The sequence below is a fragment of the Ursus arctos genome, unplaced genomic scaffold (genome assembly GCF_023065955.2).
Source record: "Ursus arctos isolate Adak ecotype North America unplaced genomic scaffold, UrsArc2.0 scaffold_24, whole genome shotgun sequence".
Classification (NCBI taxonomy): domain Eukaryota; kingdom Metazoa; phylum Chordata; class Mammalia; order Carnivora; family Ursidae; genus Ursus; species Ursus arctos.
The window spans coordinates 24,736,715-24,848,857 of NW_026622919.1; the positions used below are offsets into that span (position 1 = coordinate 24,736,715).

General features: G+C 54.2%; 7 protein-coding genes, 1 long non-coding RNA gene and 1 other non-coding gene across 21 annotated transcripts; 6 read left to right on the top strand and 3 right to left on the bottom strand.

Moving 5' to 3' along the window:
- The first annotated feature begins 3,590 nt into the window (after nt 1-3,590).
- On the top strand, nt 3,591-17,519 carry XYLT2 (xylosyltransferase 2). The gene is made up of 11 exons (XM_026513130.4): nt 3,591-3,772; nt 10,099-10,591; nt 10,897-11,072; nt 11,338-11,540; nt 11,949-12,029; nt 12,431-12,647; nt 12,755-12,931; nt 13,198-13,460; nt 13,748-13,943; nt 14,552-14,885; nt 16,311-17,519. The coding sequence occupies exons 1-11, from the start codon at nt 3,638-3,640 to the stop codon at nt 16,631-16,633; spliced, it is 2,598 nt and encodes an 865-aa protein (XP_026368915.1). The 5' UTR covers nt 3,591-3,637; the 3' UTR covers nt 16,634-17,519.
- Nucleotides 17,520-23,517: 5,998 nt separating this feature from the next.
- On the bottom strand, nt 23,518-28,756 carry MRPL27 (mitochondrial ribosomal protein L27). The gene is made up of 4 exons (XM_026513131.3): nt 28,688-28,756; nt 26,468-26,599; nt 25,950-26,017; nt 23,518-23,907 (listed from the first exon to the last, which is right to left on the bottom strand). Exons 1-4 carry the CDS (start codon nt 28,725-28,727, stop codon nt 23,701-23,703), a joined length of 447 nt encoding a protein of 148 aa, XP_026368916.1. The 5' UTR covers nt 28,728-28,756; the 3' UTR covers nt 23,518-23,700.
- A 19-nt stretch (nt 28,757-28,775) lies between these two features.
- Nucleotides 28,776-35,722, top strand: EME1 (essential meiotic structure-specific endonuclease 1). 2 transcript variants are annotated; one of them, XM_057318258.1, is made up of 10 exons: nt 28,782-28,832; nt 29,870-29,970; nt 30,060-30,868; nt 30,957-31,084; nt 32,880-32,969; nt 33,058-33,179; nt 33,358-33,481; nt 33,716-33,831; nt 34,595-34,784; nt 35,017-35,722. In XM_057318258.1, the coding sequence occupies exons 3-10, from the start codon at nt 30,085-30,087 to the stop codon at nt 35,191-35,193; spliced, it is 1,731 nt and encodes a 576-aa protein (XP_057174241.1). In that variant the 5' UTR covers nt 28,782-28,832; nt 29,870-29,970; nt 30,060-30,084; the 3' UTR covers nt 35,194-35,722. The 2 variants fall into 2 exon arrangements, with proteins under 2 accessions (XP_057174240.1, XP_057174241.1); XM_057318257.1 differs by having other exon boundaries at nt 28,776-28,832; nt 34,595-35,722.
- TRNAK-CUU (transfer RNA lysine (anticodon CUU)) lies at nt 31,898-31,970 on the top strand. Its single transcript has one exon. It is a non-coding gene; the product is annotated as a tRNA-Lys (tRNA).
- LRRC59 (leucine rich repeat containing 59) lies at nt 35,477-58,592 on the bottom strand. 3 transcript variants are annotated; one of them, XM_057318262.1, is made up of 10 exons: nt 58,433-58,592; nt 50,803-54,316; nt 49,924-49,976; nt 47,830-48,353; nt 46,634-46,693; nt 44,872-45,030; nt 44,538-44,642; nt 41,251-41,323; nt 39,022-39,195; nt 35,477-37,419 (listed from the first exon to the last, which is right to left on the bottom strand). In XM_057318262.1, the coding sequence occupies exons 4-10, from the start codon at nt 47,932-47,934 to the stop codon at nt 37,175-37,177; spliced, it is 921 nt and encodes a 306-aa protein (XP_057174245.1). In that variant the 5' UTR covers nt 47,935-48,353; nt 49,924-49,976; nt 50,803-54,316; nt 58,433-58,592; the 3' UTR covers nt 35,477-37,174. The 3 variants fall into 3 exon arrangements, with proteins under 3 accessions (XP_057174245.1, XP_057174246.1, XP_026368923.1); XM_057318263.1 differs by lacking the exon at nt 50,803-54,316 and having other exon boundaries at nt 58,433-58,587; XM_026513138.4 differs by lacking the exons at nt 49,924-49,976; nt 50,803-54,316 and having other exon boundaries at nt 47,830-49,874; nt 58,433-58,581.
- Nucleotides 56,938-93,894, top strand: ACSF2 (acyl-CoA synthetase family member 2). Of its 3 annotated transcripts, none has more exons than XM_026513133.4 (16): nt 56,938-58,850; nt 79,632-79,827; nt 80,206-80,334; nt 80,584-80,637; nt 80,864-80,982; nt 81,100-81,265; nt 81,839-81,934; nt 82,054-82,211; nt 82,503-82,594; nt 83,111-83,187; nt 89,669-89,776; nt 91,014-91,165; nt 91,890-92,031; nt 92,119-92,229; nt 92,396-92,464; nt 92,732-93,364. In XM_026513133.4, exons 1-16 carry the CDS (start codon nt 58,723-58,725, stop codon nt 92,780-92,782), a joined length of 1,848 nt encoding a protein of 615 aa, XP_026368918.2. In that variant the 5' UTR covers nt 56,938-58,722; the 3' UTR covers nt 92,783-93,364. The 3 variants fall into 3 exon arrangements, with proteins under 3 accessions (XP_026368918.2, XP_057174243.1, XP_057174242.1); XM_057318260.1 differs by lacking the exon at nt 92,732-93,364 and adding an exon at nt 93,640-93,894 and having other exon boundaries at nt 58,603-58,850; XM_057318259.1 differs by having other exon boundaries at nt 58,603-58,850; nt 92,119-93,364.
- LOC130544762 (uncharacterized) lies at nt 61,032-78,704 on the top strand. The gene is made up of 3 exons (XR_008961313.1): nt 61,032-61,771; nt 62,138-76,279; nt 76,630-78,704. It is a non-coding gene; the product is annotated as an uncharacterized LOC130544762 (long non-coding RNA).
- On the bottom strand, nt 83,604-87,743 carry CHAD (chondroadherin). 2 transcript variants are annotated; one of them, XM_026513136.4, is made up of 4 exons: nt 86,768-87,743; nt 84,772-84,935; nt 84,361-84,506; nt 83,604-84,133 (listed from the first exon to the last, which is right to left on the bottom strand). In XM_026513136.4, exons 1-3 carry the CDS (start codon nt 87,539-87,541, stop codon nt 84,365-84,367), a joined length of 1,080 nt encoding a protein of 359 aa, XP_026368921.1. In that variant the 5' UTR covers nt 87,542-87,743; the 3' UTR covers nt 83,604-84,133; nt 84,361-84,364. The 2 variants fall into 2 exon arrangements, with proteins under 2 accessions (XP_026368921.1, XP_026368922.1); XM_026513137.4 differs by having other exon boundaries at nt 83,604-84,040; nt 86,768-87,740.
- A 799-nt stretch (nt 93,895-94,693) lies between the features above and the next one.
- Nucleotides 94,694-106,142, top strand: RSAD1 (radical S-adenosyl methionine domain containing 1). 7 transcript variants are annotated; one of them, XR_003320089.4, is made up of 10 exons: nt 94,694-94,922; nt 95,326-95,459; nt 95,576-95,780; nt 98,109-98,474; nt 98,634-98,697; nt 99,136-99,283; nt 99,454-99,508; nt 99,846-99,949; nt 100,131-100,319; nt 105,330-106,142. XR_003320089.4 is itself a non-coding variant. In XM_044389296.3 (10 exons), the coding sequence occupies exons 1-10, from the start codon at nt 94,788-94,790 to the stop codon at nt 100,246-100,248; spliced, it is 1,224 nt and encodes a 407-aa protein (XP_044245231.1). In that variant the 5' UTR covers nt 94,694-94,787; the 3' UTR covers nt 100,249-104,516. The 7 variants fall into 7 exon arrangements, 5 of the variants coding, with proteins under 5 accessions (XP_044245231.1, XP_026368924.1, XP_057174244.1 ...); XR_003320088.4 differs by lacking the exon at nt 105,330-106,142 and adding an exon at nt 104,065-104,171; XM_044389296.3 differs by lacking the exon at nt 105,330-106,142 and having other exon boundaries at nt 98,109-98,246; nt 98,352-98,474; nt 100,131-104,516.
- The last annotated feature ends 6,001 nt before the right edge of the window (nt 106,143-112,143 follow it).

The following is a 112,143-nucleotide window of genomic DNA, read 5'->3' on the forward strand; positions in this document are numbered from 1 at the left end:
TTTTTAAGATTTTATTTATTTATTTGACAGAGACAGCCAGCGAGAGAGGTAACACAAGCAGGGGGAGTGGGAGAGGAAGAAGCAGGCTCCCAGCAGACAGACTGACGCGGGGCTCGATTCCAGGGCCCTGGGATCACACCCTGAGCCAAAGGCAGACGCTTAACGACTGAGCCACCCAGGCGCCCCAAACCTCACATTTTCTATGCTCCAACTGAAATCAATCTATGCATGTTATACCTCGGTAACAAGTGTGTTACAAAAAATAGTAAAATCTTGATGGGCACTGAGACAGTGCTCAGGCCTGAGTGCTAAATAAAGACTCGCACACCCCAGCCCCATACCATACACAAAACAAATTCCAGGCGGATTAAGACCTAAATGTAGGGGCGTCTGGGTTGCCATCAGTTAAGTGTCTGATCGGTGATTTCAGCTGAGGTCACGATCTCATGGGTCGGGAGATCGAGCCCCACATGGGGCTCCTCACTCAGCATGGAGTCGGCTTGAGATTCTCTCTCTCCCTCTGCCCCTTCCCCTGCTCTCGCACACTCTCTGTCTCTCAAAATAAATAAATAAAAATCTTAAAATAAAAAAAAAAACCCAACAACAAAGAGGTCACGTCTCACTTATCAGTTTAGCAAAAATTAAAAACGGTGATAATACCTGATGCTGGAAGGGATGCAGGAAGAAAGACTCTCGTTCATCGCTGTTGGAAATGTAAATCGTCACAGCATTTGGGAAAACAATGTGGCAATGCTATTAAAATTTTAAATTCCCTTTTCCCCAGTAAGCCCATGCCTGGAAAACCCTAGCACAGAAATAGAAAACCCTACCATAGAAATAGAAAACCCTACCATAGAAATAGAAAACCCTACCATAGGGGTGCCTGGGTGGCACAGCGGTTAAGCGTCTGCCTTCGACTCAGGGCGTGATCCCGGCGTTCTGGGATCGAGCCCCACATCAGGCTCCTCCGCTGTGAGCCTGCTTCTTCCTCTCCCACTCCCCCTGCTTGTGTTCCCTCTCTCGCTGGCTGTCTCTATCTCTGTCAAATAAATAAATAAAATCTTTAAAAAAAAAAAAGAAAGAAAGAAAACCCTACCATAGAAATAAAAGCATCAATGCACAGGGATTTGCATAGAACCAGGTTTACTACAGCCTGTGGTAGTGGCAAAAGCTGGAAACCAAGAAATGCCCATTCAAGAAGGGGTGGGATATTATACAGCCATTAAAAAGAGAATGGGTTAGACCTGTCTCATCCGACTTGGGGGACTTTCTACTATGTATTTATGGTTAAAGGAGAAAAGCAAGATGCAGAGAAGTGAATGTAATGATTCAACTTTTTAAATATAATGACCCCAAATTGAAAAATGTGTGTGTGCACGTGTGTGCGTGCGTGTGAATTAGTAGGAGAAAGATGGAAGGAAGGAAGTGAGAAGTGAGAAAAAGAACCAAGCAAGTAAACCAAGCTGGGAACATGGGGGGGGAGGGGGGAGAAATACTTAAAAATATTTAAAAAGTGGGGCGCCTGGGTGGCTCAGTCGTTAAGCGTCTGCCTTTGGCTCAGGGCGTGATCCTGGAGTTCTGGGATCGAGCCCCACATCAGGCTTCTCCACTAGGAGCCTGCTTCTTCCTCTCCCACTCCCCCTGCTTGTGTTCCTTCTCTCGCTGGCTGTCTCTCTCTCTAATAAATAAATCTTAAAAAATATATATTTAAAAAGCCATATGTGTAATATGACCCCATCCGTACAAAATTATATACACATAGAGAGAAGGGAGAAAGGATGTACCAAAATATTAATGATGATTATTTCGAGGGATGGGATTACAGGTAACTTTTAGTTTATTCCTTATATTTTTCTATGTTTTTAATGTTATACAATGAGTATATACTATTTAAATAATCAGTGGAAAATAAAGCTATTTTCATTGTGTGTGTGTAGGGGGGGGAGTATTGGCAGGTAGAAGTCCCTAGGGGACCTGATTTAATGAGCACAGAAGATCAATATTTAATTAACATATCAATTGCTGGCATGTCAACTGACGTTTTCCAAAATCCTTGAGGTACAGGCTCTCTTAAGTAGCCAAACTGTCATCTGAAACATTGTTTACAGTTCTCCCATTTAACGAATGCTTAAGAATGGAATGATTACAAATACCAAAGGGGCCAGAGATGATTAAAAGAGGTTTTATTTAAGTGCCATCAAATAACTGGATCCCCGTACTCATCACAATTTAGAATTCCCTCACCAAGTTTATGGCCTGGCAACTTCCAAAGCCCTTTATCATTGCTTTCAGGGAAAAAACAAAAAACAAAAAAACTAACCATTTCTTTTTCCAGACCACTCTGTGGTGGATCCTAAAGTTGTTAGTTTAAATCTTCGCTCTTGGTTTTGCTCTTTTTACTGCTTCTTTCTCATAGTGCTTGGTTTCATCAGTTGCACACGCACGTTGCTTTGTTGGGCACTGCTTTCCCGCTTCTCTTCCCTCTCTCCGAGGACTGCCAGGTTCAGGGAAGGGCTGCAGGCGTTCAGACCTTGTCTACGCAGTGCTGGGACATACCAGACCCTCAGAAATTGTTAGGGTCATCTGCTAAAACAGCAAGTTGGGCTTCACCTCCTTTTTCGTTTGTGACGTTTACTGAGCGCCGCTGGGTGTCCAATGTCACCCATCCAAGGATTCAAAAGTGAGTAAGGCAGGATCCCAGAGAAATCACAACCAGCTATGTAGTTAGTACTCAACTGCACAGTGCTGGGGAAGCACTTGGTGGGAGGGATGCCATTGATGTGGAGGACTGAGGCGGGGAACAGCTGCTAGCACTTGGCAAAGAAAACAGATATGCAAAGGTCTAACGGTTCTCCAAGTGTGCTCCCAGACTACAGCATCGGCGTCACCTGGGAACTTGTTGAAAATTCTAATTCTCAGGGCCCCACTCCCGATCTACCAAAGCTGAAACTCTGGGGGTGGGGAGCAGCAATCTGTCTTATCAAGTCCTCCTGGTGCTTCCGATGCACCCTAGAATTTGGGAACCACGGCTCTAGGAGAGGCCTTAAGAACCTTACGATGAAAAGAGGCGAGAGGAAACGAGGCTTTGTGCGGGGCCTTGGATGCAACTCAAGGAATTAGACTTTGCCCTGTTGGTGCGGCCTCCAGGGTTTTTAAGCAGCGGCCTGTCGCACTTACACAATCTCTCCCATCTCGGCGTTTCTGGGCGCTCTAGCATTCTCTGCGCGCCCTGGGCGGAGAGCTAATCAGCCTGGGGCTGAGTTGCCCCACCCCCCGCGACGCCAGGCGACGAGCGCGTGGTTGGGCCGCCGACCTCTCGCCCGCGGGTACGGTGGGTTTGCCGTCCAGCACCAGGTGAGCGCACCCAGGAGCCGGCCGCGGACGCACACAGGGAAGGCACCGCCAAAGAGGCGGACCCGGCGCGGCCGGGGCGGGAGGCTCTGCGGACCCAGGCTCCGCCCCCGGCCCGCGGGGCGCGGCATTTCGGACCGGTGGGCCCCGCCCTCCGCCCCGCCCCGCCCAGGCGCGCGCCCGGCCCGCCTCCTTGGGAGGGGGGAGCCGGCTCGGTCCGCGCCCAGGCGCGCGCCCGCGGCCGGGTTGCAGGGCCGGGCGCGCGCCCCGCGTCCCGGGCAGGAAGATGGTGGCGAGCGCGCGGGTGCAGAAGCTGGTGCGGCGCTACAAGCTGGCGATCGCCACGGCGCTGGCCATCCTGCTGCTGCAGGGCCTGGTGGTGTGGAGCTTCAGCGGCCTGGAGGAGGACGAGCCGGGCGAGGTGCTCCGACGGCCGGGCGGGCAGGCGGGCAGGCCGGGCGCGGGGGCGCGCGGGGTCCTGGCGGGGCTGCGGGCAGCCCCGGCCGGGGAAGTGGGGCACGGGCCGCGTGCGTGCCGGCGCGGGCGGCTGCCGGGAGCTGGGCGTCGGAGCCCTGGCGCCCCTTTCCCAGGAGGGCCCCAGGGACTGTGAGCGGGGGCGGTGCGTGACCCGGAGGCCCGGGCCGCGGGCGGGCAGGGGGCCCGGGCGGGAGGAGCGGGGCTTGGTGGGGTGGTCTCGGGCCCGGGGAGCTATGAAGGTCAGGCGCGGGGAGCAGGACCGGGAGGTGGGGCCGGGCCCGAGCCTGCTCGGAGGTGGGGAGCCCCAGGCCAAACTTTCTGAAGTTGGGAGGGGGCGGGGGTGTGCGCGTCGTGGGCGGAGGAGCGGGGCCGAGGGACCCCGGGCATCCGCGCCCAGCTGCGCCTTAAGCGCAGCCGCCAGTGGAAAAGTGGAGCCCGGGGCTGGAACTCAGTACGGCAACGGAGGGAACAGGGAGTGACCCCGAGGGAGAGAGCTAGAGTGTCCCCCAGGCGTGGCTTTTTTAGCCTGGGGTCTGAAGAAAGCCTTGTCTTCTGGAGGAGAGGGCTGGGGGGAGTGAGCTGGTGAGTGGCCTTAGGACATTAGGGAATGGGCGGGGAGGGGGGGCCTCTAGCTCTTAGGGAATGGGGACAGCATCGGCTGGTTTAGCAGAGCCTCAGGCCCCAGAGCAGAGGGACAGACCTGTCCAGCTCAGTACCCACATCCCTGCCCTGAGAGTGTCACTCACTCTTGGCGGGTTTCAGCTGAAGGCCCTGACGCGTCCCCTCCCAGGGTGGTCAGGAAGGGTCCAGTGGGGTCTGGGGCGGTCCTGGAAGGTCCAGGAGGTGAGCCAAACCCTGGCCCTAAGCTGTGGGCCAGAGGGCAGGGCTTTTCTGCCAATACCAATACCTTTTCTGCCACCCCCTTGGTTCTGGTGCCTCTAAGCCGAGTCAGACGCTCTGCTTGCCATGTCCTCTTGGGCCTCTCCACCTGGCAGTGTGAAGGCCAAGGGAGCCTCCATATCCACTTACCCCTCCTACATCTGGGCAGTCCGGAAAGCCTGTTGTGGAGACTGGGAGAAGGGCTGCCCTTGCCTTTTTGGGGGGAACCGAGAGGCTGGGATGGTGAGGGAGCTGTAACAGAGTGATGCGAGATCGATAACGGCAAAAGGAGCTGAGTGGGGCGGGAGGAGGCTGGCTCCGTGACATCGGAAGGGCGTGAGCTTGTTCTGTGCGGACCAGTGAGGAGGAGGAGGAGGAGGAAGAGTGTTTCGGGGTCAGTGTGAGAAGACTGGGCAGTTGAGACGTTCTCTGAGGTAGTTAGGGAGAAGTGCGAGCAGAGGCCGGTGACCGCTCCGGGGAGGGCCATGGCACAGCATCTCAGACTTCACAGAAACCAGTGGCCCTCGGCTACCTGGCTCTGTGAGTCTCTGAATGGGCCGAGAGATTGTCCAGGCCTCGAATCCCTGCTGCCCTGCCCACAGCCTGGGGCGGAGAACTGGGGCAGTAGAATAGTTGGGATCCCACCTCCCCACCTCCTCGTCCAGGTTCCTGGCAGAAGCTGATAGGGCTGGACTGGGCTGGAACGGAAGAGATCCTCGATGACCAGAAGGTCGTGCGGTCCAAGCAGCCATGGGTGCTTGGCCCTCTTCAGCAGCCCCCTCGCTGGAGCCGGGGGTTGCCAGGCAGCGTGGCATAATGCCTGGGAAGGTGGGCCCCCAAGTCCGACCAACCCACCTCCCCGTCCCGGGTCTACTTCCAGCACTACTGCCAAGTGGCAGTGAGACCACAAGCACATCACCCAACCTCCTTCCTGAGTCCTCAGCAGTGTCCCCCCTCAAGAGGGGGTACTGACAGCACGTCTCGCACTGGGCCGTTGTGAAGATGAAGCGACAATGATGCCCGTGAAGTATTTGCAGGAGTTCCTGGCACATTGCAGCGCTGCCAGTAAATAACGTGATCTCAGCTCTGCACACTGGGCATAGGGATTCATTCATTCGGTCAGTCAGTCAACAAACGATGGTTAAGACTGGGGATACGGAGGTAAACAAAGTAGACAAGGCCCAGGCTCCGGAGGGCAGACAGTGCAGGGAGAGACTGACAGTGGAAACTCGGTGGGGGTGTGTGTGTGCTGGTGGAACTGGGTGGTCGGGGAAGGCTTGGGCGGGAAGTGGCGTGCGCGCTGAAGAAGCCAGTCATCCTGGGGAAGAGGTGGGCAGAGTTTGGGCAGCCTGCGGAGAGTGGGCGTGGCTGGGTGTCCTCGAGGAATGGGAGGGAGGGTGTGGCGCGTTCCCCCGGAAGAAAGTTCTAGAGTTAGCCCAGGGTACCTCCTAGAGACCCTAGGGAGGGGTTCGGGTGCCGCTGTAGGTGAAGCGGAAGGGTGGTGGGGTCAGGTGCGCCTTTCAGACGCACACTCCGCCCATCTGTGGAGGGGCCCGAGTGGAGACCAGGGCTGACCATTAACATCCGAAGAGCCACTTTATGGTTTTAAAAGCTTTCACAAGCATGGTCTCACCACTTACTTGAAGCACAGTCTGAGACGGCTGGAGGTGGTGGGGTGTGGGGGAAGCGACTCTGTCTTCTCTGGCTCCGAGAAGGATACCAAGGAGGGCTGCAGAGCGAGGAAGTGGCAGAAGACTTTGAATGCCTCCTCAGTGGGGAGGGGAACCTCAAAGGCCAGAATGCATCCAGGCCAGAGGTCAGAGGGCCAGTCCCCACCCTCAGGAATCAAAGGGGACCCTGACCTCAGGGCTACTAGGGAAAGTCCCCTTGGGGGCACAAGTATGGAGCCCTGCTGTTGCCCATATGAGCACTGGTGGGAGGGGGCTGAGGGGGTGCTGGCCCTCCACCAGGGACCACCCCCCAATTCCTCACTGCTGCCTCCAGGTCCCCCAGCTTCCTGCGGGACTGACCTTCTCAGGGTCGGCCAGCTCCCCGCCGCAGTGCAGGGCACCAGCCTGCCCATCTCCTCCCGCATCCTGTCCCCCGCCGCAGCCAGCCTGGCCATGTGCCCCGTGCCCTGGCCTCCTGACCGACTTCCTGACTTGCTGCTACCGGCTTCCACCCGAGCGCCCCCAGCGGCTCTGCCCCCTCTGTCCACCCAGGCTCGAGAATGTCTTTCTCTGCCCACTGTGCAGCCGGCTCAGACGCCACCACCTTGACCTACGCTCAGCTCATCCAGGCTGCGGTCACCTTTCCTGGGGGCTGCCCGGTCCAGGGCGCCCTCCCCAACGCGGGTGTAGAGGGAGGTCTTCTGCCTCCTCCCACCCTGCCCTGCCTCTTGTAGTAGCTCCTCAGATGGGGATAGACACCCCCAGCTCTCATCGGCACCTCTCAGGAGATCAGAGGGCTGGCTGGGTGCCGTGCACACAGAGTGTGGGTGCGTGGTGGAGGAGCGGGGCTCTGGCCCTACGGCAGCTGTCAGCCTGACGGTTGGGGTGCCTGCTGTGCTCTGATGGGGAGGGGAGGAAAGGGGTCAGGGAGGGGAGAGCCAGCGGAAACTCAACCCGGTAGAGTCCATGGTGTCCGAGGGCCTTGGCACCTCTCCTGACTTCACATTTGACTATTTCCTAATCCTTTTCCAGGGATAGTAATAGTAATAATAATAATGAGGAGGATATTAGCATCTATCAAATGCTGAGTCTGTACCAGGAGTCTTACACTCATGCATTCATTCATGTATTCATTCGACATTTGTTGCCATTTCTCCCATTGCCAGACGCATTCTTCTGGGCTCTCGGAATGCACTAGTGAACAATACGACAGAAGCTAGGTCCTCATGGACATGCCATTCTTGTGAGTGCAGAAACACAGAATAACATAGAAGAAATAAATACATTCTAGCATGAGAGAAGGAAGTAAGTGCTGTGGGAAAAACGAAGCCGAGGATGAAGGAGAGCTGGAGTTTGCATCCAGTGGGTGAGGGTGGGCCTTGCTAAGATGTCATCTGAGCAAAGAATTGAAGGGGGCAAGGCATAGCAGTGGGGACATCTGGGGGAGGGCACTCCAGGCACAGGGGACAGTGCGTGCAGTGCGTGGCAGGTGGCGTGGAGGGACACCGAGAAGGCTACTTTGGCTGGAGGAGAGTGAGCTCGAGGTTAGTAGGAGATGAGGTCAGAAAGGGAGGGGTGGCAGGAGGGGCGGCCGGCCACAGCTCACATAGCTTCTGTGGTCTCTTGGAGGGGCTTTGGGTTTTGCCCTCGGAGGGGAGACCATGGGTGGTTTGGAGCAGAGGGGTGGTGTGGCGGGGCTTGTTTTAATGGGAACACGCTGCTGGGATGGGAACAGACCCGTCAGGAGACCAGAGAAGGAGCAGGGGGTCCAGGGGCGCTGGGCAGGGGTGGCCAGAGTGGAGGCCGTGAGCGGTGGTCAGACTCTGGACGTATCGTGAGGGTGGCCCCACCAGGGCTTACTGGTGAGGGATCCATGCGGGGTGTGAGGGAAACTAGAGTCCAAGATGACCCCCCAAAGGTTTTGACCTGAATGACTTGAAGGAGGGGGTTGCCGTTCACAGGATAGGGAGACTGACATAGGGGCAGGTCGGGGAGGAAGAGGTGGAGCTCGCTTGTGGACTCGTGGGTTGCAGAGCCCTGTCAAGCTCCCCAGGGAGATAGCGAGGGGGCAAGCAGGCAGTTCAACACCTGAAGGTTCAGGGAGCAGTCCGGGCCAGAGAGACAGCTGAGAGTGGCTGGAGTTCAGCGGCTGCTCCACGTCGCCCAGGAAGCGAGGGTAGGGAAGGGTCCCAGCGTGGTATGGGGAGGTAAGGGAGGGTGGGCCAAGAAGGCTAAGAAGGAGCGGACAGGGGGCAGCGGGCAGTCTAGTGAGGACGGCGCTGTAGACCAGCAGGTCATGCTATCTGTCAAGAGGCCAGGCCAGAAAAGGCCCGTGGCCTGTGGTATGTGGCCAGGGAGGCCCAAGGAGGAGGGGTCCCAGGGGACGGCGAGGGCCTGGTGAATGGCTGGTGGAGACAGCTCCTTCCAGCACACTAGCTCCCGCTCTCTCTCACTGATGCTCACACCTCTGTCCTGTTTCATAGCTGAGGGACCTGCTCAGAGACGATAGGTAGGCAGGCGAGCAGTCATACAGCGCCTCGCGCTCCTTCCATGCCTCAGCCACCAGACACAAGCCACACGTCCTCCGGGTGCCAGCTACTGCGCTGGAAACTGGGGGATGGGGCTGGGGTGACAGTCCGTCCCCTGAGAGCCCAGCCTGCTGGGGGGAACATTCCCCTCTGGGGCAAATGGGATGGTTCGCACGAGGGGACTCGGAGCTGGCTCTCAAAGGGTGGGTGGGATTTGGTCCAGCAGGGCAGGGCTCCGAGGAGGGGGACAGGGAGAGCTGGAGAAGAGGGTGGGTTACACCTGCCTTTCAGGTGTGACCGGGCCATCCAGGGAAGAGCCTGGTTTGAGAAGAGGCAGGGGAGCCAGGAAGCAGGTGTGGCGGCCGTGATTTCCCTTCTAGAGAGAACCCGCCGTGAGGAGCCGTCAGGTGCCAGCCTCCAGCTGCAGGCGCCTTGACGCTCTGCCTCAGCCCTCCAGCCGGTGACCGCGTGTGGCAGTGGTTTGTGCCATCTGTGCCATTCCCAGCAGCTGGCCAAGGCTCTCCCCGAGCTGCACTGTTGTCCGAAGCTCTTCCTTCTGTCCCTTCTCACACCGGGGCCGGCCTGCTTGGCAGTCTGACGGCTTGGCCTGCCGACTCCCCCGTCTGTGGGTGTTAACGCAGTGAAAGTCATGCACTCCGACTCCGTCTTGGTCTCTGCCTCCCAGAGGACCCCACCAGTACTGGGGTCTCGGGCTTCCCCTTTGTGCTCCCCACCAGGCCAGGCCCCTTTACTCTCGCGGCCTCCGCACTCCCCCATGGAAATGCTGTAGTTGGCAGAACGCTGTCCTTCTGTCTGTCCCCAGCCACAGCCGGCTGGGGACTCTTGTGTCTTCTGCAGGGTCTCCATGCCCTTCTTTTGTGACATTCATGTTCCTATTTGCTGAAAAAGAGAGCGGTGCCTGATTCCAAAGCACAAGGGAGACGCAGTGGCCTGTGGCGTGAGCACATGGGGACGGGGGTGCAGTGGTGCCACGGAGGCAGGGCGGCACTCCCTCGGCCGGCTGGTCAGGGAGGCCTCCCCGCGGAAGTGCTCCTTGTGCAGCGTCCTCCGGCGAATGGCACTCCTCGGGGCAGAGGGGAAGGCTGGGCCTTCTAGGCCTGAGGCCAGCAGGGAGCTGACCAGCGAGAGGAGAGCGACTGTCCCGGTGACCTGGGTCTGCCTGTCTTTTACAGAAAGGAAGGCAGAGGAAGCCACGGCCGCTGGACCCCGGCGAGGGCTCCAAGGACACAGACAGTTCAGCCGGGCGGCGGGGCAGCGCGGGCAGAAGGCATGGGCGCTGGCGGGGTCGCGCCGAGAGCCCCGGCGTGCCCGTGGCCAAGGTGGTACGGGGCGTCACCAGCCGGCACAGAGCCAGCCGCCGGGTCCCGCCGGCCCCACCCCCGGAGGCCCCAGGCCGCCAGAACCTGAGCGGGGCGGCAGCTGGGGAGGCGCTGGTTGGGGCGGCTGGCTTCCCACCACATGGAGACACGGGGAGCGTGGAGGGCGCCCCGCAGCCCACGGACAACGGCTTCACCCCCAAGTGCGAGATTGTGGGCAAGGATGCGCTGTCCGCCCTGGCCCGGGCCAGCTCCAAGCAGTGCCAGCAGGAGATAGCCAACGTGGTATGCCTGCACCAGGCCGGGAAGCTCATGCCCAAGGCTGTGCCCCGGCACTGCCACCTGGCTGGTAAGAGGAAGAGACAGCCATTGGGCGGAGGGGTGGCCGCCCCAGGCCGGGGGGAGGCGGGGAGGGGTGGCATGGCAGGGCTCTCCACCCTCATTTCCCAGAGGGGGAAAGCTCAGAGGGGCCCACCTCCCCGGCTAGGCTGGTGGTCAAGTGTACTGAGCGGCAGAGGCCGAGCTAGGAGCCAGGAGCATCAGGTCCAAGTCCCAGGTCCTTCCTTTGCAAGGCAGGTGGTCCCTCTTCCCACCTCACTCCGACCCTGCAGCCCAGGGAAGGGCCTCATCGATGCCCCTGTTCTCTCCTCTCAGGGAAGATGAGCCCCGGCATCCAGTGGGACGAGGTCCGGGCCCAGCAGCCCGTGGATGGCCCCCCGGTGCGCATCGCCTACATGCTAGTGGTTCACGGCCGCGCCCTCCGCCAGCTCAAGCGTCTCTTCAAGGCGGTCTACCACGAGCAGCATTTCTTTTACATCCATGTAGACAAGGTACTGCTGGGGGGCAACACAGGGATCTGAGCGAGTCGCACCAAGACCCAGCAGCTCACCCATAGCCAGGCTCCCTCATCTGCCCGGGGGGCCCCTAGATAGGGGAGCGGGCCTAGAGTGTGGGGAGCAGCCCGTTAGGAGCTGGAGCCCTGCCCTGTGGTCTGTCCATTCCATGTCACTTGTCCTAGGGGTGGGGTGGGGAGGTCGTAATGCCGGGGGGGGGGCCTCCCTGCGGCTGCTGAGTACCCCCCGCGTGCCCCCGCAGCGCTCCAACTACCTGCACCGCGAGGTGGTGGAGCTGGCCCGCCAGTACGACAACGTGCGGGTGACGCCCTGGCGCATGGTCACCATCTGGGGCGGGGCCAGCCTGCTGCGGATGTACTTGCGGAGCATGCAGGACCTGCTGGAGGCGCCCGGCTGGGCCTGGGACTTCTTCATCAACCTCAGTGCCACCGACTACCCGACCAGGTGCGGGGCGGTGTTCCGACTCCTCCAGAGTGGAGGGAGGGCGTCCTTGCGGAGGGAGGGGCCTGCTCCACTCCTGCCTTCCCCAGGCCTCCTTCTGGTCCCTGGACCCCAGCCGCGGTTTGGGGGAGGCACCAGTGAAAGGTGATGTCAGGATCGCAAGTAACAAGAGGCTAGGGAGCACGCAGAGCCCTGGACCTGGGGCGCACAGTCAGAGGGCAAGGGGTGGAGGAGGCTGCGGGTGCCCACCACCCCCGAGCACTATCCGGGGCCCGGGCACGTGGCTGGGATAGCTCTCCGGGAGGCAGGGAGCGGCAGAGGGTGAAGGCAGTGGGTGCCGGGGTGGGGAGTGCAGCCTGAGCCCGAGCCAGTCCCCTTACACACACTACCTGTGCCCCATCCGCTCCCTAGAACCAACGAGGAGCTGGTGGCTTTCCTGTCCAAGAACCGGGACAAGAACTTCCTCAAGTCACACGGCCGGGACAACTCCAGGTGAGGGGTCTCATCACAGCCCCTCCCCCACACGGCCTCATGGCAGAGCCTCCCAACCAAGCCCAGACTGAAGCATGCTGGTCCCTGGGCGCACGAGAAAGCCTGTCCCCTGGTCCCCACGACTCTCGCCGTGGCCCGTCTGCCCACCGCCCCCCACGACTCTCGCCGTGGCCCGTCTGCCCCCTGCCCCCCACGACCCTCGCCTGCCCCCTGCTCCCCACGACCCTCATCATGGCCCGTCTGCCCCCTGCCCCCCATGACCCTCGTCATGGCCCATCTGTCCCCCCGGCCCCCACGACCCTCGTCGTGGCCTGTCTGCCCCCTGTCCCCCACGACCCTCGCCGTGGCCTGTCTGCCCCTGCCCCCCATGACCCTCCTCGTGGCTGTCTGCACCCCTGCAGGTTCATCAAGAAACAGGGCCTGGACCGGCTCTTCCACGAGTGCGACTCGCACATGTGGCGCCTGGGCGAGCGGCAGATCCCGGCGGGCATCGTGGTGGACGGTGGCTCGGACTGGTTCGTGCTGACGCGCAGCTTCGTGGAGTACGTGGTGTACACGGACGACCCGCTGGTGGCCCAGCTGCGCCAGTTCTACACGTACACGCTGCTCCCCGCCGAGGTGGGTGACCCGGGTCCCTCCCCAACCCCGCGAGGCCGGGGAGGCTGTGGGACGGGGAGGCTGTGGGACAGGGCGCCCACGGCTCACCCCCTGCCCCGCGCCCGCAGTCCTTCTTCCACACGGTGCTGGAGAACAGCCCGGCGTGCGAGAGCCTGGTGGACAACAACCTGCGGGTCACCAACTGGAACCGCAGGCTGGGCTGCAAGTGCCAGTACAAGCACATCGTGGACTGGTGCGGCTGCTCGCCCAACGACTTCAAGCCGCAGGACTTCCTCCGGCTGCAGGTGCCTCCCCGGGACCCCGGGCCCAGCCTCCCCGTGGCCTTTCTCTGGGAAAGAAAGGATTCAGGCTGAGCCCCCATCAGAGAATCTGGGGCGGGGGGCGGGGGGCTTCCCCTGCAGCAGCTCTCGGGTTCCGAGGCTCTGCTGGCAGCAGGAAGGGCCCCGGGGGGTGGCTGATCTCTAGGCAGTGCTGCCAGGGCCCCCCCAACCCTAGCCACGCCTCCGGGGACCTCCAGACCCCTTCACCCTCGTTGCCTCTCCCACTCCAGCAAGTCTCCAGACCCACCTTCTTCGCCCGGAAGTTTGAGTCGACTGTGAACCAGGAGGTCCTGGAGATCCTGGATTTCCACCTGTACGGCAGCTACCCGCCGGGCACACCAGCCCTCAAGGCCTACTGGGAAAACACCTACGACGTGGCCGACGGCCCCAGTGGCCTCAGCGACGTCATGCTCACCGCTTACACCGCCTTCGCCCGCCTCAGCCTGCGCCATGCTGCCACTGCAACACCCCCGCTGGCCACCCCACTCTGCAGGTGAGACCTCCTTCTGACCTGTCGCCGGCCCTCCGCGTGTGGCGCCCTGTGGGGAGGCCAGTCAGAAAGACACAGCGCCGGCCCCGGGGAGCCCCCAGTCTGAAGCTGGGGGAAATGCGAACAAAACGAAGAGAGCAAGAGCCAGGCACATAGGTGCTGTGGGTGTGAGATCTGGGGCACAGGACGTGCCTGGGGATGGGACACCCCCAGAGCCCCCTCCCTGGGACTCCAGGCCAAGTCAGGTGTGCTGATGGCATCTCCCTTTCTCCCTGCTGGAACCTTCTTAGGTTTGAGCCCCGGGGCTTGCCGTCCAGCGTGCACCTGTATTTCTATGACGACCATTTCCAGGGCTACCTGGTGACGCAGGCGGTGCAGCCCTCAGCCCAGGGGCCGGCAGAGACGCTTGAGATGTGGCTGATGCCCCAGGGGTCGCTGAAGCTGTTGGGGCGCAGTGACCAGGCCAGCCGGCTCCAGAGTTTGGAGGTGGGACAGGTCCTCCCCTTGCTTTCTCCTGACCCCCAGCAAGACTCGGGGTAGTGGGAAGAGGGGGACAGGCACCAAGGGAGGGATAAGGACTGGGTTACGCCTTTCAGGACTGGGTTCACGGGCTCTTCTTTCCCAGCGGTGGAGCCAGTGTCTCCCCGGCAGGCGCACGCAGAGGAGCACAGAGGACACGCACTGAGCAGGGAGGGGACCGTAGTTGCTCTGCAGCGCGAGCCCCGTCTTCTAGACTGCAGTGATTCTCTTCTAGAGGGACTTTGGTATTCCAGTAGGCTTTGGAGTGTCCTCCGGCTCTTTCTCAGAGGCCGTGGCTTCGTGCGGGGATGGTCTCTGGGCGGGGCCGCACACCTCATCTCTGCCTTACCACCCCCACCACGACAGAGCGGGCCAGAGCAGGAGCCTAGAACAAATCTCAGAGCTGAGAAAGATCTTAGAGAAATCCTAGTCCAAGCCCTTCGTTCTGCAAATGGGGAAACTGAGGCCCAGAAAGGTAGAGGGACTGGCCGAGGTCACACGGAGAGTTAGAGGCAGCATCAGCGTAGAGAGGACTTGCCCCCCAGAATCCTGCCCAGCGGCCTCCCTCCTTACAGGTCGGCACCGAGTGGGACCCCAAAGAGCGTCTTTTCCGGAACTTTGGGGGGTTGCTGGGGCCGCTGGATGAGCCTGTGGCCATGCAGCGCTGGGCCCGGGGCCCCAACCTCACTGCCACCGTGGTGTGGATTGACCCCACCTACGTGGTGGCCACGTCGTACGACATCGCGGTAGACGCGGATACCGAGGTCACGCAGTACAAGCCCCCACTGAGCCGGCCCCTGCGGCCGGGGGCCTGGACTGTTCGACTGCTACAATTCTGGGAACCCCTGGGGGAGACCCGCTTCCTCGTGCTGCCCTTGACCTTCAACCGCAAACTACCTCTCAGGAAAGGTAAGGATCTAGGTTCAGAAGCCAGACAGAATAGTGTTCGCCAAGCAGATGACTGGTCCCAAGAGGCAGACCATCAGAGCTGACCCTCGAAGGGAAGGGGCCGGGTTGGGGCCTGCATGGTCTGTCCCTTAGGATCGCCGCACTGTGGCGGGGGTAGTGAGGCAAGCTTTGTGGTCAGGTGGACTTGGCTTTGGAATGTAGCTCTCACACTTTAAGTGGGACCTTATCCTTGGCAGGTTACTTGGCCTTCTGAGTCCCGGTCTTACTACGTGTAAAGTAGGGATAGAACTATTGGAGGCCTCCGGGGTGTGTGGGACACAGGTCCACTCCAACCAGCTCAAGTAAAACGGGGAAATTATTGGAAGCATGCAGGGCTGTCCCCCAGAACCCAGGCAGTGTCTCCGGTCCCCTCCCATGCACCCTGGGAACCAGAGGTGTTTCTCTGTCTCTGTGGGGCCACCTTGTCCCTCCTCCTGTCCCCTGTCTGGGTGTCAGCCCCAGGCTCTGGCTTCTCAATACATGATAGTTGGCCTCTCTGTGCCACAGAGACTGACCGGGGCCTCTTGGTTCCCGGGTTCCTCCTTCTTGGGGCAGCAGATCTGATGGGCCACCAGGCCACCGTGTGGCTGGGTAGGCAGGATCCCATGGCCCAGCCCCCACGTGGCTGAGGCTGAGGGAGCCGGCTCTGAGCACAGGCACAGGCTTCGGGTTTCCTGAAGAGGGGCCTAGCACAGCTAGCCCCGGGAGATGAGCATCGGGGTAAACGTGGCTTGTGTATAGTCAGTGCTCACGAGGTACGTAGGTGTTTCCTCCCTCTGGCTGCATCTTATCACGGAGAAGGTCAGGAGTAACCCCGAGAGGGAAGGGGTCCTGGGGACAAGCCACACCCCTGCTCTCCTGGGACTCCGAGCCTGATGCGGGAGACCGAGAAGGCTGTTCTAAGCTCAGGAGACAAACCCCGCAGGCGTCTGGTGCATGAGGGGAACAGGGAGTCGAGGGGGTAGGAGGTAAGGGGTGGTGGGAAGGGAGGCTGGCAAAGCGTGAAGGGCCCCACAGCCAAGGGCCCGAGGGTGGGGCCTCTGGTGGCTCTGGGAACCCCTGGAGGTGGCTGAGAAGGGGCACAGGGGACCGAGAGCAGACCGTTATTATGCGAAAGTTACCTTATCTTCCAGAGTGCCTTGATCCCACTGTTCTGAATCCTCAAGTTGGGAATTCAGAGATTCTAGTCTTGATTTTATAAAAACGAACAGTTTTACAGGCACAGAAGGTTCTGCGGAATAGCGCAAGGTCACGGGTCGCTCAGCGAGGTGTGACTCCCTGGTAGAATCGGGACAGGCGCTGGGGCGCCCAGACCTGAGTCCCAGGGCCTGGCCTTCGGGGAATCAGTGGGGCGGGGCCTGCTTACCGCCTGTTCTGCACCCCCAGATGATGCCAGCTGGCTGCACGCCGGGCCGCCCCACAACGAGTACATGGAGCAGAGTTTCCAGGGCCTCAGCGGCATCCTGAACCTGCCTCAGCCCGAGCCCGCGGAGGAGGCCGCCCGCCGGCACGCGGAGCTCACCGGCCCAGCACTTGAGGCCTGGACAGATGGGGAGCTGAGTGGCTTCTGGTCTGTGGCCGGACTGTGCGCCATGGGCCCCTCCGCCTGCCCCTCCCTGGAGCTCTGCAGACTGAGCAGCTGGAGCTCTGTGTTCCCCGACCCCAAATCAGAGCTGGGGCCCGTCAAAGCGGATGGGCGACTCAGGTAGCAGGGCCCCAGCCCGCGCCTCCGGATGACCCGGGGAATCGCACCTTACAGACAGTGGAGGGGTGTCCCCTCCCCACAGGCAAGAACCAGAGGCCCAGGCAGGCCACCCCTGCCAGCCATCAAGAGCCCCCGCAGACGGCAGGGAAGGTGGGTGTGGTCCTTACTGCTGTGGGTCTGCCGGGGACCAGAGGGGGGCAGGAAGTTGGGGAGAAGGGCTCCAGCTTCCACGCCCCACTCTTCCTCACTTTTCCTTCTAGGTTTCTTGTTGTTTGGGGGTCTTTTTGTTTGTTTTTAATGGGTGGTAGGGGGAGGAACTGGAAATGAAAACTGTGCAATAGGGCTCAGAGCAGCCCCAGGAAGTGGGCCATGGCTCTGGGGAGCAGGGACCTGACAAGCCCATCTGCCGTCGCTCTGGAGGAAGCTGGGCCTGCCTCACTCTCCAGGCCCTCGTTCCCCCAGCCTGGGCCTGTGGTGCTCACGGCTGAGGCTCTACGGGGGTGCAAGTGCCGTGCCAGGCTCTGAGGCCCCGAGACCAGGTGATTTGGGGGAGCTCTGCAGAGCTGGACTCTAGCGGGACAGCCTCTCCTCTTGTAGCCAGGGGACTATAGTAGAAGGGGTGGGGCTGGCTCTAGGGCTTTCCAGCATGTCTGACCCCTTGATGGGCAAGGCAGGGGGTCAGGGCCTGCTGGGACCAATGCAGAGTCTCCCCGGTATCCAGAACTGCTAGCAGGGCCTGGGCTTCCGCCCTGGAGGGGCGAGCCCCTGCGAGCAGTGTAGGAAGAGGACTCTGTCAGGGCTCTCAGAAGAACCTAGAGCAGCATTGTGCCTGAAAGCTCCGTGTGAAGTCTGAAATATGCAACAGAAGAAATATATCTCTATCTCTCTAAGTTGAGCCTCTGCGTCTTTCCTCCTGGGTGTCGGGAAGCCGGCACTGCGAGGCCTTCTCCTGAACATCTTGGCCGGTAGGCCCTGGCAGCCATGAGAAGGTGGAGTTTCGTTCCCCTACAGCAGGAACGGTTTAGAATCCAAGAACCAGAAGGGATGCAGGAACCCATCTAAAGCAGCTCCCTCGTTTTCTGAGGGCTAAACAGGCCGAGAGAGGCTTGGACACTTGCTTGTTGCCACCCAGGAGGCCTGCGCGACAGCCAGTTCGGTTCTCAAGTCCTGACCCAGCACTTCCACGGGATGCTGGCTTGTTTGCCTTTGGCCTCACCAGGGCCCATCGCACAAGCCCTCCTCGCTCTCCTGCCCAGCTCTGACGTGAGGCAGCTGCGGCCATGGCCTGGTGGTTACCGCTGGGGCTTTAGGGGTGAGAGCATCAGTGGCATGGGTCCCTGGCCACTGCCCTAGGCCCTTGGGAGAGCCATGCTAGAAAGGTTTGTCCTGCCTCCCTCTTCCGCCAAACCCTTTCTCCCTCCAGCTCTCCTGCCGATGTCAGCAGGGGCTCCGTGTCAGCCCTTCACACCTCACTTAACGCGGGAGCCAGGGTTTCTCAGACCTTTGAAATCCTCCCATCAGCGGGTCACTGCCGGCCTGCTCAGCTCCGCTTGGGGAACAAAGGGCTCATTCCTACTGAGACTGCCACATGTCAAGTTTTCCTAGTGGCCAGGAGAGGGCGCCCCTGACCGCCGGGAGGGGCGGTGGGGTTGTCTGTCCAGCCCTCGGGCGGGCCCTGCGCGCAGCATCGCGTTGAATCCTTACAACCCTGTGAGGCCGGCGCTCTTACGATGGGATTCTGACACGTCGGGAAACGGAATGAGGAGCCCGAAGTCGCAGCTCTCAGGGGGTGGCAGCAAGCTCCCAACGGAGGCAGGAGGCCTGCATAGCACTGTCCCCACCCCCTGCCGCCCTGAGGGCCGGTCACCAGCAAGGAGCTGACAGCAGGAACTCCTGGGAAACAGTGCTGGGGTAGGGGCTAGGATCACATTTTTCTGGCTGCTATTTTTGTCAACCTCTGAAACTCCCTCTCCAAGTCTAGATTTTTTTTTTTTTACACATCAACTCTTAGGTTGATAAAAAGAAAAATTACTAACTGGGTCCAGCATGTTCCACCCAGGCAGTAACGGTCAGAGCGTTTAGACTGCTAGCTGAGGACTCACCGTCCAGCTGGCAGGGTTCACCTGGGCTGTTGTCAGGTTAGCGCAACAGTTTCCAGAGTCTTCTTTTTTTGAACTCAGCGGGGCATGCGCTCTCTGTTTCAGCCCCTGCCGCGCTCACCCCATCACACCAGGCCCTGGTTACTTATTACTCCCGATTGTCCCCTGCTGTGAACGTTGTGAGTTTGCACATTGAGCCCAGTGGCTGGGCATCCTGACTGAGGGTTCTGAGTTCACTGGTGTGAGGCGGGAGCCCAGCGAAGGCATGGGTTCCAAGCTCCCCCAGGAGATCCTAATTTGCGGGGCAGCGCCACCCGCACTGCCCTGGCAGGCCTGGGTTGACCTCCTGAGTTGGCCGCATTGCAGCACCCAGACCAGGCTCCAGGTTCCAGAACCCCTGGCCGGTTCAGAAGGCAGGTTTGGCTGTGGAGGCCCTCCTCTCCCGTCCTCCACTGTGCAAGCCACGGAGGCCGGAGGCCAGAGCGAGCGAGGAGGCCAGAGCGAGCACAGCTTCTCTGCTGCCGTTTGCCCACCCCCATCTTTCTAGAGGATTAGCTCAGCCTGGAGGTGTGGGCTCTTTGAGGCTTCTTTGAAATCCTCCCCTGGGTGGGCCCCTGGGGTCAAGATCAGGATTCAGGGCAGGTGGGATATGGGGTGGGGGTAGGGGTTGGCTGGGGCAGGCTGGAGCCCCTAGGCTGTGCAATCATTCCTTTGGAGGGAGGGGGAGAGCCTGAGCAGAGAAGCTTTTGTATTTTGTGGCCCGCATGCCCAGTTTCCAGGGCAACCTTGGACACCCCTGTTCCCTTAAAGGCGGGAGCCAAGAGCAGAAGACAGCCAATTGGCGTCCTGAGCACAGTTACCTGGGCCAATGGGAAGTGGCTGGGCAGAGGTTGGAGGTGATTTGGAACTGAGAAGTACAGGGGTCTGGGCGAGTTGGAGCCCCCCTGGCTGGCAAACGGGTATACCAGAAACTGAGCCCTTTCTTGCCAACCTCTTCTGAAAGTCATAGAGGGACCTTCATGGCGGCCAGGCCCGCAGAGGGGAGTGTCCTCCGTGGGACACGGAGACATGGCACGGCATTGACAGGATGAGCAGGGGCAGACACCGACAACCTGGAGACCCGCTCACAGAGGCGCTGGGTCTGAAAGCAGTTGCTCCTCTGGGCCAGGGTTCCCGGGTTGGCGGGTGGCCCTGCTGGCTGTCTTTAAGGTGGCTCAAGGCTGAGGCCCTCTCTTGGCACCCCTCTCTGCCCCTGCTGTTCTGGGTGCAGCGATCACCATGGACAATAGCCTCCTAGCCATAGTCGTGAGTACCTACTGCTGTCCCGCGTCCCAGGATTGGATCAGATGTACCCTTGACCCCTTGCCCTAGGCCGGAAGCCCGGCCTCTTCACCTATAGGGTCACCTAGACCAAGCCACCTGGGAAGAACGCTGTGTTTGGCTGGGCCCTCGCCTGCCGAGTTCTGGGATGCTGCGGTCTGTGAGAGTGGAGAAGGGGCTGAGATCAGGCCCTGGAGTCCTCCCCGGCCCCTTCAGACCCACTGCTTCTAAGGGTGCCTAGCCCTGCCACAAGTTCCTTCCCTCCCTAAGTTTGTCCCTCTCTAAACTCCTTACACACATCACTTCCCTGGGCTGAAGAGACAGGCTAAAGCTACCCTGCTCTCCTAAATAAGTCTGCTGCAGGGGGTTGGGGCAGCAGCAGAAAGGGAGCTGCCTCAGTTTCCCCTGCATGTCAAGCTGACGCTAGGCCAGCCAGGTCAATCCTACCTAACTTCTGGAGTGGGATTCCAATGTGGGGAGGGAAACGGGCCCATGCAAGCCAGGGGCAGGGTGGACCCTCGACTGTGCCTCTGAGGGGAGGGTAGTTTCGGCCCTGGCATCCATCACGGCCATCCTTCAGCTGCTGCCGTACCAGCGTGAGCCCCAGTGTGGCCAGGCTGTCTGCTCCTGCCACTCGTTCTGTAGCCCCAGCCAAAACGTAAGCACCCCTACCCATCAACCCTTCCCTTGCTGCTGCCCCCCCCCCAATCCCAACAAAAGGGCACCCGCTCTCTGGCCAGGGAAGAGCAACTATTTGGTATGGAAGGGGCCTTTGGAATCTACCCTATGGACTCTGCCCCTTCCAGCCTCGGTTCCCGAGGGGCCAGGGCAGCAGGGCAGAAAGGGTTAATAACGTCCTTGCCAGCGTCCTGCCTGGTGATTGTTATTGTTAATGGGGACCTGGTGCTGGGAGCTGCTGGTGAGGATAGTGGTCTTATCCCAGCTCCCCAAGCAACTGAAGGCTCACCCTCTCCCTAGCTCCCAGGGGAAAGGCCAGAGCACTGACTTCCGAGGGAGAGGGAGGTGGTGGCTACCGGACCCTCAAGGGATGGGGCACCAAGTGGGAGCCTGGGTACAGAAAGCAAAAGGAATTGTCCGAACTACGACCTCCCCATGCTCTGGCCAACCCCCCCAGCCCACCCCACGCACACACCCAATTCTGGGCATGAGACAGAGGGGAAGGAGAGGCGGGCACAGCAGGAGATTCTCTCGGACTGTCCCTCAGAGGGCATCAGAACTGGCTGCCAGACCACGTGAGGAGGAGCTGGTGGCCAGACAGGAGTGCTATCTTTACACTGAGTGCATCTCAGAAATGCTGGGGAGTGAGCTCTGTGCCTTGGTCTCACTGGAGAGAACTAAAGGGGAGAGCAACACAGGTACAGGGACAGAAGGGGCTGGGCTCTGCTCTCTTGCTTGCCGACCCTGAATCCGGAGCTTCATGCTCCCCAGGACTGCCCCGCACCCTGCTTCTACACCACGGGACGCCCTGCCCCAGCAAGGTCCAGGCAGCGGGAAGCTGCCGAGATTCCCAGGGGATGCAAGTGAGGGAGGACCCTTGGCGCTGCCACCAGGGAGTCAGTGGAATGGTGTGTACTGGGGGTCTGAAGCCAGGCCAGGGGCCTAGGGTGGCTGGGGGGAGGATGGGATGATGCCTAGAGACTTCTGGGAGAGGAGGGCACGTGGTACCCTAATCTTGGGCTCACCCTGGGAAGAAGGTCTGGAAGCTGAAGGGTCATGCGTGCCTGCCTGGTTCCCTCGGATGTTGTTGGTTACAGGGCTATCCCCAGAGGGGCTGCCCCTGTGGCAGCTGGCCTGCCTGCCCAGCCACTGGAAAGAAGGCCCAGCAGAAGCAGGCTCACCAGCTGACTGCACAGCGCTTCGGGATCTGGGCCTGCGGAGAGGTGAATGTTCGGCATTCCTAGCCTCGGGCGCCTTGGAGAAGTGAGCTTTTTTCATGTTACTCTAGCCCCTCAGACCAGGAGGAGGAAAGGGCCACTGATGGAGAGCCCCAGGATTTGGAAGGAGGCCCCACTTCACTTCTTTGGGTGGCAGGAAGGACAGCGGACCCCAGCCCCCAGGGGCCTGCCCTGGGATTCAGAACAGTCTCTTGCGGAAGGGTTTCCACGGAGCCAACAGCTCCAGGGCTCAACTTGTTTCCAGGAAGGAACATCACCAGGGGAGAGGAGACACAGAGGCCGAAGCCCCAAGAAAGCGCGTGTATGTATGGGCCGGTGGAGAGAGGCCAGTGTGTCAGGGAATGGCTAATGTCTCCCTCCCTACCCCTCAGTTGCCACCAAGCTCTGAGGAGGCCCTAAGGTCACTGCCTGCACCCAACTGTGGCTCCGCTCGCCCACCCCGTGCAGCAGCGCCCTGCTCTCAGGGCAACACCGCTGCGCGGGAGGGAACCTCTTGCATCCTGCCCCTTCCTGCTTCTCCGGGGCCCGCCCGGGACGGTGCTGAGCCAACACAGACGCCCGCAGCAATCTTCCTAGCTGGGCCTTGGTCCATGAGACCCCACAGGAAGGGAGCCGAAGTGAACCGCAACAAACCCTGGGTCACCTCTGCCAGGGATCTGCTCGCGGAGAATCTGGGGTCATGCCCTGAGAGACGAAAGTGACCGGTTCGAGGCAGATGTCCTGAACCGTAGGGCTTCTGTGCCCCCCACCCCCGAAGCTCCCGCCTGCACGGCAGAGTCGTTGGGAGGAAGCCACTGGACTCTACCAGCCCCGCTGCGGCCGCAGCCAAACCGCCAACCTCCAAAGGCCAGGAGACCCTCTGCCCCCACTGAGGCTTTCTTCCCGGCCCTCCCGCTGGAAGCTAAGCCTCGAAGGTCTTGGGCTGGACTGCTGATGAAGGCCTGCGCCAGCCCACTCCAAGCCCAGACTGAGTATTCCTAAAGCCAGATCCTCGGCTGCTGTTTATGGCTTGAGATAAACCAAGAACCAGGAAAGGATGTGAGGTGGGTGTGCCTCTCTCCGGGTGCTCGGAAAGAAGCCCGTTTGTCACTCATTCTGCCTCCTCGCTGAAAGGACCTGGGTCCACCTGGCCTCTCTAGGCCAGACCCATGGAGTCAGGGAAGGGTCTGTCATGTGGCCGTCCCGGGGCTACAGCCCCAGCTCCCTCCAGATGCGGCTCCGGGAGAGGACGTGACCTTGCTGCTTCCTCTGTAGCCCCCCCCCCACTCCTCCCAGGACCCGGCCTGGGATCTGGGATCTGGGAGGGGCTAGGGGGTGGTGGTGAAGGGTGGTTTGCTGTGACACCCTCAAACACAAGCTGTCCTCTTCCTTCCCCTCGGGGAGATGGTGCTAAAGCTACTCCCTCCTCACACACACTCCCTTCTTTTCATTTCCTCGCTCTGAGGCCTCTTTTCTGCTTTGTGGTAGCGCCCCAGTGGGTGCCACAGGACGCGGTAAGGACCGGCACACGTAAGCAGCTCCGGCCGCGATTATCCCCACACGGCACAGACTCGTGACTCCAGCAAACTTTACTTTTGGCCCCAGGTCGGGTCTTCCCAGCCAGTCACTTCAGTCTTCCGCAGTCACCGCCAAGCAGACTTCCTCAGGAGGCCCTGTCGTCCCGACCCTTGACTTCGGCTGCCACCCTCTCCTGTCACCTGGGCTCCAGGCTCCGTCCAGTGGCCTCAGCCAGGAGTTCAAAGCATAGCTACCAGTCTGAAGGTGCCCTCCGGCTTGGCAGGAACCACGTGCACAAAAGTCTTATAGAGCACGGCACCCTGGGGCAGCCTGGTGACCAGATCCACAGCCTCCGCGTTGCTGGGACTGGGCACGTAGACCTCCTTAGTGTAGCGGACGACCCCCTCCTCCAGGGCATACAGGTACTTCTTCTTCCCCAGCCCCACCTGCAACACAAAGGCAGGGTCAGCTGGACCGACGGCTGGGCGGTCCACCCCAGGGCTTTGGGACAAACTTCTCCGAAGGATTCAGGCTCTGGGACCAAAGGGCAGATCAGAAAGCTCTATCTCGGGTTCCCTTTCCTGCTGCCTGGCACTTCCTCGGCATCTTTGCTGACTCTGTGACAGAAGAGGGAAAAGAAAACTCCAACACCCAATTTTCACAGGTGCTCAGTCCCTGAAGGCTGATCTCTGGACCCACGCCTGGCAGCCAGCCAGACGCCACACCAGACAGATCCCGAAAACAGGCCCAGGAAGATGCCCCCAGTCGCTGCCCCCTAGGAGCTCACTTCGCTTAAAATTCAAGAACACTGGAGTTGTCATAGAAAACATGAGTTTTCATCCTATATAGCGATCTCTAAAGTTTAGGCTCTAGGGAAATTACAGACCAAAGCTCTACAGTAATAAGTATCTAACAAGACGGCAATCATGGCGACAGCCGCTAATACTTACACAGCGCCTGCGTGTCCAAGCAGTGCTCCCCAACCCCTTTAATCCTCACCTCGTGAAGCAGCTACTGTTTCTAGCTGGTCTCCGGACGAAAACTATGAGCGGAGAATAAACTACGTGTTGCATATACAGTTTGTAAACTGTATATGTTTCAGCATTTTTCCTTTAGAACTTGAGAGTGGATGTGTGGCAACTTTTACCCAGGCAACAGAGCATTATTCAATATTTCTCTGATGATAGGAACGGGCTCTGGAGCCAGGATGCCTGGTTCAAATCCCAGCACCACTACCTACTGTCATGCGGCCTGGGCAAGTTGTATCACTTTACCGCGTCTCAGCTTTCTCATCTGCAACATGGGGAGAATATTAACTACTTTTATGGGGTCCCCTCGAGGATTAAGTGAGTTAATCATAAACAGCTTAGATACTCCTTAGCTCAAAACACATTAGCTTTTATTATCGCTGTCGTTATTTTACTAAGTCCCAAGAGTTAACACAGCCAGTGTGTCAAGTTCTAAAAGACACAGCTCCTACAGATACAACCAATTCACATGCAAATCAGCATTCCTGACATAATTATTGGCTACTATCAGTCTTTCTGTACCTACTGAAATTGCCAAAAAAGGGGCAGTGGGGGGACTGATTACAAAGGAAACTAAACTAACATTTAAGATGATGTAAAGAGTATAGTACAGGGGGCCTGGGGGGCTCAGTCGGTTAAACATCCCACTCAGGTCATGGTCTCAGGGTTGTGAGACCGGGCCTCCAAGGCAGGCTCTGAGCTTGGGGGGGGGGGGGCTCCGCAGGGAGTCCACCTCTCTTCCTCTCCCTCTGCCCGCTCACCCCACCACCACCCCTGGCTTGTGCATACGCTTGCGTGCTCTCTCTCAAATAAATAAATCTCACCAAAAAAAAGAAAGAAAGAAAGAAAGAAACAGTACAGATCTGTGTTAACAAAGAAACTTCCGACCTCAGAAAGTAATCCCAACTTGCTGAAAACTGAAATCCCTGCCTGATAGGGACCTAATTTCTGGCACATGAACTGAATTCTATTTTATTAAATTCCAACTATCTTTCAGCCATCTAATAACAATTCTATGCAAAAGAGGATTAGCAAGAAGGAAAAAGGAATACACTGAAGTTAGTTTCCCAAGATTCAAAAAGTATCTCAAATCACTAGGCATCTCCACCTCTAACAGGTGGGGGTTAAAAAGGAGACCCAAGAGAACCAGGCTGATGCTTCACAAGGCAAAGTGACCAGGAGTCAGGGAGCCCCAGTACGAACCCCAGCTCTGTCGTGTGGGCCCCTCCCCTCCCTGAGACTCTGGCATCTCACCTGGAAAATGGAGGTGAAACCTAGTGCGCATCATGGGGATGGGCTAAGGATGAAACGAGACAATGCAGGCCCAGGAAGCAAAATGATGCTTGGCATTTGCCAAGTACCCAATAAACACAACCGTGTTGTTATCTCTACCATGCTTAGGAGCAGAGAGAGGTGGTCCTGGTAAAGAATAAAGGGGAAAGGGCCACAGAGCAACTCACATGGGCGCCTGGGTGCCAACGGAAGTGGCGCTGAGTCGCAAGGATGTTCCCAGCATGAACGTAGTGACCTAGAAGAAAAGTCCACAAGCACGCTGACCGTGGGCCCCGGGGATGGGGCAACACAGCAAAGTGCTAAGAAAACATACTGGCCCTTGCTTTCCTGGCCCCAATGCCGCACGCCAGCCTCTAAGGCTGACCCTGGACAAAGCCAATTCCTACATGCTCGGACACAAGCAGCCCCCTAGCTCCCCCGCCAGCCTCACCCCCCTAAACCGCCCCTGCCAGTCTTCTCTCTCTTCTCTCCACTCACATGACCCAGGTTCACACCTATCTGCTCTTCCTCAGGACCCCTTCCCTGCCTCAGGTCTTCTGTGCATCTGTAATCTGGAACCAAGTACTCTGGCAAGCTAAGCAGAGAGGACATAACGAGGGTGAACGGTTTTCCTGTTCTGCCAAGGAATGCCAGGAACAGCAAGGGAGGGTGCAGCTGGGAAATGGAAGCCAAGGCACACCCTCACCCTCCATTTTCTTGAGGCCAAAGCGTTTGCCTGGTGACTTTCCGCCCAGGTTTTTGGAGCTGCCACCTGTCTTCTTGGATGCGTATCTGACGGCAAGAGACGCAGGCTGAGGGGGGCTCAGCAGGGCTGTAACTGCAGACATAACAGAAATGTTGTTCAGAGAGGCTCCCAATCACTCTTTCTCTGCGTCAATGGGCCATTTGCTAAGCTGAGAGGTGGTGGGGGGTAGTGGCAGGGGAGGTGAGGAAGATATGAGCGCAGAAATGCCACTCGACTGTGTTGGTTTTCAGGGAGTGTCTGGAAGTCCTTGGCCTTCTCCCACAGCAGGGGGACAAGTCATTCCTTGTATTGTCCGGGGTGTATGTACTGCATGAGAAGTGTGTGTGTGTGGCCGGGGGAGGCGGTGGGCAGTGAAATATTCACGGAAAAAAAATAAACACCATGTGCCCTGGGTCCTGACACATTCAGTCCTGTTGAGAAGAAATAAACACCACAGAAATATAAGCCAGCAAGAGGACACCGCAGGGCTGCCGGTTTCAGCCTCACTCACCACATGTCCTCAAGGCTCCAGACACTGTGGAGGGGCTGGACCGCAGAGCCCAGCAACAGGACACCCAGAGAGAGGGTCCTGCTTTGGCGTCATCCACCACTTTCTCAACCATCCACCCATCCCCTGCACACCAAATACTTGTAAACAAAAAAGACAGCTTCTGGGAGTGGCTCCCACAGGTTCTTAGCTATTTCAGAAGGCTGGACTCTTTCGTCAGCAAGCCCACCCAGTACGGGTCCTGACCAAGAAGACTGACACCCTACCCTTGACAATCTGAACTCTCCATACTCATTCCAAAATGCTCAATGGCATTTCTTTTTAAAAGGAACTTTTAAACTAAAGTCATACTAACCAAGTTGGAAGCCACTTGCTATATGACAAGCACAGGGCTGGCAGTCCTTGCTTTCAGGTCTCCAGACACAGCCATGGTTAATCAGGGCTATGCCAGAGTCTTTACAAAAGCCTTGTGAGTCTCCGGAGTCTACAAGTTCAGCGTTCCTGAAACCAGGTTTCTGAAGTTTTAATGACAGAGAGTGGCTGGGACAAAGGACCAGAAATAAATACTTAGAAAGATACGTTCCATGCCCAGAACCAGGATCTACCTACCTTTAAATCCATTCATTCGTTCATCCTCTAATTTATTAAGCTGAGGAATGGGGCTTTTGTTTTATCTACATTCTCTCACAAATCTTTGCCCTTCAGCCTACTCCCCATCCTCCACCTCAGAGTAAATGATGCTACCACCTATGCGGTTGCTTGGGCAGAAATCAAGAAGTCATTGCAGATTGCTTCCCTTTGCTCATCTCACATATCCAGCTCACCAGCAAATTCTGGGTTCTATCTCCAAAACAGATCTGAAAACCACCGATTTCCCCCAGTTCACTGACACTAGCATCTTGGCTAAATCATGTCTCATCAGGGCTACTATAGCTTCCCATCTGTTTTCCTCATTTCCACTCCTACTCCCTTTTAAATTCACGTTAAGAACAATGGTTTGCTTCTCAACATGTAAAACTGGCTTATCACTCTCTTGCCCCTCATTCTCTCACAGGGCTAGGCCTCCCTTCATCCTTTAGGTCTTAACTTAGATGTTACCTCCTCAAAGGACTTCCCTGATCACCAACCCCCAAAACGACACCACACACACACACACACACACACATTTTTGCTTTCTTTAACAGCACTCGTCACAATTTGCAACCATTTTATGTGCTTATTTATTGGCTTATCCACTAGAAAGAACCCAGAGATAGAGACTGTCTTCATCTCTGCTGAGATCCCCAACACCTAACCGCAGGGTTCTGGCACAGAGACTTCAATCTGCTGAACGAGCGGGTTAACTTTCTGAGCTCCAGTGTGCCAGTATTTGTAGATGAGGGGATTCACGCAGTGGAAGCGGCGTGCCCACGTCACCAAACGCTAGGGAAGCTGTACTTGCGCGCGGGGCAAAGGAAGGACACATGTTCCTCGAACCACCACCCAAGGCTGGGCGCCCGAGATATGTCACGTGGTCAGTGACAGCTGCCCCTCAAAGCTCATGGGCCCCCCGGGGCTCTCTCGGCTCCGCACCCAGGGGCCTCCGCAAGGAACGGCCTCCACCCCCAGGCTCCCTACAGGGTTCCCGCTCCGCCTGCACCCCTCGCCCCGCAACAGCCACGGCGTCCCGTTACCAGCCGCCCGTGTCCTTAGCGCCAGCACCGCCGACGCCATGTTTGCCTCACACTCGCTTCCGGTCTTAGAAATCTGCTTCCGCTACCGGGGGATCTGCTTCCGGGGCCTGCGCGGCGGTTGAAAGAGTGGCGCGAAGAGTCGCAGGTGAGTGCTGGCGTTCTGGCGCGGCGGGCGGCGGGTTGGGGCCGGACTTCTGAGCACCTCCCCGCAGGGCCTCGATGACCGGGGTGTCCCGGGCTCCGCCGCGCGGCGTGGACGCGCCGGGCCGGCCTGGCAGGCAACCTCGATTTGCCGTACTCCAGCGAGGTGCAGGGAGCGGACTCAGAGGAGTCCCTCCCTAGACTTTCAGCGTCCTTTACGAGTGCTTACTGTCGGCTACGTGCTGTGCTAAGCGCTGTGGATGCACGATTTCATTTACTAAGCACAGTCTTATGAAGTAGGTGTTGTTATTCCTGTTTTACTAAATTGGAAGGCGAGGCTCAGGGAGGTTACATGGCCCATCCGGGGTCACACTTACAGTGTTAGTGAATGTTTATTCGAGGAGTGATTCTTGTACACGACCCAGCAGTTGCGCTTCCAGGTATACATGCAAGAGAATGGAAAACCTGTCCCCACAAAAACCTGGACATGAATGTTCCTGGCAGCATTATTCATATCTGTCAGTGCTGAACGGAGAAACAAATTGTGGCATATCTATGCGGTGGAATGTTATTCAGCCATAAAAAGCCGTGAAGTGCGGGGGTTTGCCACAACGTAAACGAATCTTTTGAGACAAGCTGAGTGAAAGGAGGCAGTCACAAAGGACCACACGCTCTATGATTCTGTTTGTACTAGATATCCAGAACAGGCAAATCCATAAAAAACAAGTAGATTCGTGGTTGCCAGGAGCTGGGGGGAGGGGGAGGTGAACCGTGACTGCTTAACCGCGATGGGATTTCTTTTTTGGGGTGGTGAGAATATTCTGGAATTAGAAAGTGATGCACAGTTTTGTGAATATACTAAAAACTACTGAACTGTACACTTGAAAGGGCAGTTTATGGTATGTGAATTATATCTCAATTTTTAAAGAAAGGATGACTTAACATCTACATTTCAATTGCAGAGATCAACAAGGGGGTGGTATTGAGTCTTGTTACTATTGCATTAGCATTTTCTGATAGTAATCTCCACTTTGTTTCTAGGTCACCTTGACCTAGGATTTGAGGAGTCCTGTTGGACTACAGACAGCTGAGTTCCAGATTGAATGCATTGGGACCATATCCTGTTTTTCGGTTTCTATATTGTATGTATTTCCATAAAGTTTGGCCACAGAACATGTCTAATGGACAGAGCTCAGTGCTACAGTCTGTCTCATCTCTCTTTTCGTTTTAGGGAATTAATTTGATAGCACGTATTGATGGCTCTAAAGAAGTCATCGCTCTCACAGGGTTCCAGTGAGAGTGACTCTGAAGAGTTGCCAACATTTACCTTCCTGAAGAAGAAACCATCTTCAACAAAGAGGCGGCAGCCTCAGAGGGAGGAGAAGATCGTTGTGGTTGTCACCTCAGATTCTGAGGCCTCCTGTCCTCCATCACCAAGGTTGAAAGCTGTACCACCTATCCCAGACACAGCTGAACCTGTCACACAAACAGAGCCAGTCAGGGTGCTAAGCAGTGAAAGTGAGGATGGGGAAGAATTAATGCCCCTGGCTGAGAGGCTTGCATGTAAATTTTTGACCCGCAAGCAGCTGAGCCCTGAGGATTCTAGCTCCCCAGTTAAAAATGTATGGGATCATCAAAATAGTGAAGGAGCATCATGTGACTGGAAAAAACAACCCTTTCCAAAGGTCACTGATCTTCCCCTCCATGACACCTCAGAGAGACATGCATCAAATAACAAGGACCCTGCAGGAGACAATCCACACCATCAGCTTCCGGCCTCCAAAGTTACCTGCCCTGTCCAGGACAGCAGCTGGACCGTAACCAGAACAGATGCGGAGGTCCCCCCACTTCAGAAGAGAACCAGGCATAGCCAGAAGGTCCAGAGGGGAGGTTCGCAGGGATGCCAGCCACGGAGACAAGCAAGCCAGGAGCGCGCCCTGAGACAACAGGAGAGAACGAAGAAAACTGCCCTGGTTAACAGGCTGAAAGCTCAGAGGCCTGAGGAATGCTTAAAGCACGTCATCGTGGGGCTGGATCCAGGTCCTCCTAGCATCCGTCTTCATCCTGGGCTGAGGTACCTGCTTCCTGGGCCGGTGCCTGACCGCCTTTCTCCCATCATCTGTTGCAGTGCTTTTGCAGGTGGAAGGGGGAGGCCAGCTCCTCGGGGCGCTGCAGTCCATGGAGTGCCGCTGTGTGATCGAGGCGCAGGCCGTGCCGTGCAGTATCACCTGGAGGAGAAGGGCCGGAGCAGCCGAGGTAGCGGTGTTCTGGCCAGTGGCTCTCGGGGCCGGTAGCATTCTCCAGTCCTGACAGTCGAAAATGTCTAGATGTTGCCAAATGTCCCTTGTGGGGAAATACTGGCCCTGGTTGAGGACCACTGGCATATTTGTTACCATGTGTCGGCCTGAAGGGATGAGGGGAGGAAGTGGTTACCAGAATCCGGAAGGAGAGAGAAATGTAGAGAAGACCCCCTTGAGAGAAGCCTGACCTCCCGTAGAGGGACATAGCAGACGCTAAGTGACCCATTTCGAGGGAGCCAAGGAAATAGCTCGACTTCACTCCTCCCTCCCTCTCTTCCTCCCTCCAGTCTCCTGTTGGGTTTCCCACTTGGCCATTTGCACCGGAGAGCCTGGTAATGTGGTCTCCTGCAGAGAGCAGAGCTGAAGGGGGAGAGTGGCTCTGTGGGGCAGAGGGAAGATAATCTGCATAGGATTCCTAGTTCTAACTGGGCTTTGGGAATGAGTGGGCTTGTGCTTGAATCTCAGGCCCCAGGGTCCTAAGGCTTTATTGGTATGACCCCGGGCAAATCATTTCATCTCTTTGGTCCTTGTGTGTAAAACGAGGACATTGTTGCATCCCCTGGGGTGCCCCATGCTGTGGGGACGGATATAACCAAGCCTCGAGCGTATAGTAGGCACACAGCAAATGATCTTCCTTGGCCCCGGCTCCCGAGGTTTCTACAGCTCCTGTGCCTTCCACTCCTCCTATCTGCGAATCCAAAATACTCCACCCCTCATTTTTAAGGGTCTCTAGATGAAACATTACAATTTTTTTTTCCTCTCTCGGGGCGCCTGGCTGGCTCAGTGGGTAAAGCGTGAGACTCTTGATCTCAGGGTCATGAGTTCAAGCCCCACGTTGGGCATGGAGCCTGCTTAAAATGATTCCCCCCCCCCTCTTTTGGATCTCATAATTTTCTCAGTAATTTAGGGCAACTGCACACTTTTTAATTTGGGGTATTAGCAAATCTTTATATTCATATTGCAGACTTATCTTGCAAGGTGCTTCCAGATTCTCCCTCCTGTGTCCGTGGCAGTTCTCCTACACAGAAGGAGTTCTCACCCCGCATCATGGGTGGGGAGTGGCGGGGGCAGGGGGTTGAAGTTCAAAGCTTTGTGAAGGGTCACAGCTGATTGGTGGCCAAGCAGGAGCTAGAGGCCAGCCCTTCTCCCCCTGCACTTAGCTGCGTTATGGGTCTTGGCATTTGCTTATAGGGACCCAGTGAGAAAGCCCTCCCCACGAGCCCTGCTCCCAGTCCCTCTGTCACTCTGTGCTGCTGCGGGAGTGTCTCCTGGGAGGCCGCCCTGTGGCGATGGTGAAGAGGACAGGCCCTCCCAGGCGGCAGCTCCCCTTGTGGCTCTTTTCTGTCACACACAACCTGTGTGTCTGTAAGGGCCACTTAGCTCCTGGTCAGCCTCTGCTCTCAAAGGCCAAGTACTTATTTGCACAAAACCCTCTGGAAGTTTCCTTTCCCTCTATTCCCCTGTCCAAAGTGCACAGAAACATTGGCAGTTCTCAGCCCATTTCAGCTCCTCTTCTTCACCACCTCTGAGACATGGTACACCAAAGCTGAACAGCTGAGGACCGGGGAGGGACAGGATCATGGGTTATTATTTCTTGCCACGTGGCTTCGTTCCAGAAGAAAAATAATAATGCAAAAATGGTTTCAGCCGATGCCGGTGCGTTCATTCACCCAGAAGGCCTGGGTCTTTCTCGCAGGTGCTGAGCACCTGCTGACCTGCCTCCCTGTGCTGGGTTCTGGGTCCTTTGGCAGGATGGACAGGAGGACTGGGTGGAGGAACCGATGGTCCTGGTGCTGCTCCCGGCGGAGGCGTTTGTGCCCATGGTCCAGAACTTCAGGCAGGTGGGCAGAGCGGGCTGGGCGCTGAGGCATGGGACAAATGGCCAACTCCAGGGAACGAACGTTAACACAGCGTCTGCCCTTCCTGCAGGGAAGTCTGGGCGGCCCTGAGAAGGGGAGGGAAACACTGCGGAGCTTTGTGACTGACGCCACTGCGAGGGCAGCTGGGAAAGCTCTGTCGCTGGTGATTGTGGATCAGGAGAAATGCTTCAGGTTTGAATTGGTCCTCGAGACTTAGCGTGAAAAGGGGCAGCTCCACCAGGGGTGACCTTACTCATCCCTGATCTGGGTCCCCCCTCACAAGCCCTGTGCTCTGGTCGGGTCTACTCACCCCTGTTCTGCCCGAGCTCAGCCTGGAGCTGCTGCTCTCTGGTTTCCTCCCCTGTTCCAGTGCTCCGAACCCTCCAAGAAGAAGGAAGCAGGGCGTGGCAGAAAGGGGGCAGGCCAAGGAGAAGCAGCAGAGACGACCAGAGGCCATCGCAGGGCACGTGGTGTCCAGGGTAGACGTGGAAGAGGTAAGAACCTTGTGTTGCCCGAGTCGGGCTGGGCTCCCGCTCTCATCGAACCCAGTTTGCTCTAGATCGGGAGCAGAGTGCCTGCCGGACACGCCTTTCTGCCTCGGCCCGGAGGAGGAGAGAAGGGGCGAAACGGAGCCAAGGGGCTGGAGTGCAGGTTCGGCGGGCGTGAGCAAGGAATCTCAGACAAGTCTCCCTCCGCTCCTCCAACCCGTCCTGCTTTCGGGCCTCTAGGCATTGGTGGATCTGCAGCTGTACACGCAGGCCCAGGCCCGAGTCGTGCGGAGCTGGAAGGAGCTGGCCGACTTCGCGTGCGCGTTCACGAAGGCTGTGGCCGAGGCGCCCTTCAAGTGAGTGCGCGGGCAAGTCTCCGCCCCGCTGCCAGGCCCTGTGCGTGTAGCGCTTCTGGCCCCCACTACAGTCCTTTTCCCCGAACTCTGCTGCCAGCCCTAGGCCGTGAGGCTGGCGGTAGAAGGAGCCAACCTCGTGCTGGGGACGCGCCGGGGATGCTCGTGAGGAGCCCTCGAGCCCAGCGCCTTTAAAACGTTCTGCGGTAGCTCACCTGTGAGTTCGTGTTCTGCGGGCTGGTGCTGGTCACCTGTGAGCCACGTTACCGGGATCCGTCCCAGGTCCAGTCATGGTGTCATAAGCCCTCATAAAACAAACTTGAAGCCTACTTAGCTCTGGGAGTATGCGTAGCCAGAATTTAAAATCAGGAGGGGACCTCAGTTTCTGCCCAAGGGAACAGAGGCCTGAGGACTGCCTTGTCTAAGCTCCTAGTGTTAGAAGTGGTACCAGACTCCCAGACTGCCTGCCACCCAGTGCCTAGTGGCTGTCCCTGTGCACACTGCCTCTCTGGTCAATACAACCCAATGCCAACATGGGAAATAATCTGGCAGTTTTCTGGCAACTTCTCTCTTAATGAAAAGGACTGGATGTCATTTTTAAGGGAAATGGCAGGTAGAACTGCTTGGGAACAAAGGGAGCGCCCAGATAGGCCAGATACCACACGGTGGTCGCCTCTTGTGGGGTCGATGGAGGGTTTTTAAGTTTCCAGTGAAGGGGACAGGTGGAGTGATGAGTGACTCACAGCTCTTCAATTGCTGTTCACAGGAAGCTGCGAGATCAAACTAGTTTCTCCTTCTGCCTGGAGAGTGACTGGGCTGGAGGAGCAAAGGTAGACCGCGCGGGCAGGGGACTCGCCCTGGTCTGGAGGAGACAGATTCAGCAGCTGAACCGAGTCAGCCTGGACATGGCCAGCGCCATTGTGGACACCTACCCTTCCCCCCAGCTCCTGGTCCAGGTAGGCTGCTCCAGTCAGTGGTCACCTCCAGCACCCTGTGCCTCTAGTGGACTCCTAGTTTCCCTGGAGGGCACTGGTAGTCAGCAGTGCAGGCCTGCTGAGATCAGTGAACCACTGACCCAGGGACAGAGGACAGCTTCTCATGCCCTCCCCCCAAGCTTACTGCCCCCCTGTTGCTGGACAGGGGTGACCCCGGGTGGCACAGTATCAAGAAGTCATTTGCCACTTTTAGGCTTACAGGCGGTGTCTCTCAGAGCAAGAACGCCAGAATATGCTCGCAGACATACAGGTGCGCCGCGGGGAAGGCGTGACCGCCACCTCCCGCCGGGTCGGACCAGAGCTATCCAGGCGCATCTACCTTCAGATGACCGCTCTGCAGCCAGATCTCTCTTTAGACAGTGCAGACTGATGCCAGCCCTGGGGGAGCGGGATGAGAAGCTGGACATTTGCACCTCACCCAGCTCGGAAGAGAACCCCAGGAAGAGGCCGGGAGCATCTCCTGAAGCACAAGCCTGGGTCAGGCTCACACACACTCCTTCCTGGGTGTATCTCCAGAGGGCTCCCTGTCAACGTGGGACAGACGGCCGAGATACTTGTGTTCACCCTCACAAGCACTGAATGTCCCTCCCCCAGCCTGCCGGGCACGAATCACCCTACCCTGGCAGCCCTCAAAACACAAAGGAACAAAGACAGACCACTCAGACACATATTTAATAACTGTAGAAATCCAGAAGAACCTCAGCTTCAAATCTCGAGATCATGACTGAACCTCCCTCAGCGGGCTGGCTGGGCCCCGCCTCCCTCTCCCCCACTGAGGCCGCCTCAGCCAGCGCCCTGCCTGGGGCCGACTTCCCCATCCTCTTAACCTCATCTCACATACTATGTATTCGGTTTCAATAAAGCATTTGTACCAATGGCTCTGGAGCTTGGAGGAAGACTAAGGAATGTGTAGTGATTCTGAGTAAGGTGTGGGCCTTTGCAGCAGAGGTCTGTGGGGGCAAAAGGAACAAGTCACTCTTCCAGTATGAGGACAGTCACGAGGGCAGTCCTAGCCACATGAGCCACCGAGGCTGAAAGCTAGACCTCACTCTGTCTCGGAATCATGACAGGTTTTTGCTCTCCTGAGGGAATGGCAAGAAGCCTGCAATTGGGAGTTTTCAGTGAGTGAGCACCGTGCCGACCATGTCTTATCCCTTCCTCTGGCTTCTGTGACAACAGGAGGCCAAGGAGGCCCCAGGGCAAGAAGAGGCTTCATGGGGCCGGCAGGACAGTCCTGCCCGTCTGTGCTAGCCTTTCGGAAACACACCACTTTTAAACTCCACGGTGCTACTCCTTTCCCTTCGTTGCGGAGGTGGTTACAGGTCTAGACTCAAACAGTGCGAAACCTCCAGCCCTAAGAAACTTGAGTTTGCAGGCTGCCTCTGACTTTGTCACACTGACCAGCGACAGCTGTCACAGACAGAATGGCTTCACAACGGTCCACCTCCTCATTTACTGGCAATCGGGGAGTTAATGCTCTAACACTGAGCCGAGGAGCCCGGACTGTTTTTGTGAAAGGCATATAAGCAGGGGCCGGACTCAGCAGGAGCTGCTCGGACCCTCATGGCTGGGAGAATTCCATCCGTGGGACACAAAGCTGCCTACTGTCAAAGAGCTGCACTCCAGCCGAGAGACGCTCAGTTCCGGTGTGAGTGCTCTTCTTCCCAGACATTGTTAAGGAAGCAAAATGATGGAGAGGCAACTGGAGGGGGAGTCTAGTTCTTCCTCAAACTAGCTGGGAGACCGCAGGCAAGTCATGGAAGGCCTCAGTTTCCCTGTCTGCACGTGTTATATTGGACTGGATGGTCCTTTAGTTCCTTTCACAGCCTGAGATTTTGTATGGTCGTTAAAATGTCTGAGGTCCTTAAGAAAATAGGTACCCCCCCACCCCCCAATTTAGGCTGGATTTGCGGAGCATGGTGTTTCCTTAGTCCCCGATATCACACTGCCTCCTGATCTACCCTGGCTACGCGGGGAGGAAGGAAAGGAAGGGTTTGTGACGTACAAAAGTATAAATGTAGTGACAGCTGACCTGACCGTTTAGTAGAAACAAGCCTTGCCTTTACACAGCTTTGTATAACAACTAGAAAAGGCTGTTCTTCCCTCTGCCCACCCCAAGCCCGTTCCTTCAGGCATGCAGGCAACTGTCCCCACCTCCCACTTCTCCTTATTCCACCAGGGAACCCTGACTAAGGAACAAGTCCTACAAAGAGGAGATCTCAAGTACCAATCGGCAGCCACGTGAGGATGGCAGGTAGGTCTGACGCTAGAAAGAGGCTGTGTCCAGCAGAACCCAATTCCATAGGAATCCGAGCTCCAAGGCTGGGAGGCAGCAGGTGTGGAGGACGAGCTCACTGCTGGGAGTCGGTCTGCAGCACCCACTGCAGGATGTCGTGGCCGCGCAGCCCCCGGACCGCATCGTCGTAGATGGCGTTCACGCTGGTGCACAGGGGCTGCCGCCGCAGCTCCGTCACCCGACAGGCCACCAGCCCGCCGGCCGCACACAGCAGCAGCAGCAGCAGCAGCTTCAGCACGGCCCACGACCGGCTGTGTCTCCGGGGCGGCGGCTTGCGGGGGCGAGAGCCGGACTTGGATTCTGGAAGGACAGAGGCAGCGCAGACAGAAAGGTTCAGTTCGCGGAGACGCGCGCTCTACCCGTGGACGCTCGGCTCGCCGTGCAGACCCGCTCACGCCCCCTCCTCAAAGACTCCCAGGCCCCGAAGAGAGCGCTTCTAAGAACGGCGGCGTTCCCACACACTCTGCCGACGCGGAGCCCAAGGCGGGAATCCTCCCCCAGTGCATCGCCAGGGAGCGCGCTCGGAACGAGAACTCATTCCGCGGGCCTCACGCAGCTCACAGTCCCCGGGGTCCCTCGGGATCGGGTCGGGCTTTCCAGGGGGCACTGAGCACAGGCTGGAGATCTGTTGTTACTGTTCGTGTGTCCTTATGAGAGAAGACGCACATAGAAAGAAACCCCAGGGACACCTGGCTGGCGCAGTCAGCTAAGCGTCCAACTCTTGGTTTCTGCTCAGGTCATGATCTCGGGGTCGTGGGATCGAGCCTCATATTGGGCTCCACCCTCAGCACGGGGTCTGCTTCAGTTTCTCCCTCTCCCACTGCCCCTCCTGCTCTCAAATAAATCAATCTTAAAAAATAAAACCCAGGAAGGTAAGCTAGCATCCTGTCAACGGTGACTGCTGCTGAGGGTGGGGGATGACAGGTGACTGCCATTTTCTGATACATATAGGGAACGTTTTTAGTTCTCTGGAATGAATACATACATTGCATTTCTAATTTTTTTAAAAATTGGTTTTGAGGGGCACCTGGGTGGCTCAGTCGTTAAGCGTCTGCCTTCGGCTCAAGTCATGATCCCAGCATTTTGGGATCGAGCCCCACATCGGGCTCCCTGCTCAGCGGGAAGCCTGCTTCTCCCTCTCCCGCTCTCCCTGCTTGTGTTCCCTCTCTCGCTGCCTCTCTCTGTCAAATAAATATATAAAATCTTAAAAAAAAATGGTTTTGAGATTTTTTTTAGACAAGAGTTTTAAAAACTTGATGGAATGCCCACATGCCAACAACTGCATGATCCTGTCATGTAGATTTTCTCACTTAATGCTACCTGTAAGAAGGTCCGATCCTCATTTTATACAAGGAAACAAAGAGGTGCCTAGGCAGCTTGCTTGTGGCCAGCAAGGGCGAGCAGCAGGGCCCCAGGCCTCCAGCTCCTTCCCCTCTCAGCTGCCTCTCCCTCAGGGGCCCCTGCTGGCCCAGAGGCTAGGCGTTCCTCCCCTGCACACAGAGCCACACCGCCGCACAAACTCAACCGGACGTAGTCAGGCAACACACTAGCATGGCTGCCTGAATGCAGCTAAAGGGTTCCTCTGGTGTTCGAGCAAAGAGAGCGAGCGCTCTGTTCCGACCTGGACAGAGAAGCAGAGGCAGCGCCGGCTTCCCTGACGCGGTAGCGTGCGCTCAGCATGCCCACGTGCACGGCACAGAGGACGTGAGCGACTTGAAGGGCAGCCCCCTGTCCTGGGACCGCTCTCGGCCACGTGGGACCAAACACCGGCACGTCAGCACGCGGCTCTGGGGAAAGAAAGCAGCGGAGTACGCGCCCCCCAGGACGGCCCCCCAGCCCTGCCTCACGCCGCGCTCATCTGTGCCCCCGCTGCACCCCAGCTGGAACCCCGCCACCACGTACTCGGGGCCTGATTCGTCTCCTTCTTGGGCTTCTTCTCCTGCTCCCGCTTGGCTGCTTTGAGGGCGTCGTACTCCTTTCTCCGGCGCTCCTTCTCTTCCGCCTTCTCCCGCTTCCGCAGCTCCCGCTCCTGAGCCTCCTTGGCTCGCTGCTTGGCCTCCCGCTTCTTCTCGGCCTCTACGGGAAAATGCACCCCGAAATGACTTCTCACCCCCCAGCCTGCAAGAGTGCTTTCCCGAGGAACTAGAAGCTGGGGTTCGGCCTCCCTTCCCTGTGCCACAGGTCACGGGAGCTGTAGTAAGAGGCAACGGCGGTCTCTCCCTCAGACGCCATAGGCTGCGCCCCGGGCTTGCTGAGTGGATGAAAGGGGCCCGAGCCCCGGGCAGCAGAGAGATTAGGGCGACATAATAAGGGGCATGGGTGATGGGCCGGGGGATTCAGAAAAGCACAGCCGGTGACAGACAGCCTTCTACAACTCGGCTGTCGGCTGTCGAGAGAGAAGCGACACCGGGGGTGTGGATTCTATGGGATTCCTATCTTCCCAGGCCTCAGAAAGGAACGTGGCACGGGAAGGGCAAGGAAGAAGAGAAAGTGAGCGCTCAAGTTCAGGGTGAGAGAAGATGGAAATGTTTTCCTGAGAAAGCAAGACTAATAATTTGTCAGAGGGTAACCCCTAGACTTCACCTCAGGAGTCCGCGACGCCTTCGGATTTACTTCACGGTTCAAGTGCATTCCCATCCAGTACCCAACTTACAAATGACCGGCTTCTAAAACTGCACTCCCAAATGAGTTCTTTGGAAGCGTGAGGTACATTTTTCCAAAGCCAGAATACCACAAATTAGGGAGTTAAATGTCCTTTTAGGGCTTAAAAGCCTATCTGACCCATAATGTAGCTGAAGAGTGGTACACTAAGTTCTGGAGCTTTCCACTGTTTTTCCGTGTACAAACAAGCTCCAAGTTCCAGCTGGGCACGGAGAACGCCAAGGGCACATTACCCCCAGCCTAGAGAAACACGGGGCGGCAGGAAGTCAAGCAGCCGCGGTCCAAGCAAACACGGCATCACAGGAGCCACGCATGTAAAAGGGCCCGGTGTCACTCGGGCTCCATCTCAGGGTTTGCCCAGGACTGGGACTATGCCCCTGCCTCCCCGACCCCGGGAGTCCCCCAGTAACGGAGGCTCAGAAGTCAGCCCCTCAACGAGCACCCACTGTGCACCAAGCCTTGTTCTAAGGGCTCGGGAGCCAGCAGTAAAGACAAGTCAGGTTCCAGCGCCTAGAGCTTTCTAGAGACAGAGACAAATGAACAAACTGTAAAGAAGACAACGACGTGTGCCACAGACAGAATAACAGAGATTCTGATGGAGTGACAGGGGGACGGCGACCCAAGCCTGGGTGCTTCTGAGGGGTTTACGGCAAAGCTAAGGCAACAGGTGAGCAGACATGAGGAAGCGCACGAACCCAGCCGTGGAAAGACCTGTGTGAAAAGCAACCAGGCCTGGCCCCTGAAGCAAGAGTGGCCCTGGGGTGCTTGAGCAACAGCACAGCCTCCAGAGGCTGGAGTTACCAGCATTCTCTCCCTGGGGTGTGGGACAGAGCAGGAGAAGCAAGCAGCTGGGGCCACGGCGGGCCTCTTCGGCCACAGAATGAAGATTGAATTTCATCCCAAGTTCCATCAGAAGCCATTAGAGTGTTTTAAGCAAATAGCAGCATAATTGACTTCTGTTTGAAAAAGATCTCCATGGCTGCTGCGCAGAGGGGGCACGAGTGTGGAGACAGGCCACGGGGCTGGGAGGCGCCAGGCCCGGCTCCAGCATGGAGGCTGAGTCACAGGGCGGCCCAGACGGGAGGAAGCGTCACACACGGGACTGGCTGACAGACTGGATGTTGGTGCAACTGAACAAAGACAACTTGGCCACCTTTCCAATTTCAGGCTTGAGTCAGTGCAGGAATGGGGACTGCCTATTGCGGGGGGTCCCTGGGAGGCCTTGAAGGGCACTGTCTTGGCCATGCTTAAGTTCCAACGCCTCTTAACCCTCCTGGCAGGCTGCAGGGCTCTGGAGCTCAGCGGACAAGCCAGGACTGGAGACAGACGCGTCGGCCAGAGATGACGCCGTACACCGCCACACCGCTCCCCGCTGCTCTGCGTGCCCTTCCGTGGAGCCCAGCTCCTGCCGCACGGGAGTCAGCAGCTGGGGAAGGATGGGAAGAGGGCTGGAGGAGGGGCGGCACGTACCTCGTTCTACCTCCAGCCGCCGCTGCCTCTCTCGCTCCTGATCGGCCTGCAGGGCCTTCATGTGCTGCAACACCTGCGGAGGGAGGGGTGCTGAAGTGCCCGGGCAGGGGCGCCTGGGGCACACGCCCGCTCGGGAGGCTCCAAAGTGCCCCCTGCTCTTTTCAGGCCGGTGCAGCCCCATGCAATGGAGAGCTAAGGGAGGCAATCCCGTCTCCGTCTAAGTCACGATGCCGGCCTTGGTTGGAGATGGATCATTCGAGCCCAGGTCACTAAAGCTGTGAGCAGACACATTTGGGAAATGCATGGCCAGCTGGAGTGTGTAAGGAGTCCTGCTCTTTAGTTACTGTCACAAGCGCGATCTCCCGTCATCCCCCAGCAACTCTGCTGACGAGCAGGGACGGCACTTCCCCCGAGACCTCCCGCCCTCCCTCCCTTGGCTACCTTACCCAAGTTCCGGCCCTTCCCATCTAGGGAGGCGTCTTACCTCTCTCGGTCACAACACTAGGTTCCCTAAGGGCGGAGACTGCTGTCCCATCCGCCGGCTAGACACCCAATACATGTTTGATGAACAACTGCCTGGCTCCCCATTTCAAGAGGCAAAAAGCCAAGGCGGCGGAAGGGGGTGGGGGGAGTGATCTGTCCACGTCACATGGCTCCCAAGTAGCACAGCTAGGAGTACAGGTCTTCTGAGCTCCTGGGCCAGAGCCTGTGTCACTCACATCAGCACACAGAACAAGGAAGCCTCTCGGAGGAAGGGAAGAGCCATTCGGCCCACCCAGCAGACAACGCCCTAGCACCCAGAGGCCCTCAATCCTCATCTACTCAGTCATGGATGGCCTCTGACTCAAACGGCCCCAGAGATTCTCACTAAGAGCACAGTTAGGGGAGGAGGTAAAAAATTTTATTTTTTAGGTTTGTTTGTATCTTTAGAAGCTGGTATCCCTTGGATGTAGAGGACAGAGTGAAAGCGTAGAGCCCAGCACAATCCTGACTCTACCACTTCCTAACTGTGTGACCTTAGCGAGTGACTTAACCTCTCGGGCGCCCTGCCAGAGTCTGCTTTGAAGCCACCAGGAACCCTGTCCGGGGCAATCCAGGCCTCGAACCTGCTGCAGCCTCCCGGAAGGGAGTCAAGCTCACTAAACAACGGCCGCTCAACAAGGAGTGCAGCATCTGTTGGAGGGTCAAGCCTGATGGCGGGAGGCAGCCCAAGTTCAAAGTCCCCGTCTCCCTCTGAACTCCAAATACTAAATAAACACCAACCATGCCGGTGGTTTTAAGGGGTGTGCAGGTGGCTCAATAAAGAGCCAAGAGGTTTAAGAGACCCGGGCTCCAACACATTAGGGGTTACCTGACAACACAGCAAGCTCAGAAATGGGAGCGACTCCTCTAGCCTGGACTGTGAGCCGCGGAGGGCACGTTTTGTCTACCTGCGCCAGTCCGCAGCCTCCAGTAAGCACTTGATAAATACTGTCCAGCTAACAAATTATTTTTAATAGGCGCTGTACCGTGCACGAAGCCTATCAGTTACTGCAGCTTACCCATTCACCCACACAAGGTCAGAGCTGGTAAGGGCTAAACTAACTCCTAGGGACAAGTGACCTCATGGTGGCTGGCCCAAGCCACCCCACTACGATGCCTAATGGTGTGCCGCGTGCCAGGGACCTCACTGGGCCGCGGTGCCAGGGAGCATGGCTTCAGTGACCATCCCCACAATGCAGCGGGCTCCCTGGAGCTCTGTCCGGAAGCTATAGGCTGATACTAGAGATCTTGGTGCTCAACAAAAATGATCTTTGTGGAATATCAGCAATTTCATAGGGTTTAACATATTATTAGTTGAATGAATACATGGGTAAATGAAACGTGTGTGTATAGTGAGCTTTTTCTGTGTCAGAGACACGGAAGGGAGCTCTGCTTCCCAGGGTTATGAGCATCAGGAGGTGAGGCATAAAGCACGTGGGACAAAGGGAGCGCGGTGGGTCACAGCTCCTGCTATTCTCCAGAACAGACAGCACTCCTAAAGCACCAGGACGTCACTGATCACTTGTACTGTGCCCAGCTAAGGGCAAGCTGTTGCCGTGGCTACCGGGCTCGCACTGACCTTGTACCTGGTCTCCTGTGACAATGGGTGAGACACACGATGAGACTTTCTAAGAAGCCCTGAACTAACCATAAGAAAGGCCATTATTCCTGAGATTCACCTAGAGACCCACCATGCCCACATTTTACTTCCATTAATTCTAGCATTTCAAGTTAAAGGGTTTCAAGTCCTTTCTGTTCATCATGCCTCCTAAACATGGCCAAGAAAGCCATCTGGCACTCAGCTGTTGGGAAAAAAAGCTGGAAGAAAAAGTGACTGGGGCTGGCGTTGGAGAGATGCGGTGCGAGGCATGGGCACTGGGGGGGTGGCTCAATTGGTTAAGCATCTGACTCTTGATTTCGGCTCAGGTCGTGATCTCAGGGCTGTGAGATCGAGCCCCACGTCGGACTCCTGCACTCAGTGTGAAGCATGCTTGGGAGTCTCTCTCCCTGCCTCTACCCTACCCTGCCTGCACATGCTCTCTAAAAATAAAATAAAATAAAAATCCTAAAAAAACAAAAACAAAACAAAACAAAAAACAGTGCGAGGGATCTTCAGGGCTGTTGGCAACATCTGCCTTCCATGCTGCCTAGTTCCTCGCTCCTACATCGGACGACCTGACTGAAATCAAATGTCAGATCTGCCAGGATGTGTCTGCTTATAGGTATAAGCTTACGAGTATTAACAACACCTTTGTTATCAAAATTCCTACAGTAACTATGACTCAGATAATCTTCTTTTCCCATTTAAAGAACTGTCAATGGTGCAATGTTGGATTAGGCAAAGTCCCGGTTTCTTTTTTCTTTTTTTTAAGATTTTATTTATTTGTCCGAGAGAGTGTGTGCACACAAGCAGGGGGGAGCAGCAGAGGGAGAAGCTGGGTCCCCACTGAGCAGGGAGCCCAGTGCGGGACTCGATCCCAGGACTCTAGGATCATGACCTGAGCCGAAGGCAGTCGCTTCACTGACTGAGCCCCCAGGCACCCAAGGTCCTGGTTTCTTAAGAATGGAAGTTCTGCAGGAGAGAAGCCAGTACCGTTCTCCAACTTGTAAAGTCAACACAGAAAAAAGGTCCCCCTGCCTGACAGGCTGGTAGTAGCCATATTTCCCCAAGACCTTAGTGCTGGAAACCAAACACAGCTACAGGTGCCCTGGGAGGGAAAAACAAGAGGAGGCAGAGGCGGGTCCCAGGGGAACTTCGTGCTTACCTTGTTGGCACACTGCTTGCACTGCTTCTCGTCCAGGCAGTCCCCTGCCACTTTGGCCAGGGCAGGATCCAGCGGGTTATCCTTCAGATCCAACCACTTCAGGCTCTGAAGAGACCGGACAGAGAGGCTGGTCAAGCCCAGGTTCACACACAGAATCCCTCGAAGTGAACCGATGCGCAGGAAGAAAGCCCCCGCGTGTTCCAGCTGCAGGGACAGCCATCCGAGGTGGCACCCCCACGGGGGTGTTCCTGCCAGCTGCTCTCACGGCCGTGCTCCACCCACCCTGGGGCCCTCTGCCTCACCTGGCACGGAACCCTGGTTCCCGAACTGTTACCTTGAGCTGCGCGAAGCTGACGGGCAGGGTCACCAGCCTGTTGTTGAGAAGATCCAGGTGCTGGAGGTTGACCAGGCGGCCAAAGTCAGCGGGCAGCTGCTGCAGCTTATTTTTACTCAGGTCTAACTTCACCAGGTGTGTGAGGCTGCAGAAATCCGCCTAGGACCCGGACAGGGGACACCTAAGCCCCGCACTCCCACCTCGGCGGGAGACGCCAGAGCCCTCCAAGTGGAGGGGGCCGTGCATAAACCCTCCCCCTCCCCGCCACTAGTTCTCCCACCAGCGAGCAGATGCAGCCCACACCCAGCGCTTCCGGCCTAAGTACTGAGATGTGTCCAAGGACTTAGCACAAAGTCGACACTAAGTGCATGTTCCCTCATGCTGTGCGCCCTGCAACCCAACCTCCACATTGCTCCTGGAGGAACTAGGGGCCCCTCCAGCCCCCCCACGGTACCCTATGCTCTCCTTTCACAGCAGAGGTCAAAGCGCAGCGTGACCATCCACTTCCCTAAAACGATCGAGCGCCCCTCATCCCGTCAAGTACTCGGTGTTATTCTCTGTTCTTTGCAGCACCTAGCACAGTACCCATCGCAGTGACACTCCCACCGTGGCGCAGAGGCACTGCTCACGCTCCCTGGGGACCCGTAACCGCTCTCTGGGGACCTGTAACCACCAACGGATCTGCAGTGCCGAGGAAGGCACAAACAACCAAACACACTCAGATTGAAAAGCGCACTGGGGGGGGGGGGCGCTGAGTGACTGCCGACAACGTGTGCATGGCGGCGGGCGGCAAGGACTTGCCACCGTACTTTCACTAGACATGAAATGCTTCCGAGAAGCAGTGGGATCTCGCATGCTTTTTCAGTGTGAAAAACGGTTCTTGCTGAGCTGCGGGAAGATGCTAGAGATAATGAGTGAGGCCCAGGGGAATACTGACGGGGGAACAGACTAATGACCCAATGAAGAAACTGCCAACTTCTGAGACCCGATCCCCAAGCAGAACCCAGTGGAGCCCAGCAGGGAGCGACATGGCCAGAGCGATCGCCGGCAGAGACGACAACGCCAGCAGACTCAGGCCTGACACTGAAGGCACGTGGCTCTGGAGCACACACCTGCCATCACCCGGGAGGGGCCGAAGGGCGGAACCACTGTGGGGCCCACGCAGGTAAAGGACCGCGGACTGAAGACATCGCAAAGCATATGAAGGAGAAGGAGAACTGGGAGAAGTTGTGCAAGAAAGATCAAAAGGATCTGACCACAGGCTGGGTGTGTTGAACAAAAATGTGTCTCAAGTAATTCAAGGGTTGGGAGAATAATGATACAGTAGTCCCCCCAAACCACATTTTTTCCTTGTTCCTCATTAAAAGATACACAAGGAGGCTGTCCATAAACAGCTTTCTCCCTGGAATGCAGAGGAACTTACAGAATGGTCTCTACTCTCCTCTACACAATAGGGAGGTAAACTACTTTTCAAAAGAATAAAGTAAGGCAGAAAAAAAGATGACTCCCATAAGTGATTCAGCCAGCATTCTGTTGACCTTAGTTTTTCATGGCCTAACTTTCCCACTGTTCTAAAGAATGAAGCCTCTACCGTGCTTCCCTTCTTGCTGCGACAAACCACCCCACTCCACCCCCAGCACGCTCCCATTCAGTTATAGCCTGCCTGCAGGCCTGTCCTGAAATTATGGCCCTAAAGACATAACTCCCTCAAACAAGAAGCATCGGGGCTCTAGCAGGAATCGTGCTTGCCTGCCAATCTTACCGGCAGACTAGTCAGTTTATTGCAGGACAAATCCAGTACAGTGGCCTTTGGGAGGGCAGCCTAGGAAAAGAAATGCGAACAAAATGTCAAACCAACACGTGGAATGGTTCAGTGACATGAAGCATTTTCCAGCGAAAATTGCCACAACTAGGAAGGCCTTTAAAAATTAGCACTGAAATATAATGTGATAGTAATAATAATGTAATAGCTACATGCATCAACATTTAATACCTACCAAGTATCCTACATTACAATCTTAACCCTCACAACCCTGTAAAATGGGAACTATTACCACCATTTTATAAATGAGGAAATCTATGGGCATAAAGGTTAACTAGCTTGCCAAGGACAGGGACGCAGCTCTTAAGCAATGGAACTGGAATATGAACTGGAACTCTGTTCTAACTTCCATACAACAGAGCCAAGTGTCCAAAGGCAAATGTAATTCATTAAAGGCAGCAAAGGGTAGGTCACCCAAAGTGACCCTAGTGTGCCAGGGCCGGTAGGAAACCTGGTGGGAAAAGCAGGGATTATGATTTAACTCCACTTTGCCAACAAACCAGTTGCGTAATCTTCCTGGGACCTCAGGCCTCAGTTTCCTGGCGGCAAGTGTGGGAGGAGATAGGTGGTGGGGTGGGCAGCAGCAACTGGATTCCAGCCAGTTCAGGCTGAGTTGGGAAGAGCCCTTGCCAACCAAGCAGTGACACTACACGTGCCTCAAGGAAGGATGCCTCAGGGCCGGGACAGCCAGCTGGGACTGCCAGCTTCCTAGAAATGCACGGTTCCGGGCCACACCCAGGTCTGCCCAGAGGCCTACTTCTCAGAGGAGTCATTCATTCATTTATTCATTCATTCTCCGAACAGCCGGCAACCACTCCGTGGGCGCCTACTTTGAGTCAGACACGGAGCTGAGCGCTGTGAAAGCCCCCCAGATGGGAGGGGAGATTCACTCCCGATCCGTAAAAAGCCCACGGCCAAACAAGCAGCGCCTTCTCATCTTCTGGAACTGCGCCAAAGTGACACGTGTACACCCCAGGAAGAAAACTGGGGGCAGAGGTGGGCTCCCCGAGAACTTAGCCCCACTCCTCCCCCCTAGTTTTAAGATCTGGAAACTGAGGCGTAGGAAAGGAGGCGACCCGCACAGGGGCCAGCGCCAGTCTCGGGCTGGCACGTGGGCCTCGCGGGGCTATACTGACCAGCTCCTTGACGGGGACCTCGTTCAGGTCGCTGAGGCTCAGGTCCAGCTCGTTGCCGTCCAGCTTGTCGCGGAGGTTCCCGCCCTTGCTACCGGCCTTGGTCATGGTGACGCCGGCCGAGCGGTCCCGGCTCCGGGGGCTCCCACAGGAGAGGGGTTGAGAAGCCGCTCGTCGGTTCAGGGGACTCGCACCCAACCGACAACGCCCGCGTCCTCCGCCGCCGCAGGTGCGAGACGCGGCCGTCCGCCCGACCGCCCGCTGCACTCTGAGCCCCGCGCCCCGCTCCCACCGGTGCCGCCGCGACGACGACCACTTCCGTGTCCACGTCACCTTCCGCGGCCACTGAGACGGGCGGGGCCAGAGCGGCCCTGGCTAGTGCGGGAGCGCCCTCTCCCGTCTAGGAGGGCGCACTGCAGTGGCCGCCACCTCCGGAAGGGTGGGGTTCAAAGCTGCGAGTTCGGTTGCCAGTGGCCCGATGATGCGCCACCGTCGCTGGCAGCGCCAGGAGGCGAAAGGGCACGGGACTGGGCGCCAAAAGACTTAGGTTACATCCCAAGATGACTTCATCAGATTACCCCGTTCCCCTGGATTAGGAGCCATAACTGCACGCGTCTTTCAAAATTGCTCTCTGTCCTCTTTACTTAATCCCGAAATGATCATCACCCGGAAATCTCTCGTATCTCCTCTTCCCTGCCCCAGCCCTTGCCCAGGCCGCCAAAACCTCTCACCTGGATTACTGAGTCTCTCTCCCTGCCATCCACTTTTACCCAGCTCCCCAGATGATCGTTCTAAAAATCTAACCAAGTCTTTCCTCTGCTTAAAACCCTTCAAACCTCTGGCTACCTCTAGAATATGGACCACTCTCCTTTCTAGACTGGTCCCTGCCTGCTTCTGCAGTCTCCTCACAAACCCCAGTCCCTCCCTGCCTGGGATGCTGTGTAGACTTCCATTAGGTGGCCTCCGATGTAGGAAACAAAGGCAGAAGAAAAATTATTAAATTTCCTTACTACTTACAGCCCACTGATAAGTCCTTAAAACAGGCAGAGTGACACTCCTCTCGGAGCTCAGGTCCCTCCATGTTAATACCTTGCTGAGGGCAAAGCAAGCCAGACCCCCCCTGCCCCCCCCCCCAGGATTCTATGAGTCTACTTTAACACATAAAAATTCCTTTGGAAACTTCCTTTATCTCTAAACCCTCCTAAGATACACCTTGGCAATCATCCCCCAAGCACGTGACCCACCAATATGCATCTGAAGGGTCTCACGACTAAGGTTTTATTAAACAGTAATAAATTACCTTTTTCAACAACAGCTAGCCCCCTCAAGGTTCTGGAAACCTGCTTCCAAAATTCCTTAGAGACTTAGGCTATCCTTAACAACCTCCCAACTTGAAAGTAGATAACAGTTTGCCCACGGGTCCTGTCCCCATGCTTTAATAAAACCACCTTTTTGCACCAAAGTGTCTCAAGAATTCTTTCTTGGCCACCGGCTTTGAACCCTAAGGTCTTTCCTACATCAGAGTCCACACCTTTCCCTTTCCTGGGATGGCCTTGCTTCCCAAGGCACCTCTGCTTCGCTCATTTCTAGTCCTTCGGGAAACCTCCCCGGACCACCATGAACTCCAGAGCTAGTGAGGGGTCTCTCCTTGGGACTCTGATAATGTCCTACGTGCTACCTTACTATCAGAGGTGATAGAGCTTGGGGGCTAAGGCAGGGCCTCTGGCTTGGCCAGTTGCTATTTATGAAAGCCCAAGCAATCACCATGCCTTATTTAGGGACAGATGAGAAATGTGCATAATAATGGTGCCTAACGGTAGAGTCTGCCGAGCATTGAATGAACAAAACACGGCAAGCTTCCTGAGCTTACCGTAGTGACTGGCATTTAGTAAGGAACTGATAAATACTAGCCATAATTCAGAATTTGCCTTGGGCTATACTTATCTTTATGTGTCTGTCCTCCTCTCTGGACTGTGAGGGAGGGATTTTGTCTTTGTACCCCCAGTGTCTGAGCGTCTGAGGCATGGTGGTTCTCAGTCAAAGGTCTGCTGAATGAATGAATGAATGAACAAGTGAAGCACTTTACCCACTTCGCACCTCAGTTTGCTCATCGTTGAAATGGGGACATCAAAGCTTCTCTCAGAGGGCAACTGCGAAGATCAAATGAAGTCAGTGCAGCGACCTATTCATTTCACAAATCCTGGTGCACACCCCTCCACCCCCAACAAGGCTTCTGGGAACCAGACAAGGCAATTGAATAATTGGACATTAGCACTTGGCAATCTCTAAAGCCCTTGAGCATCCATTATCTCATTGTGAAAAAGTACACGAAGAGACTACACAGCACATTTTATTGTCCTCTCTCTCTCTCTCTCTCTTATTTTTTTAGAGCGAGGGTGCATTCATGTGAGTGGGGGGATGGGGAGCTCTATCTCAGGGTCCTGAGATCATGACTGACCTGAGCCAAAATCAAGAGTCCGACGCTTAACCCCTTAACTGACTGAGCCTGCCAGGCACCCCTGTTGTCTCTTCTTTATTAAGGAAGAAACTCGGGGAGAGGTAACTTGTCCCCAGTCACAGAGGGGCAGACTCAAATCTTTTCACTCCAAATCCTGTTTCTTTTCACTACACCCTGTCATCCCTGCTCCCAAGGAGCCTACAGTCAACACAAGTAATCATTATATAAAGTAGAAAGGATAAGGGCCCTAACACATACAGACAAAACGTATGTAAACGTACAGGGCTGTGCGGGTATGTGTCTGAAGGGATAACATCAGACCTACATATTTAAGAGCATTCTGTCCGGGGCTATGATTTACATATGTTATTTCTTGAACTCACAACAGCCTTACAAAGCAGACATTATTTCGGTTTTTCAAAGAAAGTCATTGAGGCTCAGAGAGGTACTTGACTTCTAGCTATTTAAAGACAGTCACCGTAAGGAGGTGAATGTATTTCACGAAACATGCGTCATACCCAGCACGGTGGGGAAAAAGAGCCTGGAGGAAGGAAGATAGCAGGAAGGCACCATGGAGGAGGTGGCATAATGGGTCAAATGACAGGCAGAGTCGTAGCCCAGGGAGGCGGCGTGGAAGAGTGGGCAATTGACAACAACTATTCACTCTGAGAAAGGTGTTGTTGTTGTTGTTGTTGTTGTTGTTGTTGTCCCAAGGCAGCTTCATGCGAAAATGGAGCCTGTCATCTGTGGGCAGCTTTTTCCGTGGGAACAATAGACGGGCCCTTGGCTGCAGCCCCCAAACCGAGTGCCACCTTGTGCCTGGATGTCCAGGTTGTCTGGGGAGCTGCCAAAGAGAACAAAGCACCACGGCCCTTGAGAAGGCAAAGATCAGGACCAGGGCAGGATGTAGCAGCTTCCTGGAAGAAGTTTGGGTATCAGGCCAGCTCTGTGACTGTTAGCTGCAGTGCCATTCTGGCAAGTCACCCTACCTCTCCAAGCCCCTGTTTCTCCTTCTGTAGAATGGGCATAAGAAAACGGGGAAGTGTGCCAAGGACCCACACAGAGACACCTGTGAGTAAGGGCCAAATAGCATGATGCAAGAAGTCAACTTTTTCTAAGGGCAGCTGGGTCTCTTCAGCCAGTAGTGGGTGGTGGGTTGAAAAAAAGAGACTCGGTTAGCCCTTGAGGATTGGAGCTCCCAAAGTACCTTTTAAGGCAATGATCTGTCTCTTTATGGTTTATTTATTTACATGGACTTGTGTTAAATACTTCCACAAATAGAGAGAGATGCCATGTTCACCATAAATCAGTCCGTCCCAAAGTAAATTTCTAAATTTAAAGCAATCACAATTAGAAATCCCAATAAGATTTTTGTTTTTAGAACTGGGTAAAAACGATCTGAAAATACATATAGCAGGGGGGAAAATCAAATTCATACGGAAGGATAAATGAACAAGAATTGCCAAGAACACTTAACCTCGTGAGATTAAAAAAAAAATAGCCGCAAGGGGCCTGCCCAACCCGATAAGCCGAAGGCAGATGTTTAACCGACTGAGCCACCCAGGCACCCCGAGGAAGCTATATTTTTAACAAAGATTAAATGGGAAAAAAGATACACGAAGTTCCCATCCCCTGGAAGGCACTCGAAAAAATGCTTCCTGAAACCCTGCTGAAGTATACGTTCCCACCTCCTCCCCTGCGTGCGTGCCGTTCAGCTTGGAATGCCCTTTCCTGCCCTTGCAAGGTCACCATCCTTTTTATCCTTCAAGGCCCAGTCTGGATGACCCCTCCTCCGGAAATACTCACCTGATTACCAGAAGTGATGGCTGACCAAAAGTGAGCCATATCTGTGGATGCCCTGCAGTGACCCCACGCCCGCAGTACTGTGCCCTGCTTTGCACCTGCGTGTGGGCAAGAGTAACAGTGAAAGAGGTGGAACCCAGGGGCGTCTGTTGCATCGCTCCAGGGAAAGGCTCTCCTGGATCATCAAAGGCGGTCATGCTGGTTCTGTCTGAGTCTGAGGCCTGGAACTGCCCTCTTGAGACCATGAGGGAAGACGTTGCCTATACACCGAACATGGCCAAGTGGCAAGAAGTGTTGGCTTGGGTCGTGGTACCAGCTCTGGAAGCATCCTGACCCACGGCTAAGGACTAAAAGGCCTCACTTCTTGATCATAGGGCTTGAATCCCACCAAAGGGAGATCCTTTTCAAGAATGCTGCCTTTTTTTTTTTTTTCAAAGTAAGCTCTACACCCAGCATGGGGCTTGAACTCACAACCAACCCTGAGATCAAGAGTTGCATGCTCTCCTGACTGAGTCAGCCAGGTGGCCCTGGAGATCCTTTGTATATTTTTACCTCCCACAAATGTACAGTAGGCATTTTACAATTATTACTTGTCTGAGTCATTCATTTGACTCAAACCACCGAAAGTGTACTGAGTACCTACCACATGCTACACACTAGCTGTGGGCTCACTGGGAATACAGTCCCTAATCATTGTAATATATGCCCTGACTGCCTCTCTCATAGACCTTACCTGATCCCTCATTCCTCCCCAAAAAGCACTCTTTGCTCCCCTAACAAAACTAACAGCAACTCCCAGAATGCACAGGTTCTCTGCCTTCACAGACACGTTTTCCATATTCCCTTGATATGTATTCCCCCTGGAACATCCCATTGGTCATCCACAGTTTCTCCTCCCAGTCCGGTCTGTGGTGGGCTGCATAACGTTCCCCAAGACGTCCACGACCTAATCCCCAGAACCCGTGACTACGTTACTTTACACAGCAAGGAGGACTTTTCAAATGTGATTAAATCGAGGATCTTGAGATGGAGAGATTATCCAGGATCATCCAGGTGGGCCCTCAATGTCATCACGAGTGTCCTTTAGAAGAGAGGCAGAGGAGATGGGACATGGAGGAGGAGGAGGCAGAGGGAGATTAGACGTGATGGAGCTGCAAGCGAGGAGGACCTGAAGCCACCAGAAACTGGAAGAGACAAGAAACAATTCTCCCCTGGAGCCTCAAAAAGAACCAGCACTGCCAACCCGTGGATTTTAGTCCCATAAGACTCGCTTCAGACTTCTGGCCTTCAGAACCGTAAGAGAATAAAGTTCTGTTGTTTTTAAGCCACTAAATGTGTGTAATTTATTCCAGCAGCCCTAGGAAATTCATACACAGCTCATTTTTCAAGGAATCAGCTCAGATCTCTAGGGGACCTTCTGGGACATGCCCAGGGTAGGTACCTGTCCCCTTTACCCCTACTCCCACAGCACCAGCCACATCGCATGTCATCACCAGTCTCAGGGTGAGCGTTCTCTGGAAGACACTGGGTTCCCTGAGGTCAGATATCCTTCCTCATTCATATCTCCAGGTGGAGGGCCCAGCACTGTGCCTGGTACCAAAAAGGTACTCAATGAATATCCGCAGAACCAACGAATGAGTAAAGGGAGATGAATTTGCTTTGATCTGATAACACTGGGTCCTTACCCAAGACTTATTTCACAGTTGACCTTAGTTCCTGACTTTCAGCCAAGAAAAGTTGAAAATTACACCATCCAAAAAGGATTTTCGCCCTCCCTTTCTTACAAAAGCAAGGCTTTCACAACCTTTGGCAACCGCTAGGATTGCAGCTGGTTTAAAGTTTTTCAGTTTTGAGTTGCCAGAAAACTGTGATTGTTTTAAGATCCTACCTGCCTGTGTCTGCCATCAGTGCTTAGTTGTAATCGCAATATTGTTACTCCACACAGCAGTTCAGAATAAGTTCCTGATTTTCACTTCCAGTTTGAATATCAGAAACAGCCACTTTTAGAACGATTTTTTTTTTTTAAATCAGCCTTCTTGTTTGTTTTTTGTTTTGGGTACCGGCTACCAGATCGGACAGACAGAGGGTGAGCCTTCTGTTGTCTTCAGGGACTGTCATCTCTTTGTTCAAAATGAGAATCCAGGGGCACCTGGCTCCCTCAGTCGGCAAAACATCTGACTCTTGATCGCAGGGTGATGAGCTCAAGTCCCACCTTGGGCATGGAGCCTACTTTAGAAAAACAACAACACACAAAACAAAACAAAATGAGAACCCTTCCTCATCCTCCTCTCCCTTTTCCTTTGCCTAGGCTGCTAGCAGTCTCTTCTTTCCTCCTCTCCTTTGGGAGCTCTGCATTTCTACCCAGAGAGCTCCTGCCTCAGACGTCCAGCAAAGAAGATTCTTTAAAAGTGACATTTTTCTTAGCCAGTCGATTACAACAGAGAGCTATGAAAAATTGCACCAGAGAAAAGAAATTTGCCCATGGTCATTGAGAGAAAAGGTGGCTGAGCTGGATTTCTTCCCTGAGTCCGAGGTTAATCGCCAGCCTAAGCAACCCCTTTGCACTCATTGCTTTGCTGTAAAAAAAACCTCACCAAACACGCTAGTCTCTGTACATCATCAGTGGGACTCATCAAGAAGCCTGCTAGTAAAAAATTTTATTGAGGGGCGCCTGGTGGGGCTGAATGGGTTAAGTGTCCCACGCTTGATTTCGGCTCAGGTCATGATCTCACAGTCAGGAGATCCAGCCCCGTGTGGGGTTCAGGGCTAGGCAGGGAGCCTGCTTAAGATTTGCTCTCTCGGGGCGCCTGGGTGGCTCAGTCGTTAAGCGTCTGCCTTCGGCTCAGGGCATGATCCCGGGGTCCTGGGATCGAGCCCCACGTCAGGCTCATGTGCTGGGAGCCTGCTTCTTCCTTTCCCACTCCCCCTGCTTGTGTTCCCTCTCTCTCTGGCTCTCTCTCTCTCTCTGTCAAATAAATAAAATAAAAATCTTTAAAAAAAAAAAAGATTTGCTCTCTCCTTCTCCCTCCACCCCTCCCCACCCATGCTCTCTCCCTTTCTCTCTCTCTCTCTCAAAAAAAATTTTTTTTATTGAGATAAAACATGTACGGAGAATCTGGCTGGCTCAGTTGATAGAGCACATGACCCTTGACCTCAAGGTTGTAGGTTCAAGCCCCACAGTGGGTGTAGAGATTGCTTAAAAATAAATAAAATCTGAGGGCGCCTGGGTGACTCAGTCGTTAAGCATCTGCCTTCAGCTCAGGGCGTGATCCCAGGGTCCTGAGATCGAGCCCTGCATTGGGCTCCCTGCTCTGCTGGGAGCCTGCTTCTTCCTCTCCCACTCCTCCTGCTTGTGTTCCCTCTCTCACTGGCTGTCTCTCTCTCTCTGTCAAATAAATAAATAAATCTTTAAAAATAAATAAGTAAATAAATAAAATCTAAAAAAAACCCACAAAAACCAAACAAACATGTACATTGTCTTAGGAAAATAAAACAAGAAAAAGGCTTTTCAAGAAAAAAAGCATCGGTTCTCTGCTCTACCCCTCCTCCCAGTCCCATGCTCCAAAGAGAACTCTTTTTTTATTGTAACAAAATAGACATAAATAAAAATTAGCATTTTATTTTAACCATTTTAACCACTTTTTTAAAGCCTTTATTTGCGAGAAAGAGCGTGCACGCGAGGGAGAGGGGGAGGAGCAGAAGGGGAGGGAGGGAGAGACAAGCAGACTCTGCGCTGAGCACGCAGTCCTAGGAGAGGCTCCATTCCAGGACCCCAAAATCATGACCTGAACCGAAGCCAAGAGCAAACACTTAACCAGCTGAGCCACCCAAGCGCCGCCCATTTTTTGACCATTTTTAAGTGCGTAGTTCAGTGGCATTAAGTTCCCTCACGCTGTTGTGCAACCATCACCACCATCCATCTCCAGAACCTTTTCATCTTCTCAAATGAAAACTCTATACCCATTCAACACTAATTTCCCCCTCCCCCTCCCCCCTGCCCCTGGCAACCACCATTCGACTTCCGGTGGCATGTGACTACCTCAGGTACCTCGTGTAAGCGTTTGCTCTTTCGTGTCTGGCTCATTTTACTTAGCAGGATGTCCTCAAGGTTCGTTGCTCTTACAGCACATGTGAGAGTTTCCCTCCTTTGTAAGGCTGAATAATATTCCATCGTACGGACACACCACCTCTCGTTTCTCCACCCGATCATCCGCCAAGGGACATTTGGCTTGTTTTCACCTTTCGGCGATTTCGAATAATGCCGCTACGAACATAAGTGTACAAATGTCTGCTCAAGTTCCTATTTGCAATTCCTTGGGGTACAAACCTAGAGGTGGAGTTGCTAGGTCATGGAGTTATCGTTTTTAACTTTTTGAGGAACTGCCATGCTGCTGTCCACCGGGACTGCTCCATTTTACATTCTCTTACAATGCACAAAGCTTTCGGTTTCTCCACCTCCTCGCCAACACTTACTGTTTTCCATTTTATTCTTTATCTATTTATTTTTAAAGATTTTATTTATTTATTTGACAGAGAGAGACAGCGAGAGAGGAAACACAAGCAGGGGGAGTGGGAGAGGGAGAAGCAGGCTTCCTGAGGAGCAGGGATCCCGATGCGGGGCTCGATCCCAGGACGCTGGGATCATGACCCGAGCTGAAGGCAGACACCCAACCGACTGAGCCACCCAGGTGCCCCTGTTGTCCCCATTTTAAAGATGATGACTGAGGCTGGAGAGGCCCTGTGACCTGCCTGAAGCTACGAAGTAAGTGTGGCCTGAGCCTTGGCCTGTGCTCACTGTGCTCACCTTGACCTTGGCCAGGTAGCTGAACCTCCCTGGATCTCAGTTTCTTTTCCTTTTTTTCTTTTCTTTTCTTTCTTTTTTTTTTTTTTCAAGATTTTAAGTCATCTCTACACCCAACATGGGGCTTGAACTCACAACCCTGAGATCAAGAGTTGCAAGAGGTGGGGGGACACCTCCACCACCCATGGAGCCAGCCAGGCGCCCCTCAGTTTCCTCATGCATAAAAACAGCAACATATTCCAAGGCACGCCTGCTCCTTGCAGGGTCATTGTGAAGGCCAGATAGAACCCTTCCGAAGAGTCTGGCTTTGGAAGCTCCCCTGACGCTGGCGGCTGCTACCCCCAGGCTCTCGTGTCTGGGAAGTCACGGAAGCCTGAGTATGGAGAGCAGAGGCCGGAGCAAGTTCAAGAGGAATTCATCCTTCTCTTCCCCTCTCCCCTCCCCCCAGGGCTGACCCTCAAACTAGCAAGGAAACTAGAAGTGTCTGTGAGAGCAATACCCACACACCACTTCACGGGTCCAGGGCCACCCAGCAAGGCACTGGCAGAGCTGATCCCCTGGACCTGGGATGTGCTCCAGGGCATTCCATTCCTGGGACCAGCTATCCGAGTCAGCAAGTTAGTCCCATCAGGAAGGTGGGCTCTTGAGAGCTCAGCGCCTCATCACTTCTCTGCACCCCACCCCCCATCCTCCTTCCTCCGCTATCACACAGCTTGAAGGGGGCAGACCTTCCCCAGGAGTCAGGGTTTCAGGGGGATCTGAGGTCACGCTCAGTGTGGTGACCAAGAGCAGCATGGTCCCCTTCTCAGGACGTCAGTTGAGCCAAAGTCCGGGAGATGAGGGCAAAGGTCTTCTACTGTCAGGCCCCGCCCCTAACCACGTTTTCTGCTGGGCCCAGATTTTCATCTCTGTCTCTGGGGCAGGAAAGGGGAGGTCACCCCTCCACAGCCTCCCCCCGCCCCAACCCCACCCCCCGCCCATTGCTGTCCTCCTCCTCGTCTGGAGGAAGGGTTAAGACGGCGTGAAACTGACATGTGTGCCACTGTGTGGTGCCCAGCGCCACCTTCCCAGCCAGGCCCAGAGCGGGAACAGGCGCCCTGGGCTGAGCCTCTGTACAGCTTTCCCCTCACGCCTTGGGCAGGGCGCGGAACTGTGCCCTAAGCCCGAATAGCTGGGGGATGAGAAGCACACGTTCCAGTCCCTGATGCCACCTTACACGGTGCACAGCAGGGGTCAGGGCTGCCCCATAAGAGCCAGGGGTACCAACTGGCGTCCCTTTAGCTGACTTCTGGCCCCGGAGGGGGCTTGCCCACCGCACTCTGGTCCTGGCCGCCTCCCCACCCACCGCGGGCCCTCTGCTCCAGGCTTCGCGCCGGCTCTCTTGGCCTCTTGCTCGCAACCCCAGGAGCAGGGAGGCAGCACGGGACCCGCGCGCTAAACGGGGCTCCGGGGATGGACGCGTCTGGGCCTCGCCGCCCGGCCCGCACTCACGACCCGCGCGGGCTCCCTCTCCGAGCAATCAACAAGCCCTTGCGCCCACAAACCTAGGCCTCTAGTGGTCGGGAGAGGAGCCGGCCGCAGCCCGAGGCCTTCGGATCCGGAGGGAAACCCGTGGCACGTCTTCGAGGTGGGAGGGGAGGGCCGCGGGTCCGAGGGGAAGGTGGCCCCGAGCGTAGCCGCTTCCTCCGCGCCTCGCCCCGCCCCGCCCCGCCGGCCCCAGGCCTCCGCACCCCATAGGCAGAGGCGACCCTCCCCGCCTCCCCGCCCGCTCGGCGCTGGCCCCGCCTCGGCTCACTTTAAAAGTTTCCTCGGGCCGGGAAGCGCGTAGAGAACCATGGCCATCTACGTCGGGATGCTGCGCCTCGCGAGGCTGTGCGCCAGGAGCCCCGGGGTGCTGGGGACCCGCGCCGTCCTCGCCCGGGGTTGGCAGGAAGCGAGATTGCAGGGCGTCCGCCCCCTCAGGTACGCGGGCCCGGGAAGGAGGGGGTGGCCCTGGCCCCCCGGGAGGGAGTTTGGGGGGGCGCCTGCAGAGCTTCCCTGGGGGCCGATCCCACTCTGGCTGGCAGGCTGGCAGGCTGGCGGCTGCCACACCTCTGGATGGCCCGCGCTGGGGAGCAGGTACCCCGCACCCAGCACCTAGGCAACAGGAAATGCTGGCCTGGCTCGCGCAGACTGGGGCTGCAGCTGGTGGCTGGCAGTGACCCTGTGCTGACTCCGAGTTCTGGTCCAGGAGTCTTGGTTCCTTCCACACATGAGCACACACGGAAGGCCAGGAGCCTGGGCCTTCAGCAGTCTAGCCTGAGAAAGAGGGGCAGGGGCAAGGCTCTGTTTTCAGAACACTCTCTCTGAGCTGGACCCCCTTTCATGAAGGGATAAACGTGGGGATCTTTGGCCTGTCTTGCCAGGCGGCTAAGCTCAGTGGTGTCCCCTCTCCTCGTTAGGTGCTGACGTTAGGTGCTGAGGAACACTGCTTTTGCGCCTTGCTACCTGCTGGGCCTGTTTCCTTGTCCTCAGTGCAAAAGGTGGGATGGGGGCTGGCAGGTGCCCATTCCCCGGAGCTTTGCTGCCTCTCCAGCAGTAAGGCTGCACGCGCGAACGTGTGTTGGTTGCTTAAGCAGAGCTGGGAGCCCACTGATGGCATCAGTGGTGGTTATCTTCAGCACCCAGACTGGGGAGGCCTGGGCACCACTGAGCATGCCCTGCCCCCCAGATGGGCCAGCCACTAAGTCAGGGCGAAAATGGAGGAGAACAAAGGGGCATCTCCTCTGAGAGAACTGTTTGGTTAGCAAAAATAGGATGGTTGGGGGTGGGGGATTGGAAGAAGAAGCAAATTCCTCTTTTGGCTAAAACTCCAAGATCACAACGTTTTGAACTTGCTGGTTCCTGGTAACTAGAAAGCATGCAGTGCTTTAAGATGGCTATGTGTAGTTTTCTGGGAAAGCCCAGGGGCTCCAGGCTGGTCAGTAGATGGGTTTGTGATGAAGACAGCTGGATTTTGGGACACCTGGGTGGCTTAGTCGGTTAAGTGTCTGCCTTCGGCTCAGGTCAGGATCCCAGGGTCCTCGGATCAAGTCCCACATCAGGCTCCTTGCTCAGCAGGGAGCCTGCTTCTCCCTCCCCCTGCTTGTGCCCCAGAGCGCTCTCTCTCTGACAAATAAATAAATAAAATCTTTAAAAAAAATAAATAAAAGACAGCTGGGTTTTCTCACCGTGCCTCCCTAGGCAGGTTCCACCATCGATACTCCTAGCGTCCAAGCCCCACCTCTGGACTCCTCAGTGAGTGCCCTCTTACAGTGTGAGGACCCCAAGGAAAGTTACTCCTAAAAGCAGACATGTTTCACGATGCTAAATCAGGCCACTTCTGGTCACATAGCAACGCTCCTGACCTTTGACATTTTTGTGTATACACTGCAGAGCCCTTGCCTGGTACAGGCCTACAGTCTCAGGGTATAGGCACCAGGCCTCGGAGAACTTCTCTCTCTGCAGCGGGAGGAGATCCATTTGTCCAGAGAGAGAAGGTTCCCTGAGCATTTGGCCTAATTCCTTCCCATCCCTCCCCTGTGCTTGAACCCTTTTCTACTGACTGTGGTGATTTGGCCCGATTTCACTCCCTCTTTCCCCTTCGGAAACCCTCCAGAGTCTCAAGCAGTCCACAGACATTCCTTTTTTTTTTTTTTTTAAGATTTTATTTATTTATTCGACAGAGATAGAGACAGCCAGCGAGAGAGGGAACACAAGCAGGGGGAGTGGGAGAGGGAGAAGCAGGCTCCCAGCAGAGAAGCCTGATGCGGGGCTCGATCCCAGAACGCCGGGATCATGCCCTGAGCCGAAGGCAGGTGCTTAACAACTGAGCCACCCAGGCGCTCCAACAGACATTCCTGAGCACATATGTCATGTCAAGCACCTGGTGGGTGCTTTGGATATAGAAGCCAAGGGACCCAGCCTTCCAGACGCTTGCAGCCTAGTGGGGGAAAAGATAAGTCAGGTGATCACTACTCAGTGTTCCAAGTGTAATGGTATAGAAAGCTCCTGGACTTCTGCTCTCTGCTTTTTCTGATCTAGGCACACACAAAGCCTGCTTTTCGGCTGCCCAACTCCCACCCCAGATCTATTACTTATCAGATTCCCAGTTTTTCCTGTTAGGAAAGAGCAAGAACTTTGAAGCCAGACTGCCTTGGGTTACAGCCCTGGCTTCTCCACCTACCCACTGTGGGACCTTGAGTGCGTGACCTAACCTCTGACCCCGGTGAGTTTGTCATTAATGCTACCTACTTGCTGGATTGACAAAGTCTTGCTCTGCTCAGCCTTTCCTTTGGGGCAGGTCCGATCCCTGAGACCTTCAGATGGAGTCTGGGTAGGAATTCCAACTGATTTAAAAGTAGGAGAGAACATGCGGCTGGCTCCGTCAGCTAACCGCCATGACTCTTGATTTCGCCTGGGGTCATAATTCCAGGATCCTGGGATGAGTGCCACATCCCGTTCCTTGCGCAGCAGGGAGCCTGCTTCTCCCTCTGCCTGGCGTTCCCCCTACTTGTGCTCTCTCTCTCTCTTTCTCTCTCTGGCAAATAAATAAATAAATCTTAAAAAAAAAAAAAGGTAGGAGAAAATTCCCTTTTCAGTGGCTTCTTTCTTGCCCCTGGTTCTTCCTTCTATACAGCTGCCCGGATGGTAGCCTCCACCCAGCCACAAGTCCAGACCTTGGATCTGCCAGACAAACCGCTCTCCATCAAAGTTGGGGTTGTTCAGAGCCTTTTCCCCCAGGAGGAAAGAAGTTCTTACTGTTCTCCAGATCTCGTGAACCACCGGCTCCTTTCCCTTGTCCACACTTCCCCTTTCCCCAAGGAAATGGACGGGCCAGGCTGGGGCTTCAGGGAGCCTGGGGGGTAAGATTCCTTGATGAACTTGAGATGAGCAAACTTCCTCCAGACCTCTGAAGCTGGCCTGGGGCTGCCTCCCAGTTGCATCTGGGGCTTTGGGAGCACTTGGCGCTGAGAAAGACCTAGATCATTGGCTTAAGGCTTTCATAATTAAGAATGATGCTCAGAGCTGGGGCTCCAGTGACTCCGCGCTGATGGTAGTTCAGAGGGGTCAGTGAACTTCGTGGACTAACGCTCTAGGGGAATGGCTGTAATCAGGTCGGACCACTATTGGAAACTATAAAATGCTATCCCTACGTGAGGGGATTGTATTAAGCCTGGAAGCATTTTTTTTTTAAGATTTTTTAAAGATTTTATTTATTTATGTGACAGAGAGACAGCCAGCGAGAGAGGGAACACAGCAGGCAAGTGAGAGAGGAAGAAGCAGGCTCCCAGCGGAGGAGCCCGATGTGGGACTCGATCCCGGAATGCCGGGATCACACCCTGAGCCGAAGGCAGATGCTTTAACGACTGCGCTACCCAGGTGCCCCAAGCCTGGAAGCATTTTGGTTGGAAACTATAGTAGTTACAAAAAATAGAATCTTCCCATGATTCCCCAAAGATGATTAACAAGTGGTCTGGTAATGATATCCCTACACATTACACTGGGGATCCTCTAGCCTAAATGTAACAATAGAAAATAAACTACAGACTTAGACGTTGTAACCAGTGAATGGTGCGTATCAATTTGGCTACCGTTTCCTGCCTCTCATGCCGTAGATGGCACTCTGGTCTGGAGGCTTCAGTGGGGGGGTATAAAGAAGAATGACCTTGTTTTCACTGAGTTCTTTGCCTAAAAGGGATCTATAGGGGAAGACCGTAGACCCTCTGATACGAAGCAGAAAGGGTGCTGTTCCTTGGAGGATGGCAATTAAACCAGGGAAGAATCCGATTGGTGGGAATGGGACTGGGAAAGCCTTGTGGATGAGGCTGGAGTTTGAAGCTGATCCCTCTGACGATAGGGCTGTAGTTTGAAGTATGAAACCCATGTCCTTGCATGAAATTTTACCTGTGCTTGAATTTTTTTGAATCCTGGGTATCAAGCCCTCCCAGCCTCCCCCATATTCTTTAATTTTTAAAAAATATTTTATTTACTTATTTGAGAGAGAGAGAGAGAGAGAGAGCACGAGCAGGGTGAGGGGCAGAAGGAGAGGGAGAAGCGGACTGCCCGCTGAGCAGGGAGCCCAACACGGGGCTCCATCCCAGGACCTTGGGATCATGACCTGAGCTGAAGGCAGCCGCTTAATCGACTGAGCCACCCAGGTGTCCCCACATTCTTTACTTTATTCAATCTATAGGCAGAAATGTTGAAGCCAGGCAGATCCGGGTTCAAATGAACCATTTTAGCTGGTAGGTTTGGGACTAAGTTGAACTTGACCTTTGTCATATGTAAATAATATTGTTTGAGAGTTAAATAAGGTCACATTAAGAAAATCTTCAACTCTGGGCGCCTGGGTGGCACAGCAGTTAAGCGTCTGCCTTCAGCTCAGGGCGTGATCCCGGCGTTATGGGATCGAGCCCCACATCAGGCTTCTCCGCTATGAGCCTGCTTCTTCCTCTCCCACTCCCCCTGCTTGTGTTCCCTCTCTCGCTGGCTGTCTCTATCTCTGTCGAATAAATAAATAAAATCTTTAAAAAAAAAAAAAAAAGAAAAAAGAAAATCTTCAACTCATAGCCTGGTGCTAAAGAGATCTTCAACCCATTGCAGCGATGAACTATTTTACAGGTAGTGCTTGGTAACAATGGGTTTGTGCACTCCTACAGTGACCTCGAGGCCCACGGTTTAGGAACTTTGGAGAGTAGGAGGGAGACAGTTCTGGAAGGGTAATTGCCTACACCAAGCTGGGCTGCTCAGGGTATGTAACATGCCTGTGCTCACAATTTTTTTTTTTTTTTTTTGGCTTATCATATGTTGAGCAAACCAAAGTACAAGATGTAATTTCATTCCTTGAATAGGACTTGCTAGGGGAGTGTCCTAATAAATGACAAGTACCAATAATCCTGCCAGGTGCCTCGCCCTTCAGAAATAAACAAGCTGTGTTTCCAGCTTACGAATGCTGTTTTGTGAACCTTTTTGGTGCGTATGTGTTTCTCACTGTGGGAATCTGATGACAGGGGAGCGAGTCCCAGACCTACCACTTCCAGTTCAGAGTGGCTTTAGGCAAGTCACTCAATCTCTCTGCCCGATGGCTTGTTGGTAAAATAGGCCACTTAGGAAAGAAGCACTCTACATTTCTGTAGACATTCTGTGATTCCTAAGGAGGCTGGGCTTTGGGCCTGATCCCCTAATTCAGGCACACTGTGGTTGAAGTATGAAGCCTTCCTACTCACATGAAGTCTCGCTTGTGCTAGAACCCTTGTGAACTCCTCCCAACCTCCTGACACTCTGCGATTCTCTCTAGTTCTCCAAGTGAACGGAAACCATTGACGGTTTTGTCTCTCGAAAGCTAAGGTCATAAGCTAACCTCCTGGGTACCTTAGTGATCCCACCAAGGAGCAAGTGTTTTGAATCAGCCCCCATCCCCCCCACCCCCCCACCCCCGGCTCCTGTGTGCATTCCCCAGGGGCTCCCTACAAGTGACCCAAGGGAAGACCCGCGGCGTGAATGCCTCGCAACCCCAGGAACTTCAGGCTTTCAGAAACGGCTTCTTGGGTTTGCTAGACTCCAATAATAATTTCCTGCATCCTTTCTCCACATATGCACACACGCACTCGTGGTTTTATTCGAGATGCTAAAATACAGGATGAGCTGCTCACATCTTTACTGTCACTCGTACCACTCTGGAGTGCTCTGTAGTCCCTAATAGGCTCTAGAGTCCTTCAGGAAGGTTATGTTGGGTAACGAATCTATACTCAGCACCCCAAGATCTAGAACCTGCCCGTCACTCTCAGCCAGTGCTTTTCAGTAGATCGTAGTATGAGCCACACATGTAATTGCAAGTTTTCTAGTAGCCGTATTAACAAGGGAATAAAAGTAGGTGACATTAATTTAATGATACATTTTCTTTTAGTAGTCAAAATATCATTTTAGCATATAACAAATCTTTAAAAAATGACGAATGAAATGTTTTACATTCTTTTTTTTTTTTTTAAATAAAGTCTTCCAAATCGGGTATTTAAAACTCACAACACCTTCATGAAAACTATCCACATTTCAAGTGTCCCACAGCCACACGTGACCAGCGGTTACCGTACAGACAGCACAGGTCTAGAAACTTCTCTCATGCCCATTTCCAGCCCATTTCCTTCCCTAACCAGAGGCTACCGCTGTTTTGATTCCTAGTCTCCATAGGTTAATTTTGCCTCTTCTTGAATCTTAGAGTATATGCTCTTGTGTCTGGCTTCTTTTGCTCAAAAACCAACGGGTGTTTTTGGGAGGAGGGACCTGCTAACCTTGACAAAAATTCATGAAAGTGTGTGTATTATGCATTGAACAGTTTAGCTTTCCTTGATAACTCTGGGGAAAAGGACATGGTCTCATCTGCCCAATATTTTACCTCTTGGGTGTGATGACAGAAAGGCATGCTGAGAAGTGGGGACCCAGATGTGTCAAGAGTTAGCAGTCCCCTATATTAGATAATCTAAGGACTTTTTTTAAGTTAACCTTTTAATTTTGAGATCATTAAACGTTCACATGCAGTTGTAAGAAATAATGCAAACAAATCCCATAGATCTTTTATCTAGTTTCCCCGAAGGGTAACCTCTTACAAAATTAGTACAGTATCACAATCAGGATCATGACATTGATACCATCAAGATACAGAACATTTCCACCTCCACAATGGTCCTTCAATTTTCTCTTTGATGACTACACTTAATTCTTTCTCACCTCCAGCTCCTGCTTACCCTCTGGCAATCTTCCATGATTTTGTAATTTCAAGATATTGTGTAGACAGAGTCATACAGTATGCTACCTTTCAGGATTGGTTTTTTTACTCTGCCTAATTCTCTGGAGATTCATCCAGGTTTCTTTGCATGTCAACAGTTCCTTTCTTATTATTGCTAACTAGTATTCTTTGATATGGATGTACAATTGGCTTACTCATTGGAAGATATTTGGAATATTTCCAGTGTTTTCATATAAGGCTGCTATAAGCATTTGTGTACAGATTTTTGTGTGAACATAAATCTCTGGGAACAGAATTCTTTACTTGGGATCAGTGCCCCCAAGGTGCAATTGCTGGCTCATATGGTAGTTGCCTGTTTAGCTTTTAAAAGAACTGCCTGTTTTCCAGGATGACTGTACCATTTTACAGTTCCACCAACAATGTATGAGTCATCAGCATCCTCGCCGGCATTTGGTATTGTCACTATTTTTTATTTTCGCCATTCTGATACATATGGAGTGATAGGGTGGTTTTCATATGAATTGCCCTAATGGCGAATGAGGTCGAATATCTTTCCATGTACTTATTTGCCATCTTTGGTGAAATGTATCGTCATGTCTTTTGCCCATTTTATAGTTGAATTGTTTGGGTTCTTTTAACTGTTGACTTTTCAGAGTTCTTTATGTATTCTAGGTACTGGTCCTTTGTCAGATATGTGGTTTGCAAATATTTTCTCCCACTCTGTGCCTCGTCTTTTCACACTCTTAAGAGGGTTGTACACAGAGCAAAAAGTGTTAATTTTTATGGGGTCCGGTTATCAATTTTACGGACCACATTTGTGGTGTCAAGTCTAAAAACTTTTTCCCAAGCCCTAGATCCTAAAGATTTTCTCCCATTTTCTTCCCCTCAATATTTTGTAATTTTACGTTTTACATGCAAGACTGATCTATTTTGAGGTGTTTTTTTTTTTTTCTAAGAGACTTAAATCAATATTCCTCTTTTTTTCTGACAACCTTTTTTTAACATCGGTCATTCTGCGCCATCAGTTAAAAAAATGACCATCGTTTGGGTTTTGTTTGCCATACAACACTTTCATTTTCTTTTTTTTTTTTAAGATTTTATTTATTTATTCGACAGAGATAGAGACAGCCAGCGAGAGAGGGAACACAAGCAGGGGGAGTGGGAGAGGAAGAAGCAGGCTCATAGCGGAGGAGCCTGATGTGGGGCTCGATCCCATAACGCCGGGATCACGCCCTGAGCCGAAGGCAGACGCTTAACCGCTGTGCCACCCAGGCGCCCCAACACTTTCATTTTCTTGAACAATAGCCATATGTTGTCGCTGGTATAAATATGTTACCAATCTATGCCGGTACCTAAAAGTTATAACTTTATTTCAGGACAGACAGCTCTTACAGGTTCCAAGTTGTCCCCTCCTGCCCGGGCATCGGCCATCTCTACTCCCATGTCAGGTGCCACTCCCAGGTCACCCAGCAGCCTAGTGTCTTTGTGCAACTTAGGGAGAGGAGAGGACGCAGCCCCGCGGGGCGTGCATGAGTAAGTGGTCCGGGGCTGGAAGAATGGTGTGTCGGATAGTGATGGTGTGAATCTTGTTGTGCAAGGGGGGGTGAAAGGGGAGAACCTGTCTCTCCTCCACCATGAATTAGGAGATGCACTGGCCCATGTAGCTGCAACTGTGTCTCATACAAGAGGGAAGGTGTGGACTGAGGGCAGAGGCTTGCCTGTGCGTATGGCACGTGAACTTCAGAGACAGACTGGGATCTTTCTCATCGCATGCGTGTTGGTCTTGCCCTGGCCCTTCCCATGACAGGATCAGTGCGTCTTCCTCTGTCCATGCCAGGAAGTTGCTCCATCTTTTGAAAGTTTTAGATGCCCTTCCTGGAAGTTCACCCACCCTCTTGTGTTTTCCTTCTTAAGTATTTCATATGGGGAAAAAAAACAACCATAATCCCATGCTAAAGTAACAAACACCTAGGTACCCACCACTCCAAATTCACATAGAGCCATACTTGTTACAGAAAATTATAAATAAAAGAAATAAAACAATATGGATCAAGTTCAAGTCCTTTTCATAGCCGTCCTGCAACCCGCCTGTCACTGAGAGCCAATGGCATAAATTGAATGCGTGTCGTGTCCAGGTGCGTTTTTTTGTTTTTCATATGTGTCCAATCCATAAACAGTGTATTTGATCATTTGGAAAGCACTTCAAATCATGCCAATCAAGTAATAAGTGCTTTCAGTTTTCCTATTTTTTTGTTCCCATAAACAATACTTAGGCTTTTGTAATCTCAGCACACGTTGCGCTGGATGCCTTTCCTTTTTTCTCTCAACAGTATGTTTTAAAGATCTATTTACACGGACACTATAGATCTGGATTATTCCTTTTCCATTATATAACTATGTCTCCAGCAGAGCAATTGCTGTGTTAAAGGGTTGACATGTCCGGCTTTCCTGGAAATTGCCCTGGAGAGGATGTGCCGCTGTGACCACCAGTAGCAACCGTGAGTCCCGTGTCCCCACGACCTCACAAATGCTTAGTGTTGCCGAACGAACATTGGAACATTTGCTCCTCCGCTAGGGGCCAAAGCGTGTCTTGCCGTGGGCTGAATGGGCATGTCTCTGATTAGCCGTGAGACTGGGCTTTTTTGAAATGTCTTCTGTGAATTTTCCGTGCATATTCTTTGCCCATTTCTTGGGTTAGATCGCTTGTCCTTATTGATTCCTGAGTTTGTTTGCTTTAAATACAAGCTGAATACTAATCCTTGGTCTCTTACATATCAAATGGAATCTTAAACCCAGGGAGCTGCTTGCCTTTTCGTTTTGTTGATGATTTATGTTTCCTTAGGGCCGGGGGACCAGCCCGGCATCAGATGCCTGTAGTGGGGGGAGGGGCAGAGGCCAGTCCATGACTTGGAACAAAAACAGGCTATTGCTTTCAATTGCAATTCTAAAGCCTTCTTGCTGGTGGCCGACGTGGCACCTTGCCCAGGGGAGCAGTGGTCTGCCCCAGTGTGGGGGGGTGTTCCCGCAGTTCCCTGGAGCCCTCCTATCTAGTTACCCTCTCTGCTTGGCTAACCCTCTGAAAGGATTAAGAGCTCCCCAGCAAGGGCAGGATCCACCTGCAAGCCTCTTGTCCCTGTGCCAAGCCCCTCCTCCCAGAAGGTAATATGTAACAGGAGGCAAAAGAGTTTCTTCCCCAACTAGACTCCGCAAACGTGTTTGCTTATGTGTCCTGATTGTGCCTGCCTCCCTTGACTCCTCCAGGGCCCAGCTCTGCCCCCGTCATGACTGTGTGATCTTGGTGCCCATGGTGGCCTCTAGTCCAGACTTTAGTCGCCAGCCCTGGAATGTCCAGAATGCCACGGGAGCTCCCCAAACCAGCCAGCCCCTGTATTTTGTCTAGGTCCTGCTGCGAGGCCAGGCTAGACTGGAAAGGGCCAGCACTGGGGCACAAGGCTTTCCAGCCTGGTGTCATCAGGGAACTGACTAGGCAGTTATGGGGTCAAGCCAGGTCATTGGCACCAGGATGAGGGAGCTGGAACATTGAGAACGGGACAGTGAGATCAGAGACAGTGAAGGCGAATCAGTTTCCACAAGTAAATCACGAAAAAGGACCAGCGTGTGCTGGAGGTCTGGGAGGTGGGGGCAAAGTGGGGATATTTCTCCATACACCTGTGGCACTCAGAGGGCCTCTGGTTTGCGGCCCCACACCCCATAGAGACCCGAGGGGAGACTGTGGAAGGACTGCAGTTTAAAGAACAATACACACAGAAAGGGGTCTGGGGTGCCACCCCCCAGATTTGGAACTGTAAGAAAATAAACCTCTTTCTTCTTCATTCATAAGAAAAGAATAGGGCTTAGTCGGTTGGGCATCTGCCGTCAGCTCAGGTCATGATCTCAGGGTCCTGGGATCGAGCCCTGCAGGGGGTTCCCTGCTCAGTGGGGAGCCTGCTTCTCCCTCTGCCTGCCACTCCCCCTGCTTGTGCTCACTCTATTTCTGCCAAATAAATAAAATCTTAATAAATAAATAAATAAATAAATAAATAAATAAATAAAATAAATAAACAAAGAACAATCCTTGTATAGATGACCCAAGACTTGGGGCGCCTGGGTGGCACAGCGGTTAAGCGTCTGCCTTCGGCTCAGGGCGTGATCCCGGCATTGTGGGATCGAGCCCTACATCAGGCTCCTCTGCTATGAGCCTGCTTCTTCCTCTCCCACTCCCCCTGCTTGTGTTCCCTCTCTCGCTGGCTGTCTCTATCCTGTCGAATAAATTAAAAAAAAAATTTAAAAAAAAAGAAATAAAATAAAATTCCTCAAGCCTGACTTAAAAAAAAAAAAAAAAAGATGACCCAAGACTGAAGATTGCAGAACACGCAAGTGAAAACCCTCTTTAAGCAGTGAGGCTCTACAGAGATTCACTTTGTGTTGTATGGAGGCCCTGGAAGTCCTGGGTTTGAATCCCAGCTTGGCTACTCACTGGCATTTCTTTGAGCTTCTTCCCATACGAAAGTGGGTAGGTGTCTTGGTCAGGGCGTGGCTATGAAGATCACAAGAGATCCTACAAATGGAGTGTTTAGGAGAGAACGGACGTGGGGACACATTAGTAAATGTCAGGTCACATTATTCTGAAATGCGCTGTTTCACCTAAAATGTATTAGACATTTTTCATCTCATTACATATAAAGAGTATCTTCATTTTTTTTAATGGCATAGGGTTCCTTTGTACAAATGCCCTGTATTTACTTACCTAATCCCTTACTTATAGAAATAAAGTGTTTTTCTCAATTCTTTGCTAAGCAGCAATTAATGTCTTTATTCATACCTATAGGCATTCGTTTGTTTTTTTCGCTCGTTGCTTGTTTTTTAGGATAGAACGGCTGGCCAAAGGATATGCATATTCAGATGTTGATAGCTATTACTAAATCAGAAGGGATCCAGATTTGGCGGTTCTGAAGCTTATATAATCTGGGGTGCCGTCACTATTTTAAAAAAAAAGACAAAATTACAAAAAAACCAAATTTAATGCAAATGGGGTATTAATGTGAGAAAAGAATCTGCCATGTATGAATTGCTGGGTCCTTGAAGATTGAGGTCCTTTTCTTATGAGATTTCTTTAGGCAGTTTAGCAGAAATGCTGACATATAAATGCTTCTTGATTGGCAATCAGCTTCCCTCTTTAATTCCCAGGAAGTCCCAGCTCGAGGGGGCGGGGAGGGGTCCTGGAACATAAGCAGTATGATGGCTTCTGTCCTTACTGCCCTTTAAAAATCTGGTGCCAATTTACCCGCTGGCCCATTTCTTCATATCCTTGCCAACGTTCTCTATTATCAATCATTCTTGTTTTCATGTCAGGATTAATAGTCATGTTATTAATCTTCTCTAGTTAGGGAGCTTTAGTTGGGCAATATTGAGGGCAGCGTTATAATCCATGGCTCTCTGCTGAGTACCCCCGGCTCTTTATCCTGGGGTAAGCTCACGTGCCGGCTGTTCAGAGCCGAGGATACCACAGACTGGCTCCTGTGGCAGGGGCAAACTCTCATTCAGCTGGAACAGCTCTCCAGGGTGGCCTCGGAGTCCTCTTTGCCAAGAATACCTGTCTTCTTGTGGAACTGGGACATTAGACTTTGCTTCCTCTAGAAAGACAGCAATCTTTGGTTTGGACAGAGGATTACTGATGTGTTGTATCTTGCCCTGTAATGACTTTTCATGTATTACACAATCAGGCAGACTGAATGACTTTGAATAGATAGGTGGTTTTTGAAATAACAGCTTTTTTGGGCCCGGCGGTATAATAATCCAGATGAATGCCCGCATAGATGGAATTTGGAATACCGGCTGCTAAGGGGCTGGAGAGTAGGTCTCTCCCTCCATACCCACCCATTCTCTCTCTGCAAATACACACACGTGGCACACACACACATAAACACACACACACACCAGACACACACATGCCACACCACACCGTACATACCACACCATTCACACCACACACACACCACGTGCCACATACACAGCCCACACTAGACACACACACACACTCATACCACATACCCCATAGCTTTTTGTCACCACTTCAAGTTAAGTTGCAGTCTTTATAATATCACCATTTTCCACCTTTGCTGGTCTCTTGGGAAACAGATGCCTCACGGTGGTTCTGCTCTGATTTGTGACGTGACATCGTTTCCTATGCTGGCGTGCCATGCATCGTCCTTCTTCCTTGAGTGCGTGGCAGATTTGTGTCTCATGTGTCAAGGCCCCTCGGTCTGGTTTTGTGGAAAGCTCTGTGTGGTGCAGCGACGAGGCCCCGTCAATCCACTTGCATGGCTGCATCTTGAACACGTTGCTTCACCTCTCCCTCAATTTTCTCCACTTGCAAGACAAGGACGAAAGCTCTTGGGAGGATTTCCCAGGGGAAACCGGTGTGACAGCCTTGCAAGGCGTGGTGTCACCATGCTCTTTCTGCCTTCAGGTCACATACCTGCAGGAGATTTACCTGGTCTCTGTCGCTGCCCTTCCCCACTGGCAGTGCCCACCTTTTTCAGAAATCAGAATCACCATACTCCCGACTGTCTTTAAAAATCTCTCCAGGGGGCGCCTGGGTGGCTCAGTCATTAAGCGTCTGCCTTCGGCTCAGGGCATGATCCCAGGATTCTGGGATCGAGCCGTATTGGGCTCCTCTGCTGGGAGCCTGCTTCTCCCTCTCCCACTCCCCCTGCTTGTGTTCCCCCCCCCTCGCTGGCTGTCTCTCTCTCTCTGTCAAATAAATAAATAAAATCTTAAAAAAAACCTCTCTCCAGACATTCCCTTTTTTTCTTTTTAAAGATTTTATTCATTCATTTGAAAGAGAGAGAGAGAGAGGGAGAGCATGCGCAAGCAGGGGGAGAGGCAGAGGGAGAAGCAGGCTCCCTGCTGAGCTGGGAGCTCAATGTGCGGCTTGACAGGAGGCTCAAGGTGGGGCTCAAGGTGGGGCTTAAGGTGGGCTGGATCCCAGGACCTGGAGGTCATGCCCTGAGCGGAAGGCAGACGTTAACCATCTGAGCCACCCAGGCGTCCCTCTACGGACATTCCTAGAAATGACATTGTAGAGCAGATAGTTATCTGGTGGTTCTGGTCTCCTGCCAGAGCAACATTCCAGTTGGGGGTGCCTTCTGGACCACAGCCTTGCACCCAGTAAGCCATATTCTCAACAACAAGCAATGTGCCGTGAGCCGCGCTGTGCTCCTGAACCCGGGGAGTGCACATCCGTGTATGAGACAGGTTGGTTGGGTCAAAAGTCACAGTGTACCACAAATTGTACAGAGGACACATACGCTGCTTTCCCACCTGCTGGCATTCTCTGGAAGGAAAATCCTGCTGCATTCAGAAAGGAGATTCTTGCTTTGAGTAATTTCTAGGACAGAGATCACCAATGGATGAGTCCACTAGGCTTGCCCAGCATTAGTTATCAATGGAGGGATGGATCTTGCCCAGAAGTGACACGTGCTGCTTTGATTTTTGTGACGAAGTGGCAAATAGAGGCCACAATCGGTCACTAAATTTAGTTTATGAATTATGAGTAGAGCAACACTAGCTTAAGCCGTGGGAGAGTTTTCTTTTAAACTCTGTATTGAGGTATCCCATGGGTTCAGAAAAGGACACGTGGGTTAAGTGCTTCCTTGGTGAAGTTTTGGTGAACTGTACCCACCATATAACCAACACCGGGTTGGCCACTCTCCTGATTTCCAAACAGCGTAGATTACTTTTGCCTGTTTTGTACGTAGAAATGGAATCCGAAAGTATATACCTTTTTCTATCTGGCTTCTTCAATTTTTTTTTTAATCGGTTTCATTCATATTGTCGGGTAGAGTCATGGTTCATGTGCTGTTGTTACATATAACACAGCAGAGAGTAAATTACCATGTATTCATCTGTTCTACTGTGGATGGGTTGGGTGGTTTCCATATTGGAGACACCACAAAAAGCCTCATACCTGTCTTGTGGTGAGCTCATGCCTGAATTCTGTTGGACATATAGTTAGGAGTGGAATTATCCACGTTGTTTTTTAAACACAATTCAGTAGTTTTTTGTGCAGTATGGATATGTGCAATCATCACATTTTAGAAGAGTCCATTTTAGAACATTCTCTCACCTTGAAGAGAAACCCCATACCCTTAGCTATCACTTCTGTATCCTTCCCTCCCCTCAGCCCTAAGCAATCACAGAATCGACTTTCTGTCTCCATAGATTTGCCTATTCTCAATATTTCCTATGCATGGAATTTTACCATATGTGGCTTTCTGTGTCTACCTTCTTTTGCTTATAATATTTTCAAGGTTCATCCGTGCTGTAGTGGGTATAATGCTTCATTTCCTTTTTATGGCCAGATATATTCCATTGTACGGATATTCCACATTTTGTTTATCTACTCATCCTTGGCTGGAACCATTGCGTTGTTTCCATCTTTGGCTCTTTGGTGGATAATACTGCTATGAATATATATATATATATATATATATATATATATATATATATATATGTCTGCATTTGAGTACCAGCTTTCAATTTTTTGGGTCAACACCTAGGAGCAGAATTGCTGGATCATATGGTTACTGTTTTTGGAGAATCACCAAACTGGTTTCCATATAGGCTGTGCCATTTTACAACCCCACCAGCAATGCCCAAAGTTTGCAGTTTCTCCACATGCTTACCAGCACTTGTTATTTTGGGTTTTTTTTTTAAGATTTTATTTATTTATTCGACAGAGATAGAGACAGCCAGCGAGAGAGGGAACACAAGCAGGGGGAGTGGGAGAGGAAGAAGCAGGCTCACAGCGGAGGAGCCTGATGTGGGGCTCGATCCCAGGACTCCGGGATCACGCCCTGAGCCGAAGGCAGACGCTTAACCGCTGTGCCACCCAGGCGCCCCTATTTTGGGTTTTTTTGATTCTAGCCTTCTGAGTGAGTGTAATATGTGGCTTTCATTTACATTTCATGGGCTCATTGACCATATATCTCCTTTGGAAAAACGTCTATTCAAATGCTTCACTCATTCGTTAATTGGGTCGTTATGCGCAGTATTTGTAATTCACTCATTGGGTCATTCCACTGAGCGCCTCTTACATTCCAGGCACCGTGAGGCACTGGGTTTAAAACCGTGAACAGATTAGTTGCCAACAACAAAAGGTCAAGAGAATTCTTTAAAAAAAAAAAAAAAAAGTCCTCATTTCCTGACCGCAGATGTGGACCTGAATTCTCCCTGAGGGCACCTTTAGGTGGGGCTTCGTCTCCAGTTCATGGTTCCCACCTGGCTGATTTCTGTGTTTTATGACACCCAACCCAAGTAGCCGAAGGACTCACTAAATATCGACAGTAGTCGCTCCTTCTCCATGGGGACTACGTTCCAAGAACCCCCGTGGATGCTAAAGCCACAGCTAGTACGGAAGCCTGTATATACCAAGCTTTTTCTGCCCATACACACCGATGATAAAGTCTACTTTATAAATTAGGCACATAAGAGATCAACAACAATAGAATAATTATAACAATATACTATAATAAAAATTAGGTGAACGTGGTCTCTCTCTCAAAATATCTTGTTCTCCTATACTCACCCTTCTGTGATGACGTGAGATGATAAAATGCCTACGTGATGAGGTGAAGGAGTGAATGACGTCAGCACGTGACGCAACGTTAGGCTACTGTTGACCATCTGACCGTATGTCGGAAGGAGGCTCCTTGCTTAACCCTGGGTAACTGCAGATGAGAGGAGGACTTTTGGACTTTAGTCCTTTGAGTTGGCAGCCATAGGGACTGCTGGCTCTGTTCCAGCTCCTTAAGCTTCCCACCCAAATGAAGAAAAAATAATAACAAATGAAAACCACAACTTGCCCTCAAAGCAAATCTCTTTTGTCTTTTTCAGCGTTAGATGGAATGTCTGTCACTTTCTTTAAGAACAGAAAAAGCAGTGGCTCCCTCTTTTTGCCAAGGCCTCCGGGGCGTGTTTGAGGAAGGAGGGAAGTAGACTCAACTCTGTTTGCACTTGGGGTTTCGAAACGATGGGTGGTTCTTAGTTTATGAGCAAAGTGCATTCATCCGAGGCTCTAGGTCTCTTAAGTCCTTGGAGGAGCCCCCTGCGTCCACTTGAGTCCTGCCCTGCCCCAGTCCCTGTTTCTTGACATCAATTAGTAAACAATTGTGGAAAAAATAAAATGGAGATTAGACAATCTGGGGGATACATCCAAAGCCTAAAGAACAGAATTGCCCACCCACTTCTTTCTCCCCGATTTGGGGGGGGGGGTCCTCCGCTCTAGATCCAGCTCCTACCAGCCCGAGCAGCCCACTTGGCTCTTTGCAGTCCACTCTCTTTACCCCGAGAACGGGAATTCATACTTCCCACCTGCACTTCTTAGGACGTGCTTAGTGGATGTCAGAGAAACCCACTCTCACCGTGGCTTCAAGGAGATGGGAGTTTCTTTTGCTGGGAGACGGCAAGCCCATGGCGGCTCAGTACGCCCCACCGTCGAGCTCCAGCCTCTTCATGGGCTCTGCAGTGTCTGAGCTCACCAGGTGGCCCAAGACGGCTGCCATTCTCTTCCCGGTGCAGATGGCATTCCAGCCCGTGAAGGACAGAGAGAAGATGTGCCTTCCCGGTAAGGGAACTTGCACACAGTATCTGTCTGTAGATCTCCCTGGCCAGACCACCTGCGAGGGCAGTTGCGGATGTGGTCTGGAGTCCATGGCCCTCTGAATATCCCGAGGGTGGTTTATTAAGAACAAGGGTCTCCTGGGGGCCTCTGTCGCGGCACCTATCAGAGCTGCCTTGAAGATAAGGGATGTAACACACATGACAATTGCAATGCATTTCTTTTCTGTTTTGTTTTGTTTTGGGTTTGTTTTTGTTTTTTGGGTTTTTTTTTTTTAGGTTTTGGGGAGTTTTGTTTTGTTTTGTTCTTTGTTTTTTGTTTTTGCACATAAATCAATCTGTTGACTTACCAACTAGAATTTCCAGGAGGCTACTGTCTGGTCTGAAATCCACGGTGAATGAATAGAAACCCAGGTCCCAAACAAAATAAGACCCCCGGTCACTGGGAGAATAAGAGGAAGCCTGCTGTCAGGCTCTGTTGACAACAAAACCATTAAGATGCATGAGATTGGCCCTTCGCTGCCTCCTGATTGCGATGCTGGGCTACGGGAGGCCGCCTGCCAGGCCTTCGAGGGCACTGGTCATCCACCGAATGTGAAAAATGTAGGTATATTACGATGTGCCAGTTGTAAGCACATAAAAGCAAATTTATCTTTGTGTTTTGCTCATTTATTAGATTCCACGTATAAGTGAAATCATGCAATATTTGTCTCTCTGTGTGTAGCTTATTTCACTTCGCGTAACGTCCTCCAGCTTCATCCTTATCGTTACAACTGGAATTTGGCCTTTTTTCTCCCATCAAATGGGCCTAAATTTAAAGAGGGAATGGGGGCGCCTGGGTGGCTCAGTCATTAAGCGTCTGCCTTCAGCTCAGGTCATGATCCCAGGGTCCTGGGATCGAGCCCCGCATCAGGCTCCTCCGTGGGAAGCCTGCTTCTCCCTCTCCCACTCCCCCTGCTTGTGTTTCCTCTCTTGCTGGCTGTCTCTCTGTCAAATAAATAAATAAAAATTTTTAAATAAATAAATAAATAAATAAATAAATAAATAAATAAAGAGGGAATGTATTGGCTTGGGGTCATGAAAAGTCCAGAGGAAGGTAGACATCCCATGTGGCTGGGCCTAGGGATTCAAAGGCTTACGACGAAGTCTGTGGCTGTGTCTTCCTGTCTCTGTCTCTCTCTCCCTACTTAACCCTGTGTTCACTCTGTTCTTAAGCACGTTCTTTCCACATGCTTGTTCTTGCAACCACCACTTTGGCAAACCCCAAGAAAAAGAGCGTGCTTGTTTCCCAGTGGGCAACAATGCACGCCCTCGCCTGCATGCCTGTGAGGTAGGGCTTCAGGGTATGCCATCCCTTTTGAGGGGTGTCATAGTGACCATTGGGAATCCGCCCAACAGTTCTTCAGGTTTGTCAGCCTGCGGATGATGGGGTGTGGGCCTCATAGGACCTTAGACGCCTGCTGTCTGTCTGGGCTGTTTCCTGCCCCAGCTCATCTGTAGGAACCACGTGGCCTAGGTGGCTCACTACAACCCTTTAAAAAGATTAACCAGGTCGGGGCACCTGGGTGGCTCAGTCAGTTAAGTGCCCAACTCTTGATCTCAGCTCAGGTCTTGATCTCAGGGTCATGAGTTCAAGCTCCACACTGGGCTCCACCCCAGGCGTGAAGCCTATTAAAAAAAAAAAAAAAAAAAAAAGAGGGACGCCTGGGTGGCTCAGTCGGTTAAGCATCTGCCTTCAGCTCAGGTCATGATCCCAGAGTCCTGGGATTAGAGGCCCACGTCAGGCTTCTTGCTGAGCAGGGAGCCTACTTCTTCCTCTACCTGCCACTCCTCCTGCTTGTGCTCACTCTTTCTCTCTGACAAATTAAAAAAAAAAAAAAAGATTTAAAAAAAAGAAGAAAAGATTAACCAGGTCATTTAGATAATATCCCCTTTCACCTGAGAATAACCAGTGGATCCAGTCCTCAAACACTTCATAGGTGGAGAAGCTGAGGCCTAGAGAAGAGAAATCCTGTGTCTTTACTTGGATTCCCCCGAGAACAAGGACTGTAGATGGCTTGTAGTGCTAGGAAGCAGAAGTGAGGAGAAAGAGACTGGAAGAGAAGCTGGAATAGAGTGTGTTAGGGAAGTCACAGCCAGGGCAGCAAGGGCGGTACCCACCAGGACCTCTGAGAAGGTACAGACGCCTCCCAGCTCTGTCCAGCTGCAGAAGGGGGGAATCAAAGCCCCCCGAGCAGACAGAATCCCAAGGAACCATCCCAGTAGCAGAAACCAGAGATGCGGGGGCGCCTGGGTAGCGCAGTCATTAAGCGTCTGCCTTTGGCTCAGGGCGTGATCCCGGAGTTCCGGGATCGAGTCCCACATCGGGCTCCTCCGCTGGGAGCCTGCTTCTTCCTCTCCCACTCCCCTGCTGTGTTCCCTCTCTCGCTGGCTGTCTCTCTGTCACATAAATAAATAAAATCTTAAAAAAAAAAAAAAAAAGAAACCAGAGATGCTCCCATGGAGGTGACATGGGACACCAAAGGTGTCTGCAGCAGTTGCCCACCCAGCCAGCAGCATATCCGGGGTGAGACCTCAGACCCCCCACCCGGTCCCTGATCCCAGCCTGGTGCTCACCCACTCCCCACAGAGCTACAGCGGGTGTTCCCACTGTGGGACTCATCCTTGTCTCCCTGGTGCAAAGCAGCAGCCAGTCCCAGCAGCCTCCCTGTCAGCCTGCCTCGTGACCCGCCCTCCTGCAAGATGGCAGTGGGCTCCTCGCCCATTTACGGGGAACCCAGTTTTGCTCCCCTCTGCCCTGCATACCTTGTTCTTCCCTGAAGTTCTCCCCCAGAAGACCCAAGCAGTCAGTCCACGGAAGATACACATGGTCTTTCTAGCACGGCAGCTGAAGCACTGAATGGTCAGCATTGGCCCTCAGGCCCGGTACCACTCGCTCTCCAATGAGAACAGGGTCTGACACCTGCTGCACTCCCCCCACCCCCCCCCCACCCCCGGCCGAGGCCTCAGCAGAAGCCCAGCCCCCGTCACCCGGAGGGTCCAGCAACCACGTGCAGGCCTAAGCTGACCGTGTGATACTTTTCCTTCTGGGGGCCTTTTCTGTTTTTGTTTAAAAAATAATTAATAGGGTTTTTTGTTTGTTTGTTTGTTTGTTTTGGGGGGGGTTGAGTAGTTTGAGAGTTACAGAATAACTGAGCCTTTCTATTGGGTCCTGGTTCCTGGGGCAGGGGCAGGGGCACGCAGTTTCCGAAGCAGCCCCTCCCATGTTGTACCTCCCCGCCAGCTGCCAGCCCGGGGTGCCAGAGAGGCCTGGCCCGGCGCAGTGGAGCCCATCTCCACACAACCCTGTCTCCCCACAGTTCCAGAGAGGCGGATAACACCGTTCCCCTGCCCATTGGCGGCCTCAGCTACGTCCAGGGCCTCACAAAACATAGTCTTATCCACAAGACCGTGGGGCAGTGCCTGGAAGCCACAGCACAGAGGGTCCCCGACAGAGAGGCCTTGGTCGTCCCCCAGGAAAACATCCGGCTGACCTTTGCCCAGCTCAAGGAGGAGGTGCGTCCTGATCTTGAACCCTCGAAGTGGGCAGGGGCTAGCCCCCAGGCTGCGATGGCTGGCTGGGCGGAGCTGCAGGGCCGCAGCTGGCTGGGGGGCGGGGGCTGGGGCTGCCCGAGGACCCCAGGGGATGGCAGGAGCAGGGGACAGGGCTGAGGCAGAAGGGGCCACCTGCACCTGATGTCATCTGCACCGCTTGCTCCGGGGATGCGTGTTAGCTATGCGTAGCCCCAGGCCCACTGAGACCGGGGAATCTGCCTGTCTCTCATTCCCAGAGGGTTCTGATGGGAATCCCTGGGCCAAGGGCTGAGGTGGGAGTCACGGGCCCCTTCCTGCTCGCCCGCAGCTCACCCCTCGTGCCCTGTGTGTTTACACCAGGTGGACAAAGCTGCTTCTGGGCTCCTGAGTATCGGTCTCGGCAAGGGCGACCGGCTGGGCATGTGGGGCCCCAACTCCTACCCGTGGGTACTCATGCAGCTTGCCACCGCGCAGACGGGCATCATTCTGGTGAGCAGGGGCTCGTGCGACACAGCTGGGGGTGTCTGGGGTGCCCCATTCCGGGGGAGACCCCAGCTCCTCGGCCCCCAAACCACCGGAGGGTAGTGCTTTCTTCTGAAGCCCACCCAGGAGGCCCGGAAGTGTAGGGCACTGCCTCTGACTACACGGTGTTTCTGGGCTTCCTGAGAACGGAGGGGCAGCGAGAGGGACCGGGTCGAGCCAAGACACTGACTGACATCCCCTCGCCGTCTCCACTAGGTGTCCGTGAACCCCGCCTATCAGGCTATGGAGCTGGAGTATGCCCTCAAGAAGGTAGGACCTGCTCCTAGGGGAGGGGCCTGACCGGCACCGCCAGAGGGTTGATGGGGGGGGGAGTGGGGGGCATGCGCAGGTGGAGGACACCCAGAGTCTGTCTTTCCTTGGGTCTGTGTGCGTGGGAGGAGAGGGTGGTTGGTCAGACCCGAGGCTGGTGCGGGTGCTGAAATGGCACGTGTGCCTGGAGCTCCCTGCTGACCATGCCGGGGGGCGGGCTCCACAGGTGGGCTGCAAGGCCCTGGTTTTCCCCAAGCAATTCAAGAGCCAGCAGTACTACAACATCTTGAAGCAGATCTGTCCGGAGCTGGAAAAGGCCCAGCCAGGGGCCTTAAAGAGTCAGAGGTGAGGGTGTCCCACCTTGGGAAGGGTGCATGGTGTGGCTCCCTGGCCCCCGCACTCCCCAGGGGTGAGGCTCATGTCTCCCTAGGCTCTGACTCTCGCTGCCCTCCCTACCCCCAGGCTCCCAGACCTGACCACGCTTATCTCAGTGGACCACCCGCTGCCGGGGACCCTGCTCCTGGATGAGGTGGTGGCCACCGGAAGCAAAAAGCAGCATCTGGCCCGGCTCCGGTACACCCAGCAGTTCCTGTCCTGCCATGACCCCGTCAACATCCAGTTCACCTCGGTAGGGTGGAAGTCTCCAGGCCCCAAGCCCAGGCTGGCATGCTACCCCCTGCCCACCCCTGTGACTCTTGTCCGAGACTGAGGAGATGACCAAGGAGGTCCGGAGTGTAGACACTCTCCTCCTGGGGCCGGCCCTAGCTGTCCTCTCTGCCCTGGAAGACACTGGCCACTGGGGTCCTTGTCACATGCCTCCCTCCCCTGGTCTCCTCATCCTCAGCATAGTGGCAGCCACCCTGGGCCGCCACAGGCCAGAGCTGATAGGTCTGCCTCCTCATTTAGCAGATGAGGAAACTAAGGCCCAGAGTGGGAATCTGTGGGTGGGCCACAGAGTCCTCTGAGCCATTTGACGGATGGCATAAGGACAGACACCTTATCTTCCACATCTCTGGACCCTAGCACCCGGCACCGTGCGGGCACGTGCTAAAGCTTTGTGAGCACGTATTCGAGGAACGAGTGGATCCGGGACAACGGTCCCCGTCTCCTGACGCCCTGTTCCGAGGCTCTCCCACACGGGCCCAGAGCGGGGAAGGCGATGGGGAGCAGGAGGCCAAGCATCACCTGTTTGTCTTATCAGGGGACTACAGGCAGCCCCAAGGGGGCCACCCTCTCCCACTACAACATTGTCAACAACTCCAACCTGATTGGGAATCGGCTGAGGTTGTGCCTGAAGGTAAGGGGGGTAGCCGAGGCCCTGCAGCCTGGGGGGGGGGCTCCCCCTGCTGGTTGGACAAACTGGCTCCTAAGGCTTCGGGCTCCAGGATAGAACCGGCTCCCCGCCTCCATCTCCAGATGCCGGAGGAGTTGCGGATGGTCCTGCCCAGCCCCTTGTACCACTGCCTGGGCTCTGTAGGGGGCACGATGGTGTGCTTGATACATGGTGCCACCCTCATCCTGGCTTCTCCGACCTTTGATGGCAAGAAGGCTCTGGAGGCCATCAGCAAAGAGAGGTGGGCATCCGTGGGCAGCCCCCCAGGGGCTGATGAGACCCTCCTATTCCTCACTTCTGCGCCCTGATCCCTTTTGGAGATGTCTCCTCCCTTCAGCCCAGAGAAATGGAGACCAGGGGTAGTGGGGGACTCCCAGGGGAGGACCAGTTCCTGCCTCCAAAGAGCTTCTCCTTCCTGTTCCCCACCTATGCACCCTTGGCCCTTACGGCAGGTTCAGGGTGGGATGGGTGAGAGGAGGGAGTTTCCTTCCCCTTCCAAGCCTGATTTTGAGACTCCCCCCACCTTACACAGAGGCTCCTTCCTGTATGGCACCCCCACAATGTTCGTGGACATTCTGAACCAGCCAGACTTCTCCAGTTATGACATCTCGGCCCTGCGTGGAGGTGGGGTAGGGCCAAGGGTGGCCAGGCCAGGATGGGCCTGGTGAGCTAGATATGTGCCCAGTCTTTTATTTAGGGGACGACAAGACCACTGTAGAAAAGTGGGTGGGAGGGGCGCCTGGGTGGCACAGCGGTTAAAGCGTCTGCCTTCGGCTCAGGGCGTGATCCCGGCGTTATGGGATCGAGCCCCACATCAGGCTCCTCCGCTAGGAGCCTGCTTCTTCCTCTCCCACTCCCCCTGCTTGTGTTCCCTCTCTCGCTGGCTGTCTCTCTCTCTGTCAAATAAATAAATAAATAAATCTTTAAAAAAAAAAAAGGAAAAAAAAAAGAAAAGTGGGTGGGAGGGAGGCAAATCCTCAGTGTCTCTGGACATCAGCCCGAGGCCAGCTGCCAGGGGTAGGAGTAAGTCCAGGGTCAAGGGTGAGAGGGGAATGTTCTTCTCTAGAAGGAGCTGTAGGTGAAGGGGGTCCACCGGGCCTGGAGAAGCGGGGAGCTGTGTCAGTCCTCTCTCTGATTCAGGTGTGATTGCTGGGTCCCCTGCACCCCCAGAGCTGATCCGAGCCATCATTGACAAACTGAACATGAAGGAGCTGGTGGTGAGTGGAAGGAGGCTGGGCTGGGGCTGTGGGCAGGAGGCAATCCAGGCTGGGGTGAGAACAGACTGGTGGGGGTGGGGATGAGCTCAGGCCAAATCTCCAAGGAAGACTGTCTCAGCTGGCCCTCATTTCAGAAAGCAGATGTGAGCAAGTCTGACCTCATGGCAGCTGGCGAATCATAGAAATAGGTGACGGGGGTGGGGGGGGTGGGGAGGCGCCTGGGTGGCTCCCTTGGTTAAGCATCTGCCTTCGGCTCAGGTCATGATCCCAGAGTCCCGCATCAGGCTCCCTGCTCAGTAGGGAGCCTGCTTCTCCCTCTGCCCCTCCCCCACTCATGCATGCTCCATCGCTCCCTCTCGCAAAAATAAATAAAATCTCTAAAAAAAAAAAAAAAAGAAATAGGTGACAGGGGAGTAAATATTACACATACATAAATTTATATTTATGAAAATCTGGGAAAGAAGTGCAGCCTGGGAGGGTATGAGGCAAAGCACCGGTGTCCTGCTAGAGTGTCCTGGCAGGTGGGGGGGGGGGCTGGCGGAGTTGGGGTATGGGCTCAAGACTTTTTCTGGAAGCAAGGGGTGGGGCAAGGATCTGATGTTTGTTTCCAAATGGCAAGCTCCAGGGAGCAGAGGGAATGAGGATTCTGGAAGGGTAGCCATCCTGATGGCCACCCTGTTCTGGTTCTGAAGGACTTGGGGTCTTGGCAACAGCTTCTCTGAGAGGAGCCGTGGTGGCAGGGCCAGGCGTGATGGAGCTCTCACCGTCAGGCGGAGCTCGGTTCGTGCTGGAGCGCCCGAGTCCCCCTGCCAGGACGTGTCTAGATGTGGACAGCTCTGTGAGCCAGCAGAGGCTGTGGGGAGAAGGTGGGGGTCAGAGGTGGGAAGGTCAGTAGTTTCTCCAGCTGAAGGCAGAGGCCGGTCACCAGGACCGGCTGGGTCAGGACCTGTGGTGAGGCAAAGTTTGGTATCAGGAGTCCAACAACCCAGACGAGGCTTGCAGAGAATGGTGGGGGTCCTGGGCAGCGTCATGTTCCCCTTTAGAGGGGAGCCCCGGTCCTCCCCTCCTCTCCCCACACAAATGGAGGGTCTGCATGCCCCTCTGTGAGGACACCCTCCTCACTGGCTAGAATCCCCGAGAAGGGAATGGGGGCCCTACCCACCCGTCCCCCACCTGTTTAATGGCGGCCGGCTTTCTTGGACCTCTTAGTGGGGAACTTGCAGCCGCGGAAGGCGTCCGTGTCACGGATATGCTGGCCTTTGAACTTGGCAGGCGAGGCACAAGTGGCATCAGGGCGGGAAGTCTTGGCTTCCAGCCACCTAGAGAGACAGAGAGTCGCTGGGCTTGGGGAGAGATGTGGGAGTGTGGGGATGGGGGGGACAGTGAGCCAGGGGACCAGTATGGACTCGTCTCTAGGATGGCCTAGAACCGTCATCTTCATGTTACAAACTCCTAGGCTCCCACACCGGCTAGGGAGTAGATCTAGGACTTAGGGCCCAGATGTCTCCATGCCGGGCCAGTGTGTCTCCAGGCCATCCCATGAGAGCGGGTTCTGGGGGCCGCAGTGGGGGAGGGGGTTCTCACCTCCGAAGTCCCCGGAGCTGGCAGGTACATTTCCAGGGGTTGTTGGTGAGGGTGAGGGTCTCTAGGTTGTCAAAAGGGAAGTTGGAGGGTAGCTGGCTCAGGCGGTTGTTCTCCAGATGCACGTGTTTCAGTGTGGTCACACCCAGGAAGGCGCCGTCCGAGAGCTGGGGGGTGAGGTGGACAGGGGTGAGCACCCCAGCCCCCAGGGTCCAGCCTCTCCCAGCGCTGTGGTCCCAGAGAGCAGGGTCCTTCCCTGGACATAAGCAGTGGCTCCTCGAGTGACTAGGTTGGCTCAGATCATCAGATCTGTACAACCACCTATTGAGATCGGTGCTGGCATTTCCAAAATGCAGACGGGGCAGGGGGGCGTCAAGTCTCTTGCCCGGGGGTCACACTAGCGAGTAAACAGTAGCGGCAGAACCACACCCACCTCCTCTTCCCTGGCACCACGCTCCCTGCACAAACACTGGGACCGGGGAGGCAGCCAGAGTTTGGCTCCAGCAGCCCGAGTTGGCACCCGGTGAAGCTGGTCAGTGTTTGGCGGGATGGGCAATGGGCCCAGGCTCCCCGCAGCCCCAGGGTCCTGGGACTTCCCCCAGCACTGTCCTCACTGCTCCCTCCGTCCCTGCTTGCCAGAGGCTATTTGTGGAGCCTCCTTGGCGGAGCCTTCGGCCCGGCTGGATGGCTCCAGAGGAAACATTCTATTGGTGCCCACATTTTGGCCCAGGCATCACAGTCCTGCCTGGCCTCCCTCTGCCCCAGATCCGTCCCCTGCTGCCCTGCTCTACTCCCCACTAAAAGGCCACTCTGGCACTTGTGGGCCACAGGGAACTCTGACTTTATCTCTGGAGGGGCTGAGGCTGAAGACGGGCGGGCTCCATCCCCCCAAAAGTTGGCTGCCATCCAGGTACGGTTCTGCCCTCATCCCCGTGCCTGTGGTGCAGGGAGGGGTGTGGAGTTCCCTGGAACCAGACTGTTCTGATGACGCTCTTCTACACCTTGCCCTGGTCCCCGCCCAAACCTCCTGGCCAAAGCCCCTGTACCAGAGTGATTTTCCAGTCCCGAGGAGGGATTCCGCCCTAACCCCAGGCAGCCCCACCTGGGTCTTATAGGGCAGAAAGGACTGAGCGATGCTGCAGCCAGGGGGTGGGTCCGGTGACCGAGGTGGGCAAAGGGCAGTCGGTGGTCTGGGGGAGAGTGAGGCACAGCTAGTCTTCCCTGCGGGGAGACACCTGGAGTCTTGTACCAAAGGCTGACAGTGCTATGGGGCTCTCGCCTTTGCACCTTCACAGAGCCCCCGGGTGCCGTCCCTGCAACCTGCGGAAGCCGCTGGTTCCTGGGCCCCACTCCGTTGAAATGGACCTGGGAATGCAGTGGGGTGTGGATGCATGTGAGCCGGGGGAAGAGGGAGGACATTTGCCAGGGCCTCTGGGGGACATGGAGGAGGTCTTCTTCCTCGGCTGTTTGCTTTCCCCTCCCCCCGCAGCCCCCCACCCCACCTCAGCACACATGGACACCCCCCACCAAGAACAGGGTCTCTTTGTGGGCCTGATTCGCCCAGCTCCTCTGGAAAGCTTCTCAATAAACAAACCTTCCTTTATGGGGTGGTAGGTTTACTGGAGACAGGAAAAACACAGCAGAGGAGGGATGGAAGGCCCAACAGGAAGACGGGGCTCCTGCCCACAGCAGGGGGTTCAGGAGCACGGGACATGCCTCCCAGAGGCCATCGCTGGGGCCAGGGCAGCCCCGGCTCCGTCTGTAAGTAGGAATCCTCGGAAGGCAGTGGCTGAGACTAGGCAGGGACAGCAGGGCAGGATGTAGGCTGGGGAATGTGGCAAGGCGAGGGACAGAGGTGGCAGAGCGCCTCACCCTGGAGACAGCCAGAGAGACAGAAGCAGGTTTAGGGGAGGAGGGACGGTGCCTAGCCGCCGCCCCGGGTCCGAGGGGCCTCCAGGCAGAAGAGGAGCCCGGGGCGAGCTCGCCGCCAGCAGCTCACCTTCTCCAGGTTGGTGTTGTCCAGCCAGAGGGTCTCCAGGTACCTGCCGAAAGACTGGAAGGCATCGTCAGGAATGCTTTTCAGGGGGTTGTGGGACAGCTTCAGCTCCTCCACCACCCGCAGCTTGCTGAGAGTGGCCGCGGGGTAGCTGGACAGCTGGTTCTTGTCCAGGTGGAACTTGGCGAGGTTCTCCACGTCGTCCAGCGCGCCGGGCTGCAGCGAAGTGAGCGCGTTTTCGGACAGGTAGAGCCAGCGCAGGTCCTTGGCGCCCTGGAAGGCCCCGGCGCGCAGCTCGCGGAGCTTGTTGTTGTTGAGCTGCAGGATGAACAGGTTGACGAGCGGGGAGAGCAGCCCCCGGGGCAGCTCGGTCACCTTGTTGTGGTCCAGGTAGAGGTAGGTGAGCTCGGTCAGGTCGTCGAAGGCGCCGGCGCGCAGCACCCGGATGTCGTTGTGGGACAGGTACAGGTAGATGAGCTGCTTGAGGCCCCGGAAGGCGCCGGCGGCCACCTCCCGGATCTGACAGTGCTGCAGGTGCAGCGACACGAGGTTCGGCATGGCCCGGAACGAGTTGGCGGCCAGCACCGGGAAGTTGTTGCGCTGCAGGTTGAGCAGCTTGGTCTTCTCTGACACCTTGGGGATCTTCTGCAGCCCCACCTTGTCACAGATGACGTGCTGCAGGTCGCCGTGGCAGTGGCAGTTCTGGGGGCAGGCGGCCAGGGCCGGCAACAGGCCGGCCAGGAGGCCGAGGCTGAGCCAGAGCAGCGGACGGGCCATGGCCGGGACACCTGGGGCCGGGGCCTGGGGGGCAGCGGCGGCGGGGCGCGGGCAGCGGCAAGTCGTCGGCACGCCGGGCTCCCGCCTTCTTTATACGGTGGCCCTGACCGCAGCCCGCAGCCGGAGCCAGCTCCTACGTGGAGCATCCAGGCCACAGGGCTTAACTACCTCCCGCCCAGAGATGCGCCCCCGCCCTCGACGGGGAGGGGCGGGGCCCTGCCCCCAGCTGGCTACCCTGCGGGGCCGGGGCCGTGACCCCCCCCCCCAGCCTCGTCCCCGAGCCCCGGACCACCTTCTCCCGGCGCTCAGATCCTGCTGCCCTCCCGACCCCCCCCCACCTCCTTTCCCCATCCTTTGGGGGCTGGGGGTACAGGCGCGTCCAGAGCCCCGAGTTTACGCCGGAGAGGGAGGCGTTCCCGAATTTACTTGTTTGCTCAAGTTCGCGCCCCCATGCCTCCCCCCGGCCCATGCACACTCGGCGCGGCGCCCTGGCCCCGGGGAGGGAGGAAGCGGGGCCGGACAGCCGGACGCAAGTCTCGCCGCGGTCGGCCGGCCAGCGGCGCTTTAATGGCACTGTTGTGCGGCGCCGGCCGAGCGTGAGGGCCGCGCTGGCGGCGGGCTCCCCCTTCCGGCCGCACAGCCCGCCAGCCCGAAGGACATGGGCGCTCCTCCCCCGCCGCAGGGGCCGCTCTCGGGCTCCCAGCCCCGGGCTTGAGTTTCTGTCCCCTGCACGCCTATCCCGTTTTTCCACGGTTGAAGGCTAACCAGAAATGTGGGACCAGGGGCGGGGAGCGGGGGGCCACCCGCAGAACTCGCAGACACACCTGAAGACCACAGGCACCCAGTGGGGACAACTGAAGGAGCACAGTCGCACCATCTCCCTAAAATATCTCCATCTCCTCATCCCCACCCCCAGTGGTCAGGACCGGCCCCTGAGGGGTGTCTCAGGGTGGCGGCCAGAGTGGCGCCAAGGTGTACTTGGCAGAGGCCACACCTGGGCAGTGGCCCCAGGACTATGGGGGCGGGGGGCGGGGGGGGGGGCGCTCAGGTCCTGGCTACCAGGGACCAGCCCTGGACAGCTCAGGTCCTGTGGGCAGCCCTGCCCCGGCTGACCAGGTCTCTGTGTGTCCACTTGCCAGCCACGGGTGTCGGGATTCTTGTGGAAAGGGGAGGGGAGGCAGGCAGGGTCTGAGCTCTGGGTTGCCCAGTAGGGGTTGTTGTCTGTGTTTGAGAGGGGGAGGGCCGGGGTCAGACCCCAGCAGCGCGCCAGCTAACACAGAGGAAACTGGGAGTAGGGGGGTGGGGGATGGACAAAGGTCTGTTGTCTTTGCTGATCTGGCGCCTAGAATACAGGGTAGCTAGCCCCTCTCCTAAGCAATTTTCACCCATTGCCTCTAGAGGGGGGTCATAGTTGGCTCAGAATGTTCCATGGTGGTATTTAGGCTCCTCCAAGGCTGGCTTCTGGTTTTCTGTTGCTCGGGATGTTCCAACCACTAGAAGTGTTGGGTGGTGAGGGTGCCACGGGCTTTTAAACCCTTGCTTTGGCTACGTTTTAATTTTGATGCAAGTAAATTTACAGGAAACTCTGCAAAGCTTGGGGATCACCCACCCCAAGGCCAAGCATTGACCCCAGGTTTTGGGTGGGTGGGTGGGTGGATTGTATCCGTGCAGTTCCCAGCTGGGCCCAGGCGGGCTGGCTTTCTCATCAAGTTTATGAGACCTTCAGTATGGAAGGGCGGGGCAGGGGATGTTGTGGTCTGAAATCAGGAAGGGGGTGCTAAGACAGCCTGCGGCTGAGGGAGAGAAGGCTGGGGCATCGGTAACACAGGGAACCACGGGCTCCGGCATGAGGCAGCTCCAGGAAGCAGGGAAACAGAGCTGGCTAGGGAAGAATGGCTTCCCTGCTGTCAATTTTAATTCAGACCTGGGGCCCCTGCTAGTTGAGCTAGTCTGCTCAGCACCCCAGTGCTTCTGCCTCTGGACCCCGACCTCTGCCCATACGCCTCTTTTCCCACCACTCAGCTACCTCCCACTTTCTCCTGGGTTCCTTCCCATCCCCCCAGGGTAGCTCGCCCTTCCCTCTGCAGTCCCAGGGCTCCTTCCAAACACCCTTCCCCGATCCTCTAGGTGGCTTACGGAACCACTGAGAACAGTCCCGTGACCTTCATGAACTTCAGCGAGGACACCGTGGAGCAGAAGGCAGAAAGCGTGGGCAGAATTATGTCTCACACGGAGGTGAGCCCCAGCCCCAGCCCTTCGGACCCCACCTCCTATCACTCAACTCGGGTGCATTCCCTGGGGATGTCTATTGCTTTCAATTAGAGAGCCATACACTCACTTGAGGTGCCGAGAGCCCCCCAGCAGCAAGGTCCTCCTCGGGCCTGGCCTGGGGCTTTGTCCGTGGGCTGAGGCCTGAGAGGGAAGCGCTGGGGCATTGGCCGTGAGCGGCCGCCCGCTGAACTCCGCAGCCTCCCTTCCTGTCTGAGGTGTGTTTTTGCCAAGCCCTGCTGTCTGTCCCAGGGCAGCCAGGACAGCCTCAAAGAGGAGCCAGAGCACAGAGATTTTTCCTACACAGCTCTTTCTCTCCCATACGCCTCCCCCTGCCCCGCCCCGCCTTCCGCAGAGCTCCTCTGTTTGCTTGGCATAAACACTCCATTTCCCAAGCTGCCTGTCCCTCCAAGGGCCCCTTGCACCTGGAAGGCTGACCCAGAGCATGTCTCCCTCTGAAATTCCCCGCCGTGGCTCCCTGCCTGCCCCAACGCTGGTGCTTGACGCCAGCCTGCACCTGGTTCCCCTGTCTTCTTGTGCCTTGGCCCCTCTGCGGTCGCTGCCCACGCAGCCCTTCCCCGGAGGCTCACCCATCCCGGTGCAGACCTCTCCTGCCCCGCTCCGTGGAGTGAGTGTGCAGTGACATGAGCCCCTTCCCAGGTGTCTGACCGTGTCACTGCCCCTCGCCGGGATGCCCACCTGCAAGGTAGACAGGGGCGAGCGGAGTTCTCCCCATTGCACAGAGGCACACACCGAGGCACACCGACTAGGCTTTTCTTGCACGTTGGCTGTGGCTCCTTTCTCTACTAGGGCTCTCAGACTCTGCCTCTCTGCCTCCTCCTGTTCACATGGCCCTGCCACACCACCTCTTTGGCTTCTTTACTTGCTGCTTAATGGGAAATAAGAGGAGACTCCCTTCTCTTCTGCACAGTTTGTAATCCTTCAACTGGCCTGGCCCTCCCCAGGCCTCATCCTCGGCGTCAGCTGCCACTCCCTCCGCTTCCCCCGCGCCTCCTTGCCCGGGCCGTTCTTCCAGCCCAGCTCAGGTGTCTGGCTGGTGGTGGATCCACTCCAGTCTTTGTCTCCCTTCCCTGCATTGGGATGGGCAGAGCCAGGGGGTGGGAAGGCAAAGCCGTCCCCGAGGGCTCCCCCCATCCTGAGGTGAGGGGGCAGGAGGCCCCAGCTTGAGGCTGCCCGGTCCCAGGCCCAGATCGTGAACATGAAGACGGGGACGCTGGCCGAGCTGAACACGCCCGGGGAGCTGTACATCCGAGGGTACTGCGTCATGCTGGGCTACTGGGGTGAGCCCCAGAAGACCGAGGAGACGATTGGACAGGACAAGTGGTACCGGACAGGGTGAGGAGGCAGCTGGGGGCCGCGGAAAGGCTGGGGCTGGGGTGGGGAGGGGGTTGGTGATCTGAGGCTGAGCTGGAAACGTTAAACTAAAAGAGGGAGAACGTGTTTGTCAAGATGGCCCCTTCACACCTTCGAGACTTAATTTCCAACATGGGTGAAATGGGGACGACCATGCCCTCTGCACAGGGCCCCTGAAGGCTCAAACGCAGTATGGACGAGAGTGCCTAGGACAGGGCTCTACGCTGGTGTCTGTAAAATGTGAGCCAAGACTCGCTCATCTGTCCGCTAAACGAGTTCTTACCGCGCACCTCCCAGTGCCGGCGCCCTTCTGGACCCTGGCGGCCTGAGGGGAGGCAAGATGAGGAGGGTCCTGCTCTTACTTTCCACATGTCCAAACACCACGAAGACGGTGAAAAAGGGTCAGAGGAAGGAAAGTGGCAGTGGTGGAAAGGGCCGCTTCTCTTAGATTTGGGGGGGGGGGCGTCAGAGAAAGCCTCTATAAGGTGGACATGCTTGAACTGAGACCTGAATGATTAAAAAAAAAAAAAAAAAAAAAGCCTGCCATGAAAAGCATATATACAGAATGTCTTGTTCATGCCACGTTCCCCCAGACTCTAGAGCAGTAGAGACACACAGTAGGTGCTCAATAAATGTTCGATGAATAAGGGAGCGAGCCAGTCAGAGAAAGCAGAGCTGAGAGGCCATTCCTGGGCTTTCCTCGCAGAGACATCGCCGTGATGGACGATCAGGGCTTCTGCAAGATCGTGGGCCGCTCCAAGGATATGATCATCCGGGGCGGTGAGAACATCTACCCCGCGGAGCTCGAGGACTTCTTTCACACACACCCGCAGGTGCAGGAAGTGCAGGTGAGGCACCCAGCCCAGGTGAGCCCCCAGGAGCAGGAACCGGGGATGGGCATGGCAACATCTAACATCTGGCTCTGGCTCGGGAAGGTGGTCGGAGTGAAGGATGACCGGATGGGGGAGGAGATCTGTGCCTGCATTCGCCTGAAGAAGGGGGAGAAGACTACGGAGGAGGAGATCAAGGCTTTCTGCAAAGGGAAGGTGGGAGCCTCAACCTGCCCCAAGCTGATGTTGCTTTGTTCTTCAACCCTCTCTCCCTGCCAGCCAGCCAGCCCATGGTCCCACTGTCCCAGTCTTCAGCTGCACCCCATCTCCCTAAACCTATGACCTCGCCCAGCCTCACGCTTTATCTCCCTCTGGTCTGCAGATCTCCCACTTCAAGATTCCCCGCTATGTCGTGTTTGTCACAAACTACCCCCTCACCGTCTCAGGAAAGGTGTGTAAAGGGACCAGAGAAGGGCAGGGTGGCCTGGGCTCCTAGGTTCCCAGAAGGCTTAGGTGGCCCCACCTATGCCTCCCTCAGCGGTTGGCAGAAGAGCCGTCCAGAGGCTGGCAGTAGGGTGACTAAGTAGCTCATCCTTGTTTGTCCCCAAATTTCCTGGTTTTACCCTAAGAAACTCCTCAGTCTCAGGCAAACCAAGCCAGTTGGTCACCATTGCTGGCAGAGGCCCGAGCCTGGCTCTCACTGTTCTTTTTCCTCTAGATTCAGAAATTCAAACTTCGAGAGCAGATGGAACAACATCTAAACCTGTGAATAAGGGATGGGGGGGGGGTCCTCCCAGGCCCTCTCCGCCCTTCCCCCACATTCCCGTCTGTCTTTGTGATTTGGCATAAAGAGCTTCTCTGTTTTCTTTGGTTGGGCTCTTGCTGGGGTGCTCTCTTGGCAGCTGCTATGGGATGGAGAAGGGAGGAGGCACTTTCAGACCTCCCGTTCCTTGTCACGATGATGCTAAGCACTTTGGCTGCATTATCTACTTAATTTAATCCTCATTCTATACCTTTGAGATACCAACCCAGTTTTTTTTTTTAAAGGTATACTCATTGGTTTTTCACAGTGTTGTCAGATTAGTCCAACAAGAAGTATTCCTTTTAAAACAATAAAAGCTGGGGCGCCTGGGTGGCTCAGTCAGTTAAGCATCTGCCTTCGGCTCAGGTCATGATCTGGGGCTCAGGTCATGATCTGGGGTCCTGGGATTGAGCCCGCACCGGGCTCCCTGCTCAGCAGGGAGTCTGCTCTCCCTCTCTCTCTGCCCCTCCCCCCAACTTTTGCGCGCGCTCTCTCTCTTTCTAATAAATAAATAAATAAATAAATAAATAAAATCTTTAAAAAAATAAATGCTTTATTAAGATAAAATTGCACATGCCATCCAATTCACCCGTTTAAAGTATCCTATTCAATGGTTTTTAGTATATTCATAGATATGTGCAGTCATCCCCTAAGTCAATTTTTTTCATTGGAGTATAGTTGACACACAATGTTACATTTGTTTCTCGAAGTCCATTTTAAACATCTTCATTACCTTAAAAAAAAACTCCATACCCTTTAGCTATCATCCCACATCCTGTTATTCCCCTACCCCAAAACCAACCCAATTTTTTTTTTTTTAATAGATGAACCTGGGGCTTCCTTGACGGGCTGGGCCAGATCGAGCATGCTGGAGCTTGACCCAAGAAATAAAAACAGCTGGGTTCCATAAGGCACATCAGTTTCCGGTTCACAGAGGCCAAAACTTTCCTGCTGCTTTCAGTACTTACCTCCCAGTATGTCTGCCCCCTCCAACAGCAGCCTCCTCTTTACTTCTCAGAAGGTCAACAGAAGCTTAAGATGCTCCCAGTGCCTGGCACTATGCTAGGTGCTTTCATATGCATTTTCTCTTGAAATTTTTCCAACAACCCTACCAAGGAGGTACTAGCCCCATGTCACAAATGGTGAAACTGGAAACTCAGAGAGGTTCAGATTCTTACCCAAGACCACACAGCTGGAATTAGAACCCAGATGTCTGGTTCCAAAGCCCATGATCTTTCCACTTTATCAAACAGTTCTTCAGGTGCCCGCTTCCCCAGCCTTTTACCTGCACCCCGTCTCTCCTACGTACACCATCTTTGACTCTTCCCCCCGGGTGCCCAGATTGGCCCGACCCAGGAGATAACAGCATACTCTCCCGGCCAAGCCGGCTGCCCCTGGGAATTTCTGCACCTTCAACATCCAGTCCAAGGTGCCCTCTCCTTCCGCCACTGACTCCACGGCCCTTGTAATAGACCGGTCACACAGCACAGAGCACACTGCCCTGGTATCCAGCAGGTCGCCCGCTGTCTCCTGTTGGTTTGCCTTTCTGTCTTAAAGCTCCTGGACTGCGACCTGGTTTTATGCATTTAGGTGTCCGCAGTGCCCAGCCCTGAGCCAGGCACATAAAATGTGAAGGAACTGATTGAACGGACTAAGAATTCCTGGATGGGTCGGGGAACTCGCCCTTGTACAGGGTGAAGAAAGGACGGCGGCTCAGCCCACAGCCCCCAGCCCCCACCTGGAAAGGACGGACAGGCGCTGCGGAGAGCGCGTCCGCGCCCAGCAGGTGGCGCCGCAGCAACGAGGCCCCGGGCCCGGCCGGCCGGGCCGGGGACGCGGCGCGCGGTCACGCAGCCCCTCTTCCTTCCGCCGGGGCGGCCCAGCTGGCCCGGCTCCGCGCACTACCGGGCGCCCCGGGGCGTGTGTGCCGGATCTCCCGGCGCCCCGGCCACTCCCCGCCGCAGCGGGCGCCATGGCGCTCCCTGCGGCCCGGGCCCGCGGCTGGGCTGCCGCGGTCAAAATGGCCCAGAGACGCCGCCACGCGGAGGCCCCGAGAGGATCCCCCAGTCGTGCGCCTCCGGGCTCGCGCGCGGCGCTTTACGTGCACGTGAGTGGGGCGCGGGCGGAGCTCGCGGGGCGCAGGGGCGGGGGGCCGGAGCCCACGTGGCGGCTGATAGCGCAAGGAAGCCACCTCCGTCTATCTGGGCCCGCAGACGAGTCTGGGACGGGACGCGGTGCCATGGCAAAGAAATGCCCTGGGTCGGAGATCTGAAGTCTCTGGTGCTCACCAGTTCAGTGACCTTGACCGAGTAATTTCCCTCTGAGCTTCAGTTTTCTCCTAATGAAGTGGGCTTAATATTCCCGGTCCCACCTGCTTTGGGGAGTTTTGTGGCTTGGATGGTGTAGCCGCTGTTGATCACTTGGGGATGGGGATGTGTGCGACGAAATCCTGCAAGGGGCCAGGGCCGCTGGATCGCCCCTCGCCCCGCTTATCCACCCCTGCCCCCCAGTGGCCGTACTGTGAGAAGCGTTGCAGTTACTGCAATTTCAACAAATACATACCCCGCGGCGTGGAGGAGGCAGCCATGCGGAGCTGTCTGGTGACTGAGGCTCAGACGCTGCTGCGACTCAGCGGGGTGCAGAGGTCGGTACTGAGGCTGTAGGCGGGGTCTTGGAAGTTGTTTGGAGAGAGTAGATAGGACCAGTGCAGGCATCCTGGAGGGCTCCCCCAGGTCTCATCTTCTCCATCCTCTTTCCCAGGGTGGAATCTGTATTCTTTGGTGGGGGCACCCCCAGTCTGGCCAGTCCCAACACCGTGGCCGCTGTCCTGGAGGCGGTGGACCAGATAAGTCACCTGCCTGCAGACTCCGAGGTCACATTGGAGGCCAACCCCACTTCAGCCCCAGGCTCCAGGCTGGCAGCTTTTGGGGCAGCAGGGGTCAACAGATTGTCCATCGGCCTCCAGGTAACCCATCTCACTGACCACATCCCAGGGCACCCAGACCTTCAGTGCTGGCTCTCCTTTGGTCACATTCATTAATTGGGCAAACATTTATTTAGCTCCTCCGGGTGCCAGGGCCCAGTAGGCACTGACAAGTGTATGGTGACACTTGTAACTACTTAATTGCTGCGGTGCTAGACCAAGGCTCCATGAGGCAGGGCTCATGCATGCCAATTTCTTTTTTTAATCACAGTATTCCAAGTACCCACCATAGTGCATGGCACAGAGTAGACAATCATTTTTGTTACATGATTGGAGACACAGGAGGAGGCAGACAGGTCATCCGATCATTGCAGCATGGTAAAGGCTGCCAATAAAGGGTGTCTCAACAAAAGGCTTTCAGAGTACAGGCATCTCAGTCTGATGAAATCCTGGACACCTTTCTGGAGGAGGTGATCTTTGAATGAGGAGGAGGACTTCCAAGGAGAGAGGGTGTGGGAGGAAAAGACACAGGATATGGAAGAGTCTTGCACGTTCTGGGGAGCTATGAGTCATTCTGTCACTGGAAAGCTGGAGGCAAGGCTGCAAGGTAGGGCCCCAAAGCCTTGAGCATCATACTAGGGAGCTTGGGGTTTTGCCTAGTGGTGATAAGGGATTTGTTGAAGGTTTTTAGGTAGGGGAGAAACATTCTTTTGAGATTGACACCTGGTATTTTCATATGCGGTATCGTCTACCCTTCTAATACATCTACCACTCACCATAGAGTTTGGGGTCAGAGCTTTGTCCTGATGGGCTATACTGAAAAGGACACATCGTTTTTGAGATATTCTGGCCCCAAATGCATATCTTAAATCTAATTGTGAGGAACCATCAGGTAAATCTAAATTCAAAGACGTTTGGGGGGCGCCTAGCTGGCTCAGTCAGTGGAGTGTGTGACTCTTAGTCTCAGGGTCTACCCCACAGTAGAGATTACTTAAATAAATAAATAATAAATAAACAAACAAACTTTTGAAAAAAGACTTTTTTTGCGGTAAGAACAGATAACCTGAGATCAGTCTACCCTCTTAACACATTTTTTAGTGTACAGAATGGTATCATTAACTATAAGCCCAGCATTGCGCAGTAAGTCTCTAGAACTTATTAAGAGCCATTTTAAAAACTGGCCTGTATTCTTCAAAAATGTCATGTCGTGAAAGACAAAGGCTGAGTATCTAGATTCAAAGAGATGAAAGGGACAATGAGAGCTGACTGCAATGTGTGACCCAGTTGGATCCTGGATTCGGGTGGGAAGGGGAAGTTACTACAGTGGACATTATTGGGACAACTTTGACTATGACTCTGTATTAGATAATGGTGTCATGTCAGTGTTACATTTCCTGAACTCTATAATTGGATTGTGGTTATGTAAGAGATTGTCCTTGTTCTTAGGAAATGCGCTCTTTCGTATTTAGGGGTACAGGGGTACAGTGTTTAAGTTAATTGCATTAAAGCAACCGCACTGCCAGTGCTCACTAGCATGTGGTCAGTGGCTAGCATGGTCTACGAAAATGTTCTGTGTCTGCACTAACCGTACGGTGGCCACTGACCGCGTGTCAGTAAACGCTTGGAATATGATTATTGACATTTAACTAACTTAAAACTAAATAGCCACATGTGGTGAGTGTCTACTGTATTGGACAGTGCAGATAGAGAACATCTCTGTCAACCCAGAAAATTCTTTTGGTCAGTGCTGGCCTATAACTTACTGTCAGATGATTCAACATTGTAATCACATACGTGTATATTTAGAGACAAAGCGAATATGGCAAAATGTTATTTGGTGAATCTAAATGAAGGGGTTTATTGTACTCTTCTTTCAATTTTTCTAGAGGTTTAAAGTATGTTTCAAAAAGCAAAATTGAAAAGCACTCTCGGCTCCGGAGTCAGTCCTAAATTCCAAGTCTGACTTTGCCTTTGCATGACCTTGGGCAAGTTACTTGGCTTTTTTTTTTTTTTATAAAAGACTTTACTTATCTGAGAGAACAGGCATGATCGGGGTGGGGGGGATCCCAGGATCCTGGGATCAAGGCAGATACTTAACCAACTGAGTCACCCAGGCGTCCCTATTTAAGATTTCTAAACCTTAGTTTTCTTATCTATAAAATAGAGCTAAAGTTGGAGGATTGTAAGGATACATTACACGTTGTTTAAACATGCTTTGCACACAGTGAGTTGTAACCCTTGGTCGTGGCTAGACCGTGGCCTACCGGCTCCCTGCTGTGTCCTGTGTGTCTGTCCTCAGTAAGGTCGGTCGCATGTTCCCGTCTGCCTCTGAGCTGGCCTCCGTGCTTATACCTGACCCTCTCTCCTCAGTCCCTGGATGACACTGAGCTCCAGCTGCTGGGGCGGACGCACTCGGCCCGCGATGCTCTCCAGACACTGGCAGAGGCGCGGCGCCTCTTCCCTGGCCGCGTGTCTGTGGACCTGATGCTGGGGCTGCCCGCACAGCAGGTGGGGCCGTGGCTCGGGCAGCTGCGGACACTGCTGGGCTGCTGTGACGACCACCTCTCCCTCTACCAGCTGACCCTGGAGCGGGGCACCGCACTCTTCACCCAGGTGCAGCGGGGCGCCCTTCCTGCCCCTGACCCGGAGCTCGCTGCTGAGATGTACCAGGAGGGACGGGCCATGCTCCGGGAGGTCGGCTTCCGCCAGTATGAGGTCTCCAACTTCGCCAGGAATGTAAGTCCTGGGGCCGATGGCTGAAGCTGGGGAGCAGGCAGGAGCGGGGGTTTCTGCCGGCTGCTCTGAGCTAGGACCTTCTAACCAGGTGCCCCTTACCTGAGCAGAAAGGGGCCCGCCTTTGTCACGCTGACCGGACTGTTCCCTCCCTCCCCGCAGGGGGCGCTCAGTACCCACAATTGGACTTACTGGCAGTGCGGTCAGTACCTTGGCGTTGGGCCCGGTGAGTCCCCTGTGAACCGAAGAAGGGATGACTTAGGAGCAGAATGTCACGGCTGTGTGGTCTTGGGCCCCTTATTAACCTCTCCAAGCCTCTGTTTCCTTCTGCATGAAGTGCAGCAAGAAAGAACACCTACTTTGTAGAGCTGTGGAGGATGGATTTTGAGATGCTGGGTGAAGCGCCTGGCACCGCGGTTCTCAGTGGTTAGCGGGCATCAGCATCACCTCACCTGGAGGGCTTCTTAAAACGCAGATCGCTGGGCCCCACGTCCAGAATTTCTCATTGGACGGGCTTAGTTGGCGTAGGGCCCAAGGATTTACATTTCTAGCGTATTAGATGCTGTTTGTCCAGGGACCACATTTTGAGAACCACTGATCCAGCATCTGGTGAGCACGGAGCATTCGCTGCTACTAAAGTGGGGGTGGGCCTTGATGTTGCCAGGGGCCCATGGGCGATTTGTGCCCCAGGGGGCCGGGGGCCACACCCGGGAGGCGCGGATCCAGACCCTGGAGCCGGACAACTGGATGAAAGAGGTGATGCTGTTTGGACACGGCACCCGGAGGCGTGTCCCCCTGGGCCAGCTGGAGCTGTGAGCATCTGAGGGGGGCCTGCATCCCCTGAGCTGTCCCCATGTGTGCACCTTTGCTTCCTGCCATGCCCTGCCCCCTCCCTCCCCATCCTGTATGTCCTTATATGTGTGTTAAGAAAGGGGGAGGCCCAGGTCTCCTCTCCAAGATACCCTGATGATTTTTCTCTCAGGCTAGAGGAAGTTTTGGCCATGGGGCTACGTACAGACGTGGGGATCACTCACCAGGTAAGGGGGCTGGGGGGGCCGTGGCACACCGCTTCCTTCTCCTGAGTCTTGCAGAATCGCTCTCCCTTCTGTGCACGCACACAGATGAACATCTAGTCCTCTGGGATGAGCAGCTGGAGGTTGGCCTTGGCCCAGCCAAGGCCTGATGGGCAGAAACAGTGGGCAGGGTGGGGCGGTGGTGAGACCCCTGGACTAGATGTGCATGAGTCAGCTGTGGCGATCCCTGTGCAGACCAGACCCTCCCTTGCCCTTCACCACACCCCCAGACATGTGACCAGAGTACCCTGGTCAGCTAGCCGCCGTGGTCTCTGCACGCCTCACCCTTCTGGTTTCCCAGCACTGGCAGCAGTTTGAGCCCCAGCTGAGCCTATGGGACGTGTTTGGAGCAAGCCAGGAGGTGAAGGCACTGCTAGCACAGGGCCTGCTGCTGCTGGATCACAGGTGTGTCGTGGGGGGCGGGTGCCAGGGGGCCCAGGGAGCCCTGACTACAGACCCACAGGCCCAGGAGTGAGAAGGAGCGACGAGGAGGGGCCAGAGGGTGCTGGGAGCCTCGTACTGCTGGCGGGTGAGGATTGAAGTTGGTAAGATGAGGCGGTCACACCCAGGCCTCTTGCTTTTCCAGGGGTCTTCGGTGTTCCTGGGAGGGTCTGGCTGTGCTAGACTCTCTGTTGCTGACCCTCCTGCCTCGACTCCAAGAGGCCTGGCAACAGAGAACCCCCTCCCCTGTGCAAGGAGGATGACCAGACGTTCGTGTGTCCCAGGACCAGGCCAGGTGGTCTTTGGGGGCAGGACTGACACTCTCCACTGGCAGGTGCTGTCTCAGTGCTGGTCGTTGCCCGGCCTTGGCATCCCTAGGGGCATGGCTATAGCGAGGTGCATGGGAGGATATTTCTGGTTTGGGAACTGGCATCAGGTCAGTTCTGCCAGAGATGGAGTAATGGTTTCTGGAAGTGCCTCTCATTAGTGGGCTCTAAAGCAAATCCTGGCCGGCAAGAGATTCTGAGAACTCTAGCTCTCAGGCTTCTAGCCCCTACGACATAGGGCAGGGACATAGAGGGCCTGACCTGTGCTGGTGGATCCGTGCCTACATCCAGTATAGCGGCCTGAAAGAGCAGAGCAGGCCTTACCCTCTCTCTTTGGGCAAGCAGGTTATGTCTGGGGTGCCAGAGCCTCACAGACCCTCCTGCTTCCCCCGCTCCCCTCCCCTCTGCAGCCCTTCCCTCGAGAGAGTGAAGATGGGGGGAGCTACGCAGGGAAAGGGGAGGGGAGGAGAATTCAGGAACACCCAGAGCCCGGTAATTTTCCCCTGGCCTTTTCCCTACAGAAACGTTTGCCTGGTTTTATTTAAACAGCCTAACAAACCCAGTGAGCCTGCCTTGACCTTGGTCTTCTCCTTTGTCCGGCCTCCTTCCCTGGAGGGTAGAATCCTGATTTGGGGGCCCGAGGCTTAGTCTAGGGCTGAGATTCCTTCCCCCACTGGACATTCCATTTTGAAAGATTTTAAGCCTACAGAAAAGTTAAAAGCGTTGTTCAATGTAAAGCACATAGGCTTCGCTGCAGGGTGTTTGTACAGTGTGGAAAGAGCAAGCATTCATAATGTCACCAAGGACATCTTCGACCTGTAAAAAAAGAAAATAGCCATGTTTCCAGACTTTGTGCTCAGCCTGTAGAGTTACTGATTGCTAGATTTTTGGCCACATTTACTTTACCTTTGAATAGCTAGCTAGCTCGCTCTTTCTTTCTTTTTCTTTGCTGCACCATTTGAAAGAATGGTGTAGACATCAAACATTTTAGCTTGTATCTCCTAAGAAAAAGAACATTCTCCTATGTAGCAATGGCACCGCGGCCAACCTGAGAAAGTGTATGTTCATGCAACAGTGTGCGGTCCTTTTCAGATTTCCCCAAATGTCTCCAAAACACCATAAACCTCCTTGGCTCGGCCGGGGGGGCGGAGGGGAGGGCAGGGACACAGGCTCCCATGACGTCTTATGCTTTGCTTTTGGCTGTTATGTCTGTTTGGTCTTTTTTTTTTAAAAAAGCCTCCTTCCTTTTTGTTTATTTTTATGACACTGGATTTTTTAGCATCAAGGCCACGTGTCTTACAGAATGTCCCACATTCTGGGTGTATCTGTTTGCTAATGATTGGGTTTAGGTGAAATACTTTTGGCAAGAGGACGTATAGATATTGTGTGGCTCAAGGTACATAGTGCCAGGTCAGCCCACTCTCAGTAATACTGATTTTGACCACTTGCCTAAGGGGGCGGATGCCCAGTCTGCCCATCATCCAAGTACATTGTTTCCTGGGAAAGGACTAGATCATCAGTAGGTGATACCTTGAGACCACACAAATGCCCTGTTCCCTGACACTCATGGCTGCGACGACGTTAGCATTCACTGCCGATCCTTACCGAAACCAGTGACCACGTGGGGAAGTGCACAGCGTTCATTCCTGACTCTAACATCCTGTCTACGTTTGTAACTGGCATTCATCCATAAGAAAAGAGCTTTCCTTTTTTTGTTTTTGTTTTGTTTTGTTTTGCTTTGTTTTAAAAGGCTGAAACTCAACCTAGAAATTGTATGCAGGGTGTGTGTGTACGTGAGAAAGACAGGGATGAGGGGGAGAGAGAGAACGAAAGGGGCGTTTTCCTGTGAAGAGGCTCTGTCACTTTCTTCCCTTAGCATATCGAAGGGTCCTGTGATGTCAGAAGTTATTTAGTGCATGTGCTCCTCTGGGCCTGCTAAGCTCAGCCTCTGGCTGGGTGACTAAGGATGGGGTTCCCTCCACCACCACCCCCAGAGGTGGGAGCACGTGCGTTCCCTGGGTCCCTAGTGGGTGTGAGTATCAGTCCTCCTTTGAACCTGTGGTAACATGGTTAGTGTTACTACCTCTCCTTTATTCATGAAATATTCAGCAAGCACTAATGGTGTGCGGAGAGGAATAAGACCCATCCCAGCCCTCGAGGAACTCACTGCCATGTTGACAGATGCGTCAAGAGATAAAGTCCAGGGTTATCGGTAAAGATGGGCAGGCAGGCTATGGAAGCCTGCAGTGTATTTGGTTCTGAAGGGCCGGGAACTGGAAAGGGCATCTATGTTTTTTTACTCCCTCCTTGGGCCCTGGGGCAGCTGGCAGGGTGAGCTGTGCTACTGGGGGGGGGGGGAGCCTTTCTTCCCGAGCCTTCCCCTGATCTCGATATTGAAGAAGTGAGCACGGGGTGGGGGGGGGGGGGCAGGTGCACCATCCGATAACCAAGGCGCACTCGGGTTTCTCCCAGCTGCCAGGGCTCGTGCCATCCGAGATGTCTGGGCCCTCCCTGCTGGGGCGCCTCACGAGGCCGGCGCAGAGGGCTGGGACAGGAGCCAGAGTCTGGTGGGGGCGGCACGGGTCACCTTCTGGGACTCGACCTCATCCCACCCTCAGCAGCCGAATCAGAATCTCCGGGACGTGCAGCCCAGGCAGCTAGCTTTTAAATGCTTCCTAAGCAGCTCTAATGAGCAGGCCGGTTTGGGAAGCCCTGACGTCTCCTGCCTTCCATCCTGAGAGGCTGAGGTCAGGAGGAACAAGGGGGACATGGCTGCTTGCCGACATGACACAGTGGAGTGGGGCCCTTCCCTCTGCGTCCTGGGCCTTCCGTGGCTCATCCATCAGAGGGGTTCTCCTCCTCCCTATCGAGGCTTCGGTTGTCATCTTTTCACCCGCCCTGCTGAAAGCACAGGAACACAAATAAAAGGGGATAAAAAGCCACTTTGGGGACGAAGTGATGAGAGGAGCCGGAAAAATGAATACGTCTGAGTGTATGGTTACAACACGAAGGACCAAACCTTCCACGTGCAAGACTATTACAGTGTTAAGCCTTACTGAGTTGTCCCATCCCCCACCGAGCAGTGTGAAATAGGCAGGACGGCTATTTTATTTTATTTTATTTTGCTTTGTTTTGTTTTTATTTATTTTATTACTTAAAATTTTTAAATTTTTTATTTTTATTTTTTTATTTTTTAACTTATTTTATTTTAAGCAGGCTCTACCCCCAACATGAGGCTCAACCTCAAGACCCTGAGATTGAGAGCCACATGCTTTACCAGCTGAGCCAGCCCGGTGCCCCTGGGGCAGCTATTTTATTTTATTTTATTTATTTATTTAAGATTTTTTTTTTTTTTTTTTAATTATTTGACACAGAGAGAGGGAGAGAGCAAGCGCAAGCATGGGGAGCAGCAGGCAGGGGAGAAGCAGGCTCCCCGCTGAGCAAGGAGCCTGATGTGGGGCTCGATCCCAGGACCCTGAGATTATGACCTGAGCTAAAGGCAGCTGCTTAACCGACTGAGCCACCCAGCACCCCCCACACACACCCTGGGGCAGCTATGTTAATTTCCATTTTACATATGGGGACATTCGGAGAGATTCTTGACTCAAGTCGTATGAGGAGTTAGTAGCAGACCTGGCGTAACACTTCTGGACATCCAGAACTTTCTGTCATATCGTTGTTCTGTAACAGGACGGTTAACCTGTCTCTTAAATTAGGCGGATTACTGACTGCTTTCTGGCCTCTCTGCCTCAGGCTTGCAGCTGCTATGTCTGCCCAGTGCCAGGACTTGGTGTCTCTGTTTTCCCTCCCAAAGAGGCTCCAGCAGTGAGGCCATCGACTTCCTGGGACAGGACTTCATGCTGCAAAGAAAATCCTATTATTGAAATAATAGGATTGCTGTAGAGTCGGTGTTTGTGGCTCCCCGCCCCCAAGAATTCATACCTGGAAACCGAATCCCCAGTGTGATGGTATTAGGAGGTGGGACCTTGGGGCCGTGACTAGGTCACGACGGTGGAGCCTCAGTGCCTTTCTAAAAGAGGCCGCAGAGGACTCCCCGGCTCCTTCCACCACATGAGGACATGGAGAGAAGATGGATGTCTGCAGACGGGGAAGTGGCCCCTCACCAGACCCCAGATCTGCTGGCATCCTGATCTGGGACTTCCCCACCTCCAGAACTGAGCAATAAATAGTTATCGTTTAAGCCACCTGGCCTACGGTATTTTTGTTACAGCAACCCAAACAGACTGGGACAAGGGGGCAGTAACTGGCCTGGTAGATTGCATTCATTGTTCAAAATGCCTCCTAGCCTCCTTGAGTGCCCCTCCCTGAGGACCCTCGGGAGAGGCTGTGCCTGCCCAGTTGGACCCGGGGGGCGGGGGCAGAGGGGGGCCAAGACAGGGGCCTGGCACCGTCTGTAAGAGCCCACGGGTGGGCCGCTGTCTCCTCCCTCTGCCACAGAGGCCTGCCATGTTCAGGTAGGGACTGTCAGTCTGGGTCCCAGAGTGAAGCTGGGGGCAGAGGTGGGGCCGACCACAACAGACATAATAAGCAGGAATGAGGAATTATCATTTGTCGTTGGAAATTGATAGGTTTTCGGGTTGTCACTGCAGCGTAACTCAGAAGGTTTTCGGGTTGTCACTGCAGCGTAACTCAGACCACACGGGCTGATACAATCTATAATCCCACCATTCAAAGATGAATTACCGTCTGGATTCTGGTATGTAGCTGTTGAAATTCTCATATGCAAATGAGCATGTTTACACACACAGTCTTACAAAAATGGAATCATCTAGGTCTGGCTGTGAAGCCTCATACCTCGTATGTGGCGAGAATCTCTCGTCAGATTTGTGTCTATACCCTGTTAGTACAGCTCCGCAGCTTACCACTGCACGGTTAGGCCAGAATTTGGTTTTCCAGTTCCTTTTTTGGTGAAACGGGTTTAAATGTTATTTTTATAAGCTCCGTGACGAACGTCTTTGGTAAATATTTTTATGCGCTGGCTTGACCCATTTCCCTAGGTTTAGGATGAATCCTAAGAAGTGGGACCGCTGACTCAGGATACGCACGTCCTTTGGATACACAGTGCCAAACTACCCGCCCGGAAGCCTGCCTGGATCCCCCTCTGGCCAGCTCACTGGTGCTCATTTCCCTGTAATTTCGTCAATAGCAAGCCTGATCGACTTTTCCAGATGATCCCAATCCGAAGAGCCCTCAACCCCAGCTTTATGATCAGCTAACTGCCTTCCTAACTTGGGCAACCCTTCCGTCCATCTGATCCCTCTCAAGTCAGGGAGCCAAGTGGGCACCGCCTCCGGGACCACCCAGGTAGAAGGCCGAGCCGGAAGCGTCGCCCTGTATTCTAGATCCCCTCTGGATTTCTCTTATGCAGAACTCCTCCCTCCTATCTTCCTCTCCCTGCTTCCTTTTCTTTTTCCTAAGCGGATTTTTAAAGCCACTTTAAAAAAAAATTATTACACAAACAACATTATGGAAACATTAGAATTCTAAATGAAAAAGAAAAAAAAAATCCCCACTGATCAGTGGCCCCAACAAATTCAGTGGTTTTTATTGGCCTGTGTTCCCTTGCAGTCCTCAGCCCAATGCGTGCAAGATTTTTGCCCAGTTGGGCTCCAGCACGGATCTCATTTTGCATCTGCCCCTCTGGCCTCTCGTTGGGTCAGAAGCATTGTTCCATGTTGTTACATAGTTGGCCTCTGTCCCATTTTGTTGCGCAATGTTCCAGCGGGTGAATAATTTAATGATTATTACCCTGATGGAAGTCACTTAAGTGGTTACCCATTTTCCTCTACAATAAATCATGCTGCAGTTCATGTGTTTATGGATTTAGCTTCTTCCTTCGTTTCGATTGTTTCCTCAGGTCAATTCCCAAGAATGAGAGTTTGGGTCAAAGGGCGGGAATGCTTGAATGATTCTTGGTGCAAACTGTTAGCGTTTTCCAGAAGATTTTTCTTTTTTGATTTTCCTGCTCAGAAAAATAATAATGCTCTTTTTCAACCGTAGAGAAGCAAGCAAAAATTCTACTACCCAGAAGTTACCACTACTAACATTTGGACAACGTCTCTTGGTGCATATGTATACATATAGATGTAGAAATAAAAATAATTTCTCACCAAAGGGATCATATTCATGTGCCAATTTTGCAAGCTGTTTTTTTACTCAACAACATGTCCTGGGTTTTTCTCATTGGTTCTGCCGCCAACAGTGCCTATGTGCTGGCATTATATAGTACAGTCAGAGCTGTGAGCCAGGCGCCATGCCAAGAATTTTATCTGCATTAGCTCATTTAAGCTCCACGCCAACCCAATGAGATAAGTTCTATTATTATCATGCCCATTTTATAGATGAGGGAACAGGCTCAGAGAGTTAATTGACTGCCCAGGGTCACCCAGATAGGAAGTGGGGGGGGGCTGGCACTCAGTTTGCATTCTCTGGGGCTCCAGAACCGATGTGGATACAAATAACACATGAATACATTCTTATTGTAAAAAGGAATAATAGTTCAAGCCATACCATAGTATAGAAAGTAAAGTGTGAAAATCCCCCTTTATACTCCGCAGAGGTTTGACGTGTCTAGCTAAGTTTAGGTTCAAGTGCATATGACAGAAAACCAAAGTAACAGAAGCTTCAGCAAATGAATATATATTTTTTTCTTCCATATAGCAGAGGTCTGGACAGAGCATTTCAGGGCTAGTCTGGTGGGCCTGTGATCCTTGGCCATGAAAAACCCAAGCTTCTAACTTTAGGCTCTCTCTTGTCAGTTCCTAACTTCTATCTGTAAAGGCTCCACATGGTGTAATACGGTCCCTGGGGTTCCAGCCATCATGTCTGCATTCCAGGCAATAGGAAGAGTGGAGGCTGGAGGGGGAATGGTGTTTCCTCCAGCTGACTCAGCCCCCTCTAAAGAGCTTCCTCCAAAGTCCCCCTGCCCTATGACCTCAGCTTGCTTCTAACTGGCCACTCTTACCCACAAAGGAGGCTGGGAAGTGTGATTTTTTTTTTTAAAGATTTTATTTATTTATTTGACAGAGGTAGAGACAGCCAGTGAGAGAGGGAACACAAGCAGGGGGAGTGGGAGAGGAAGAAGCAGGCTCATAGCGGAGGATCCTGATGTGGAGCTCGATCCCATAACGCCGGGATCACGCCGGGATCACGCCCTGAGCCGAAGGCAGACGCTTAACCGCTGTGCCACCCAGGCGCCCCCATAGGAAGTGTGATTTTTAAACTAAGCATGTCGCTACTTCCCCACCATCCCCCATAATAGAAGGGCTTCGTTAATTTAGAAAACTGGGGGGTTGGGGGGCAGAATAGATATTAAGAGGCAGTCAGACAGCTCCACCACCATATGTGTATCCTTCCTGGTCCTTTTCTACAAATTTATATATGTGCGTATGATCATATATATGTGTATATACATATATATAAAAATACCGTTTAAAAATATTGTGTAAAGGGTACCTTGTTCTAGTTTACATATTAAAGTTTACCAACCAGATTAAACATTTTCTATTAAATATTTATTTACTAATTATTGTGTCGTATGCATATTTAAGCTCTTCGCCTATTTGGTCAATGAAAACCTTGGTTTCCTGATCGAGTTGAGTGAACTGTCTAGATAGACTAGAATACATATTATAACTGTATTAGTAGACTTTTTGTTTTATTTGCTGTAAGAATTGCTTCCAGTATACTGTCCTTTTTATCTTTCATGGATTTTTACTTATTTGGAAATAAGTGTTCTACAACTGTCCAATATTGACATATCGAGTCCATCTTTTTTCCTTGCGACTTCTCTGTCAGTTCCAGGCTCCAGAGAGGGGGTCCGCTCTCAAGTTGGCTGCTCTTCCTAGGAGACGCCGTCTAATGTTGGTGGCTAGGCCTGCCTGGGTCCGAATCTCCACTCCGCGGCTGCCCGCCCGAGGACCGGAGGCAGGACGGTTCCCTCTTCTGAGATCTAGCGTTTCGTGACGGGGTGTAGTGAAGGGGCTGGACCTGCCCCAGCTTCTCAAAGCTGGCTCTGGGTCAGAACCACCAGATGCGCCATAAAATTCACATTCCCGGGCCCCTCTCAGCGTTCCGGAATCCAAATCTCTGTATCCAGGAATCTCTATTTTTATTTTATTTTACTTTATTTTATTTTATTTACTTATTTATTTTAAACTTGGGTTTCACCACATTCTTTTTTTTTTTTTTTTTTTTTTAAGATTTTGCCTATTTGAGAAAGAGAGAATAGGAGAATAAATAGGAGGGGCAGAGGGAGAGGGAGAAGCAGGCTCCCCGCTGAGCAGAGAGCCTGATGCAGGACTGGATCCCCGGACCCTGAGATCGTAACTTGAGCTGAAGGCAGACACTTAACCCACTGAGCCACCCAGGCGCCCCCAGACTCCCCAGACCTGATGCGCAGCCATGCTTCAGGACCACAGGGCCAGCCAATGTCCGAGATTGCTTCCTGCACGGGGTGTCTGAGCGGGAAGTTGGGTTGGAGGCGGCAGCAGCCCTCGGCCCCTGTGACTGCTGTAGCCCGCAGGTCTCGCCTCTTCCTCTTGGATCGACAGCTCTCATTTCACATCTAGCCTGAGCAGCAGCCCCTTCTCCCTTCTTTGGGGCAGGGGTGGTAAGATGGTAGTCAGGCTCCTGGGGTGTGGCCTGAGTGGCCGTCGTAGCAATGCCCCTGGGAGGAGGCCAGGGTCACTTACTAGCTGGATGACTTTAATTAAGCCACTCACTCTGTGAGTGTCCATTTCCTCGCCTCTGAAGGCAGGGGCTGTGCCTTTTCCAAGGTTGGCAATGATGGATGGGTGGACGGACCAATGGACGTATGGATAGATGGATAGACAGGAAGAGCCCTAGTATAATTCCTGGCAAAAATGCACATTTGACAAATGCAGTAGTTACTACTGTTAGTGTTTTCATTGTGATTTACAGTGCCCTGGGCATGCCAGCCCTAAGGAAGACAGGTCCCGAACGGGAATTCCTGGTGCCCAAAAGGCACCTGTTATTTCTCTGGGATGCTGAAACTTGCCAGTAGGTAGCCTTGGAAACATTTTCCTCCCACCCCACTGTAGAACTTCCCACCTCCCAGGTGGCTGGGAGGGTGTGTGCCACAGGTCAGGGTGACAGCCTCCAGGTAGCATCACCCATAGTGGAAGGAAGGGCCCCTCCCTCGGTGACTTTTTATCCCAGTGTTCCTTGCTCTCCCCCAGCAGGTGAGACAGGACTGGCCCCATTCTTCAGGTGGCTGAGCGATGCAGGCAGGGATACGCACCTGCCTCCCAGGCCCCTGACACCCGGAGCGCACTCTCAGAGTGTGCCTTGCCTTTGCACCCACCTCCCGAGTAGTAGGTCTCTCGTGCCCATTGCCCCTCATTCTTCCCTAGACCTTGGGCATCCTTAGCTCCATTCCTATTGTTCCTGACTCAGCCTGGGGCTTCTACTGCCCTTGAACCTGACGAACTTACACAGGCCTCACTTTCTTTGATGACCTTTTTTATTGTGATCAAGACCCTAGGGAGAGGCCAAATGCCTTTCTGAGGCTCTTGGCAGCACCAGTGGGGGACAAGGTGAGCAAGGTCTCAGATCCTGAAGGCTGCTTTAAATCACCGAGGAAGCAAATGCCCCTCCTCCACCCCCACCTCCCCGCCCCTGACTGACCCTTCGGGGTAATTCATGAGCAATACAAATGAACGATGTAAACTGTCAAGCAGGCAGCCCTAACCTTGAACAAGGTCTGAAGGTCCAGGAACAATGTAAGGATTACTCATGCGCCCCCAGGTTGAGCACAGGGTGAATGGTTCCCTTCTGGGGCCCTGGTGTGTGAACGCTTCAGATCCCAGCTCTGTCGCCTGTTTGCTGCTTAATCTCAGACAAGGGACTTTACCATTCTGTGCCTCAGTTTCTTCATCTGTAAAATGGGGATGCTAATAAGATTCTCCACCTCATTTGATTGTTGTAAACATTCAAGAAGTTAGCGCACGTAACTAAAACAACCAAAGAAAAATATGTAAGTTGGATTTCATCAAATTAAAATTTTTTGCGTGTCAAAGGACACCGTCAAGAAAGTGAAAGGAAAACCCACAGAAGGGAAGAAAGTATTTGTAAATCATACATCTGACCAGGGTTTGACATCCAGCATGTATAAATAATTCCTAGAACTCAACAACAAAAAAGACAACCCAATTAAAAAACAGTCAAAGGTTTAAATAGCTATTTCTCCAAAGAAGTTATACAAATGACCGATAAGTACACAAAAAGCTGCTTGACATCATTATAGCCATTACGGAAATGCAAATCAACACCACAGTGAGATGTCAGCTCACCCACGAGGATGGTTATCATTATTTTTGAAAAGGAAATAACACGTGTTGGTGAGTTCGTGGAGAAACTGGAACCTTCATACCGTGTGGAATGGGAATGTAAAACGGTGCGGCTGCATCGAGAACAAAAAGGTTTGTTTCCTTAAAAAGTTAAACGTAGAGGGGCGGCTGGGTGACGCAGCGGTTAAGCGTCTGCCTTCGGCTCAGGGCGTGATCCCGGCGTTATGGGATCGAGCCCCACATTAGGCTCCTCCGCTAGGAGCCTGCTTCTTCCTCTCCCACTCCCCCTGCTTGTGTTCCCTCTCTCGCTGGCTGTCTCTATCTCTGTAGAATAAATAAATAAAATCCTTAAAAAAAAAAAAAAGTTAAACGTAGAGCTACCCCAGCTCCCAGCAATTCCACCCCTGGGCCCGTATCTAAGAGAGCCGAAAACAAGTTCACGCACGAGCTCGACCGCAAATGTTCGCAGCAGCGTTATTCACAATAGCCACAAAGTGGAAGCAACCCGAATGCCCGTCAACGGATGAATGGGTAAATAAAATGTGGTACGTCCATACAGTGACTACTATTCACCAATAAAAGGAGGTGACATGCGGATACGGGCTACACAGATGAACCCTGATTACATCATGCTAAGTGACGGAAACCAGACACGAAAGGCCACATACTGTATGATTTCATATATATGAAAGGTCCAGAATAGGGTCATCCATAGAGATAGAAAGTAGACGAGTGTTTGCCAGGAATGGGGTGGGGGGGCAGTCGAAGAGCGGTTGCTAATGGATAATAAGGTTTCTTTCTGGGGTGACAGAAATGTTCTGGAACTAGATAGTGGTGATGGTTGCATAACCTCGTGAATATAGTAAAAACCACTGAATTATACACTTTAAATGGTGAATTCTTTTTTTTTTAAGATTTTATTTTTCTTTGGGCGACTGGGTCGCTCAGTCATTTAAGTATCCAGCTGTGGATTTCAGCTCAGATCATGATCTCAGGGTTGTGAGATTAAACCACGAATTCAGCCCCCAGTCAGCAGGGAGTCAGCTTGAGTGTCTCTCTCCCTCTGCCCCTCCTACCCTGCTCTCTTTCTCTCGCTCTCAAATAAATAAATAAATCTAAAAAAAAAAAAAGATTTTGGGGCACCTGGGTGGCTCGGTCAGGTAAGCTTCTGCCCTCGGCTCAGGTCATGATTCTGGGGTCCTGGGATGGAGCCCCGCATCGGGCTCCCTGCTCAGCGGGGACTCTGCGTCTTCGTCTCCCTCTGCCCCTCCCCCCCTGTGCTCTCTCACTTGCTCCCTCTTTCTCAAGTAAATAACTAAAATCTAGGGCACCTGGGTGGCTCGGTCAGTTAAGCGTCTGCCTTCAGCTCAGGTCCTGGTCCCGGGGTCCTGGGATTAGAGGCCCGCATCGGGCTTCTTGCTGAGCAGGGAGCCTGCTTCTCCCTCTGCCTCTGCTCCTTCTCCCAGCTCACGCCCTCTCTCTCGCTCTCTCTTAAATAAAT

Excerpts from the sequence above, each read along its gene's own strand:
- XYLT2 (XM_026513130.4), top strand. The coding sequence starts at position 3,638 with ATGGTGGCGAGCGCGCGGGTGCAGAAGCTGGTGCGGCGCTACAAGCTG. Across the intron at positions 3,773-10,098 it reads AGGAGGACGAGCCGGGCGAG|AAAGGAAGGCAGAGGAAGCC; the intron begins GTGCTCCGACGG and ends TGTCTTTTACAG. Across the intron at positions 10,592-10,896 it reads CCGGCACTGCCACCTGGCTG|GGAAGATGAGCCCCGGCATC; the intron begins GTAAGAGGAAGA and ends CTCTCCTCTCAG.
- MRPL27 (XM_026513131.3), bottom strand. The coding sequence starts at position 28,727 with ATGGCGTCGGCGGTGCTGGCGCTAAGGACACGGGCGGCTG. Across the intron at positions 26,600-28,687 it reads GCTAAGGACACGGGCGGCTG|TTACAGCCCTGCTGAGCCCC; the intron begins GTAACGGGACGC and ends TTATGTCTGCAG. Across the intron at positions 26,018-26,467 it reads TGGCCTCAAGAAAATGGAGG|GTCACTACGTTCATGCTGGG; the intron begins GTGAGGGTGTGC and ends CTTTTCTTCTAG.
- EME1 (XM_057318257.1), top strand. The coding sequence starts at position 30,085 with ATGGCTCTAAAGAAGTCATCGCTCTCACAGGGTTCCAGTGAGAGTGAC. Across the intron at positions 33,180-33,357 it reads GATCAGGAGAAATGCTTCAG|TGCTCCGAACCCTCCAAGAA; the intron begins GTTTGAATTGGT and ends CCCCTGTTCCAG. Across the intron at positions 33,482-33,715 it reads CCAGGGTAGACGTGGAAGAG|GCATTGGTGGATCTGCAGCT; the intron begins GTAAGAACCTTG and ends TCGGGCCTCTAG.
- LRRC59 (XM_057318262.1), bottom strand. The coding sequence starts at position 47,934 with ATGACCAAGGCCGGTAGCAAGGGCGGGAACCTCCGCGACAAGCTGGAC. Across the intron at positions 45,031-46,633 it reads ATAAACTGACTAGTCTGCCG|GCGGATTTCTGCAGCCTCAC; the intron begins GTAAGATTGGCA and ends TCCGGGTCCTAG. Across the intron at positions 41,324-44,537 it reads GCAAGCAGTGTGCCAACAAG|GTGTTGCAGCACATGAAGGC; the intron begins GTAAGCACGAAG and ends CTCCCTCCGCAG.
- ACSF2 (XM_057318259.1), top strand. The coding sequence starts at position 58,723 with ATGGCCATCTACGTCGGGATGCTGCGCCTCGCGAGGCTGTGCGCCAGG. Across the intron at positions 82,595-83,110 it reads CATCTCGGCCCTGCGTGGAG|GTGTGATTGCTGGGTCCCCT; the intron begins GTGGGGTAGGGC and ends TCTCTGATTCAG. Across the intron at positions 89,777-91,013 it reads GAATTATGTCTCACACGGAG|GCCCAGATCGTGAACATGAA; the intron begins GTGAGCCCCAGC and ends GCCCGGTCCCAG.
- CHAD (XM_026513136.4), bottom strand. The coding sequence starts at position 87,541 with ATGGCCCGTCCGCTGCTCTGGCTCAGCCTCGGCCTCCTGGCCGGCCTG. Across the intron at positions 84,936-86,767 it reads ACAACACCAACCTGGAGAAG|CTCTCGGACGGCGCCTTCCT; the intron begins GTGAGCTGCTGG and ends CTCACCCCCCAG. Across the intron at positions 84,507-84,771 it reads CAGCTCCGGGGACTTCGGAG|GTGGCTGGAAGCCAAGACTT; the intron begins GTGAGAACCCCC and ends CTGTCTCTCTAG.
- RSAD1 (XM_026513139.4), top strand. The coding sequence starts at position 94,788 with ATGGCGCTCCCTGCGGCCCGGGCCCGCGGCTGGGCTGCCGCGGTCAAA. Across the intron at positions 95,460-95,575 it reads CGACTCAGCGGGGTGCAGAG|GGTGGAATCTGTATTCTTTG; the intron begins GTCGGTACTGAG and ends CCTCTTTCCCAG. Across the intron at positions 98,475-98,633 it reads TCTCCAACTTCGCCAGGAAT|GGGGCGCTCAGTACCCACAA; the intron begins GTAAGTCCTGGG and ends CCCTCCCCGCAG.